This window comes from Trichomycterus rosablanca, chromosome 14, assembly GCF_030014385.1.
Source record: "Trichomycterus rosablanca isolate fTriRos1 chromosome 14, fTriRos1.hap1, whole genome shotgun sequence".
Lineage (NCBI taxonomy): Eukaryota > Metazoa > Chordata > Actinopteri > Siluriformes > Trichomycteridae > Trichomycterus > Trichomycterus rosablanca.
In genome coordinates this window covers 25,994,440-26,138,618 of record NC_086001.1, presented here as the reverse complement: position 1 = coordinate 26,138,618, position 144,179 = coordinate 25,994,440, and the positions used below count along the sequence as shown (strand labels likewise).

The 144,179-nt window shown below is 39.5% G+C and overlaps 4 protein-coding genes and 15 non-coding genes across 22 annotated transcripts in view; 16 read left to right on the top strand and 3 right to left on the bottom strand.

Moving 5' to 3' along the window:
- LOC134326789 (tripartite motif-containing protein 16-like) overlaps window positions 1-2,941 on the top strand; it is a 20,643-nt gene extending 17,702 nt beyond the window's left edge. Inside the window, exon 7 of the mRNA XM_063008948.1 lies at window positions 2,157-2,941. Within this exon, the coding sequence (XP_062865018.1) occupies window positions 2,157-2,680 (524 nt within the window). The 3' untranslated portion in view covers window positions 2,681-2,941. The remainder of the gene's footprint in view (window positions 1-2,156) is intronic.
- A 30,724-nt stretch (window positions 2,942-33,665) lies between these two features.
- Window positions 33,666-35,093, bottom strand: LOC134326814 (zinc finger protein 135-like; the record flags this gene model as incomplete). The annotated part of the gene is made up of 1 exon (XM_063008970.1): window positions 33,666-35,093. A coding segment is annotated over one exon (1,113 nt), but the record flags the coding sequence as incomplete, so codon positions are not given.
- A 12,202-nt stretch (window positions 35,094-47,295) lies between these two features.
- LOC134326777 (tripartite motif-containing protein 16-like) lies at window positions 47,296-55,025 on the top strand. Its single transcript, XM_063008931.1, has 7 exons — window positions 47,296-47,349; window positions 47,529-48,111; window positions 49,772-49,867; window positions 50,390-50,623; window positions 50,796-50,955; window positions 52,413-52,472; window positions 54,438-55,025. The coding sequence occupies exons 2-7, from the start codon at window positions 47,533-47,535 to the stop codon at window positions 54,977-54,979; spliced, it is 1,671 nt and encodes a 556-aa protein (XP_062865001.1). The 5' UTR covers window positions 47,296-47,349; window positions 47,529-47,532; the 3' UTR covers window positions 54,980-55,025.
- Window positions 55,026-55,086: 61 nt separating this feature from the next.
- LOC134326788 (uncharacterized) lies at window positions 55,087-73,552 on the top strand. Of its 4 annotated transcripts, XM_063008944.1 has the most exons (8): window positions 55,087-55,170; window positions 55,341-55,419; window positions 62,732-62,797; window positions 65,363-65,434; window positions 69,100-70,125; window positions 70,349-70,501; window positions 71,001-71,090; window positions 72,221-73,552. In XM_063008944.1, the coding sequence occupies exons 5-8, from the start codon at window positions 69,121-69,123 to the stop codon at window positions 72,527-72,529; spliced, it is 1,557 nt and encodes a 518-aa protein (XP_062865014.1). In that variant the 5' UTR covers window positions 55,087-55,170; window positions 55,341-55,419; window positions 62,732-62,797; window positions 65,363-65,434; window positions 69,100-69,120; the 3' UTR covers window positions 72,530-73,552. The 4 variants fall into 4 exon arrangements, with proteins under 4 accessions (XP_062865014.1, XP_062865016.1, XP_062865015.1 ...); XM_063008946.1 differs by lacking the exon at window positions 65,363-65,434; XM_063008945.1 differs by lacking the exon at window positions 55,087-55,170 and having other exon boundaries at window positions 55,274-55,419.
- Window positions 73,553-75,595: 2,043 nt separating this feature from the next.
- Window positions 75,596-75,667, top strand: trnaa-ugc (transfer RNA alanine (anticodon UGC)). Its single transcript has one exon. It is a non-coding gene; the product is annotated as a tRNA-Ala (tRNA).
- Window positions 75,668-75,762: 95 nt separating this feature from the next.
- Window positions 75,763-75,834, top strand: trnaa-ugc (transfer RNA alanine (anticodon UGC)). The gene has a single exon. It is a non-coding gene; the product is annotated as a tRNA-Ala (tRNA).
- A 174-nt stretch (window positions 75,835-76,008) lies between these two features.
- trnam-cau (transfer RNA methionine (anticodon CAU)) lies at window positions 76,009-76,080 on the top strand. Its single transcript has one exon. It is a non-coding gene; the product is annotated as a tRNA-Met (tRNA).
- Window positions 76,081-78,282: 2,202 nt separating this feature from the next.
- Window positions 78,283-78,354, top strand: trnaa-ugc (transfer RNA alanine (anticodon UGC)). Its single transcript has one exon. It is a non-coding gene; the product is annotated as a tRNA-Ala (tRNA).
- Window positions 78,355-78,449: 95 nt separating this feature from the next.
- Window positions 78,450-78,521, top strand: trnaa-ugc (transfer RNA alanine (anticodon UGC)). The gene has a single exon. It is a non-coding gene; the product is annotated as a tRNA-Ala (tRNA).
- Window positions 78,522-78,952: 431 nt separating this feature from the next.
- On the top strand, window positions 78,953-79,024 carry trnaa-ugc (transfer RNA alanine (anticodon UGC)). Its single transcript has one exon. It is a non-coding gene; the product is annotated as a tRNA-Ala (tRNA).
- A 926-nt stretch (window positions 79,025-79,950) lies between these two features.
- trnaa-ugc (transfer RNA alanine (anticodon UGC)) lies at window positions 79,951-80,020 on the top strand. Its single transcript has one exon. It is a non-coding gene; the product is annotated as a tRNA-Ala (tRNA).
- Window positions 80,021-84,137: 4,117 nt separating this feature from the next.
- On the top strand, window positions 84,138-84,210 carry trnak-cuu (transfer RNA lysine (anticodon CUU)). The gene has a single exon. It is a non-coding gene; the product is annotated as a tRNA-Lys (tRNA).
- A 216-nt stretch (window positions 84,211-84,426) lies between these two features.
- Window positions 84,427-84,500, bottom strand: trnan-guu (transfer RNA asparagine (anticodon GUU)). The gene has a single exon. It is a non-coding gene; the product is annotated as a tRNA-Asn (tRNA).
- Window positions 84,501-84,734: 234 nt separating this feature from the next.
- On the top strand, window positions 84,735-84,806 carry trnaq-uug (transfer RNA glutamine (anticodon UUG)). The gene has a single exon. It is a non-coding gene; the product is annotated as a tRNA-Gln (tRNA).
- A 5,453-nt stretch (window positions 84,807-90,259) lies between these two features.
- Window positions 90,260-90,331, top strand: trnaq-uug (transfer RNA glutamine (anticodon UUG)). The gene has a single exon. It is a non-coding gene; the product is annotated as a tRNA-Gln (tRNA).
- Window positions 90,332-98,185: 7,854 nt separating this feature from the next.
- Window positions 98,186-98,259, top strand: trnai-aau (transfer RNA isoleucine (anticodon AAU)). Its single transcript has one exon. It is a non-coding gene; the product is annotated as a tRNA-Ile (tRNA).
- A 2,595-nt stretch (window positions 98,260-100,854) lies between these two features.
- trnaa-ugc (transfer RNA alanine (anticodon UGC)) lies at window positions 100,855-100,926 on the top strand. The gene has a single exon. It is a non-coding gene; the product is annotated as a tRNA-Ala (tRNA).
- Window positions 100,927-102,061: 1,135 nt separating this feature from the next.
- On the top strand, window positions 102,062-102,133 carry trnat-cgu (transfer RNA threonine (anticodon CGU)). Its single transcript has one exon. It is a non-coding gene; the product is annotated as a tRNA-Thr (tRNA).
- Window positions 102,134-116,811: 14,678 nt separating this feature from the next.
- trnai-aau (transfer RNA isoleucine (anticodon AAU)) lies at window positions 116,812-116,885 on the bottom strand. Its single transcript has one exon. It is a non-coding gene; the product is annotated as a tRNA-Ile (tRNA).
- Window positions 116,886-144,179: the final 27,294 nt, after the last annotated feature.

The following is a 144,179-nucleotide window of genomic DNA, read 5'->3' as shown; positions in this document are numbered from 1 at the left end:
GGGTTTGTGTGATCGTGTAGTGTTTGATTGTGTAGGGTTTGTGTGATTGTGTAGGGTTTGTTTGATTGTGTAGGGTTTGTGTAGTGTTTGTGTAGGGTTTGTGTGATTGTGTATTTTTTTTTTTTTTTGTGTAGTGTTTGATTGTGTAGTGTGTGATTGTGTAGTGTTTGGGTGATTGTGTAGTGTTTGATTGTGTAGGGTTTGTGATTGTGTAGTTTTTGTGTGATTGTGTAGTATTTGATTGTGTAGGGTTTGTGTGATTGTGTAGGGTTTGTGTGATTGTGTAGATTTTGATCGTGTAGTGTAGTGTTTGATTGTGTAGGGTTTGATTGTGTAGGGTTTGTGTGATCGTGTAGTGTTTGATTGTGTAGGGTTTGTGTGATTGTGTAGGGTTTGTTTGATTGTGTAGGGTTTGTGTGATTGTGCAGTGTTTGTGTAGTGTTTGTGTAGGGTTTGTGTGATCGTGTAGTGTTTGATTGTGTAGTGTTTGATTGTGTAGGGTTTGTGTGATTGTGTAGGGTTTGTTTGATTGTGTAGGGTTTGTGTGATTGTGTAGTGTTTGATTGTGTAGGGTTTGTGTGATTGTGTAGGGTTTGTTTGATTGTTTAGGGTTTGTGTGATTGTGTAGGGTTTGTGTGATTGTGCAGTGTTTGTGTAGTGTTTGATTGTTTAGGGTTTGATTGTGTAGGGTTTGTGTGATTGTGTAGGGTTTGTTTGATTGTGTAGAGTTTGTGTGATTGTGTAGGGTTTGTGTGATTGTGTTGGGTTTGATTGTGTAGTGTTTGATTGTGTAGGGTTTGTGTGATTGTGTAGTGTTTGATTGTGTAGGGTTTGTGTGATTGTGTAGGGTTTGTGTGATTGTGTAGGGTTTGTGTGATTGTGTAGGGTTTGTGTGATTGTGCAGTGATTGTGTAGGGTTTGTGTGATTGTGTAGTGTTTGATTGTGTAGGGTTTGATTGTGTAGGGTTCGTGTGATTGTGTAGGGTTTGTTTGATTGTGTAGGGTTTGTGTGATTGTGTAGGGCTTGTGTGATTGTGTAGGGTTTGTGTGATTGTGTAGGGTTTGTGTGATTGTGTAGGGTTTGTGTGATTGTGTAGGGTTTGATTTTGTAGTGTTTGATTGTGTAGGGTTTGTGTGATTGTGTAGGGTTTGTGTGATGGTGTAGGGTTTGTTTGATTGTGTAGGGTTTGTGTGACTGTGTAGTGTTTGATTGTGTAGGGTGTGATTGTGTAGGGTTTGTTTGATTGTGTAGGGTTTGTGTGATTGTGTAGGGTTTGATTGTGTAGGGTTTGTTTGATTGTGTAGGGTTTGTGTGATTGTGTAGGGTTTGCGTGATTGTGTAGGGTTTGATTGTGTAGGGTTTGATTGTGTAGGGTTTGTGTGATTGTGTAGGGTTTGTTTGATTGTGTAGGGTTTGTGTGATTGTGTAGGGTTTGTGTGATGGTGTAGGTTTTTTTTTATTGTGTAGGGTTTGTGTGATTGTGTAGTGTTTGATTGTGTAGGGTTTGTTTGATTGTGTAGGGTTTGTGTGATTGTGTAGGGCTTGTGTGATTGTGTAGGGTTTGTTTGATTGTGTAGGGTTTGTGTGATTGTGTAGGGTTTGTGTGATGGTGTAGGGTTTGTTTGATTGTGTAGGGTTTGTGTGATTGTGTAGGGTTTGTGTGATGGTGTAGGGTTTGTGTGATTGTGTAGGGTTTGTGTGATTGTGTAGGGTTTGTGTGATTGTGTAGTGTTTGATTGTGTAGGGTTTGTGTGATTGTGTAGGGTTTGTGTGATTGTGTAGTGTTTGATTGTGTAGGGTTTGTGTGATTGTGTAGGGTTTGTGTGCATTTTTGTAGTGTTTTTTTAATGTGTATGTGTGTTTGTGTAGTATTTGTGTGTGTATATGTAATGTGTGTTTGTGTATTTTGTGTGTGTTTGTGTGTATGTTTAATGTGTGTTTGTGTATTTTGTGTGTGTTTGTGTGGTGTTTGTGTAATGTGTGTGTTTGTGTAGTGTTTGTGTAATGTGTGTGTGATTGTGTGTATGTGTAGGGTTTGTGTGTGTTTGGATTGTGTGTTGCTATGTATAATTACACACACACACACACACACACTGTACACACACACACTCTCTCTCTTCTATGTTAATTGGTTTATTTTGTGTTTCCTCTCCAGATGTTTGTGGGTTCACACTGGATCCAAACACAGTAAATAAAAACCTCCATCTGTCTGAGGAGAACAAAGTGGTGACCAACAGTAGAACATTACAGTCGTATCCTGATCATCCAGATAGATTTGATTTTTGGTCTCAGGTTGTGTGTAGAGAGAGTGTGAGTGGACGTTGTTACTGGGAGGTTGAGTGGAGTGGGGATGATGGGGTTTATATAGCAGTGTCATATAAAAGCATCAGCAGGAAGGGACGTGGTGTTGAGTGTGTGTTTGGATGTAATAATCAGTCCTGGAGATTGTTCTGTTATCCATCTGGATTTTCATTCCTGCACAATAACAAAGAGACTAAAATTCCCATAATGCCGAGTTCCTCTAGAATAGGAGTGTATGTGGATTATGAAGCAGGAACTCTGACCTTCTACAGCGTCTCTGATACAATGAAGCTCCTCCACAGAGTTCAGACCACGTTCACTCAGCTCCTCTACCCGGGGTTTTATCTTTATTCAGGATCAGTGAAACTGTCAGATTGAACAAATTAAATGTAAAATTTACATGAAAGTGTAACATTAAACTGTTTGAGTGATTTTAGAATCTGTGAGGCAGTGATACATTTATGAAGATTTTCTTTTTCAATTTATTAATCACCATTTATTCAGTGCTGTGAAAAAGTATTTACCCCCTTTCCTCATTTGGCAAGATGGCGGCGCGTGTACATCGCGTGTATTACTGCATTTCATTGGCTCTGTACTTGTTTACTCTGCACAATGACAATAAAGTTGAATCTAATCTAATCTGATTTCTTCTTTTCTTAAATATTTATCATCTAAATGGATTCAGATATTAAAACTAAATTAAATAAAAGACAAACTGAATATTTAAAAACATAAGAGAAGATTTCTGTACATTACAAAATGGTAAATGTGATCATTTTCACCTTAAACTTCTTTCTTCTCAAGTCTATTACACTCCCCAAATCAGAAAAAGTTGAGACAGTATGAAAAATGCTAATAAAATTATGCAAATACTATTAAAAAGAATAAAAAATACATTAATAATAATAATAATAAAGTCACAAATCTGTACCTATTGAACAAGATGTAATGTATCTCTAGCACCACTAGATGAGGATGATGATCTCCACATGATTATAAACTCCACTTTAAAAGTCAGTTAAACAGTAAAGATTGTAATTTGGCTTTTTTAAGTTTAGCTAATAATAAATTCAGAACAAGGAGACCTTTGATTTTCAAAGGCAGTTAAACAAAGTTACTTGCTGATATCGGTGGTAATATTTTGTAATATTTATTTGTTCTTTCCTATGTACCAGAAAAGTCGTCTTTGCTGCCTGCAACACCTTACAAATCACATTTTTTCTTGCTGATGTGATGTTGTATTGAAACCAAAATAAATTAATAACTAAATAAATTACAGCTTGTTGCTTGGGTACAGATTTGTGACATTCTTATTATTATTGCTATTATTATTATTATTATTATTTAATTTTTTTAATTATTAAATGTTCCTGTTGGGTTTGTTGTTATTTTTTTGAAAACTGTTCATGTTTTGAAGTGTAAAACAATAAACAGCACCGTCTATAAATAAATGAATCTTGTGCATCCACTTGAGATTTTTGTTTACGTGAACAATGTCTGAAATTTGACGAGCTTGATTAGTTTGTAATATGTGTTAAGATGATGAATGAACATAAATGTTAATTACTTATTTGGTTATTTTAGTTTCAATACAATGTAAACTTTCAAGATAAAGAAAGCAAAAATAAAAATGTCCCAAGTGTTTTTGTAACGTGTTGTAGACCTGATTTGTGACTGTTTTTGGTATACAGGAAAGAAAAGGCCGAATGCATGTGAAAATGTTTTAAGGTTGTTGTGTTGTGCAGTTTAACCATTGTGTTATTACAACAACCCAAATGTGAGGTTCTTTTTTTACCATGGATCAACTATGTAACTTTACTGCAGCTTGTATTGAAATGAAAGGTTTACATTGCTGTCTTCAGGATTTCCTCTATAGTGATATTTAATGTTAATAGCTGTTCTGATCTAAAAGATGCTGCTGCCTTTGACCTTTAAAACTGAGAAGTGATTTGTGAGATAATTAAAATAAGTGAAATGTTTATTTTGTACTTTGGTTTTATATTATTTGTACAAACATTTGTTTTATGCAACTTTAAATCTGTAATTAAAGATGAAGATTTTAAATGTGTCTTTATTTGCTTTAACTAAGCTAAAGTTTTTAACAGGGACACAAATGACAGTTTCTGTAGCAGAGCTGGACACGCCTCACTATTGAAGTGGAAGGTAAACCCACACTCCTGCAAGAATGGAAATAGTAAGTAAGTACAATGTTTTTATAAAGCTATAAAACTACTTCCACTGACCAAAGTACACAGAGCTCACACTTGTCAGAGACAACGTTTGAAGCCCAGGTCAATCGGACCTGCTAGTTAGAGAAAGCTCACTCGTTCGTTAGTTTAAGTCCAAAAGTGTACGTACGGAGATCAAACCCACGACCTTGGCGTTATTAGCACCACTCTCTAACCAACTGATGTCCAAATGCAGTGCATATACCCACATACCCGATTCTACACTGACAGCCCTTCAGTTCTGTCCAAATTGGAAGAATGTTCTTTTGGTTTGCATAGATGTTAAACAAAGCTACTCACCCAACGTGGGGCTCGAACCCATGACCCTGAGATTAAGCGTCTCATGCTCTACTGACTGAGCTAGCCGGGCTTAAGCAGCAGGTCAGAACAGACAGCTCATCGATCAGACCATCAGAGTGATGTAGGTTTAATTCACTAACATCACGACCAGATTAAGAACTAATTCACAGTTTACAAACAAACACAATTCAGAATAAGTAACAGAAACAGACACAGACTTACTGTCACTTTTAAACTACTACACAATTACTGAACCCTTTCCATTATGCTTTAAACCTCAGTGTATATTATCTAGAAACAGATGCTCTTCATACAGAAATATGCTTTACATTTGCTTGATGGTAATAACTCTTAGTGAAGTCTTAATGAACAGTTAAAACATCAATTCAGGTTGTTTTTAGTTCAACTGGAAAAAAAAAATTAACAGTAGCTCAACTTCCTAAAACCCAGAATCTACACGTACAAATCCTAGGACCTGAGTCGTATCTGCTCCAGTCAGTGGTTGGCGGCATTAAGCTCAGTCAAGAACTTTAAGAAATATATAGTTTAAACAGAACACACATATAAGAACCTACAAAACCTCTTAGATGTGTATTAAGAAAGTTTGAACATAAGAAATGACTAGACAGCGATGTCTGAAGTAGGACTGAGATCTCGGATCATTAAAATAACATGAAACTGCTGCATTTCTGGTGCAATAACAACCAAATTCAGTTTAGGAGCCGCTCATTTCTGCAGATCTTCACTGTAGTGATGGGTCGGTCGCGAACGATCCGGCTCTAAGAGTCGGCTCTTTAAAGTGAACGACGGGATCCGGCTCCTGACTGGGAGCCGATTAGTTTTTTCCCATTTTTTTTTCTGTCAAAACCGCACGTGATTGGTCAAGATACATGGTGGCGTTTGTGCTTACATGTGATGGCACATAGACTGTGTATCTGTCCCCTCAGAGAGAATCTTTTTTAACAGGGCAGATCATAACAGAAAGGAGAAACAGGATCAACCCATCAAAGATGAGCTCCTTGGTTTTTCTGAATGCTAATCTTCATTAAATACTTACAAATAATACTGTCACCTGGATTTTCTTTTTGTTTTGCACATTTTCATTTATATTTTGTTGAGTGTTAATCGATAAATCGAGTTCTGGGTGACAAATGATCAATTAGCCAAGTTCTCAAGTCTAACAAAGTTTATTTAGAAAAGGTTTGGTTCTCCTCAGGCCTCACCAGCTGGTATCTGCACTTCTGCTTTCAGAGAATAATCAATGCAAGTCAGAGAGAGACAGACCCCGTGCGCAGAGTTCAACGTGCTTTTATAACTTTGCCCACACCTTCTCTATAAATCGAGTTCTTTGTTCTCATGGTCTGTTCAAACCAGTCCTAATTAATTCTTTCAGATGTTACTTTATTGTCGTCATTGACCTTGTCCGAGGCACCGAATCCGGCCTTATCGGTACAGGACATTATTAGGGAGTTCTTCTATGTATCTGAGTGCTAGCAATTATCTGTTTTACTCCCTTCACATCGACCTTGCACCAACTCAATTGTAACTCACTGTTTTACTTTGCTAACAGGTGGGGTGTCCAATTTTAATTTTCCTAACAATCCCCCTTAGAATGCAAAACATTGCATTCTTCTCCAATAGCAGAAGTCAGATCTCAAACTTACACAATTAAAAGCATGCGTGGACCCTCAGATACCTGATAGAGCAGAGTTTAACGTCCTTTAGAGACGGGAAGCACCTATATGTGATAATCATATGTAATTAAACTAAAATACGCTAAATTCCCATTATGTCATTGTGATGCCATCAAATTGATTATACATAACCACACAAAAATAAAATGAAATACAAAAAGGTGTTCCATGTTTTTGATGATGATATCTTTTTATTAACAGGGTGTCTGGTTCAGTATGAGAAACGACAGCCTCATTTATCAGTGACCTCCCCCTTAGATCACTCCTTACGTTGTGCCTTTCCCAAGGGCACAGTCTCCCTGTTGGCAAGGTGAGACAAAGCAGGTGTTCTGGCAATCTTCCCAGAAACTGCTTCAAGCTATCACATTCCCCAGACCAACTTTTCTCCCTGAACCATCATCAAACATACAGAACCTACTGTATACTAAGATATATTTGTAACCTGTGCTAAAAGCAAATGTACCTATGTGTGTTGTATTTACCCATTACCTTATTCATTTGCTATCAAGTGTTCCTCTAAATATTTGTGTATTGTTGTAATGCAAGCTAAGTAAAAAAGACATAGTAAATTCAGAAGACAATCTTCTATTCTTGCTTCGTATCCTCTGGATGTTGTCCAACTCCAAGGTGTTCCTGTGAATAAATCACACACTTCCCAAAGCAAAGAAATCAACATACTCATCCTCATTTTGACCACCCAGATCCTCATGAGCGTCAGGGTTAAGCCCTGTCGACATGAACAGTACTGTCTCACCTGTTGTAACAGGAGAGGCCCCCTTTTGGATCACAGTGTTGATAAATTTTACTATCAGAGCTCTGATGCAAGGCACGCAGCAACACCCACACACGACCACCATAGCCAAACTTACACACACAGCCATGGCTAATTGCATGATCAGACCTTTCCAAGACCCAAACATTTTTTCCAGCCATTTAGTAAAGGGATTGTCTATACCTGAATTTTCCTTCCATTCTTTGGACAAGGCTTTCAAACCTTCAAGGGCTCTAGAGACAGTACCATCTGGGGCTGTATTGTTGGGGATGAAAGTACAACAGGTTGCGCCAACCATGTGACAGACACCTCCTTTATCTGCCAATAACATGTCTAGGGCCATTCTATTCTGGATAGTCATCAGTGAGGTTTTATCCAATTGGTCCCTAAGTCCCTCTACTGCCTGAACAGTAAAGTTCACGAATCGTTGCTGGTTGTAATAGAGATAGTTAATCCAAACCACATTTTTATTAATAGTTGACCACCAGAACAAGATGCTTTCAAAACCAGATGCGACTTGATCTCTGGCTTTGAACTCATCAGGAACTCCTCTGGGAACGCCGATCCCATCTATCCATACAGTTTTATCAAATGATCCTCCAGGTTTCACTTCTCTGGTCTGCCTGTGACTTCTCATAACACCAGCTGGATCCTTCACTCCGTCATGTCTGAAGATCCTGAAAGGCATTATTAAAGAAACAAGAGCACATTCTCCTGTCCACACACCGGACAGTCTCCTTCTTACTTTCAAATCACCACATAGCCACAGCAAATCAGCTCTGTTTGTCATTTGATTGTAAAAGGTAGTATTTTTGAGACTGATGTTTTCAGTCTTGCTGCACCACCCTTCGGGGAACTGCCCTCTATCAATTTGCCCAGATACAGTGGAGTGGAAACATGTATAATTACCCTTGTATGCTACAATGTTCGCAGGTAATGGTTGGTTAGAAATAGAAAACCCTTTTTCCAATTCTTGGCAGACTGTAGTGTTTTCTATAGTCATAGGTGTACTAAATAACGTTACCAAACATGTTAAGTTTTCTCCTGACATGGGATGTGTAGCTAATTTAGGATTAGCTGCAGCACAAACAAAACAATTGTTAACCCCCAAACCTTCTGATGTGTATCTTACCCATTCCAGCCACAAGTTTTTGTCGGTGAATCCTGTTTCGACAGCCAGCTGGTCTCTCCATGTCATGTTCTGGGTCTGAAGTATCGTCACTGCCTGTCCTCCATCAGAAACAATCGGGGCTGGTTCACCTAAATTGTCAGTTTTGCTTGTAGTCCTAGGTTTCAGACATAGTCTCCCTAATGGATCACTACCTGATATGTCAGCACCCACTGTGATACAAAATAGATCTGTGTTTTTCCACCCATAATCAGCTAATACCGGAACAGACAACAAGGCTTGATCCCCCCTTAGTGTCATGTTAAAGTATGGAAACACTCTACTCTTACCTTTTCTCCACATGCAGACGGCTTTCGACAGAAGATAACTAGGCTGATATTGATTTTTATAGCGCGGGTTAGTGTGAGTGAATACAGAGTTCCAAGAGTCACAATATATTTCTGACGTGCCCCACCTGAGCGCATACTTAGGAGTCCAACTATCACATCCATACACATCATGCCCTCTCCAGTTCAGATTTTTCCTGTCTTTTCCCATAACTGTACGTATGTCAAACAGGATCGTGGTTGACTCATTGTAATTTATCTCTACTGTTACACCAGGCTGAAAAGGTGCTGCAACTGCCCTTTTCTGTCTTTTTAGCCCTGTCTGTGTGTCGTTTACATTAGTAAAATTCTGAATCCTGTCTTTCCCTTCCTTGTCCTCTCCTTCAATAACCTCTAACCACCCATCATCAAACTGTTTCTTCCTTATTTCTTCCCCCTTTTCACAGAGAATCAATACAAAAACCACAAATGTTATGGATAGCATCATCATTACAGTCGTGGTAATACACCAAGTTCTACAGCCCAACCTTCTCATGGCTTGTCCAACCGGATCTGTAGGTGGGTTAAACGGCATTTTACTGAAAGTACTTGAACTAGCTTTAATGGAAAACTGTAACTTGGGTCTTTGTTTGGCTCAAATAAGATTTGAGAATTGGTTTCACTACTTTCCACTCCAACTGATCCAGTCCACACCCTAATTTTGGAATCCCCAGAGTGGGCACATTAAGTGCCAGCAGCAGCTCCGTCAAATTTTCTACTGCTGAGATAAAATCTCTAAGCTTAGGCTTGTCAGTAGACCACCTCTTGGTTACCAGATTAAACACAGTCACCCCCTTTCCTGTGTGTACTGCACACTTACCAACCTGAACAGGATTCAGACCTTCCACTCCTAGTTGGCTTCTTATCTGCTTTGCCACTCCAGCTCCAAGAGTCAGGTCTGCACCTACACAATGAGCAATATACTCACCTCCTTCTGTAACCACGTCTCCCCCTATTTCTTGCCACCAGTCAGAGGTTTGCTCTGGAAGGGGAGGCACTTCCCACCACACTGGCAAGTTCTTCAGTTGTGTTTGGACCTCCTCAGTAGTTCTGGATGGCGGTTCTGCTGGAACACAGTGGGTGATGTGGTGCCAGTGTTTGTGATTCTTACCCTGTACTTTCACTGCATGTGATGTCACTTCTTCCACTTTCCATGGACCTGTCCACCTTGGCTCATTCCACTTCCTCTTGTGGACCTTGGTTCTTACCCACTCTCCGACCACTGGTGCCGGAGTCCTGGTGTCCTCTTCTCCTTGTTCTTTAGTCACCTGTTGGTCAATCCTGGAAATAAGCTTTGTTAAAGCATTCATATACCCATCCAGTTCTTCCTCCATTAAATCTAACGCTTTGCCAATTGTCCTGTCCCTAAATGGACCAGGCATGGGTCTCCCGGTCAAAATTTGGTGAGGAGACAAATGGCTGTCCCCCTTTGGTGAGGATCTCATTGACATAAGCACCAATGGAAGTGCTTCCACCCAGGATAGTTTTGAGTTATGGCATGCTTTTGCCAATTTGACCTTTATAGTATGGTTGGCTCTTTCCACCAACCCTTGAGATTGCGGGTGGTAAACAGAGCCAAATTTGTGCGTGATTCCCAGGGCCAATTCAACTTCAGCCAATATTTTGTTATTAAAATGTGTCCCATTGTCAGACCTGATTACTTTGGGCACACCAAACCTGGGAATCAGTTCATTTTTTAGCCATTTAACCACTGTTTTGGCGTCTTCCTTTTTGGCAGGAATGGCTTCCACCCACCTGGAAAATCGATCCACCATCACCAAGATGTACCTGTACCCACTCACGCGTTGGTCAGGACCCATATCAGTGTAATCAATACAAACCTCTTTGAATGGTCCTTCAGGTGTTGGGAATTTCCCTATGTCAATCTTGTAACCTGGCTTTGGATTGAAAGACTGGCACACACTGCATTCACTCACATGTTGTTTGATCATGTCTCTAAGGTAAGGGTGCCACCATTTAGACCCAATTACGTCAGTCATTACTGGTATGCCTGTGTGTGTGGGTCCATGTGCTTCTCTCATTAGCAGTCCTAGAAGTCCCAAAGTGGCTACTGGTTTCCCTTCTGGATTTCTCCAAATCCCTTCACTCTCTTTTGCTCCTTTCTCTATCCATACTGATTTTTCATAGGGGCTAGCTTTCCCTTGAATCTCTTTCAAGCTTTCCTCTGTTAGTTCTGGCTCCTGTTCTGTCCCTAGCACAACACATTGAGTTAGTTTGTACCCTCCTACTGTCTTGGCTGCCTGATCTGCTGCATCATTTCCCTGAGCTATCAGATCACCTTCCTTAGAGTGGCCTTTACACTTTACGATGGCTACTTGTGCTGGGAGTTTTAAGCTTTCCATCAAGTTGTGAATTTGTGTGCTGTGTTTGATAGGGGTGCCTTGTGCTGTCACCAAACCTCTCCTCAGCCATTGTGGTCCATCAACATGGACAGCTGAGTGGGCATAGGCAGAATCAGTATAGATGTTAACTGTTTGTCCTACAGCAAAATCCAAAGCCTTGGTCAATGCTGTTATTTCTGCTAATTGAGCTGAAGCTGGTTGTGGGACTATTCCTGAGTCCACCACAACGAACTTATCTGGTGTGTGCAAGACTACTGCAAAAGAAGCAATCAGTCCTTTCTCTGCTTTGTAACAACACCCATCACAAAAAAGTGTTAAGTCAGGCTGTTCTAGGGGCTCGTCTCTGAGGTCTTCCCTACTTTTCAGAAGTTTCTGGGTAATTGCCTCACAGCAATGAGGTTCTGAGTGTTGGTCCTGTGTCAGTCCTTCAGTCATGTTCACAATTCCTCCTGAAGTGAAAGTGATGTGTGGCTGAGTCAAAATGCTGTCAATCCTGTCTTTTCTCGTTCTAGACAGGGTGAAGGCCGCTGACGTCAAAAAAGCAACTACTCCATGTGTCGTGTTGACCGTCAGGGGGTGGCACATCACCAAGTGAGCAGTTTTTGTAATGGCAGTTGCCAATGCTGCCAGGTACCTTGTACAACCTGGTTGTCCACAGACTACTGGGTCCAATTTTGAGCTGTGATACAAAAGTACCACTCTCTCACTCCCCCTTTTCTGAAATAGAACTGCATTCACAATGCATTCTCTTTCAGAAACATCCAAGTAAAATGATTTAGAGTAGTCTGGCGTTTGAAGCTCACTGGCCAGTGACAATTGTTGTTTTAGGGCAATGAACGCAGCATGTAGTTCAGGTGTCCAGGTAATTTTCGCAGACAAATTTTTCTGGCCTAGTCTGGTAACTTCAGCTCTCAATGGGTCAACAATACCAGAATAGTTAGGAATATAATTCCTTGAGTAGCCCGTCAGACCAAGAAAGGACAGAAGGTGACTCACTGTGGTCGGCTGAGGATGATGCAAGATGGTGTTTCTAGTGTCTGCTGTCATGGAATGTCCTTTGACAGAAACCACTCGTCCCAAGAAGGTAACAACAGGTCTGCAAACCTGAAGTTTGGTCTTGTTCACCTTATAACCTAAATTGGCTAAATGAGTCAAGGTAGAGACTGTGTCACGCAAGCAGACAGTGTCTGAAGTGCAGGCAATCAAAAGGTCATCCACGTACTGGATCAAGACTGTGTCCTTGTGTAAGATCTGTGAGTCAATCAGAACAGAAAGGTCAGTAAGCAAACACTGATTAAAGATACCAGGACTGTCTTTGTAACCCTGGGGAAGTCTGGTGTACGTGTACTTTTGATTCAAGTAAGTGAAAGCAAAAATTGGCTTGACGTCATCAGAAATAGGAATGCTGAAAAAAGCATTAGCCAAGTCAATAACTGTGAAGACACAATGGTCAGGTGTCAGGTTTTGTAATGATCTGTAAGGATCAGGAACAGGAATGTTTTCAGTGACTGTGACGTGATTAATCAGTCTGAGGTCATGCACCATTCGGTACTCCTGTCGTCCTGGTTTCTTAACAGGCAAAATGGGCGTGTTCCAATCAGAGGTTGTGGGCTCAAGGACTCCTACATTCAATAAGTCCTGAATGGTGCTGTGAATGCCAGCCTGTGCTTCAGGCTTCAGAGGATATTGTGGTTTGTCAACCACTTGCACATTAGATTTTAGTGTGATTGGGGCCAGATGGTGTGACACACATCCAACATCCACCTTACTGACTGTCCATAACTGAGCTGGAACCTCAGCTAAATGTGTTACTGTGTCACAGTGGTCTGACAGTTCTCTGCCATGAAATCTAGTTAGTTGTTGGTGTTCAAAAGTAGCCAGGTCAGAACAGTCACAAAGAATTTTCCAAAAGCGGCCACAGTGCGAGACTAACAAACCAGGAACTTCAGTGTCCTGGTAGTCCTGTGACATGGCTAAACGCATCATAGGCCCCAGTGCTCTGGCCTCCTTTCCAGCAGCCAGTAGCAGTAAGACATGTGGTGCGCAGGAGTCAGGATCAAAATGCCAAAGCAAAGACTGGTCGGAGGACAGCTGCACATGGGCAGCGACACCCTCAGGTCCCAAGATCAGATAGTCAGTGTGTACAGAGGTTTGTTGACCCTCCGCAAGACTGTACCAGTCATGTTCATACTGGTCATCAGGTTCTCTTGTGTAATGCATAGTGCAGTGTGGAGGATCTTTTGGAGGTACCATAGGCGTATGGGCAGTGAGCCAAGGTTTCCATAGCGCAAAGAAGTACAGAATGTTGCTGTGATCAGACGTTGCAACTGGTGCATCCAATTTTGCCCAGTAGATGTCACACATGTTGGGTATTGTGTCTGGAACAGAAGAAGTCACTAAAATTCTACAAAATGTGTCTGAGTCATCACTTGAATAGACAGTCAGTTTGCCATCCCTATCACAGAAAATGGTACATGAAACAAGACAAAGCAAATCCCTCCCTAACAAATTAACAGGACAATTTTGGGAATGTAAAAAAGAATGATACACAGTCTCAGTTCCTATCCTCACCGGCAAAGGGGTCGTAAATGGTTGCACCATGGGTACTCCCGAGAATCCAGTAGTGCTGGCAGTCCTGCCAGATAACTGACTTCCCCAACTTGGATTGGTTAACACAGAAGTTGTGGCTCCAGTGTCAACCAGGAAGTCAACTTGCTCTCCTGCAACCAATAAAGTCAACATTGGTTCATTGGTGCAACCAGGAGAGGAACTGGAAACTGGGCAGCATCATTGGTTACTGTAGTAATTCTGATTCATAGGCCGATACCCTGCTGGTAGTCTGGCCTGAACTGGGACTGCTGGTAAAGTGTTTGCGGCTGGGGGTGCATAGTATGATGTCTGTGGCGCAGGAACAGGTGCCAATTGAGTGTGCTGTGATTGGGCTGGGTGTGGGCAATTTCTCCACCAGTGTTCTAGGGCCCCACAATTAAAGCAACCCCTTTGGGTGTGTCTGTGGTCCCAAGATGTTCTGAAATTTCTTTCAGACCCTCTTGGACCTCGTCTACCAAAACCTCTGCCCCTGTTAGGGTAGTTTTGCACATTTTGGTAATATGTAGGCGGGGCAGGTACCCCCTGAATTGGTACCATTATTTGGGCAGATGGTATGGGCTGTGGTAACACAGTTGCATTTTGTACTGGCACCATACTGGGTGTGGCTACTGCCTGTAGGGACTGAGTGTCCACCACCTCCACCAATTGCTTTTTAACCTTATTGGCCTCCAATTTGTCCTTATGTATTTTAGCAAGTGTCATTTTATCCTGGTTTTCTGCTTCAGCTAACTTTTTATCATGTTTGACCATGTAGTGGATGACATGAGAAGACCACGGGCCCTCATCCAATTGATTAAGTCCCACTACATCATCTAATTTATTTTGCACTGATAACGGTAATGAAGCAAGTACAGCTTGTCTGAAAAGTGTTTCAGTGGCCACGTTAACATCTGGCCTACCACCTGTGTTCCTCTTCCACAGGTCCTTCATGCGTTGGATGAATTCAACTGGCTCCTCCCCTGAATTCCTGGTGACACCTGTAAGGGCTTGAAAGTTCACAACAGTAGGGTGTTGGGTCCGCAACCTTGTCCATACTACATTTCTAACAGGATTAAATCGGTCAGAATTTGCCATATTTTGCATTCCCACAGCCCTCTCTAAATCCTGCCAGTTTTCACTATTCCCAATCCTTCCCATTAATGCTCTCATGTCCCCCACAGCCAAAACTTCACCTGCAGTCAACGATTCTAAAGTGCTAATCCAATTACTGGCACCTTTAGCTAATGGCGGCAACGAATCCACCAGTGACTGTAAATCTCTATGAGACCATGGCTCATATTCCCGTGTCCCTAGTCTAGTTCTTAAGGGAAAAACTCTGTGTAACTCAGTGTCCTCTGTGTGTTCAGACAAATCACCTTCATGTGATTGTTCTCTAAGCTTATAGGTCTGTGATCTAGTGACTATTGTCCCTGTGTGTGTGCTGGGAGATGCTTGTGGTGTCGCTGACAGAGAGGCTAGTTCGCTCTCAATCTGTCTGATGTCGTGTTTACGCTTTGCTATTGACTCCTGTAACGCCTTCTTTTCCTTATTCATCTGAGCTTCCTCATCGTACCTTTGACAGTCTAAGTGTTATGACAATAGAGTCCCTTTCTGTCCCTTCATTACCTGCAGGGTGTCTGCTTTCCTCCAGAGGCCCTATCTCAACACAGGGGGTACCACAACAATCATTACCTCTACAAGCATGGGTTGGGCTCCTTTCTGGGCTTAAGCTCTGACACTCACCTCGTTTAACTTTGCTGGAACCACTAGTTCTAGGTTTATTTATCTGCTCACTGTCTTTTCCAGCTTCCCTATTTTCAAAGACATATTTCACCAACTCCTCCTCTGCCTGTCTCACCCTTTCTCGATTCTCAACACGCAGTCCCTCCATTTCCTCCTTTAACTGTCTTACTGCTGAAACAAGGTCTTTATTAACTTCCTCCTGTAAAGGGCAAACACCTTCAAGCCAACCTTGAGTTATTTTCAAAGCCACATTTGTCATTTGGGAAACACTTTCCTCATCTGCAGCAGTAAGCACTTGTGTATTGTCAACCATAGTCGGCATCTGTAATGTAGTCAAGTCAGGGCAAACCGGAGCAGACGGCGCTGCTCTGTGAGTCTGTGTCTGTGTGTTAGAGGAAGTGGTGACTTCCTGTGTCTGTGTGTGACGGGGAGAGTAAGGTGGGGGGAATGACGTAACCACGATCTGCTCAGCTGTGGGCTGAGTAGTCAGATGCTCAACCCCTCCCTTTTCGTCACATAATGACGTAGTCGGGGTGTGTTCTGTGGTGGGCTGTCCGGTGAGTGCAGCAGTGGGCAGCACCCCTTTCTCCACCCCTCCCTTCTCCTCACACACACCGGTCATGTATTGTAACACACGTTTTGTAAAAGCAAGTTTATCTACCAATTTATCAACTTCCTTTTTCGCCAAGAGTTTTTTGACGGCAGTAACTTGTCCAACTCGCTGTTGGGCGTCAGCCAGATTTTTCCTCGCTACGATGACAATTTTTTGACGCTCTAATTTGTCAGGTACTGGTTCAAAATCACTTGGGTACAGGCCCACCTTGGTGTGTTTCACAAACCACTCTGCCAAACATTGCTCCACATCCTTTCTGTCTTTTGAGGTAGTTGTGTCTAAAATCCTCAACATAACCAACTTCTTCAACTCACCGGCAGTAGCAGCAGTCATTTTACACACAAACACAACTACTCTATTGACACGTTTAGACAAGCAGAACAAATATACCCAGCAAGAGTTAGTAGACTCAGGACAAAACAACAAAACACGCACAGTTAGTAAGGGAAATAATGCGCCAGAATCTCACTGAAAATTAATTTGGAATTGACTCAAAACTACGTGGTAAGGAGTTCCACAATTGCACGGTAATGGCTCCCTTAGCACTTTTACACGTGGCCTCAAGCGTGGCACAAAATGAACAAGGTACCAGGATTTACACCACCTCAGAAACACCAAGATGCCAGGTATTACGTGAATCACACCACCCCAGAAACATCAAGGCGCCAGGAATTACTCAACCTCAGCAATACCTGTCCACAAGGTACCAGGATTTACACCACCTCAGAAACACCTGTCCACAGACAAGGTGCCAGGGATTACGCAACCTCAGAAATACCTGTCCACACTTGCTCCAATTCACAAACTAAACACATAAACCAATACAGTCTTATTTCAACTGTCCAGAATCCAATTCACATAGACATATAGATAGACAAAGAACTCTAAAAGCTCCCTTAGCTTTATCAGAGAGTCTCCTTTATCCTAATTACTTCACACAATTATACTCTCTGTCGTTGGCCAACTTATACTAAGTGAGATTCGCAGAAACAAAGAATGACAGAATGAGAACCAAAGAATAACCAAACCCTTTATTACCGTAATTACACTGAATTTACCCGCACTTACACTGAGCAAATTATTTCACCACACTCCCCCTAAATACAGGTTTCAGCTAAATAAAAGAGCTGAAATGCTCTTACCTTTTAGTGCGCGCACAGGGAGTGCAGGAAATTCGTCCGCTCAGCTGGCTCCAGTCAAAAATATTCCAAATGCTCTAAAATGTAAAATCAACTAAAACCACAAAAATTGATCATTTATCAATAACCCAAAACCGTCCTCTGCTACCAATTAATCGATAAATCGAGTTCTGGGTGACAAATGATCAATTAGCCAAGTTCTCAAGTCTAACAAAGTTTATTTAGAAAAGGTTTGGTTCTCCTCAGGCCTCACCAGCTGGTATCTGCACTTCTGCTTTCAGAGAATAATCAATGCAAGTCAGAGAGAGACAGACCCCGTGCGCAGAGTTCAACGTGCTTTTATAACTTTGCCCACACCTTCTCTATAAATCGAGTTCTTTGTTCTCATGGTCTGTTCAAACCAGTCCTAATTAATTCTTTCAGATGTTACTTTATTGTCGTCATTGACCTTGTCCGAGGCACCGAATCCGGCCTTATCGGTACAGGACATTATTAGGGAGTTCTTCTATGTATCTGAGTGCTAGCAATTATCTGTTTTACTCCCTTCACATCGACCTTGCACCAACTCAATTGTAACTCACTGTTTTACTTTGCTAACAGGTGGGGTGTCCAATTTTAATTTTCCTAACAGTGTGAGTGCTGCTTCGTTGATGTTATGCTGTTTCATTCTAGATGCTTGTTTATTTTGTTTTGTTTATTAGGATTTTAACGTCACGTTTTACACTTTGGTTACATTCATGACAGGAACATTCACCTCACTTGCATGTCTTTGGACTGTGGGAGGAAACCGGAGCACCCGGAGGAAACCCACATGGACATGGGAAAGACATGCAAACTCCACACAGAAAGGACCCGGACCACCCCACCTGGGGATCAAACCCAGGACCTTCCTGCTGTGAGGTGACAGTGCCGTCCCGCTCTAGATGCAAATGTACAATTAATATACACAATCAGATCTTTTTGTCTAATTGAGATGGGTCTTTGTTTTTGTATTTTATAATTTATTGTTGGAGCACTCTGTTCCATGTTGAGTATATAAATAAAGCAATTTAAATAATAAACATTTAATACAATGTTTTTTTTTTTACATTAGTAATTCATTTTACATGTAATTTGGTAATAAATTAATTTAAGCAACAAAAAAATCTAAGGAGCCACTTGGGAGCCGAAAGAGCCGGCTCTTTTTAGTGAGCCGAGCCAAAAGAACCGGCTCTCTAAAAGGAGCCGAAATTCCCATCACTACTTCACTGAAAGTGTGCAGACTCTCAAATGTTTTTTATGCTGCCATGCAGCTGGTTGAATGTAGTTAGTGTAGAATTATGTACAAAGATTTTTAAAAAAAACTTAATGGATTAGCTCAATTGGTTAGAGCAGGGGTGCACAACTTCTTCATACCAAGGGCCGATTTCACATAAACACCCAAACCAGAGGGCCACACATTTCATTTTTACAGATCTGTCCACATGAATTTGTAATACAGTTAGGGCTGGGTGATATTGAAAAAAAAATTTTTTCAAGTGTATTATCGAGTCTCGATTGCAATTTCTTTTTTGTTTTTGTATAATGCAATTGAAATTTTTTTATTTAAAAGACGGCAGAAATGCAAAAATAGTAACAGCACCACCTATAATTATCCTTTCAAGGAAATCAAACTTTATAACAATATAACAATAATTAACAATAATTTGAACAAAATAGACATCTTAATTAGCTATATCCTTTATATAAAAAACTCACAAACAACTCACTTTAAATAATGTGCAGCATAAGAAAAGTGCAAAACCACAAACAGTTCTTTACAGGTTTTTTTAAAAGGAACTCGAGCTTGTTTACTGTTTCCACCATATAAGTGAGTCTGTATCAGTATCTACACTGGGGGACATCAAGTAAACACTCAGCTCAGCTTTGATTTTGTCCTCTTGTGATTGGGGAGTGGATGGAGGGGGCACATTCCACGTCTAACCATATGGACTACAATTTCCATGAGCCCCTGGACTGTCACGTGACTATAACATGTCCCCGGTCAGCCAATCCTGATCGCGCTCACCATCTCCGGAGTTTTGATTCAGTTCAGCTGTGTTCGGTTCCATGAATCTTATTTAAACTCTTCTGTTTGAGTCTCGTTGTGAAGTTTTGCCGATCGTGTTTGTGTCCTTATTTCTAAATCTAACCATTACCGTGTATAATCCTTGCTGTCTTCCGTTTCCTGCCTGTCTGTTTATCCTCTGGTTTTGGATTTTGTACACTGTTTTTGCCCTTTTGATATTAAACTTTCCCTGATTTATATTCCGCGAGCGTCTGGTCAGTTTCTGCTTCATGACATGTTGGTATTTTAATTAAAATATAAAGTATGTAAACAATCGCGATTGTCACATTTCTAACATCATGTGTTAGGTTTTTCGGAACATAAAAACGTACATTTAATATGGGCATTTTCCAAGCTTTACGACATCCAGGCCACGTGGTCTTTTGTCCAACATGTCGCCGGCTAGGCTCTCTCCCTGACTCCTACAGAAAGGGGGGGAGGCAGAGCCCGGGGCTTGTTAGCACACTTCATTGGCTCCACCAGCAGTAAAGGAGGAGGAGCCTAGCTGAGTTTAAAAACTGGCGGGGAAGAGAGGCTAGGCCTCTTTCTTACGTGGTGTGTCTAGACTGCAGGAGTAAGGAGCGCCGGCCGGCTTAGCTCTGATATATATTCACAGATCATTTTTACACTTAATAAAGTGTTTTATAGAGTACTTTCTGGACTTCCCGACTGCTTTCTTCAGGACCTTTTGAACCAAAAGATTCATCCTAACAAATGGTAGCCAGAGGATGGTTCAAGAGGTCTGAGAATTGCATCAGAATTAATTCAGCTGACTGAGGTAAGACCAGGAATTCTGAAAAATCTTTTGTACTCAGTACAAAGGCGCGCGCCTTCTTAAGGTAAACAGACGTTCTCTGTAAATATATTAGCTGCATTTATTATTTAGTGTACTGAGTGTGAAAGTGAATCTCAGAATCCGTAAGTGTCTGATTAAATTACTAAAGTATCATTAGATAGTTTAAAACTGTGAATATATGTTGGAGCTAAAAATGTGTGTTTCCTGATATCTGAATTTGAACCAAACCGGTTAAAATAAATGTTAAGGGCGCCATTGTGTATGGGACACAATTGAAGAGAAAGGACGCTTGTCTGTTTTGGTAACGAAGCGAACCTAATTCGAGTGTAATAAATTCTAACGAATTCGTCTGTTTCGGTAACGGAATTCGGGTAATTTGATTATTAATCTCAAAGGAGTCTGGCTGTTACGGAAACGAGACTCGGCTAGTTCGTCTGTTTCGGTAACGGAATTAGCCTAATTCGGTCGTTCTAAATTCTAACTAGCCTGTCTGTTTCGGGAACGGGGCTGGAATAATTTGATTACTTTAAATTCTAAATCCGGTTCGAAAACAGTACATCAGGAGTTTTGTTTGTCAGTAAGTCTCTGTGTATGTTTGTCTGTGAAACCGTGTGCTGGATGTGCAACGTGGTTTCTTTTGTTGTCGGCGCCATTTTGTTTCTTGAGAACGCAGCGTGGCTTTCTGTCTGTACGCCATTTTGTCTTGGGAATGCAACGTGGTCTCCCGTCTATCCGCCATTTTGTTTCTTGAGAACGCAGCGTGGCTTTCTGTCTGTACGCCATTTTGTCTTGGGAATGCAACGTGGTCTCCCGTCTATCCGCCATTTTGTTTCTTGAGAACGCAGCGTGGCTTTCTGTCTGTACGCCATTTTGTCTTGGGAATGCAACGTGGTCTCCCGTCTATCCGCCATTTTGTTTCTTGAGAACGCAGCGTGGCTTTCTGTCTGTCCGCCATTTTGGCTCTGTCTGTCCGCCATTTTGGCTCTGGGTTGCGCAGCGTGGTTTCTTTTGTTCGGCGGCCATTTTGGACCAGAGAGCTGAGCGTGGTTTTCTGTCTGTCCACCATTTTGGCTCTGGGAGAGCTGAGCGTGGTTTTCTGTCTGTCCACCATTTTGGCTCTGGGAGAGCTGAGCGTGGTTTTCTGTGTATCCGCCTTTTTGGCTCTATGTGAGCAGCTTGCCGTATCTTGTCCATCGGCTATCTTTGTCTTTGTACGCCTGGATTGGGTAAGTGCTGCAGTTAATTTTATAATCAACTTTATTTTTATAATCTTAAGATAACTGAGTTAAGATGAAGTATTTATGGTACCTTATTAAGTGTGTTTTAAGGTAGATAGCGTTCTTGAACTTTAAGGTTCTTAAACCAGGAAAGGGGGAACTTAGAGTGGAATTCATCCATGTGTGGCATAGGACATTTTCACACATAATTAAAGAAAATCTCCTTAATCAGAGTTGTTATAGTGAATAAGATTAAAATTATGTAACACAGCGCTTGTTAGTCGTGATAGGAGATTTGCTGGGTGTATTGTTGCATGTATTATTGAGAGATTGCTATATTGTTTCTTTGTTTAATGTATGGGGTAGTGCTGGACAGTGATTTGATGTCGATGTATGTCGCGATGGAAAATGTTTCAATAACGGTGATATGATTTTTGGGCAAATTCGATCGGTGCGCATGCGTCGGTGAATGATGACGTACGCCGCATGCACGAAACCAGTGCTCAGTGTTAAGGCTTTGTTTACACTGGTTACTGTAACTAAGTAGTTTTTAAAGCACATTTCACGGACTGTAATTTTGCTTTTGCTTAAGTATGTCTTGTAATAGTTTGAATAGCATCTGTTACCGAGCAAAATAAATAAAAATAAAAAAAGTCGAAAGAAATCGCGGCTGTGAAACTGCTGCAGCGAATTTTGCGACAGTGAGTCGAGTCTTTTGTCTCGGTTCCTTTTGAAGAGCCGCGTATTTACATGGCGACTCCCGGAAGAGTCGGTTCCTTTGTTTCGGTTAGAAGAGCCGATTCATGGATTCGAATCATTTTGCGACACATCGCTAGGTGGTTATACAGTTTGAAAAAGTTTTATGTCATTTGAAATGACACATTACACATCCCTAACTGTTTTAATTGTTGTATCAACATGTTTCTTCTATTGCATTTGAGTTAAGGACAACGTTTCTACTGTTGCATTTGAATTAAATACTACGGTTGTGAGGTTTGTATCCACTGCTGTTTACATTACACAGAGGAGACCCCCTGCTGTTTACTCGGTGAGTACATTTTAAATGAGTTACTTTCTACTTTTTGCTTGAGTGGATTTTCAGAGTAGTAACTTTACTTGTAATTAAGTGAAGATTCATTAAAGTAATAGTACTTTTACTTGAATAAAATTTTTTGGTACTCTTTCCACCTCTGATTAGGACATATGGTAATATATTAGATTATATATTGTCAAAGCTTATGTTTATTTGAGAGTGAGGTCGTGTTTTTCTCTGTATACAAATGCTGAATACAAGTAAAAGGTGAAAGCTAATATGTTACTGTTTCTAAAATATTGTGTAGTTGTAAAGAGTGAGATTTCATAGCCCTATAAATCTTATGAGGTGTGATCATTTGTTTGCCTCTTGAATTAAATTGGAAATAATGCCTGAAGGTACCACTATTTCTGTACAAGACAGGGACTCTGATCCCTTCTGGATTTGTGCAGAATTTTCTTTCTGTCTTTGTCTGCTACAGAAATATCCGTAGTTATACTAAGTGATCTTGAGGGTTATACTTATCTAACTCGGTTAGTGCCAAATTATGTTCTATAACTGAAAGGAACACATCTCACGTATCAAGTTAATGATTGTATAAATACTACAGTGTACCTCTAAAATTGAACATTATTATCAAATGCTGTAATGTACTTAATCCTACCACTTTTTACTAATTGCAGGAGATGGTGAACATCATGACTGTATTACTCTATCTATTTTTTCTGGGCCTGATAGGAATCCTGAATTGGAAATGTTTGTGAAAGGATTTGCATCCAGAGATGCTGCAACAGACAGGAAACAAGTGGGCTTAGTTAAAATTTTAGCAAATGATACTTTGTCATTGTCCCTCCTATTCAATTTAAGTGGAACTATTTAAGTAAAGTTTTGTTCCAATTTTACAGGACAATGCCAGAGGTGACACTGCTGACAAAGCTGTTGCACACCTTCCACTGCTCAATAACGACATTATTTGTTTACAGGTCCAGCTAACACCAGACTTTGATTGAACTAACTTTAAAATTCTGTGCTTTCCAACAGGATAAACACATTTAGTAGGTTTATTTAATGTTTTATTTTCAAGATTTGATTGTAAAATTTGAAAAAGGGGGGAGTATTATGGCAGGAATAAGAATTTATGTTTAAAATGCCGCTTTGTGTATTAAATCCTGTGATACATTGTGCTGGGGCAGCTGGACTGGCAGACCTACGGATATGCATGCAGATTCAGGTACGTATATGCATGCAGATTCAGGGACGCCTGGTGAAGGTAATCTTCAGCCTTACTTCACATATGAGGACATTACATTTTGGTTTTGTTATGCCTTATTCCTTGACCTGCTAAACTTCGATCGATTGTCCCCATTAGTGGACACTTTTGTCTGCCAGCTAGTGGTAGCAAAAGTACTAGAACACTAATAAAGTTTGTTTGCTTCTTTATTAAGATTTTGACGTTATGTTTTGCACTTTGGTTGCATTTATGACAGGAGCGGTGGTTGCTCATTGCACGGGATTCAGGTTATATCGGGCACAGACATGGACAGTTCAGTGTCTCTGGTTCGCCTCGCTGGCATGTCTTTGGACTGTGGGAGGAAACCGGAGCACCCGGGGAAAGCCCACACGACAACATGCGGGCTCCGCGGAGGGGGGACCTTCTTGCTGTGACAGTGTGCGACGGTACTACCCACTGAGCCACCGTGTCACCCAACTAATAAGGTTAAAAACAAAAGGAATAGGGAAAATGCATTGAAAAAATCAAAGCTCGGGTCTCAGGAGATTAAATATAATTGCTTACACGGACTCCGGTAAGATTCAATTTAATTGGTAATATTTTTGGAAATTGTTAATTGACATTTGTTAATATTTGATGCTTGTGTTGTATCCGATGAATCTTTTCTAGCTAATTGATCAGGTCAACTCACTCAGTTTATACTATATAGTTTATTGAAGAAGTTAGATTGGTTCAATGTGGTGCAGTAAACCTTGTGGCAATACTATGCATGATCATAGATGAGTGCAGTTTAAAGATTGAGGAAACAGTGAAGAAAATAACTTGTTAGGAGAGAAGTACATGAAGGGGGGTGACTGGAGACCCAGGTCATAGGTTTCACAGACACACAGCAACCCAGCGGGGGGTTGAGGCCATAAACTGCAGGCCCTGCATGAGTAAAGAGAAGTCTGATATTTAATCCACTGTGTACTGGCTGAGGATGGTGGACACTTATGCAGTACCAAAGATGATGTAAAAATTGTGAATACCAGATCTTGCAGATGTGTGTCATGGCTGTTGTTGCATTCTGATGTTTGAGTAAAGCAGTGTTCAAGAGGCATATGGGGTGCTGAGGTACAGAATGCCAAAGTAATGACCTCATCAGACAAGAGGAAGGGAAAGCTGATGTGAGACTGGATGGAGACGTTATGCAGTGAAATCTCAAGACCGTGTGGGACAGTAGTGTGTTTTAATAGACATCCACCTGAAGATCTGAGTTCCATAATAAAAAGTGAGGGGTTCGGTAACATCTTATAGAGGTTTTGGATGTATTTTACAGTAAGGTTGGTAGTATTTTGCAGTGAGTTAACTAAATGGAACTGTTTAAGTAGAGTTTAATGTGATTCAAGATAGCCAAAGTGGATCAAAGTGCTGGTGATGATGAGCGTGAGGGATTGGCTGACTAGGAGCAGGAGATGGTCATGTGAGAGTCTGTTGGATTATGGGAAATGTAGTCTGTATTGTTAGAAGCAGGATGTGTGTTAGTACCAGTGACAAAGTTGGGGTAAAAATCTGAATGAATATATAATATAAGTCAGGGGTTTGTAGGACTGATGGAAGTTGATATAGCAGAGCTGTTGTTATTTTAAGTATGGCAGAGTAAATAATAAATAGTGGATTGGTGATTTGTATTGGGAAAAAGGTGATTTAGAAAATTTGAAGGCTCTCTAGCATGCGGCGATGATGAAGTAGAATAAGTGTAGAAAATGTTAGATGTAATGTGTATGCACCTTCTGCTCTGATCAGTTTGAACTGTTTGAAGGGGAATTTTATATAGCAGGAAGGGTTAATGCAGTATGAGAGACAAGTAATGAAGTATATGTTTGTTTCCATAGGGCCATTGTCGGTCGCTGTGAAGTAATTGTTTGTTTCCAGGGGATCACTGTCGATTGCCTTGAAGTATATGTTTGTTTCCATAGGGCCATTGTCGGTCGCGGTGAAGTGATTGTTTGTTTCCAGGGGATCTCTGTCGATTGCCCTGAAGTATATGTTTGTTTCCATAGGGCCATTGTCGGTCGCGGTGAAGTATATGTTTGTTTCCATAGGGCCATTGTCGGTCGCGGTGAAGTAATTGTTTGTTTCCAGGGGATCACTGTCGATTGCCTTGAAGTATATGTTTGTTTCCATAGGACCACTGTCGGTCGCGGTGAAGTAATTGTTTGTTTCCAGGGGATCACTGTCGATTGCCCTGAACTATGTGTTTGTTTCCATAGGGCCATTGTCGGTCGCGGTGAAGTAATTGTTTGTTTCCAGGGGATCACTGTCGATTGCCCTGAACTATATGTTTGTTTCCATAGGGCCATTGTCGGTCGCAATGAAGTAATTGTTTGTTTCCAGTAGACACTGTTGTTGTACTGAGGTTTACGTTCTTTTGTCTGAGTTGTGTTTGGACAACCGAGTGAGTTGTGCCAGTGAATGTTAAAAGAATACTCGTATTCTTCGACTAGGCAGGAATCTTCTGTTCTAGGGTGTATCAGTTTATCTTTGTCTTAATACGTGTTACAGATTTTGCTCGAAAGGTTGTTTAAAGCGGTCTAAAATGTCTAATTTAACACATAGGGAATTTATCCATGTCTCACCCACTAACTCAGGAACCAACTCCAACCAACATCAAAGCTTATAAAGACAATTACACCTGTTTCAGGAGCAACAAACCAGAACCGATAAACAGGGGACATTTTTCAGAAGGGATGTGTGTATGAATGGGTGTCTGTCCCTAAAACACTGAATGAACTGCCAAAGGCAGCTCACTTGCGGCCCTGACGCTAACCTTCCTTACTCGCCGGCGCCACATTGGTGTCAGAAGTGGGATCGTGGTGTTTGGGTGGCTCTGATGGTTTGGTGAGCCAATATGCCCGGTCTGTCCGAGTGCGCTAGCCCAGGTGGCTGCAGGGGCAGGGTGCCCGGTCCAGCAGTGGGTGGAAGAGCGACTCGGCAGTGTAATGGGGTGCGGTCCGGACATGGAGCCACCCAGTGGATGCTGGTGAGTGGGTCACCGGGACGGTTGACCATTAGGGAGGGGACAGTGTAGCGTCGCCACTGGGTCTGGCACGGGCTTTACCCAGAAAGCCTTGCGGCAGTGGTGTCTAAGCTCACCGTGGCAGTGTATCCCGTTGTTGGGAGTGGGGTGGCTGCGGTGAGGGCTGGGTAAGTAGCTTATATGTTTGTCTGTTGTATGATTGTATGTGTGTATGAATGGGTTAAGTGGCTAGAAGGGATGTTTGGGCCATGGAAGGAAGTTATTACGAGTTTAGTGATGTCAGTATGAGAGTGTGGGATTGGCAATTTTAGTGGTATGTTGAGAATTCTCTTGTAGATAATTAGAAATAATTACTGATAAATGTTAAGGTGTGGTTCCTCTTTCACTGACAAAGGTATGGTGGGCATGCCTTGACTCCTGGTGAGTCCAAAGGATCCGGTGTGGTTAGAGTCCATGCCAGTTTGGTTAGAGTCCAAACTCAAAGCCTGGTACCAGGTCAGTTGGTCCGAGTCCAACTGTGAAAGCCTGAACGGGTTCAGGTCGGTTGGTTAAAGTCCAACCGTTTGTGTGGTAAGTTATTTTCTGGTCCGTGTCGAGCAGTCGGCCCTGAAAACCAATATAGCAATTGCTTTGTGGAATAATCAGTGGAATTGATTAAGTTTCCTATTGCATGGTTAGCAATTGGTTAGTAAAGTCAGTGAGGCTAGAACTGGTCAGGGAAACTACTTACCGGGGTCTTGGTGAGGTCAGTATGTGTAGGATTGATAATTTTAGTGATATGTTGTTGTTGTGGTATCCCGTGCATCAGGGTATTAATAGAAAAATTTGTGATAGAAGTAGTGTGTAGAGGAAGCAGAGGGGGGCAGGATCCACCAGTTATCCAGATGGTGTTGGCTGATTTGTCGAGATATCAGGTAGATGATGATGAGGAGGATACCCTTGAAGGTGGGCCGGAAGACCCACTTCGAGCAGTATAAGTGCTACTAACTCTGCTTAATTAAAGGTAAAACCGACCAGACAAGATGAGGAGAGAGGACCAGCACTACTAATCACACACCGTGATGAAGGAAGGAGACTTGGAAGGACTGGCAGAGGCAGACACTGAGGGGACTGGAAGACCCACTCCAAGGGACAGAAGTGGCACTAACTGGACCTGCCTACAGGGAACTAAACACAGCAGAAAGCCCGACAAAACCGACTATGTGGAAGAAGAGTCCAGCGGAATCAACGGAGCGGAACAAGACGAGGGGGGAGAATTTAGTTAGACTAGGAGAAAAAAAAACATAAACATATAGTTCGCAGACACATAGACCATCTTTGAAAACACTAGTTAAGTGCAACACACATAGTTTAGCTACAAAACGCAAGGGGTTAGTTCAGGATTGTTTACAATGTATATATGTTTGGTACTCTGCTATTTTTAGGAAATGTTTGTGCTGCTGTGGAAACAGGTAAGACCGACAGGGGAGAATCCATAAGACATTAGGAGTCATGCAGAGACACAGGAGCTATGGGCCCCTTCTGAATATCTGCAGCTCTGTCTGGTGGAGGACAACCTGAACGGACTTCCTGTAGAAGCCACGCACCCATTGTTTTTATTTTATTTTTCTCGTGTTTGATTTCCTATTTTTTAAATTACTTTATTTTGATTTCCTGTTTTTATTATTTTTTGTTTGTTTGTTTGTTTCAGGGTTAGGAGCTGTTGCGATAGGTACGGTTCCTTTAGTTTAACTGGTAGCCTTTTTATTTTTAGAAACGTTTTATTGTATAAAATTCAGCCCAGTGGCCATGTAGTCAGAAGGGGTTAAATTGGGGGGTTGCTGACAGCTATCCTTATCTCCTGGGATCTAGAAACACCTAACCTATAGTTAAAAGTTATTGTGAAAGCATTAAGATGCTTTCAAGGGGGGATTTGTTAGGTTTTTCGGAACATAAAAACGTACATTTAATATGGGAAGTTTTACATCCAGGCCATGTGGTCTTTTGTCCAACATGTCGCCGGCTAGGCTCTCTCCCTGACTCTTACAGAGGGGGGGGGGAGGCAGAGCCCGGGGCTTGTTAGCACACTTCATTGGCTCCACCAGCAGTAAAAGAGGAGGAGCCTAGACTAGTTTAAAAAAGGACGGCGGGCTCAGAGGAACCCTCTTTCTTACGTGGTGTGTCTAGACTGCAGGAGTAAGGAGCGCCGGCCGGCTTAGCTCTGATATATATTCACAGATTATTTTTACACTTAATAAAGTGTTTTAAAGAGTACTTTCTGGACTTCCCGACTGCTTTCTTCAGGACCTTTTTGAACCAAAAGATTCATCCTAACAGTAGTCAATTTACTTTACAAAATGGCTCTTCGAAATTTTCTTTTGAATTGCAAAAGAGTATTTGCGGACTGCACAAGACTGGCCAGTTCCAGCCATGCTCCGGCAGATGTGGATCTGATAATAACAAGGTAAAGTGCTAATTATGATTTTTGTTGTCTGTTATGATGTCTGTTTTCTTTGTTGTTTATATGTACTTTTTTGCATTTATCCACAAAATGAAATGAAGTTGGATTCTACAGTATGTCAAAATAAAACCGGGCCTTTTGATTTTGTAGATAAAACTGTCCATGGCTTATTATTATTATTATTATTATTATTATTATTATTATCATTATCAATATTGAACTTTGACCCCAGACAAGGTCCGTGTTCATATAGAATTTTTATTTTATTAAAATTGTATATTCAATACCAGATTCTGTCTTTGCCCCCAAGCACAATGCAAGCAAAGGCTATTTTTTAAGATGATCTCTGAACCAATCACAAAATTTTACTTTACCCCATACATCAATTTAAGCCAGTATCAATAGCTTTACTGTCATCATTCATACACAAATCAAACCCTGAATATATTTCTGCCTTCAAAAACATGACTATCTACATGCCCACTTAATTTTACTGCCCCCCAAGCAAAGCAGTCCAGAACCGGGGCTGTTCAATATTGTCATTTTCAAATCTACATTAATGCAAATGTTATTGGTTCAAAAACAGCCACAATTAAGTAAAATTTTTCGACGGAGCTCCATGGTGACTTAGTGCTATTTTTATAACATGCCCTGCGGGCGACACACATGGTCCATGCGGGCGACCAGGTGCCCCCGGGCACCGTCTTGGCTACCCCTGGCCTATGGTGTGTATTAAACACTGCAGGTTTGTCTGAGAATGAATGAATGAATGTTGACCGTAAAGTGCAAAGATTTAAATATGTATTGTTTTTGGATTAAAATTTATGGATTTATTTAGATTTAATGCATTGAAATGCTCAAACACGTGACCAAATAAACCAACTAAAATCTATATTAATGCCAGAATCTGAAATCTTTTTTTTTTTTTTTTTTATAGTGTAATGAGTTTTACTGGAAAAAGAGTCCAGCTGCAACTGAAACAAGAAGAGCTCCAGCAGTGTGAGGACAACACCAGATGCCATAAGAAGTCTAAATTGGAAGTTTTGTTCAAACTTGGAACTAACTGAAGTGCAGTTCAAGAGACCTCAACACAACATTTCTGTTTTATGTACGTGGACAAAATTGTTGGTACCCTTATGTTAAAGAAAGAAAAATCCACAATGCTCACTGAATTAATTATATATTACCACCATCATTCTATTACTACTATGAATATATCAGTACACCTGATTATAACAGCAGACTTACAGGTGCATCTCAATAAATTAGAATATCATCAAAAAGTTAATTTATTTCAGTAATTTGAAAAAAAAAAAAAAAAAACTCATTATATAGATTTATTACAAACAGAGTGATCTATTTCAAGTTTTTATTTCTTTTAATGTTGATGATTATGGCTTACAGAATATGCACTCAATACTTGGTCGGGGCTTCTTTTGCATGAATTACTGCTTCAGTGCAGTGTGGCATGGAAGCAATCAGCCTGTGGCACTGCTGACGTTGCCCAGGTTGCTTTGAGAGCGGCCCTCAGCTCGTCTGCATTGTTTGATCTGGTGTCTCATCTTCCTCTTGACAATACTCTATAGATTCTCTATGGGGTTTAGGTCAGGTGAGTTTGCTGGCCAATTAAGCATAGTGATACTGTGGTTATTAAACCAGGTATTGGTACTTTTGGCAGTGTGGTCAGGTGCCAAGTCCTGTTTGAAAATGTAATCTGCATCTCCATAAAGCTTGTCAGCAGAGGGAAGCATGAAGTGCTCTAAAATGTCCTGGTAGATGGCTGCGCTGACTTTGGACTTGATATAACACAGTGGACCAACACCAGCAGATGACCTGGCTCCCCAAACCATCACTGATGTGGAAACTTCACACTAGACCTCAAGCAGCTTGGACTGTGTACCTCTCCACTCTTCCTCCAGACTCTGGGACCTTGATTTCCAAATGAAATGCAAAATTCCTTCTGAAAACTTTCATCTGAAAACAAGACAGTTGTAGCCCATGTCCTGGATACGTCTGTGTGTGGTAGCTCTTTAAGCACTGACTCCAGCAGAGGTCCACTCCTTGTGAATCTCCTCCATATTTTTTAATGGCCTTTTCTTGACAATCCTTTCAAGGCTGTGGTTATCCCTGTTGCTTGTGTACCTTTTTTCTACCACACTTTTTCCTTCCACTCATTTTTCCATTAAAATGCTTGGATACAGCAGGAGGTTGTCAGTGACTGCCTTCTGGACATCTGTCAAGTCAGCGGTCTTCCCCATGATTGTGTAGCCTACTGAACTAGACTAAGGGACAATTTTAAAGGCTTAGGAAACTTTTGCAGGTATTTTGTGTTGATTATTCTACTTTTCTGAGATAATGAAGGGTTTACATTGACTGTAAGCCATAATCATCAACATTAAAAGAAATAAACGCTTGAAATAGATCACTCTGTTTGTAATGCATCTAAAAAATATGAGTCAACTTTTTGAATTGAATTACTGAAATAAATTAACTTTTTGATAATATTCTAATTGATTGAGATGCACCTGTATGTGATGATACAGGGACCTTTTGTCAATTATTTGTAGGTAGTTTGACCAGAGTAGGTCCCCCCTCATAAGCCTCGGTTCCTCCCAAGGTTTCTTCTTCAGCTCTGAGGGAGATTTTCTTTGCCACTGTTGCCCCTGGCCTCGCTCACCTGGGGGTTTTACATTTCATATTCAAACTTTTGTCTTTACTGGATTTCTGTGAAGCTACTTTTTTTTTTTTATATTTTCCTCAATAAATAAACTCCCATTTTGTGAGATTTTGACCATGGCAATGTCAGAACCAGATATTTTGCATGCTTCTTTTGACTATGCTACAGGAAGAAACTTCATATCTAAATTATCATTGCTGCTTGTTATTGACTGAAATAACAATTAAAGATCTGGACCATTTTCAAAGTGTTTACAGATTTATTAACATTACTTTTAATATATGTGTGTATATTGATTTTATTTTTGTTTTATATTTTAAACTGTATCTTTTAAAAACAAATTAATTGCTTGTTCAAAGTAATAACCTAATGGTGTTTAATACTATAAATGTATATTTACATAATACTACATTTATCATCATAATAAAACTAAAGAAAATAATCCTACAGAATATCAAGAAATAAAGCAGCAGGTTAATAAACAAAGAATCACCTTCACTGTGCAACTTAATTCAATTTGTAAGTAAATATCTCCATCTACTGGCAAAATGCCAAGACGTTGTACAATTACGTCTGTACGGGTAAAAAAAAAACCTCTGGAAACATAAAAATATGCCGTCTGTACACGTAAAAAAAGTACCTCTGCAGACGCAAAAATAAGCCGTCTGTACACGTAAAAGAAATACGTCTCAATACATCACACGTACATATTTTACGTCTGGACACGTAATAATATTTTTTACGTGTACAGGCGTTAGAACTAAGACGATTTTGGCCCCAAATGCATGCCATATATAAGAAGCAGCTTGTTTAAAGCGTCTCTCGCTTACGGCCACACCACCCTGAGAACGGATGGGAGACCGTCTGGGAATACCAGGTGCTGGAAGCTTTTATCCACACACACCCACCTTCACTCCAAACCTCCTGTTACACACTGACCCAGCGGCTTTTTCTTCATCAAAGCTACACAATGAGACAAAGATCAGCTCATACTTTCATTCTTACTACAGTAAAACACGTTCAACTGACTTTTAAAGTGAAGTTCAAAATGTTGTACAGACATCGTCGCCATCTAGTTGTGCTAGAAATATATTACAGCTTGTTGCGTGGGTACAGATTTGTGACTTTATTATTATTTCATTTGTATAATATATTGTGGCGTTTCCTACGGTGTGGATTAGGAAGGTTGCAAGTGACGTCACTCCCATGAGCACTTGCAGATGTAAATAGCGTATAAAAAGGGTTGTAACTGTTTAGTTAGGTTTTGTATTGTAATAATGTTGTGTTAGTTCTGTTATACATGTTTTAAGCTGTCATTATGTGTGTCTGGATCTGATAAATGTGCTTGTGTGTTAATTACCGTCTATGTGTAGTCGTAATGTTTTGGGGTTGTCAGCTGTTCGGAATGTCTCCAGAGATACAGCTTTTTAGCTGAATGTCTGTTTAAGTTGATCTCATAAGAGCAATAAAGAGGGATTTGATTTAAATGGATCCGTTTCAGTGGTCTGCATCTTCTACCATGCCACAATATAAACATTAGAAAGTGTTTATGGCTCTTCTGTCCCAAGAGTTTTTGTAAACCTGCAATGGCGACTGTTTTTGGTAGGCAGGAAAGAAAAGGCAGAATGCAATGAATTGTGCAGTTTGACCATTGTGCTGAGCTGTTACAAAAACCCAACTGTGAGGTTCTTTTTTACCATGGGTCTAAGCTAAAGTTTTTAACAGGGACAAAAATGACAGTTTGTGTAGCAGGGCTGGACACGCCTCCCTATTGAAGTGGAAGGTAAACCCACACTCCTGCAAGTATGGAAAACATTCATATAAATGAACAAAACACAGATCTCAAATAACATGAACCTGAAGGTATGAACTTACATTGTAGAAAAGAAAAACAAGCCAGTAGCAGCAGTGTGCACATTAAACCATTTACAGAAGGGTCATTAAGTTTGGCTAATTGAAATAATGGCATGTTTGGAGTTGAACAGCAGCAGCTGGAGTTGAACAGCAGACTGTTGTCCTTTAGACGTTCTTCCAAGCAGTTCCTCTAATGTCATGTTTAGTTCTCCAACATGCTTCTCTAACTCTGTTCTTTCTTTCTTAGACCTTTTACAATCTGATCATCTGAGTTTGATTCCTGTGCATTACAGTGTTTACAGAGTCCAGATACAATTTCTCTCCAGTGTGAATGCGCTGGTGTAATTTGAGATGACAATGTTGATTAAAACTCTGAGATCCAGACTGAGATCACTGATACAGTTTCTCTCCAGTGTGAATGTGCTGGTTGGTGTAGAGATTACTCTGTATATTAAAACTCTTTCCACACTGTGAGCGCTGATATGGTTTCTCTCCAGTGTGAATGCGCTGGTGTTTTTTTAGATTACTCTGTGTAATAAAACTCTTCCCACACTGTGAGCACTGATACGGTTTCTCTCCAGTGTGAATGCGCTGGTGTACTTTGAGATTACTGTGTTGATTAAAACTCTTTCCACACTGTGAGCACCGATATGGTTTCTCTCCACTGTGAATGCGCTGGTGATTTTTGAGATTAATCTGTGTAATAAAACTCTTCCCACAATGTGAGCACTGATAGGGTTTCTCTCCAGTGTGAATGCGCTGGTGTTTTTTGAGAGAGTCCTGTCTGTTAAAACTCTTCTCACACTTTGAGCACTGATACGGTTTCTCTCCAGTGTGAATGCGCTGGTGTTTTTTGAGATGACTCTGTTGATAAAAACTTTTTCCACACTGTGAGCACTGATATGGTTTCTCTCCTCTGTGAATGCGCTGGTGTGTTTTGAGATTACTCTGTGTATTAAAACTCGTCCCACACTGTGAGCACTGATACGGTTTCTCTCCAGTGTGAATGCGCTGGTGTTTTTTGAGATGACTCTGTCGATTAAAACTTTTTCCACACTGTGAACACTGATACGGTTTCTCTCCTCTGTGAATGTGCTGGTGTGTTTTGAGATAACTCTGTGTATTAAAACTCTTTCCACACTGTGAGCACTGATACGGTTTCTCTCCCGTGTGAATGCGCTGGTGTATTTTAAGAGCACCCAGACACCTAAAGCTCTTCCCACACTGTGAGCACTGATATGGTTTCACTCCAGTGTGAATGTGCTGGTGTGTTTTGAGAGCACTCTGTTGATTAAAACTCTTCCCACACTGTAAGCAGGAATAAGGTTTCTCTCCTGTGTGAATGCGTTGGTGTATTTTGAAAGCACTCTGAAACTTGAAGCTCTTCCCACACTGTGAGCACTGATACAATTTCTCTCCAGTGTGAATGCGCTGGTGTATTTTGAGAGCACCCCGGGTACTGAAGCTTTTCCCACATTGTGAGCATTGATACGGTTTTTCTCCAGTGTGAATGCGCTGGTGTATTTTGAGAAAACTCGGGAACCTGAAGCTCTTCCCACACTGTGAGCAGACGTTTCCTTCTTCCTGTGTGGGACTGAGAGAGGTGTTAATGCTGACAGTACCAGAGGACGTTTTCTGATTACTGGAGCTTCTGGTGGGCGTCAGATCCTCATCAGTCTTAATCTTCACCAGAGTCTCATATTTATCATGGTTGCAGCTCTTGATGTGATTGTGGAGCTGATTTTGGGTTGTAGAGGAACGTGGACACGAGGAGCAGCAGAAATCCTTGTTCAGTTCTGAAGCACAAAATAATTAAATACATTTATAACATTATAAATAATCAAATACATTTATAACATTATAAATAATCAAATACATTTATAACATTATAAATAATCAAATACATTTATAACATTATAAATAATCAGATACATTTATAACATTATAAATAATCAAATACATTTATAACATTATAAATAATCAAATACATTTATAACATTATAAATAATTAAATACATTTATAACATTATAAATAATCAAATACATTTATAACATTATAAATAATCAAATACATTTATAACATTATAAATAATTAAATACATTTATAACATTATAAATAATTAAATACATTTATAACATTATAAATAATCAAATACATTTATAATATTATAAATAATCAAATACATTTATAACACTATAAATAATCAAATACATTTATAACATTATAAATAATTAAATACATTTATAACATTATAAATAATTAAATACATTTATAACATTATAAATAATTAAATACATTTATAACACTATAAATAATCAAATACATTTATAACATTATAAATAATCAAATACAATTATAACATTATAAATAATAAAATACATTTATAACATTATAAATAATCAAATACATTTATAACATTATAAATAATTAAATACATTTATAACACTATAAATAATCAAATACATTTATAACATTATAAATAATCAAATACAATTATAACATTATAAATAATAAAATACATTTATAACATTATAAATAATAAATACATTTATAACATTATAAATAATCAAATACATTTATAACATTATAAATAATTAAATACATTTATAACACTATAAATAATCAAATACATTTATAACATTATAAATAATCAAATACATTTATAACATTATAAATAATCAAATACATTTATAACATTATAAATAATCAAATACATTTATAACATTATAAATAATCAAATACATTTATAACATTATAAATAATCAAATACATTTATAACATTATAAATAATCAAATACATTTATAACATTATAAATAATCAGATACATTTATAACATTATAAATAATCAAATACATTTATAACATTATAAATAATCAAATACATTTATAACATTATAAATAATTAAATACATTTATAACATTATAAATAATCAAATACATTTATAACATTATAAATAATCAAATACATTTATAACATTATAAATAATTAAATACATTTATAACATTATAAATAATTAAATACATTTATAACATTATAAATAATCAAATACATTTATAATATTATAAATAATCAAATACATTTATAACACTATAAATAATCAAATACATTTATAACATTATAAATAATTAAATACATTTATAACATTATAAATAATTAAATACATTTATAACATTATAAATAATTAAATACATTTATAACACTATAAATAATCAAATACATTTATAACATTATAAATAATCAAATACAATTATAACATTATAAATAATAAAATACATTTATAACATTATAAATAATCAAATACATTTATAACATTATAAATAATTAAATACATTTATAACACTATAAATAATCAAATACATTTATAACATTATAAATAATCAAATACAATTATAACATTATAAATAATAAAATACATTTATAACATTATAAATAATAAATACATTTATAACATTATAAATAATCAAATACATTTATAACATTATAAATAATTAAATACATTTATAACACTATAAATAATCAAATACATTTATAACATTATAAATAATCAAATACATTTATAACATTATAAATAATCAAATACATTTATAACATTATAAATAATCAAATACATTTATAACATTATAAATAATCAAATACATTTATAACATTATAAATAATCAAATACATTTATAACATTATAAATAATCAAATACATTTATAACATTATAAATAATTAAATACATTTATAACATTATAAATAATTAAATACATTTATAACATTATAAATAATCAAATACATTTATAACATTATAAATAATCAAATACATTTATAACATTATAAATAATTAAATACATTTATAACACTATAAATAATCAAATACATTTATAACATTATAAATAATCAAATACATTTATAACATTATAAATAATCAAATACATTTATAACATTATAAATAATCAAATACATTTATAACACTATAAATAATCAAATACATTTATAACATTATAAATAATCAAATACATTTATAACATTATAAATAATCAAATACATTTATAACATTATAAATAATCAAATACATTTATAACATTATAAATAATTAAATACATTTATAACATTATAAATAATCAAATACATTTATAACATTATGAATAATAAATACATGTATAACATTATAAATAATTAAATACATTTATAACATTATAAATAATAAAATACATTTATAACAATATAAATAATAAATACTGTTAGTAATTGTTAAACTGAGATCTGATGCTAAAGTCCTGTAACGTGATTCATCCTGCATTCATCATTTCCTGCTCACACTGATCTGCATGAGCACAATACAAGCTTTCACTGTATGATGCTTCATCCCAGGTTCCTCTGATTCTATTCAATCCAAATCTTATTTTACTCAAGATAAAAAATATCTTACTGAGTTCATCTTTATCTTCAGGTTCTTCCTTCTTCACAGGCTTCATCTGGAAACCTCCACACTGTTGGTCCTCTGGGGTGAGGTGTTCCTCAGAGGTGACGTGTTCCACAGGGATTAAAGATCCTTCACCTGAAATTCATCAATATGTGAAGAAGAAACTCAACAACTGGAGGAAACTGAAGGTTGTGGGTTTAGTTACCACAAATAAATACTATTTAGATTTAATCCAGACTGGAAGTATCAGCACTTATACATAGGACAGTACGGTACAGTACAGGTTCTAATCCCACTATCCACATTCTCTTATTATTTCTACTATACTAACCACACTGTACTGTACTAACATGGCAAATTGCTCCACATTTACTTACAGAAGTAACTTCCATCTTCTTCCTCCTCCTTTTTTATTAGTTTCTCTTGGAATCCTTCATTTTGTAGATCTATGGGGGTGACGTCTCCCTCTTCTGCTGACTGCATTATTAAAAGATCTGACAGACAGACGGACAGATAGACAAATGTACTTTATTCCCTATTAAAGAGAAATCCAGGAAAATTCTTTCAGACTGTTTTAACAGTTTATTTTTAATGCTGTGAGGCTGTAAACAGAGTGAAAATGTTGAAACTATTGTGGGACTGAGCAGCATCAGACAGAAAAGACTTCTAATAGAACTTTTTGGGTTGGTTTCACAGACAGGGATTAAGCCTAGTCCTAGACTACACAGCATTTTGAATGGAGATTCTCTATTTAAAGCTAAATGTAGTCCTGGACTATAAGCCTTAATCCCTGTCTGGGAAACAACCCTTTGAGTTTGGTGGAAGTGGTTTTGTGGCCCAAAGTGAAATGATGAAGTCTGATGTTCTTTACATCTAGTTTCTCATCCACTCCCAATAACAGTGCTGTACTAATACTTTTAACTTTTACTATAAACCTGTAAAACAACCTGTAAACAAAGCTACAAGAACTCGCTGTTTCTATCAAACATTAAACACTGTAAACAAAGCTGAAAATGTGACGCGTTTATATCAAAATGTTACATTTAATAATGAATAAACTCTGAATCGTTACAATCGACTGATTCATCGGTTCAAATGAATCGGTTCATCAGTACTGAATCATGTGTGATGCTAACAGTTAGCGGAGCAGCTAATAGTTTGTGTGTTTAAATAAAACTGGAGTTAAAGCTCCTCAAATCCTCACAGTGATGTTTTATTATGAACTCTAGTTTTATTATTAATTAGAATGTGGTTATAATTAAATATAAGGGTTATAATTAAATACATATTTTACTTACAGATGAGGCTCTACAGTACAAACACAGCAGCTTCTTCTTCTTCTTCTTATGATGTTTAATGGCGGTTGGCAGAACAACTTAATACGCACCAGCGCCACCAACTGGACTGGAGTTGAACAGCAGCTTAGCAGTAAAACATCTCCATTAGCCCTGTATCTCTCAGCTACAGTGTTGGGGGGAACGCGGTACAGTCACGTGATTACTTTTTATCTGTAACGAAGTCATGTAACGCGTTACAGTGAAACATTTGTAATGACGTTACAGTTACTGTGATGAGTGATGAGTCGTTTCCGAACAAACCGATTTTATTGAACGACTCTTTGAAATGAACTAAAGGAACCGAGTCGCTCCTCTAGTATAAGGACAAATAATTAAGGAATAAACTCGTTTAATGATGTTAAATCTGATCGGTTCATGGCGTGTATGTTTTAAAGCAGAAACAAACACAGGCACATCTCTGTACAAGAGAGGATTTTTCTGAAACTAAATAAATAAAGTAAATAAATGGAATTTGTTTGTAGATGTGATTCCAGTATACAGTATTTGTTTGGGTTTAGAATGTAACATGAAAGTAAAGTAATGAGGAACGAGATTACATTTTCAGGATGTAATGAGTAAAGTAATCCCATTACCATTTTAGTTAAGTAATGAGTAATGAGTGATGGATTACTTTTTTGAGTAACTGCCCAGCTAGCAAGATAGATCTGGGCCGATTCCGGCTCCGGTTCGGCAGTGTCGGCTGTCTGTCGGCTCGGCACCCCGCATCTGGCCCGATTACGGCTGCATGTCGGCATAGTCGGCTGACTGAGACTCGGCTACATTGCGGCACCCCAAATCTGGCCCGATAACGGCTGCATGTCGGCACTGTCGGCTGACTGAGCCTCGGCTACATTACGGCACCCCGCATCTGGCCCGATAACGGCTGCATGTCGGCACTGTCGGCTGACTGAGCCTCGGCTACATTGCGGCACCCCGCATCTGGCCCGATAACGGCTGCATGTCGGCACTGTCGGCTGACTGATACTCGGCTACATTACGGCACCCCGCATCTGGCCCGATAACGGCTGCATGTCGGCACTGTCGGCTGACTGATACTCGGCTACATTACGGCACCCCGCATCTGGCCCGATTACGGCTGCATGTCGGCACTGTCGGCTGACTGAGGCGATGCTATTGCCAAGTTTTAGCACCATGCACTGATCAGAGATTGTTTTTAAATTGAAGAATAAGTTATTTAGCAAGGTTGCAACTTCCCTTTAACACTGGAATAAATGTAAAAGAACCTTTTACTCGCTGTCTTTTGCAATCATCATGGCTCACACTGACAAAGTTTCTAGGTGCTTAACAAACCATATATGTTTATATAACTAAATACAATTTTAATAAATAAATGGCTTACGGGAACCTCTTGCATTGGTCTTGGCTATTCGATGCACATAGTCATTTAGGAAATGAGGTATGAAAATGGCATTGATAGCTTTTTTTTGTTTTGATAAACTAAAAAAGCTTTTACATGCACTTTATGAGTTTCAGTTTTTCCAGAACTTTTTTCATGAATTTGAAGTTTTTCCTTCAATCCATGTTCCTTTCTTATGATCCATATTAAAACCATGTAAACATAAAATGATTAAACACACAGCAGTTGTGCACATTTTGGCAAGCTGAACTATGCAAAAGACCACAAAACATTTAAGAAATATGGATAAATTATTTTATTATAGGACATGCATTATATATTTTGACACCAGAAGTTTAATGTGTGCAAAAACAAAATGTTTATGTATCATGAATAAATAAACCCAACTCAATTAAATTTAATTAACATGCTTACTTATCTTGCTTCTGAGGACGCACTGCTGGGCATTTTCACATATTTGTTGCCCCAACACACACTACATACATACACACTGTCGACATCGGAATTTACTGTTTATATACAGTTTTTGACATGGTGGAAGGAGAGAGAATATTATATAGGTATATAGGTTCAGAATACTAGTCTATCAAAAAAAAAGGTTCAGCCAACAGTGGCTCTCTTGTTGGAAAATAATATCTGGTAATTGATAATGATGGACAGTTTAATTTGTAAGCCATAGTCTTTAAAAGTGTACAGCTACAAAGTACACACATGTATTTATATATTGATGTGGGCACAATATAATTGTTTGCTATAAACTCTTAGTTCAATGAACACAACTATATCATACTTAGTTTGAAACTTTAAGAGTAATCCCCAGGGCAGTAGCAGGAAAGCTGATGATAATAGGATGCAGCTAATCACCATGTAAAATTCAAAATTCACTGAAAAAAAAAAAAGAAACATAAAACATTAGACAAAAAAGCAATGTTAAACAGTACCACAAATCAACTTGTCACATCTGAGGCAAAAGACACAGATCTTGAAATTACAGCAGGTTAAGAACTAAGCACACACACTACAAAAGGAACATGATCAGTACTGTTCAGAGGCCCAACAGTTCAGTTTTTGATTTTCAAACTTGAGTGTTATTTTAAACGCATCTATATGTTTGTATGTACAACTGTTCTGTTTTTTTTTTCTTTACCCCAGCCAAATCAGGTGGAATCAGCTGCCCACTGAGAGTCCTGGTTGGAGTAACTGGGGAGGCAACCATTTAAAAGCAGGAAATCAAGATGGCTGATAGATGGAGAGAGAGAGGGGGGGGGGGGGATTGGTGTCAACCCATGCACTGTGTTTTTAGTTGTAGCTGTTTTAATCTCTTCTGCTAGGAAATACTTCAGTTTGGGTATTTTACCTGCATCTACAGGGAAGCTTAGGGTTTGTTTGTTTCTTTCATTTATTTTGTAGCTGTCTTGTTACTCAGAGTAGAACAGTGTTATGTTCTGTTGATTTATTTGGTGCCGTCCAGTTTGGTACTAGAGAACAACAATTTTAGCATTTGTGACTGTTTTTAATGGCTCTTTTGTAAATAAAAAACTTTTATTATTTTCTCTGACTTTTGGTTTTAGCAAATTGCCACGTTATTGGTCCCACATACCCCTAGATACAAGGTGGGATCATAACAAACGTGAGTGTGAAATACAACTTATTATGTTTATTACATTTTATGAATGGCAACGAGCAACATAGTTTACAAACTGTAGCTCAGAATTGTGTGCATGTATACATGTGTCTGCCCTTTAGCATGGAGTAGGGTCAACATGCTAGGGAAAAGACCCCTTGATGTGGATATCTGCACAGACGCAGTAAAAGAACAAGCCAAAATAACATGTTTTGAGCATTATATAAACTATCCCTGAGATTATTGTAAAATTTTATCACTGATGTTTGTGATTGAAAAATAATTGTCTGAGTTTGCTTTCTGACAGGAAAAGTTCCACCACACTGCTTTTTCCATCAAGCGCCAAGGAACAGTTTTAACCCAGCTGGGAACGGGTGATGTCCCAGAGCCTCCTTAACACTTACATAGAACTCATTCACTGCTTTTAATCTTTACTCATGGATCATCCACATACCTGACCCTTTAAGTGCATTAAAAGCCATGTCATGTACTAATCATGTAAACTCGCTGTGTGTGAATTTTTGAAGTTACTTTTCATCACTTCAAATGTTGTTTATTTCTCATGATAAGGGCCTTTCACACCTCAGAAAAAATTTACTTCAGTTAAAAGTTGGCTTTTTCTTATTTTATCGATGCTTAATTAAACTGTTCCACAAAAAAAATCACCAAAAAAACCTCTTTATAAATTACCTGGAGACGTGCGCAGCTCATCCGTAGTGAACTCATTCTTGAAAACCTGGACCATGCAACCTCAGCGCAGATGTGAACTGTAATAAATTCATATTCACTGTTACAAAATACATAAACATGTAAACTATTAGACAAACAAAAGTCAGTATTCTCAATTTTTAAATACAATTTAATAGTTGTTAATGTATGTGTAAAAGTATTTTACAGTCGATTGATAAGCTTGTTTGACTTGAACCAGGTGTACGTACTGGCAAGTGATTTTTAACTTTTTCTCTAACGTTAATACATGGTGGTGTCACACAAAATCACTTCACTTCTTCAATATAAAAGGTACCTGAAGGCAAGTGTGAGGAGCTCCTCGCGCATGTAGTAGAGTTTAAATAAAAAACCGTTATCTTTTTCAGTTATTTACTGAAGATTTCAAGGTAACGTTAACAGCTGCTCTTTAGGACAAAAAACGTACGAAAACATTATATTAATAATACTGATATATTGTAGTAACAGAACAATAGATATAATCAAATTATTTTGTGTTTTTTATCATTAACAATTTAATTATAGCTATATTTTAACGTTAGCCAAAAAGGCTAACTTGGTAGGTACGTTAAGCTAACTGTATAGCTAGCTATACTTAGCAAAAGGCTATCAGAAATAACTTAAAACATACATCTAAAGGTAACATTATTATTATGAATATGATATAAACCATGTAACAACATGGCTAAGTTAAATTACAAACATACGATTTCACAACGATTACATTAGTTACCTGTGCCGGTGTTACGGAGAATTCAGTTCCCCCTGTTTCCCCTTTAACACGCATGTGCAAAAATCATGACGTTTTTTTCTGTCGCTTCGTTTAGCGTCGGTTTATTTGGAATATGTGTTTATAGCGGTATGTTCTTTTTAAATTTCATGTTGTATGTTAGGTAGTTTGTGATCAAATACATACTTTAAAGTATTGAATGAACTAATGTCAGAGGTTTTATTGCTCCACCGCAAGTCAGAGGTTTTCACACTGCTGTCTTCAGCCTTGCTGTCAATCAACTAGAATGAACGTGTCAGATTTATTTGTAAATAAATCCTAATACAGGACATGCTCTTATTCAGACACTAGTTTGTTTCTTCTCGTTTTGTCACACAAGATAAAGTTTTGACAATAAGCAGTCTGTTATTATTTAAGGTTACTTATCTCAGCTGCACTACCATTTACTTTCAAAAATAGTTTAATTCATGGTGATCTCTCTTGTTCATTTAAACTTCACAAACTGCATCCATGTGATTTAAAAATTAACAAACAGTATGTAGAACAAGTTTAACCTATAGCTCAGTCCATTACACTAACAACACAGGGGGGAACACATTTACCTGGAGACCTGGGGAATATGGTTCCCCACATGTATATCACTGTGTGTGTAATTATAAAACACTACGGTGATGCTGGTGATGTATTTAACTGTTGTCATTATGTAGAACAAGTTTAACCTATAGAGCAGTCCATTACACTAACAACACAGGGGGGAACACATTTACCTGGGGGCCTGAGGAATATGGTTCCCCACATGTATATCACAGTGTGTATAATTATAAATCACTACAGTGATGCTGGTGATGTATTTAACAGGGGGGAACACATTTACCTGGGGAATATTGTTCCCCACATGTATATTACTGTGTGATTATTCTTTTTTTAAATTGCAAGCTACAGGCACAAACACATTTTAAGAACAAAATATCTGTATTAGAAATGAGTGTTAAACTAAATTATGCATATATTACAATTATGCAAACATATAATAAAGAAATCCACCTCAATGCAAAGTAAAACTTAAATACTTGAAAAACGAACATATTTAGAGCTTAATAAAAAATATATTTTTTAAAAAACTAAATAAAATAAAATCTGACATATGCAAATTTATTTGGGGTTGGTGCCCTGAGATTGTGACTAGCATCACATCCATAGTGCTCTCCTGCCGTACGTCCAGTTTCCCCAGGAACAGTTCTGGATCCTCCATGGCCATGACCAGGATAAAGCAGTTACTAAACAAAATGAATGATTAATTTACTATCTACTTTTTAAATAAACTAAAAGAGCAACATAAAATAAAATACAGCAACAAGCAAACGTTTTAGATATAACATCCCAGTTAACCTTGGTCTAATCTTCAGTTTCCCTCTGGTAAATACGACATTGAGTTGCCGTACATGTGCCCTCATCTCATTAATACGATATTTCCGAAATGACTTGAAGGTAGCAATAGAACGAGGCTGGAGTGATGAGATGGTTAAACAGTTTTTCTCTCTGAGTTTATTCGCTTTATTGAACTACAAATTCACAGTGTTTTCCCAAGTGTGAGGAAAGTGTGAAGAAACTTTGTAGTTTTTTCTGTAAGCCATGCATCGGAGAAGTTAATAAGTGAGGCTATAGACTGAGAACAGTGAGTGTGTGTGTGTGTGCAGCCTCGTGTTTGGTCAGTGCCATACGGTCTAAGTGAAATCTTTTCAGTTTGTGGAGAAGTAACGAGAGAGAGAGGGTTTTTCCCATTTTGAAAGAAGAGACTTTAAGATACACGAGTTTAGTGTGAGTGCAACAGGATCGCGCCAAACGGCACTCATGATCTGCCATTGAACTGTGTATGGTGGCTGTATTGAAAGGTCGGCACGCAGTACTGAGAAGTTTTCTGGAGGTTTCCTTTTTTCTGGGACTTGCTTGGTCTTTTCAGCTTAAACAAGCTCAAGTCACGTCCACGGACTGTGCCGTAAGTCAAGTTTCATTTCAAGTGTTGGGGGACAGTATGCTTCGAAATTTATCGCGGGTTGCTGTGAGAGACTGATTGGGGAGAGTCACAACACGCACCATTTTCAGTGTGTACGTGGGCGTGTGTGAGACCACGTGGACCCACTTCATTCTGCTTCTCTCTTACCAGCGCCATTAAAAAGAGGTACCCTGCCATACAGACATCCTATAGAGTGTATCCCACCATTACAGACTGGTATTTGATGTCTATTGATTAATAAGTTATGAGTTACAGAGACTTTAACTGATCAGTGTTATTGAATGTTATATGTTATTCGTGCAGTATTTGAAGGGCAAAGCCATTTTCAGTTTATTGTGTATGGGAACTCATGAATGTGAACTGTGACAATACAGCTTAAGTGTTTAAAGGGAAAGTACGGACTGTAATTATACAATACCCAAATAATTGAGAGATTTGAACATTTTGTTTTTTAGTTTGTTTTCCTGTTTTGTATTAATAATAATAATACATTTTATTTATATAGCGCTTTTCAAGATACTCAAAGACGCTTTACATAAGACAAATAATCAAAACAAATACGTACATACACCATACAAATCATAGTACAAAATCAAAATAGTACATCAACATCAAGAATAATTAAGATAAAAACAAAGAGAGCAGCATAAGACAGTTCATTAAAAATTAGCTAAATTATGAGAGAGAACAACAAATATAGAACAATTTCTTAAAATTAGACTATAGAGTATTAACTATACAACATTAATATTTAACTAAATGTGTTGACATTTGAACTGAAATTGAACGGAACAACAGTGCGAACATTAATCGTAATATTATTTGAATTGTAATAATAAATAATTACATTTGTTAGATGCTAGATCTGGAGAGGGTGGGAATAAGTGTTACATTTATATATGTTCAGCCTACACTTCACACTTCAGGGTGCTACCGTGATCCTCCTAGTTCCTGAAGCCCACCTCACCACATCTCAGGCATTTACTCAAAGAGTTTCACTGCAGCAGGATAGGTACAAACATACTCGCCAAGGTGAGTACTGAGACTAAAAGTATCGGGGTGGGGACACAGATCCTGTTATTTCCTCGGTCTTCCTAGGTCACGTATTGTTAAGTCATCCCCTACTGGGCGGGAATAAAAACCCTGCTTACATTACTACAGTAAAATACTCATTTTGTTCAACAGAAAACATGATTGGTGATGTAATGACAAAACCTGCAACAAAGGTAAAGTTACAAAAGTTTAAAGAGTTTATTTTTGGAATGTACCATATTGAAATATGTGATGCATGTAACATGAGTGCAAGTTGGGGTGTTAACGTAAGTGCTAGTTTAAATTTAGTTCACTACAAACTCGGAGTTCGTATTTCGCCAACTCTGCCGACACACACACACACACACACACACACACATATATGCTCTCTCTCTCTCTCTCCTTTAGTTCAGCAGAAGTGAAACTGATCTGATCCTGTTCTGTTCGAGTGTGGATCTGTTCCGTGTCTGTGTTTGTAGTTTTGTAGATAATTGAAGTTGATGAACGCAGGTGAGTTTATACATTTCCACACTTCTGTACATTACAGTGTATTGTTACTTTATGTAGTTCAGATTGTTGATTTGATTTAAACACACTTGTTTTGAACAGAACACTCACAAACTAAACCAGAAAGTCTGAGCTGCTGTAAATAACTTGCTGTGTTTACTGGTGTTTCTGTTTACGTGTAGAAAAATGGCTGAGTCCAAAATTTCAGTAGCTCAGGATGAGTTCAGCTGTTCAGTCTGTCTGGAAACACTGAAGGATCCAGTAACTACATCATGTGGACACAGTTTCTGTATGGTGTGTATTAATAACTGCTGGGATCAGGAGGATGATAAGGGAACATACAGCTGTCCACAGTGTAGACAAACCTTCACTCCAAGACCTGAAGTGGGTAAAAACATTATTCTGGCAAAGGTTGTAGAGAACCAGAAGAAGAGAGAAGCCCAAGGTTCACTTACTTCTGGACCTGAAGATGTGGAGTGTGATTACTGTACAGAGAGAAAATCCAAAGCTGTTACATCCTGTCTGGTGTGTTTGGCCTCTTTCTGTGAAACTCACCTTCAGCCTCATTATCGAATTCCTGCTTATAAGAATCACAAGTTGGTTGAAACCTCCAGACGACTCCAGGATCAGATCTGCTCTCAGCATAATAAACTGCTGGAGGTTTACTGTCGTACTGATAAGCAGTGTATCTGCATGTTGTGTACCATGGATGATCATAAAGGACATGATACAATATCAGCTGCAGCAGAAAGAACTGAGAAAGAGGTAAAAATATTATACAGCTCTCTTTAACAAGTAACAACTCATTATCATTTACAACCCCAATTCCAATAAAGTTGGGACGTTGTGTAAAAACAGAATACGATGATTTGCAAATCCTTTTCAACCTATATTCAATTGAATACACTACAAAGACAAGATATTTAATGTTCAAACTGATACACTTTATTGTGTTTTTGCAACACGTTCCAAAGAAGTTGGGACAGTGGCAACAAAAGACTGGGAAAGTTGTGGAATGCTCAAAAAACACCTGTTGGAACATTCCACAGGTGAACAGGTTAATTGGAAACAGGTGAGTGTCATCTCCGAAAGGCTCAGTCGTTCACAAGCAAGGATGGGGCGAGGTTCACCACTTTGTGAACAACTGCCTGAGCAAATAGTCCAACAGTTTCAGAACAACGTTTCTCAACGTGCAATTGCAAGGAATTTGGGGATTTCATCATCTACAGTCCATAATATAATCAAAAGATTCAGAGAATCTGGAGAAATCTCTGCAAGTAAGCAGCAAGGCCGGAAAACAACATTGAATGCCCATGACCTTCGATCCCTCAGGTGGCACTGCATTAAAAACCCACATCATTCTGTAACAGACAATACCACATGGGCTCAGGAACACTTCAGAAAACCATTGTGAGTGAACACAGTTTGTCGCTCCATCTACAAGTGCAAGTTAAAACTCTACCATGCAAAGCGAAAGCCATATATCAACAACACCCAGAAACACCGCCGGCTTCTCTGGGCCCGAGCTCGTCTGAGATGGACTGACGCAAAGTGGAAAAGTGTCCTGTGGTCTGACGAGTCCACATTTCAAAATTTTTTTGGAAATCATGGACGTCGTGTCCTCCAGGCAAAGAGGAAAAGGACTGTCCGGATTGTTATCAGCGCAAAGTTCAATAGCCAGCATCTCTGATGGTATGGGGGTGTGTTAGTGCCCATGGCATGGGTAATTTGCACATCTGTGAAGGCACCATTAATGCTGAAAGGTACATACAGGTTTTGGAGCAACATATGCTGCCATCCAAGCAACGTCTTTTTCAGGGACGTCCCTGCTTATTTCGGCAAGACAATGCCAAGCCACCTTCTGCACGTGTTACAACAGCGTGGCTTCGTAGTAAAAGAGTGCGGGTACTAGACTGGCCTGCCTGCAGTCCAGACCTGTCTCCCACTGAAAATGTGTGGCACATTATGAAGCGCAAAATACGACAACGTAGACCCCGGACTGTTGAGCAACTGAAGTTGTACATCAAGCAAGAATGGGAAAGAATTCCACCTACAAAGCTTCAACAATTAGTGTCCTCAGTTCCCAAATGCTTATTGAGTGTTGTTAAAAGGAAATGTGATGTAACACAGTGGTAAACATGCCCCTGTCCCTACTTCTTTGGAACGTGTTGCAGGCATCAAATTCAAAATGAGTGAATATTTGCAAAAACACAATAAAGTTTGTCCATTTGAACATTAAATATCTTGTCTTTGTAGTGTATTCAATTGAATATAGGTTGAAAAGGATTTGCAAATCATCGTATTCTGTTTTTATTTATGTTTTACACAACGTCCCAACTTCATTGGAATTGGCGTTGTACACTGATGTTGTTTATGTGGTGCTCATACACAATACAAGTAAATTCTGAATTGTTATTCTGTGTAGAAGCAGCTGCTGGAGATCCAGAGAAAATTCCAAGAGAAAATCCAGAACAGAGAGAAGGAACTTTGTGAGCTGATAAATGCTGTGGAGTCTCACAAGGTAAGTTTTATAAACAAAAAGCTCTCAGGATCAGTCTGATTCTCCTCCATTAAACCAATCTCCATTAAAAATTAGATATTGTATATCTCAGGTAACTATGCAAGTGATAGAGCACATTTTACAGTACAGTATATATGGTATTTTAGGTGTTATTAGATTTAATCCACACATACCATTTTGAATTAAGGACATACAGGAGCAGGTGTGTTGTATCAAAAATCTGTGAGGAAATATAACATGCTGATAAATGCAGTAAAAACTAAAGTGATGATGAACACTGAAGAAGTGCTGGAGTTTAAGGTGGAAGGTAGAAGACTGGAACTCTTTCTTATATTTGGGTAGTAGAGTATCAAATACTACACCATGTGGACATGATGATGGTGGTAACATTTTCAAGGGTATGAAAAATCAAGCCATTTAGCACCATCACCAAGCTATAAGTGATGAAAGTCTTAGTATGAATGTAAAGGATGGACAAATATCTGAGTGAGAAACGTTTCCTCTTTCTGAATCTTCTAACAGTCTTCTGCACAGACAGCAGTGGAGAACGTTGAGTGGATCTGTACTGAACTAATCAACTCAATTAACAGAAGATGCGCTGAGCTAAAAGATCTAATCAGAGATCGAGAGACAGCAGAAGTAAGTCGAGCTAAAAAAGTCCTGAAGCAGGTGGAGCAGGAGATTGTAGAGCTGAAGAGGAAAGATGCTGAACTGGAACAGCTTTCAAACACAGAGGATTCCGTCCATTTCCTCCAGGTAACAGCACTAAAAATAATTATATTATTGCTGCACCAGTTCAAGTAATAAAGGTTGCAAGCCAAAGGGTAAAGGGACAGCTGGTATTTGAGAATGTATTGGAATGGTATAAATCCAGTGGTTGAATAAATTAACATCTTTTTTTTTTCTCTGTATTTTTGTCTGGTTGTAGAATTTTCAGTCTCTCTCGGCTCCTGCTGGATGTTTAGAATCAGCCACCATCACAATCAGTCCTTTCCTCTCATTTGATGATGTTACAAAGTCTGTATCTCAGCTGAGAGAGAAAGTAGAAGAATTCTGGACAGATCAGTGTGAGGAGATACGAGATGAAGGTGAGTTCAAGCCCTCAGTGTTCCATTGTCTCCAAAATGCTTCAGTACTCAAACATCAAACAAAACAATCAAATCCACCAACATGAAGATTTTACATCTAACAACACCATTCATTTACTCATTAACCCAGTACTGGTCATGCACTGTAAGCCCGGACTTTATATTTAATCAAACATTTTTAGTACAACATACATAAATTATTTAAGTTTTTTTGCTTTACTATAAAATGCAGAGTACATTGTACTAATTTGAGTACACATTTAAATGTGCTAAAAGATTTAAGTTTACTAAACAAAAAAAATTACTTTTCTATCAGATTAACTTAAAAAAGTCAAGGTAATAAAACAGAAAAACGCCCACCATTTACATGTAAGTCCGCCTTTTTTCAGCTCGCTGTTGGTGAATCAGGCAGCCATTTGTTTTAACTTTTGAAACCTGTTGTTGCAAATTACTTTTTACTTTTCATTGAAGGCTTTTTGCAAAAGTAAACTTGTCTTTCTTAAATGTCTTTTGTGAAGTGGAACCTTTGTTAAACTAAGTGGACAAACATTTTCTTCCTCATTATGCTATTTTTGAGTAGCATGTACACCAGTCTGATGGGGCTTTTTCATCTTCCGTCTAATTTTGGTAAGTGTTGTACTTTACTTAACAATTTTGTTTAAAATAAATGATCTTAATGTTGACACTAAATAAATAATCAAACAGCACTGCTTTATTTGCCGTATTTAGGCTACATGCTAGCATGTTAGCATGCTAGCCTTCATACAAAGCAAAGAGTGTGCTGGCTTGCTTTATTTTAATCCTTAAATTAATGCTATTAATGTTGATTTTAATACTTCTGTTTCTTGTTTCTTTTTGTTGTTTTACAGGTTCATGGTTACTGTGAGGAGCTGTTTGTGTTTCATCAGAACTTTATATACAGTTTGTACAGTTTTAAAGATGTTTTCTTGACGTTGTATTTTAAGTAAATACTTCTGAAGTGAAATAAAGAAAAATAATTTTATAATTGTGTCTGTTTCTCTATAAACATTTGTAATTCATATTTGAAATGTAATTAACATGAAAACTAAGAAGAAATCAATAGTTTTTTCCATTGAGCTCAAGATAATAAGTAGAATTATTGGGAAAAGCAGTTGGTATAACAAAAAAAGGAAAGTTTAATCAACTTGCCTTTTAGGTGTAATAACTTAATGTTTTAAGTTATGCTAACTCAAGTTTTCATTATACATTACTTAACTTTTTTAAGGCAACCGGTTTCCTAAAATTTTTTAAGTAGATTGAACTTATCCGGGCTTACAGTGTGGTCACATGGTGTCAGTAACTCAGACTTCTCTTTGTTCTCTTTAGACAAACACTGGGAGAACATGCCAAACTCCTTACTGGCTGTACCTGCGACAGTTTCTGGTGTAAATATGTATTTACTATGATTAGTGATTGTACTGTTACTCTTTCTGCAGTGAAGAAAGTCTGGATTACTCCACCTCCTCAACCTGAAATCAGAGAAGATTTTCTACAATGTTAGTTCACTAACATTCACAAGCACACAAACATAGACAGTAAAGTGAAAAAGTATTTGCACCCCCCAGTTATCTGTATTTTTACAGACTGTATTTTGTCACACTTCAGAGGTCATGAAGTTAAAAACAAAAAAGTAAAACAATCATTTAAACTGCTGACAGACACACACTCTTACACACATTCACACTTACACATACACATTAGCACACATGCACACACACACTTAAACACACACACACACACACACACACACAATTCAAAGAGCTTTATTTGCATGACTGTGTGTTTGTTGTTGGATTGTGTGTTGCTGGTGTGTGTCTGTGTACTGTTTGTGAATGTGTCGTGTTTCTGGGGTGTTTTTCTATGTCTGTGTAGCGTTTGTGTGTTGTATTGTTTATGTATGTTTGTGTGTATGTGTAGCATTTGAGTGTAGTCTTTTCCTTCTTAAACCAGGCCTTGGTTTTCTTGGCCGTGTGCTTGGGGTCATTGTCCATTTGGAAGATGAAATGACGACCCATCTTAAGATCCTTGATGGTGGAGTGGAGGTTTTTGGCCAAAATCTCCAGGTAGGACATGCTCTCGGACCAGATGGCCAGGCCCCTTGGCTAAGAAGCAACCCCACAGCATGATGCTGCTGTAGGGATGGTATTCTTGGGGTCGTATGCAGTGCCATCCTCTCGCCAAATGGCCCGGGTGTGGTTGGCACCAAAGAGCTCGATCTTGGTCTCATCAGACCAGAGAACCATAAACCAGTCTGCCTCAGAGTCCTCCAAGTGATCATGAACAAACTTTAGACAAGCCTTGACATGACGCTTTGAAAGTAAAGGTACCTTACGGGCTCGCCTGGAATGGAGACCATTGCGGTGGAGTACGTAACTTATTGAAACCAATGTCCCCATGAGATCTTCCCGGAGCTCCCTCCTTGTTGTCCTTGGGTCAGCCTTGACCTTTCGGACAAGCCTGGCCTCAGCACAGGAGGAAACTTTGAAAGGCTGTCCAGGCCATGGAAGGTTAACAGTAGTTCCATGAGCCTTCCACTTCCGGATGATGCTCCCAACGGTGGAGACAGGTAGGCCCAACTCCTTCTCGTTTTGTACCCCTTGCCAGCCTTGTGACCCCCCACGATTTTGTCTCTGATGGCCTTGGAATGCTCCTTAGTCTTTCCCATGTTGACCATGTATGAGTGCTGTTCACTTGTTTGGGGAGGGGCTTTGATAGTCAGAAGAGGCGGGAAAAAACAGATAATTAATCCAAGCATGTGAAGCTCATTCTTCTTAATACCTCAATTACTTCTTAATACTTCAGGGAACCAAACAGAATGCTGTTGGTTTGAGGGGTTGGATAATAATAGACCCTCTGGTAAACTTTGATAAATAAAGTTCTTTTTTGCTACAGTGCATTTCACATGTCCCGGCCCATCTACAGTCCAAATTTTAAAATGCTAAGTTAACTCTAAATGTGGAAACCTGCAAAATCTGCAGGGGGTTGAATACTACTTGGAGGCACTGTCTGTGTTTGTGTGATTGTGTAGTGTCTCTGTGTAGGGTTTGTATGTGTTTGTGATTTGTGTGTGTTTGTGTAGTATTCATGTGTGGTTGAGTAGTATATGTGTGTGTAGTGTTTGTGTAGTATTCATGTGTGCTTGAGTAGTATTTGTGTAGTGTTTGTGTAGTATTCATGTGTGCTTGGGTAGTATTTGTGTGTATGTGTAGTGTCTGTGTGTATTTGTGCAATGTTTGTGTAATGTATGTGTGTGTGTTTGTGTAGTGTTCATGGGTGTTTGTGTAGCATTCATGTGTGGTTGAGTAGTATTCATGTGTATGTGTAGTGTCTGTGTGTATTTGTGCAGTGCAGTGCGCACGCTTAGACATAGGTATAATTATACACACACACACACACTGTACACACACACACTCTCTCTCTCTCTTATATGTTAATTGGTTTATTTTGTGTTTCCTCTCCAGATGTTTGTTGGCTCACACTGGATCCAAACACAGCACATAAAAACCTCCGTCTGTCTGAGGAGAACAAAGTGGTGACCCGGAGTGGAACATTACAGTCATATCCTGATCATCCAGATAGATTTGATAGTAACACCCAGGTTCTGTGTAGAAAGAGTGTGAGTGGACGCTGTTACTGGGAGGCTGAGCTGAGTGGGGATTATTGGGTTTCTATAGCAGTGTCATATAAAAGCATCAGCAGGAAGGGAGGTGGTTATGAGTGTTTGTTTGGACGTAATGATCAGTCCTGGAGTTTGTTCTGTTCTCCATCCAGATTTTCATTTTGGCACAATAACAAAGAGACTAAAATTCCCATAAGGCCGAGTTCCTCTAGAATAGGAGTGTATGTGGATTATGAAGCAGGAACTCTGTCCTTCTACAGCATCTCTGATACAATGAAGTTCCTCCACAGAGTTCAGACCACGTTCACTCAGCTCCTCTACCCGGGGTTTAGAGTTGGTTTAGTATCAGAAGTGAAACTGTCAGATTTAACAGATGAAGTGTAAAAATTACATGAAAGTGTAACATTAAACTGTTTGAGTGATTTTAGAATCTGTGAGGCAGTGATACATTTATGAAGATTTTCTTTTTCAATTTATTAACCACCATTTATTCAGTGCCTTTCCTGATTTCTTCTTTTCTTAAATATTTATCATCTACACTGAAAAAAAGGAGACTAGCCATGTCTTGGATTTATGTAAGCATTTTGAGTGTATTTAACACAACTGCCTCATGTTTAAACAGACATGTAATTTTATTGTGTAAAAACTAAATAACACGCAGAGAGAGTACATGAATTTGTTCATATCATGTTCGACTGAAGTGAATCAATAACGTATCAATGTTAAATCTCACGATACTGCACAGGATTTTGTTTCGCGCCCTCAACGTAACAAGGAGAAGAAATGGTTGGAGTTGGTCGGAGTGCTCATTCCTACTTTGTTCAGTAAGTCTTGATTTTCTGGATGAATATTATCAAAATCGCAGTCAAATGTAGTTAATTGTTTTGAGAATCACTATGTAACGTTAAATACTTGTCGTGAGCCTGTTTGCCAGCGCTGTTTTTTATCTGCTTCATACTAGCGCTGCTTCATTTGAAGTTGTTTTTGAGGGCGCGGGCCGTAGCATGGCACACAACTTAATTCTGTGATGCTCCTAAAATACTTCGTGTTCTGTGTGAATATTGTCGCGTTTCTTGTTTGTTTGTTATCGCCCGCACTGCATCACTTGCATTAGCTATCTTGCTATCGGAGAGGGTCGGCTCGTGTAGCCACTGTGCTAACTGCTCGTCAGGCGGAGATGCTGCGCGCGATGGTGGAGGTGTGGAAATTAGACACACGACAAGGTATAGTTCAGTTAACTCTTTAGTCAGGATCAAGAGCTTTACAACAGTAGGACTACCTAGCTCCAGCACCCGAACAATCTTCAGCGTTCGATGCTGGGGCAACACGGCAAGTCTCATAAACTGTAACTGAGTCAGAAAGTCCGAACACACACATATAAACTGGATGCTGAACTCTGATTGGCGGAGCCAAACATCACTCACATATCGCCGCTAAACTACCCCCCCTCTAGACATGCTGAGTCCCTTCAGCATCTAAACAGTTTTAGAAAAAGATAGATCAACAATGCAAACATGGAACAATGTACTTAAACTAGCTGCTCTTACTAAAATAAGAAGTCTCTTGTGGCTCCTGAACTGTTACCACTACCATGTTTTAACCTGACTAAGAACAACCTATTCTAATAACAGTCTTTAGCCCGGACTGTCCCGGTAGCGCTGGGGTTTGCGCACAACACGGCCTCGGCTTGTAATTTGCACGTTTGCTGCGTTCTCTTCCATGTCTGGGGCAGTGTTTGGCGGGGGTTTGGGTTCAGCCATCAGGCATTGGGGTTTCATGGCTTGTTGTGTCTCTACAGGCAAAGGGCCTATTCCATTGTCATCGCTGGACTCATGGCAAGAGGACATGTTGGGACCGAAGATCTGGGTCGCTTTTTCAGGGGACATAGGAGGGTCTCCATGATGTTCAGCACCTCTGCTGCTCTCCTCTCTTAATGGGTGTCTGAGTCGTTTGATCCATCCTGGCACCATGTCAGATGTATAGGGCTGTAGCCGATCATGATGGAGGATTTTGGTGCCCCTTTGATCTCGGACTTCGAAGAGCACCGGGCCCAGGCACTTGGTTATGAGTAAGGGACCTTTCCAAGGGGGCTGAAGCTTTGGACTCAGGCCTTTCTTCTCCGTGCTGTCCTTTATGTATATCAGGTCTCCCACCTCGTAGGGCTGCTCCTTGGCACGGAGGTCATGCTGTCTCTTCTGCCTGATCTGGGCAGCTCGCAGGTGTTCCCTCGCCAACTCATGTGTTTGTTCCAACTTCTCCTCCAGGCTTTCCACAAACGCAGGAGGTGGGGCTCTATTACTGTCAAGATGAGTAACTCGCAACAGGAGGTCTTGCGGCTGATGTACCTCTCTGCCCAGCATCATTCGGTTTGGGGTGAACCCTGTGCAAGCATGTGGTGAACTTCGGTAGGCCGCTGTTAATAGTGGGAGGTACTCATCCCAGTCTCGTTGGTTTTTGTCCACATAACATCTTACCATTTGGAGCAGGGTTCTGTTGAACCTTTCTACCTGGCCGTTTGAGGATGGATGGTAAGGTGTGGTTCGGGTCTTTGTTACCTTAAGTAGATGGCACACTTGGGCAAAGAGATCACTCTCAAAGTTTCTACCTTGATCTGTGTGAATTTCCAAGGGTGAGCCAAATCGTGCCACAAACTCGAACACAAGCTTCTGAACAGTAGTCTCTGCAGTCTGGTCCGGTATGGCGAATGCCTCCACCCAACGTGTGAACTGGTCTATTATTACCAGTATGTACTTATTGCCTGAAGTGGAGACGGGAAAGGGGCCCACAACATCCAGATGCAGCCTGTCCATGGGTGCACCAGCCTGGTACATTTGCAAAGGAGCTCTCCCTGTTGAGCCTACGGCCTTGCTTGCTTGACACTGGGGGCATTTTTGGATGAAGAGCCTAACATCTCCCACCATCCCATGCCAGAGAAAGTGTTGTCGGGCTCTGTGTAGTGTTTTACCAACACCAAGGTGACCGGACAGAGGTGAGCTGTGACAAAAGTCCATCAACTCCTTTACGAGGGACCTAGGCACCAGCAGACGAAGCTGAGGAAGGGCCCCAGTGTCACTCTCCCATCTGTAATAGAGGACTCCTCCATGACGCTCTACCTGAGGCCAACACAGCCAATACTTCCTGATGGCTGGGCTTCTAAGGGCAACTTGCTCTCGTTCAGGGATCTCTCCCATGTCCATCCACTGGTGGAGAAGACCCAAGCATGGATCCTGTCTTTGCTCGTTCTCTAGCTCTTGCTTACTGGGCTCTAAAAACCAAAGACCAAGTCCGAAATCTTGGCGTTCTAATAGACTCAGATCTTACATTCACCAGCCATATAAAAACCATCACCAAAACAGCCTTCTACCATCTTAGAAATATAGCCAAAATCAAGGGTCTAGTGTGCCAACAAGACCTAGAGAAGCTGATCCATGCTTTTATCTCCAGTAGGGTGGACTATTGTAATGGTCTCTTAACTGGACTTCCCAAAAAGACCATTAAACAGTTACAGCTCATTCAGAACGCTGCTGCAAGAGTTTTAACCAAGACAAAGAGAACTGAGCACATCACTCCAGTTCTAAAATCTCTACACTGGCTTCCGGTTAGTTACAGAATAGAATTTAAGGTGCTGCTACTGGTCTATAAATCACTGAATGGGTTCGGCCCAGAATACATCTCAGAAATGTTCAGAGAATATAAACCCAGTAGATCTCTTAGATCCATGGACTCAGGTCAGCTAGTAGAGCCCAGAGTCCAAACTAAACATGGTGAAGCAGCATTTAGTTGTTGGGCTGCATATAACTGGAACAGACTGCCAGGAGATATTAGATGTTCCTCAAACATAGAAATCTTTAAATCCAGGTTAAAAACTTTTCTTTTTTCTTGTGCCTATGATTGAGCTCGATATTTTTACTATCATCCTCATTTTACCATATTTCTTTTAGTCTTGTTTTAATTCCATAATCTCTAAACTGTAAGGTATATTTTACTATATTTTCTTTTAGTTTTTATGTTTTATTTGCTTATTTCTCTTGTTTTAATTTCGTATTTACCAAATTGTAGGGTATATTTTACAATATTTTCTTTTAATTTTTCAAGTTCTTAATCTTTATCTCTCTTGTTTGCATTTCATGTTTTTAATTGTAACTAAATGTTTGCAAGAAGTCTTTCTGAGGTTCTAGATCTCAGGAATGTTTTAATGCTTTTAATTTTTAATTTTTCCTTATGTAAAGCACTTTGAATTGCCACTGTGTATGAAAGGTGCTATACAAATAAACTTGCCTTGCCTTGCCTTGCCTTACTGTATTGAGACATCCAGTTAACTTCCGTGAACTCCTCGTCATCGGGGTTCTGGGAGCCTGAGGATGAGCGTGAGGCATTTTCTGGTGAGGCTGAGCCGACAACTGCCTGGATCTCTTGGCCCTTTGTCACATGTCTTATGGCAAGTGGTACCACATCATCCACATCAGCTTCGAATCTGGCCCATTGATCTTGTAGCCTCTGGCAGTGTGCACATCCACCACAGGGCAGTGCAGATAAGTCTCTTCCGGCTTGGTAGCAGTCACACTGTGATTGAGCCACCTTTCTGGACAACGCATCTGCATTACTATGTCGTGCCCCGGGACGATGCTTAATCTGGAAGTCGTACTGGCCTAACTCCTCCATCCACCTTGCCAGCTGCCCTTCTGGAACAGCCAGTATCCACTCTGTAGATCCAGGGTGGAAAACACAGTAGCACCTTGCAAGGTGTCAAGGCATTCTTCGATGTTAGGAAGTGGGTAAGCATCTTTCAGAGTGAGTTCATTGAGCTTTCGATAATCGATACACCATCTAACCCCACCGTCTTTCTTTCTAACCAGGACCACAGGCGATGCCCACTCTGAGATGGAAGGTACAACAACACCTGAGCTCAACATTCCCTTGAGGTGTTCCTCCTCCTCCGCCTGGAACCCCAGCGGTGTGCGGCGGGTTGCTTGCCTGATGGGCCGAGCACTGCCGGTGTCAATCCGATGGGTCACCATGTTGAAGTGACCTAGGTCACTGTCACCAGTAGCAAACACAGACTGGTACTTTAAGAGAAGTAGTAGGAGCTTACCCTCTTGCTCTTCACTGAGGCCGCTGCCAGCTGCTGTGAATAGTTCTTGTAGGTGGGCTGGTAGACCTAGAACATCATTATACTTGTTGCACCGGCGTACCTGTCGTGAAATTCTTTCTTCACCAGGACGATTGCTTTGGCCAGGACTCTTTGTAGCCTTCAGGCTATCTCGATCTTGGTTCTGAAACTTGCGGAAGTCTTTAGGGCACATCTCTTGTAAGGGAAGTGTTTCAATGAGAATTCCCAGACAAGTGCCCTTGGCGAGGTGTGTGCTAACAGCAGATATATTGCATAGCCGAACAGGCACTTTTGGCTCCATGTTTACAAGGACACTTCCCGAGGAAACACCATCTGCAAGGCCAACCGGCTCCAGGACCGCTGTTATTTCAGGGTGTGGGTGTTCAACGAAGCCCCAGGTATCACACTCACTCTGCGGAGGAAGGGTCAGTGGTCTTGTTAATAACACCCGGGATATTGCATAACCTCCCTCAGGTCCACCCCTAACATAGCTGGGCACGAGCTCACCCTCAATGAAGACTTTGGGCCCTCTTTGTATGGTCACATTAGCTTTTATCATAAAATCCAATCCCAGGAGGAGGGAGTCCTGAATGGGGGCTATGTACACGATCCAGTCCCACTCTTTACTGCCAACCTTCAGTGTCACTTTATAGCCATCAAATACCCCCATTGTCTTTCCGGACTCTGCGTTTCGCAAACAGGCTCTCTTACTCTCTGGCTGGCTTTCTAAGTTGAGCTGCTTGTACACTTCACTGGACATCACAGTGGCTTCAGCTCCTGTATCTACAACACACATGATGGATAAATGATTTACCTGGATGGGAATTTGTAGACTGGGCCCTTCACTGGTGGCTCTGCCGACTGTGACTACAGATGGTTTAAGGGGTCTATTTTTGTTCTGGATAATACTAGCATTATGGCCACTCTGAGTACCGGCCAGGCCCTGGCCTCTGGACCTGGCCGATTCTAGTTTCCCTGCAGCTTGGGGCTAGGAGACCGGGAACACTGCCTTTTAAAGTGACCAAATTCTCCACACTGGAAACATGCACCTTTATTGCTTGTGGATGGGCTTGGTGATCGTGAAGTGTTCAGGTGGTTGGGATCTCCTAGCTTACGCACAAAAGTTCTCCCACGCTGTTGTTCCATCCTTGCTTCTGGACGTGGGGGGGGGGTTCCTCTCCAACTGACACTTTATGGGCTAACGCGTCAACAGTAGCTTGGAGTTTCTCCACCTTCTATACCAGCAGCTTCAGTTGGTCCACTGTAGCATATGTGGTCCGTTGTGGTACCTGTGCATTGAGTGAGGTAGACATTTCTGTTTTAGTGTGTTCATCTGCCCAGGAAATACGTCTGACTTTTCCCCTTAGCTCTCCATCTCGGCCTAATGTTGCTTTAAAATTGTGTTCGTGTGCTTCTACCAGTTTTTGAGCCTCTGTCAGTGTGGGCGGGTCTTTGTTCATTACCTCATATGCGATTCGCTGGTTGCAAAGGCCCCGAAGGAATGCGTCAGCTGCCAGTTGGTCCTGCAGTTGAAGATCCACTCCTGGATATGCTAAGGTGACCAGCCGACGAATCTCCTCCGCAAACTCAGCTGTAGGTTCCTTCTGTTGCCGTAGCTCATTTAAACGACGGCGTGCTGTGTTTGGTGGGTCTGTGTGGCCATACCTCTGTGCCAGCTGTTCTGTTAGGAGAGCATAATCTTCTCTGACATGCTCAGGCAGCGAGCACACGAAACGAATAGCCGACCCTCTCAGCCTCTCATGTAGTCTATCCACTCTTTCAGTGCTTGTCCAATTTTGTCTCTGAGCCATTCTTTCAAAGGGAATAAAGAAGGAAGCCCAGTCATCCTTTCCTTCGAATGCTGCAAGGGCCTTTGAGCTGGCACAGCATGTGGAGTAACGTGGTGCTGCATGGTTGCCATGATGGCTATTATTGTTGTGCATGCCCATATCCCTGTCGTGGCCTGGGAACTGAGGGTTGGCACTGTTTGGAGATGTTGTTGCAATGGGTGACAGACCACCACCTCTCCTGTTAGTAGAACGTCTACGCACTGCTGGCTCTATAGACTCGTCCACATTCCATTGTCTTACAGGGGCTGATGTGCGAGAGCACTGCCGGATCACCTCTAGTTCTGGGGAAAAATCAGGGGGGCCGGATGGAATGGTGGGAAGCACCTCTTTGTAATGTTCGATTGGTGATGAACTTGACACAGTATTTGACTGATCATTCCCATCAGGCTGCTTCAGCCAGGGTGTTTGAATATCTTTGACAGCTGTCTGAGTCAGTACTGGGGACAACATTTGCTGCAGCTGTTTGGTTTGGTGCTCTAACAAGATCTGTAGCCAGGCTGGTGGTTGTTCTAGGTTTTTAGCAGCACAAGCTTCTGCCCCCAGGAACTTTATTTTTTGGAATGTTCTTTATTCAGCGTTTAATGAGTTTAAACACTTGCCACACTCTGCAATGGCGATGTCAAAATCCCGCTTCTGACGCCAGTTGTCGCGTTTCTTGTTTGTTTGTTATCGCCCGCACTGCATCACTTGCATTAGCTATCTTGCTATCGGAGAGGGTCGGCTCGTGTAGCCACTGTGCTAACTGCTCGTCAGGCGGAGATGCTGCGCGCGATGGTGGAGGTGTGGAAATTAGACACACGACAAGGTATAGTTCAGTTAACTCTTTAGTCAGGATCAAGAGCTTTACAACAGTAGGACTACCTAGCTCCAGCACCCGAACAATCTTCAGCGTTCGATGCTGGGGCAACACGGCAAGTCTCATAAACTGTAACTGAGTCAGAAAGTCCGAACACACACATATAAACTGGATGCTGAACTCTGATTGGCGGAGCCAAACATCACTCACATATCGCCGCTACAATATGTTTGCCAACTGACTGTTCAGTTGTGTATTAACTGCATGGTGTCAGTGAGATTTGGCCATCAAAGAGCCTCGGCTAAGGACATCGGCAGCCTTAAGCTAGCATTAAATTAGCTTACCACCCCAACCCATTTTTTCCCCCTGTTTTGCTGCAGATTGAGAGGCAAACACAACTGCGTATTCACCTGGAGTCAGCTCGACCGTTTGCTCAAGTTTTTGTGGTAAGAACAGTACTTGCTGTTTAAGTTACCATATTTTAACTACTATGTACAACACAGATTGTTTAAACAAGTGCAGCGTGTGCGCGCTCACTAGTGATGGGCATTTCGGCTCTTTTCGGAGAGTCGGTTCTTTTGGATCGGCTCTCTTAAAAGAGTCGGCTCTTTCGGCTCCCAACTGGCTCCTTTCACTTTTTTTGTATCTTAAATCAGTTTATTATGGAGCTCAAACGCTGCCATAAGTATTTGAATCTGAATTTTATACATTTGAAATATTTCAATCTGAATTTTATACATTTGAAATATTTCAATCTGAATTTTATAAATTTGAAATATTTAATGGCGTAATTTATAAATTTGAATTTTAACAATGCTTTTTTTGTGTTTTGAACTTGTGAGGTGGTGAAATTTGCTGTTGAAAAATTTTCATTTCAAAATTACAACTTGCAATTTTCTGATTTTAAAAATTCAGATAAAAAAAATTCAGATCTCTCAGATTCAAATCTCAGAAATACGAATTCAAGTTTGAGGTGAAACATCCGGGTTTCCCAGGAAAAGTAAACTTTCCAGAGCGATCGAACGCAGCATTTAACCAATCACAGCGCTGCCTCACCTGCGTTCATGTCTGTGGAGGAGAAATGAATCCCAATGAGGTAAGTGCATCCAAAGTGTCAACCTCAACTGACCAGATGAGTCGAACCAGGTGTGTTAGGTAAATGAGGTAAAGACTGAACTCTGAAGTGCTATACGGCACACCAGGAAAGAAGTTTCACAACATTTCTGAACTCCCCGTTTTAATATGTGCAAGCAACGGAATATCCATGCCTTCCTAAACTCAGACCAGCTCATGCCAAGCAAAACTCTTAGCTAACCACTACCAACAAGCTAGCTAACGCTAACTAACCTTACCCCGCGCGTTATCACGCCACCAGCGTTACATAACGCAAAATATAAAACTTGCCGTAAAGCACGTTGAGTATTTACCAGAACTATAAATAATTAGCTGACTGTGTGGATCTGAAGAACTTTGGATGCACTTTCCTCATTGGGATTCATTTCTCCTCCACAGACATGAACGCAGGTGAGGCAGCGCTGTGATTGGTTAAATGCTGCGTTCGAATCGCTCTGGAAAGTTTACTTTTCCTGGGAAACCCGGATGTTTCACCTCAAGCTTGAATTCGTATTTCTGAGATTTGAATCTGAGAGATCTGAATTTTTTTTATCTGAATTTTTAAAATCTGAAAATTGCAAGTTGTAATTTTGAAATGAAAATTTTTCAACAGCAAATTTCACCACCTCACAAGTTCAAATCACAAAAAAGCATTGTTAAAATTCAAATTTATAAATTACGCCATTAAATATTTCAAATTTATAAAATTCAGATTGAAATATTTCAAATTTATAAAATTCAGATTGAAATATTTCAAATTTATAAAATTCAGATTGAAATATTTCAAATTTATAAAATTCAGATTCAGATACTTATGGCAGCGTTTGAGCTCCATAGTTTATTACCAAATGATGTGTACAATTAATTACTATTGTAAAAACACAGTATAAATGTTTATTATTATTATTAATATGGCTTTATTTATATACTCAACATGGAACAGATTGCAGGTTGTTTTCGATATGAAATTTTAATTTTGCACAGTCTAAACTCTGCCTTTGATCTGTCTATCTAAACTTTACTACGCTTTCTGTCACTTATTTTCTTCACCTAGCTTTAATTTATCTATTTATTGCGCAAACTTCTCTCGCTCTCAGTGTGTGTCTCTGTGTGTGTGTGTGTGTGTGCGCGCGCGCGCGCCTCCCCTCCCCTTCAGTTCAGATACAGACGCACACATCGGCTTCACTTCAAAGAGCCGACTCTTAGAGCCGGATCATTCGCGACCGACTCATCACTAACGCTCACACTGCCTAATTAATCCACTTTTGAAATTTAAAATCTGCCATATCTTTTTATATTGTCAGAAAGGTGATTAATGCAACTAGTTTATCTGACGTGGTGTAGTCTACTTCAGTAAAACATTTTCTGTTTCTGATATTTTGCTCCAAGAGTGTACAGTTACAAAATATTTAAAAAATGACCAATACAGAGCACTTAAGCACTATTAAATATTTCTAAGTATAACTATTATTTATTTAACCCTTTGGAGTCAGTAAAGTCCTAGTCAGATAATGTTTTAGACAACTTGTGAACATTTTTTAAAGATTATTTTTACTGTTAGCTTTACAATCTGTTCATGTTTAAAATGAGCTTTAAGTGGATTTTTTAAAACTCTATCTTCAGTGTTGGATTAAATTTTCATAAGATGGCACAAGTTGTCTGAAAGTTTATCATGTAAGAGGACCTTAAGTGGTTTAAGCCTGTCCCACATTTGGTTAGCCATTTTACAGTTTGTGACTTGCTGGTCATAAGTAATTCTAGGAAATCCTTTTTAGACTTTGTTTCTTTCTCTTGTTCTTCCGCTTGTTTTCTATGATGATTCAAAAATGCATTCTTGACATATCAAACTCTATTGTCCTCACTAGATATTGATCCTTTTTTTGTTTCCACTTTTTCAGTGAATGGTGCTAGAAGTGTTCCAGTGACAGAGTTAATGTGGCAATGCAAGGCCTGCCCATTAGTTTTACCAAGTAGGTCACAAATTCTGAGGCATTATCGAGTGAGACATAGGCATCACGGAAATAACAGTCGTATTCCATGTGTACATGCAAGCTGCCCATGTAGTTTTAAAACATGGAATGCCCTGTTAATTCATTTGAATAGATGTCATGTTATTAAAACTACCCCATGTCAGTCAAGGGGATGTACATTTAGCTGCCATTTGTGTCCGTGTAAGGATCTTGTGTCTGAGAGGGATTATTGGACCCACATTAATGCACATTTGAAAAAAAATGAGGTTGTAACTTGTATGTTGGTGGATTGCAACTTTAAAACCAACATCTTAGGCTCATTTAAATCCCACAAAAGCAGGAAACATAGGTCTTATTCACTAGACGATTTTAAACCAGGAATAGTAGTATCAGCCACAGCTGCTCACCCTGAATCTCCTTCCAATTCTTTTGATGATGACATTGGTGAGGATGCTCAGCCAGGTACCAGTGCTGAGGTTCCAAATGATCTCCCAGATGTAATTGAGCACAGTTTGGCAGCAGCTTTGTTAAAATTAGAACATTTTTCTAATGTATCAGGCAAAGCAATCAGTGATTTTTTGGTAGAACTAAACCACTTAACTGACAATCTCTCAAAATCTTATGTAGAAGGTGTTCTAGTGAACATTTTTCAGAAGCACAAGCTCCAAGTTGACAGAGCTGTAATAGAAGAAATAATTTCTTCTCTTTGCTCAGCAAGTCCTCTAAATAAGGCCATCGAAAAGGGTGGGCCATTGAGTTCTGCCTATCAACGTAAACAATATTACAAGGCAAAATTTAACATTGTAGAACCAGTTCAATATATTCTGGATGCAAAAGAGAACAAGACTTTTCAGTATATTTCCATCCTTGAGTCCCTGCATGTGCTGCTGAGTAGGAAAGATATTGTTGACAAGATAGTTAATAATCACGAAATAGAAAGGAAAACGGAGAGTGGAAACGAAACTTTGTACAGGTCTTATAAGGATGGTCAGCATTGTAAGGAAAATGGCTTGTTTTCAGAGAAAGACCTAAGTCTGTCCATAACTTTGTATGCTGATGACTTTGAGGTCTGTAACCCTTTGGGCACCTCTCGCAAAACTCACAAACTTTGTGCTGTGTATTGGGTACTCAATAACCTACCCCCTGGGTCTCAATCAAGTTTGTCCTCAATTTTCCTGGCCATTTTGTGCAAAACAAACAATGTAAAGTCATTTGGCTATGAAAAGGTTTTAGAGCCCCTACTACGTGACCTGAGATCTTTAGAAGTTGATGGAATTTTTGTCACACAACTGAACAAATCATTGAAGGGTGCAGTGCAGACTATTGTTGCTGATAATTTAGGAGCACATGGAATAGCAGGCTTTGTGGAAAACTTTACAGGCCCCTTCATTTGTCGTTTTTGTACAGCACAAAGTGCAGACATTCAATCACATGAGGTTAGGTCAGGGATTTTCAGTCTCAGAAAAAAAGAAACACATGAAACCCATGTCAAAACAGCCCTAGATAGCGGCAGTAGCGTTTTTGGAGTTAAAAGAGCTTGTCCTTTTACTAAAGCGCTTTCTTATTTTCATGTACTCAGTGGTTACCCTCCTGACATTGCTCATGATCTTTTTGAAGGCATTGTGCCGGTTGAAATATCACATTGCCTCACATTACTCATATCCAAGAAGTACATCACTTTGGATGATCTAAACAGTTCTATTTTGCATTTCCCATACAAGGGGACAGACAAAACAAATAAGCCTCATCCTTTGCCACAAAACCTTTCAGGCAGGAAATCCATAGGGGGCAATGCACATGAAAATTGGTGCTTATTAAGATTGCTCCCATTTTTGATTGGCCCCAAGATTCCTGAACATGAGCCAGCATGGCAGATCCTACTGGATCTAAAACACATTGCTGAGCTAGTGGTTGCCCCAGTTCACAGTGATGAGTCTATTGCTTTCCTTGAGAGCAAAGTTTCAGATCACAGACAAAGATATCAAGAGGTGTTTCCAAACAACAAATTGCTGCCCAAACATCACTACATAGAACATTACTCGCAGCTAATTAAGCTTTTTGGACCTCTTGTGGGACTTTGGACCATGAGGTTTGAGGCAAAGCACAGTTTTTTTTTTTTTAATTGTGAAACACAGCAGTTGCTTTAAAAATGTGCCTTTTTCTCTGGCTGTGAAGCACCAGTTTATGATTGGTTACCACCTGTCATCTCCAAATATTGATAAACCAGTGCTAGAAGTGTCAGATGCATCCACTGTTCCATTGGAGCTTTTGAAGGAAGAGTTAGCACAAGCTTTTAAACAGAGAAATCCTTATGCATCTGAAATAAACCTAGCAAAAAATGTTTGGAGCAAGGGAATACAATACAGAACAGGTATGATCGTGGCACATGGTTCTTTTGGTGGCTTGCCTGAATTTGGAGAAATCCATCAAATATGCATTTTGCAGCAGAGACTATTTTTTGTGTTAAAACTGCTGTGTGGATGGTATTGTGAGCATTATGGAGCTTTTCAGCTGACTCCATGTCCGGTGCGAGAACTTGCTGTTGTTGAAGTCTCTGAACTAGTTGATGAGTATCCACTGGCTGCCTATGTAGTTGGAGGCGTGCGAATGGTGACCTTAAAGAGATCGATCTGTGTCTTTAGGTAAGCTAATGTAAGTGTCCTCAGGTGCATACAGTGTTTAAAAGGACGTCCGGGGTTCTTTCAGATAAACAATTTCAGCTATAGCTATTAACTAGTTTAAAAAAATCTGGAATTTAATTTGATTTGAATTTACCATTGTTTTTTGTTTAGGCATAGCTGTTGGCTCTTTGTGCTCCTCTTTTGCTTCTTCTCTCCTACTTTTTTGCTCCTCCCCTCTCAGCTCATTCACTTTTCATCATCTTCCTCTTTTTTTGCTTATCCCATTTTTCTGTCCCTCTATCTCTTTCCTCATCAACCTCCTGTTTTTTCTGGTTTGTTCCATCTGTTCTTGCCTCTCTTCCCATTTAAATCTCCTCAGTTTTCATCCTTTTTTTTTTTTGGCTTGTCTCTGCTTAACTCTTCTTCGCACCCTTTCCTCTCATCTATTTCCTCCTCTACAGATAAGATATGAACATTACTTTTCTATATGATCACTTAAGATTTGTTTCAAAGTATTACTCAAATAAATAGAAAATTTATGGAAATGTTATTGAAATTTTTGAAAAATTATCACATGGAAACCCTGGACAGTACTCCTTTTCAATTCTGTTTTGAGCCTGGAGAGCACTTCCTCTGGTATTGTCCTGTGCTCCCCTAAACCTCTGAATAACCCACAGGGATACGTTTGGTTTTTTTTTTGTTTTGTTTTTGTTTTGTTTTTTTATGAAATGGGCAACATCTAGCACCCATGGGGTGATGAAAAAGTGTTAACAGTGATCTAAAAAAACTATAACAAGAAAAATTGCTGTCTCTGCTGTCATACACTAATGTGCATGGAAACCCTGGACACACTACGTGGTGTTTTGGTTCATGTTACTAACTAACCTAACTTCCTTTACACTTACTGTCTTTTTCTCTTTCTTTAGTATTATGTTGTAAAATTATTTAATGTATTAGTGTTGTAACAGTACAAGGAAAGATTTGGTGATTAAGAAAGCCACTTGTTTTGAAACAGATTCTAATTACATTTTCTTATTCTTTCAGAGCATAAAGTGAAGTGGGACCATGACAGCTCAGGCCATTTTCAGAGTTATCCTTGGACCAGACAGTAGTCAGAGGGTCATGATTTCTGCTGGTTTGCCTTCAACTGTTGCTGAACTGGAGACTGAAATAAAGACTCAATGTAAAATAGTGGAACCCTTCCGGCTGCAATTTATGGACACGCTTTTTGGCAATGAGTTTGTGAACTTAACTTCAATGGAAGAATTACAAGACAAAGCAACAATCAAAGTTATATACACATTCTACCAACCTCATGATCCAGGTGAAGACAGTTTATCTATTGCTTCAGGCAGCGCTCCTGATGACACCTCATACAGTTCTGGTGATAGCACCATCATTCTTTCATCTTCAGAGTCAACATCATCATCACGGTCTTGTTGGCCAGATTTGTTCTGCGTTCCCCGTTTCACGTACGATGCTGAAATTAAGCTAGAGAAGGCCCATGTAGCTTTCAAAGAAAATGGGATGCTGTTGATTCCTGATCCAAAGTTAAAGTCTGACATATTAGAGGGCTTGATCCAGGAGATAGTTAAGCACACAGTTTATCTTACAGACAGTAAGTTTGACCAAGTTGCAGAGGCACTCATCCTGAGACACCCATGTTTAAAAGAAAAAGGCTCACCCAGTGGCTATGCAGGATGGAAAATGAGCCTCAAATACAAGTTGTCAAACTATCGCACACATCTTCGAAAAGTAGGGTGTCCCGAAGTATGTGTGAATTCTTTAAAACATAAACCAGCTGAGAAATGCTCCCCTGCTTTTGATGTTAAAAGACCAAAGAGGGGTGAAGTGGATTACTGCCCCTCTTTTCCTCTTGGAGAAAGTGAACAGTCCCTTGAGGAGATGAGGGTTGAACTCCTGTCAGATGTGAAGAAGCGCAACAACAGAGAGACAATTAAAAAGAAAATGGATGCAACATTTGCATTGAGGAGACAAGAAATTGTCTATGATGATCCCATGATCAGTGATGTACAAGAGAGATGGTCAGCTCTTTTTTATGCAGCAGAGGTAATAAAAAAAAATATGCCTTGACTAGCTGTCATAAATGCATTAATGTTTAAAGGTAATGGTTGACTTTATTAGTTTGTGTTTCAAAATATTCCCATTTCAAAGCCCAGATGACCAACCATTCATGATGCATGCCATAATATGGCAGATGTTGTTTTTAATGTTTGAAATGTCTCTTGAAATCTTTTGACTGTCATTTAATAATAATTTCATGTTGTTTCAGATAAATGCGGAATTCAAGCGCATCACAACAATGCCTCTACAATCAAGATTTCTGTCGCAGCTTGACTTTCTTTCTGAAAGTCTGCTGAGAGTGTTTGCAAAGCGATCGGGTGAGCCGGGCAAAAAGCTGAAAAACATAGCTGCCACAATGACGGTAAGAACTTTCAACTTCTTCCATCCCATAAAGTACATATGCATTGCATTTGTTTAGTGAAAGATTGGTATACTGTATCCATTGCATTGCTTACTTGGTGTGTGATTACTGGTAATCTAATCCACCTGCAGTTATAAATAAAGTAGATTGAGTGAGTGATGGAAGGGAGGGACTGAGTTATGAAGGGAGGGTAGGAGGGGGTGAATGGTGGAGGGAGGGAGTGAGGGATGGATTTTTGATTTCACTGAAATAACCCTTTCATTTTTATTTTGCATTCACTGTTCCACTGTGAGACATTTATCTTTTTTATATCATCAGGACATTATAAAAAGTCCAGTCCATAATGGTCAGGTCAAATGTACAGTTTTTATATTTTGTAGATGTTAGTGTCATATGATGACTGGTTAGAAAAGTCAAAGTTTTTGTCTTTTGATCACCTTATTTTGTGCTACTGAAAATTTGAGTTCACATCTCTATTTTCTTTGTTGTAATTCTTAAGGATGACACTGATGTTCGAAGGGAGTCCCTCATCAAAGGACTCTGCATCTATCTGAATGAGAGTCCTGATGTCTTGGTGCAGGAGTACATGGTGAGTGTTTTGAGTAGATTTTGGCTATACAACATTGTAAAACCATGCATTCAGTTATTTCTGTGATTATATTGGGCTGTTAAGGCCCTCTTTATTAATTTGGGAAAGTAATTCTAGTAATTCCAAAGTAATTCCAGTGCTGAGATTAAAACAATAAGTGAAACTTGTCACATTAGATTTTCAAACCTACCAATTTTTCTCCATATCCCCCTATTGATAAATGGAGGATTTTTCACTTTCATTGCATTGAATTCATCAGTCCAAAAATAAGGCTTTAATTAGCCTTAAAATGTCTTAAATCAGTCTTTCAGAGGTCTTAATGTTAACACTTTATAAGTAGGATGATTGTAATTTGTCTCAAATATTAAAATAATTGGTAAATTTTATTTTTTAAATAGTTTACAGAATTCCTCTCACAGCCAGTTTTATGTTTAAATAAACATTTGGCTAAAATTGTCGTTTTTCATATTTGTGCTTATTGTGAATTTGGTCTTAAATTTAATTTAAAGGGGCATTAGAGAGGTCTTAAAGTCTTAATTTTAACTTGTATTAAGCAATAGGAACCCTGTATGAAAGTGAATAACCACCCATTTTGATCCCTTTGAAGAAAATTACGCCATCTTCCCATACTGGGCTGACTTGTCTGACAAGGGTATAACTGGGACTGAGATATGGCCCTGGAGTATATCAAGTCCAGGTTAATGATCAAAATCATCCAGGAACATAAAAACAACTTCCAAAAAAGTGTGAAGTTAATGTTAACATTAGTTTTTGCTTGAATGTTCATTGCCCAAACAGTACCAGACTTGTACCATCCAAATTGAGAGTCTAAAAGAAAATCTTAAATCATTTTATTGGCTTAGTCTGGCTTCTGGTGGGCTAATATCTTTCAAACAAAAACGAATATAAATCTTCAAGGTTCCTCTTCATTTGAGATTAAATAAATGTCAGGGTTTTTTTTCTTTCGTAGAAATGGACCATGAATATCATGGTCCATTGGAAGGGCTGTCTTTGGCTACAGCCATCGACTGTTCTGCTAACATGGGTTTAAGTAAATGGTAAGGAATTGCTGCATTCTAAAGAGATCAGTGTAAAAAGGAATCTTAAAAAAATGTTTTATCTTTAAACAGGACATGGCTGAGGCTGCTACACTGAGTGCAATTGAAAAAACTACAGTGGGCATCTACGTCACCAGAGAGACGCCAGGCAGTGACTCTTCTGATGTTGGCATCATCATTGAAGGTGTTGTGGTTCTTCAGGACCTTGATAACGTGGCCCTTGCAGTAGCCATGTTGTTTGGACTTTTTTACTCCTTGAACATGAGATACCCATCACAACTACGCTTCACTTTTGAGGTGATTCAAAAGTTGGTAATGGAGTTGAATGCAACTCAGCTCTCAAGAAAAGCTCAAAACTTGAAAACAAAACTGCTCCTGTAAGAAAAACTCACTGTTGTGTACATGATGTGGTAAGCTCCAGGTGAGAGGACATTTAAATCTCACACTTGCTCTCCGTTTTGGAGGTTGAATTTTCCGATGAACAATCAGCAAATCCGAGTTCACTGATTAATGTGCCATAAAAGTACATTTTTTTTAGTTGTTTACATTTGAAAAACACTACCTCCTTGCTGTAAAATGCCTCAAACGTTTTATATTTGTTGGAACAAAACTGCTCCTGTTAGGAAAATTTGCTCTTTTGTACGTGATGTGGTCAGCTCTAGGTGAGAGTACTTCTAAGTCTCAAACTTGCTCTCCTATGTTTTGGAGGTTGAATTTTTATTTGTTTTTCCAAGGTGAATAACCAACTAAGCACAGCAAATCAGAGTTCATTGTTAGGAACTTATATTAAAGTATGAAAGACATTAAAATCTCACATTTACAGTACTCTCCTACTTTTTGGAGGTAAAATTTTCAGGGTTAACAATCAGCAACCCAAAACAAAAAACTGTTCAATGAGTTCACTGTTCAGATTTTATAAATATATATATATATATTTGTTTATCTTGTGTTTAGATTTAATGATAAAGAACACTTGTTATAAAACAGAGTTTTATTACATTGTCTTATTCTGTTTCACATGTGATTTGATCAGCTCCAGGTGAGAGTTGTAAGTCTTAAACTTGCTCTCCTATGTTTTGGAGGTTCAATCAGAGTTCATTGTTAGGAACTTGTATTAAAGTTTATAACTCTGTAACTGCCATGTTGATGGGGCCATTCCTCCCCCTGCCTCCTTTTTACCCTTTTTGTACAAGTTTTCTGATAGGCAGCACTTTTATATTTCAGTTTATATTTTTCTTTAAAAATGAGCTCTAAGAGCTGTAGAGTTTGGCAGTCTAGTCCCATCAGGACCATGTGAAATGACATGTTTGGTTAAATTCAATTGGAGTAAAGAGTTTTTAACTTATGTCACAATATTGTTGCCATTTTTGACCCTGTATTTCTGTTTATAAATAAAGGTGTTGACATGCAACTGCTAATTTTTATTATTAACAGAGATAAAATGGGTAATAATTGTTTAAGAAAGTTATCAGGGTGTTCCTAGTAGTGTTTATTGTGTAGTAATAGTTTATTTGAATGTTAATGGCTACTAATGTCTGCATTTTAAATCAGTCCAGTAATTGCACTAATTTGTTTACAGTTGTAATATTTTTATTTAATCTAGACAATAGGGGCCTTAAGCAGAGGGATTGTGTTGTTTTTCCAAGATGGTTGCCTAAAAGAAAATGTCTAACTTCTGTGCTGTGACTGAGTCAAAACACTGTAAAACAGAAATTACTTCTTAACTGTTGATTTATATCTCAGTGGAGCAGTAATGTTAGTTCAATTCTTTACCTATGGTCACTGCAGTGAAAATAGACATTTTGTTTTGAAAGATTACTAAGAGTTACTGGCAACCATCTTTGAAGAGAACAATACAATCTGTTGTAAGACCTCTATTTGTAAAATTTAGTATTTGACACTTGAATATAATATCAGCATTTAAAATGAAGATAACATGTAGTATTTACGTGACCGGTAGTATTTAAGTAAAAGTTATCGAATAGGGTTGGAATAAAGTGAGAAAATTGCACCGGATTAAAGTGTTCTAGGAGCTCAAATCACTTCATCATAACATGTTTCAATCACACGTTATCAACACAAAATATACATGTTTATTAAATGTGAAAAACTTGTGATAATTTAACTTAATTGTTTAAGTTGCTGCTGAAGCAAAACAAATGTGTGCAACCAATGTCCACTATTGAATTAAGTAAATCCAACAAGTTCTTTTTTTCAGTGTAGGGCGAATGGTTGAAAGCACTGAAAAGAATTAGCAGGAGCACAGAAGTTGTTCTTTTTTCCCGTCACCTTTATTTTTGGCCACAACAATCAAAATATTTACAAGCGCGCTATGAAAAAAAAATAGAAAACTCAACCTCTACCACCAGAGGAAACAGACTTGTGACTGCAAAGTCACTTAAGTCACATTCATTGATGTTTACAAGTCACATTCATTGATGTTTACAAGTCACAGGCCTAGCATAGCTTTTAGCCCTTCTCCAGAAAAAAGAACCCCTTACCCCTTTTCCAGAGCTGTATTTAAACAGGTAGCTCCTCCCCTGGATCATACCATACCTCATACAGGTAAAGACAAAATATATAACAAAATAAATATCTAGTTCACAGAGCATCAAATATGGCAAAATGTTATGAGTTACAAACAATACTCAAACCCATTCAGTAACAACATTTCCAATATTTACAGCATATGCTTATCTAACATTTCTTCTCTTTTACAGGTTCTTCACCCCTCCCCTTCTACAGAGGATGGACTCACCCAGGTAAGTAAAGCTAAGGAGTTTTCCAATAGTACTCTTTTAGGACCCCACTGGTGAGTGTGAGCAGTGCCAGAATACAACAGGTGAGTGTTTACACTACAGTTCATGTTGGTAATGTGTCAGGGTACCTTACATCATTACACACTGACAGAGGAAACATTCATGGTGCTGAGGAACATGCACGTCTTTAACCCTTTAATGATCTCAACAAGAACTCAACTTTCAACATTTTATGGATGATCTTTCAGCTGCTGCTTCAGGTTGACACATAAGTTAGAAATGGTGTTTTCTTAAAGTAAGAATACCAATGTTTTTTACGTTTAACACACGCCAATCAGGGAGTAGATACAGCCCAAAAAAGATTATTTAAATACAGCTTATTTTACCCAGCTATTTAGATTATACTAATGGTTGAGCAGATCATTAAAGGGTTAAAAGTGCTACACGTTTAGTTAAACTTGCTTGAGTTTTGCTTTTAAATTAATTCTGCCAAAATTCAATTGTTTTAGGTTATTATGTATTATGTATATAGTATCTACAGTATAACTTGAATGTACTACCCATATTTTAAAAGGTGACTTTTAATTCTATCTAAGTAAATTTCTGGTAAGATACTTGTTCTTTTACTCAAGTATGGCCTTCAGGTACTTTATACACCACGGGAGGTTTACCCTTGGAAGCACAAGTCGTGGATGTAGCTCAGTGGTAGAGCGCATGCTTTGCATGTATGAGGTCCTGGGTTCAATCCCCAGCATCTCCATTCAGAAGCTTTTAATTAGGGACCATGTCTTGCCTGGAGATCTTATTCTCTACAATAGAGCTATAGAGCCACAGCAATTTTGCCTTGTTACAAAAGGGGATGTAGCTCAGTGGTAGAGTGCATGCTTTGCATGTATGAGGTCCAGGGTTCAATCCCCTGCATCTCCAGTAGCTTGTTGTTTCACTCAGCTTTGTGTGCTTCTAAAGGCTATGGCTTTAAGAACGGTCACTATCAAGCTGGCGTTCTGCTTGTTACTCTTGAACTTTAAGAATGTGCTCAGCTTCCAGTTGTTATTTTTGCACAAGAACTTTTTTTTTAACTTTTTGCCAGCTACCTGGAGAGGTGCGATGGCCAAGTGGTAAGGCGTCGGTCTCATAAACCGAAGATCACGGGTTCAGTTCCCGTTCGTGCTTTTAACGTGCATGTTCTCATTTTAAAACATGACCAATATGCTCTAGTTCACATTCCCCCTAAGCTAATTTGAGAAACACAACTCTTTTCCTATTTTCCCTTGCAGGTCTTATTTACCACATTAATGCTGTGCTTCCACACCAGCACATTTCCTCTACATAGGGATGGCAGCTTAGAGGTACTGCATGTCGTGCCTGTATGAGCTCCAGAGTGTCACAATCCCTTGAAATATCCAGGTACTTAGTCAGACTCAATCACAAGCTTGTTTTAAATTTCACCCAGCTGACTGAGCAAAGGTACAGGAGTTAGATGAGTTTTGGATTGGACTTTCTATTGGCTTGCATGACATGATGGAGCTTGTTAACCGAGTGTTTAATGTCTTTTGGAGCCAACCGGTTCAGAGAGCCAGTTCTTAACCGCTACCACAGAAGACTATGCAAGTGTGCTGTTAAATCTGCAATCCCTCACTTGACAGAGGCTAGAGATTCCTGCTCCTGGTTTTGCTTCTCTTTTTGCAAAGACTCTCGTACCTGTTGGAGGTTTACAGTGGTGTATAGTAACGAAGTAATAATACTTCGTTGCAGTACTTAAGTAGTTTTTGGAGTATCTGTACTTTACTGGAGTATAAAAAAATTCGGCAACTTTCACTTTTACTCCACTACCTTTCCTAAAGAAATTGTGTACTTTTAGTCCGATACATTTGCTGTATGCGAATTCGTTACTCGTTACTACAAAATAAAACTACAAGAATTTTTTTAACTAAACAATGTGAGATGTGTGACAGACTGCAGCAGGTTTGGCGAATCTGCGCTTGTAAATTACATCAGCGGTTAAACACATTAATGCGCAGATGCAAACGTTTTGTAAAAGCGCATCGTTCACTCAAAGATACGAAATAATCGCCATTTCAGAATCTCCCTGTCTAACACACTGATGTAAGTTAGGAATGATTAACAAAGTAAAGCCACAGCACCATTGTTTTTATTATTATTATTATTATTATTAGCATTAACATTGTTCAGATATCTAGCTACCGATTACATTCGAACCACAAATAAAACGTTTCACTACATTAGTTTGTAATTAATTCAGTGCAGACATGATGTCCCATCATTTTTAAAAACTCACCTACAGACAAATATTTCCTCAGATAACTTCTGTATTACACTGACAGAGGAAACATTCATGGTGCTGAGGAACATGCAGCACGTCTTTAACCCTTTAATGGTCTCAACAAGAACTCAACTTTCAAAATTTTATGGATGATTTTTCAGCTGCTGCTTCAGGTTGACACATAAGTTAGAAATGGTGTTTTCTTAAAGTAAGAATACCAATGTTTTTTACGTTTAACACACGCCAATCAGGGAGTAGATACAGCCCAAAAAAGATTATTGAAATACAGCTTATTTTACCCAGCTATTTAGATTATACTAATGGTTGAGCAGATCATTAAAGGGTTAAAAGTGCCACACGTTTAGTTAAACTTGCTTGAGTTTTGCTTTTAAATTAATTCTGCCAAAATTCAGTTGTTTTTGGTTATTGGGATATATACAGTATCTATAACTTGAATGTACTACCCAAATTAAAAAAATGGAACAGTATAGAAAATGCAAATTAAATAGATGCAGTGTTTTTTACATTTACATCGACTCTTATTCCATCTTTTATGAACCCAAAATATTTCATGTTTTGTCTGGTCAACTTCATTCTTAACATACACATACATGCATTTTAAGCTACAACACATTCTAAAAAAAGTTGGAACGGGCAAATTAGTCCTCGTAATGAGGTTAAAAAACAACTAGATAATGACGGGATTTCAAATAGGTGATGTGAACAGCTGATTATAATCACAAATTGGCACAGATCATGTTTAGATGGAAGGAAGAAAAAAGCTTGTTAAGGTGGTTTACAGGCTTAAAAGAACAATCTTATATTTTTCTAAATGACCGCTTCAGTTTATACTAACAGCATTTACTTTTACTTCTACTTTTAATACTTAAGTACATTTAATATCAAATTACTTTTAATACTTAAGTACATTAAACATCAGATACTTTTAGACTTTTACTCAAGTAATATTTTAAAAGGTGACTTTTACTTCTATCTAAGTAAATTTCTGGTAAGATACTTGTTCTTTTACTCAAGTATGGCCTTCAGGTACTTTATACACCACTGAAGGTTTACCCTGAAAATCACAAATCGGGGATGTAGCTCAGTGGTAGAGCGCATGCTTTGCATGTATGAGGTCCTGGGTTCAATCCCCAGCATCTCCATTCAGAAGCTTTTAATTAGGGACCATGTCTTGCCTGTCGGTCTTATTCTCTACAATAGAGCTATAGAGCCACAGCAATCCTGTCATATCAGAAAAGGGGATGTAGCTCAGTGGTAGAGAGCATGCTTTGCATGTATGAGGTCCAGGGTTCAATTTCCTGCATCTCCTGTAGCTTGTTGTTTCACACACTTGAAACAAACTTCAAGTTTGCTTTCACACCCGATAGCTTTAAGAATTAGCACTTTCAAGCACACGTTCCAGTGCTTACTCGTGCACAGGGACATTTTTCAGTTGTTCCAGACCCATTCACAAATCAGTTTTAATCTTTACCTAACTACTTGGGCAAAAGGGCCAGGGGTTTGGGTATTTTTGGCCAGCCTTTCTATTTGCTTTATTGACACGGTGCAGCTTGTTAACTGAGTGTTTAATGTGTTTTGGAGCCAACTGGCTTGCAGAGCCAATTCTTAACAGCTACAGATTACTCTGCAAGTGTGCCTTTAAATTTTCAATCCCCTGCCTGCTAGAGGCTAAAGATACCTGGTCATGGGTCTCTTTTTGTTTTTGCAAAGAGTCCTGTACCTGCATTGGCACAAGTTCCGGGGGATGTAGCTCAGTGGTAGAGCGCATGCTCTGCATGTATAAGGCCAAGGGTTCAATCCCCTGCATCTCCTGTAGCTTGTTGTTTCACTCTGCTAGAAAAAAGCTTCAAGTGTGCTTCTAAAGCCGATGGATTTAAGAACGGTCACTATCAAGCTGGTGTTCTGCTTGTTACTCTTGAACTTTAAGAAGGTGCTCAGCTTCCAGTGGTTACTTCTGCACAAGAACATTTTTTCAACTTTCTGCCAGCTACCTGGAGAGGAGTGATGGCCAAGTGGTGAGGCGTCGGTCTCGTAAACCGAAGATCACGGATTCATGCTGTTCGTGCCTTTAACATGCATGCTCTCGTTTTAAAACATGACCAATATGCTCTAGTTCACATTCCCCCTAGGCTAATTTAAGAAATACAACTCATTTCCTATTTTCCCTTGCAGGTCTTATTTACCACATTAATGCTGTGCTTCCCACCAGCACATGCCATGCCTGTATGAGCTCCAGAGTGTTACAATCCCTTGAAATATCCAGGTACTTAGTCAGACTCAATCACAAGCCTGTTTTAAACTTCACCCAGCTGACTGAGCAAAGGTACAGGAGTTAGACGAATTTTGAATTGGACTTTCTATTGGCTTGCATGACATGGAGCTTGTTAACCGAGTGTTTAATGTCTTTTGTAGCCAAACGGTTGAGAGAGCCAGTTCTTAACCGCTACCACAGAAGACTTTGCAAGTGTGCTGTTAAATCTGCAATCCCTCACTTGATAGAGGTTAGAGATTCTTGCTCCTCTTTCTGCTTCTCTTTTTGCAAAGACTCTCGTACCTGTTGGAGGTTTACCCTAGAAGCACAAGTAGGGGATGTAGCTCAGTGGTAGAGCGTGTGCTTCGCATGTATAAGGTCCTTGGTTCAAGCTCCTAGCTTTTTAATTACGGCCCATGTCTTGCCTGTCGGTCTTATTCTCTACAATAGCGCTATCGAGCCACAGCAATCCTGCAGCGTTACTAAAGGGTATGTAGCTCAGTGGTAGAGCGCATGCTTTGCATGTATGGGGTCCAGGGTTCAATCCCCTGCATCCAGTTGTTACTTTTGCACAGGGACATTTTTCAGTGTGTGACCTTTCTTTGCTGTGCTGCCATGGCCATGGGCTAAGGCGTCGCTCTCGTAAACCAAATCTCACAGCTCATTCACAGAGTGTGTCTTATTCGTGCTTTGTTTTTAATGTCACAGACAAAATGCTTCTTGAAACATACACTTGGCCATTAAAGACCCAATCACAAGTTTTTTCTTTTGTAAACTTCACCTGACTGAAAGATCAACGGCTATAGGACAGCACAAGAGAACTTAATACATCAAAGCTGTAATTCCACAGCAGCATCTTACTGCTACACAGGGATTGTAGCTTAGATTAAGCCATTTAAATATCCGGGTAGTTGTTTCAGACCCTGTTAGAACATCAAGTTCTTTTGAAGAAAATCTTGCTGCTCAGATCTTCTACTCCAGTGTCGTTTACTGAATATGAGAAAACACTTATAATAAGTCTTCCAATTTATTAGGTATATAAGCAGGCTTATATAGTCTGTATCTGCGTGAGAAATGTGAGCCTATGCCTAAACTTAGTTGAATTTTAATGGTGAGATAGCTCGAAACTAAGTTAATGGTTAGGGAGCTGGGATTAGAGAACACACAAAAAACCTATATAAATACAGTGGGGCCAAAAAGTATTTAGTCAGCCACTGATTGTGCAGGTTCTCCTGCTTAGAAAGATGAGAGAGGTCTGTAATTTTCATCATAGCTACACTTCAACTATGAGAGACAAAATGAGAAAAAAAACATCCAGGAAAACACATTGTAGGATTTTTAAAGAATTTATTTGTAAATTATGGTGGAAAATAAGTATTTGGTCAATAACAAAAGTTCAACTCAATACTTTGTAACATAACCTTTGTTGGCAATGACAGAGGTCAAACGTTTCCTGTAAGTCTTCACCAGGTTTGCACACACTGTAGCTGGTATTTTGGCCCATTCCTCCATGCAGATCTCCTCTAGAGCAGTGATGTTTTGGGGCTGTCGCTGGGCAACACGGACTCCACAAATTTTCTATGGGGTTGAGGTCTGGAGACTGGCTAGGCCACTCCAGGACCTTGAAATGCTTTTTACGGAGCCACTCCTTTGTTGCCCGAGCGGTGTGTTTGGGATCATTGTCATGCTGGAAGACCCAGCCACGTTCCATCTTCAATGCTCTCACTGATGGAAATAGGTTTTGGCTTAAAATCTCATGATACATGGCCCCGTTCATTCTTCCCTTAACACGGATCAGTCGTCCTGTCCCCTTTGCAGAAAAACAGCCCCAAAGCATGATGTTTCCACCCCCATGCTTCACAGTAGGTATGGTGTTCTTGGGTTCTTCTTCTTCCTCCAAATACGACGAGTTGAATTTTTACCAAAAAGTTCCATTTTGGTTTCATCTGACCACATGATATTCTCCCAATCCTCTTCTGGATCATCCATAAGCTCTCTGGCAAACTTCAGACGGGCCTGGACATGTACTGGCTTGAGCAGGGGGACAAGCCTGGCACTGCAGGATTGGAGTCCCTCTCGGTGTAGTGTGTTACTGATGGTAGCCTTTGTTACTTTGGTCCCAGCTCTCTGCAGGTCATTCATCAGGTCCCTCCGTGTAGTTCTGGGATTTTTGCTCACCGTTCTCATGATCATTTTGACCCCACGGGATGAGATCTTGACCCCAAGGGAGATTATCAATGGTCTTGTATGTCTTCCATTTTCTTACAATTGCTCCCACAGTTGATTTATTCACACCAACCTGCTTGCCTATTGTAGATTCACTCTTCCCAGCCTGGTGCAGGTCTACAATTTTCTTCCTGGTGTCCTTCGACAGCTCTTTGGTCTTGGCCATGGTTGAGTTTGGAGTCTGACTGTTTGAGGCTGTGGACAGGTGTATTTTATACAGATAACGAGGTCAAACAGGTGCCATTAATACAGGTAACGAGTGGAGGACAGAAGAGCTTCTTAAAGAAGAAGTTACAGGTCTGTGAGAGCCAGAAATCTTGCTTGTTTGTGGGTGACCAAATACTTATTTTCCACCATAATTTACAAATAAATTCTTTAAAAATCCTACAATGTGATCTCCTGGATTTTTTTTTTTCTCATTTTGTCTCTCATAGTTGAAGTGTACCTATGATGAAAATTACAGACCTCTCTCATCTTTCTAAGTAGGAGAACTTGCACAATCAGTGGCTGACTAAATACTTTTTGACCCCACTGTAGCTTTTTCTGTACATGCAGTAGTGGAGTATCATTTTATTTTCTCCTCTGAATGCGCTGGTGTTTTTCAAGACGACTTCAGTCACAGTAATTTCTGTGTGACCGTACTGGTGTCTATTAAAAATGCTGCTTCCAGTAAAATTTCATCCGCACTATAAGCAGCAATATGGGTCATCCTCTTATGTGAATGCGCTGGTGTGGTGTACTTAAAGAATATTCCTTTCACTAAAGTTCTCCTCAGACAAGGAACGGTGATATGACTTCTCTCCTGTGTGAATGCGCTGGTGTTGTTGGAGAACATAATATGCAATAAAATACTTCCCACACTCTTAACAGTGATGTAGTTTTTCTATGTGAATACGCTGATGCCGTTTGAGATTCTTTTCATGAGCAAAAATCTTTCCACTCTCTGAGCAGTGATACGGCTTCTCTCCTGTGTGAACACGCTGGTGTACTTTAAGGGCACTACTTTGAGTAAAACTCTTTCCACACTCCGTGCAGTTATATGGTTTCTTTCCTGTGTGAATACGCTGGTGGTTTAGCACTAGCTTGACTGAAAATCTGAGATTCTGAGGGCTATCTGTCCTCTTGTCATGCAAATGATTGCAGATAACACACTGTTCAACCCACCCCCAACGTTTATCCCAGCAAACCTGTGAGTTACCTTTTCCTAAGTAATTCCACTACAGGCTGGAAAGTCTCAATATGGCTAGATTACATGTGCCACAAAGGTGGTGGGAAACTAAGCCTTGTTATGGTCTGACCAAACTCTGAACTTTGAATTTGTGAACTTGAACTTGTGATGTACAGGAGAAAAATGTACACAGGACAAAACGTAAAGGGTTCTGAACATGTTTATTTAGCACAGGATGCGTTAGAGTTGATTTTCTGAAAACCCTGTTAATTTTTCCCATTGGAAATCGCGCTTAGACCCAGGTCTCCAAATATGGGCATAACGAGGACTACAGAATGACGCACGACTTCAGTGGTCTATTGATCTAAGAAAGCAATAAACTAAAAAAGCAAATAACTTATGAGTTTAATGCAAATAACTAATAAAGTATAACATTTCCTGTCACACTTGTTAGAGATCTCGGACTAACTACAGAATGTCTTTATTAATTTCTATATGAAATTGAGAAACCAAGGACACTAATTAGTGCATTTTTTCTAAGTAGAATTTTTCTCTGTTCTTGCTTGATACCAAATTTTAGCAGCTTAACAGTCACACACAGCACACACCCTATATTTCTGCACTCTATTGTCTCTAAAGTCCCAATATGCGCCCCTGCATCAATGGTAAACCAGACCAATTGGCATTATCACCTTTTTGCACTCATGCATTTTATTCACAGATTTAAATATTACAAATCTTTAATGAGTTTAGTCCAAAAATGTTGGCCTGCTGCATATGTATTACACAGAAGTGCCATACCTGTTTACACATGTTTGTATGCCACCTAATATGAGCTCAAAACAGCTCTGATTTGCGAATACATCAGCATTACAAGACATCTGATATATCAGTCTGTTATCTGTTAGCAGGACATTACCAGCAGGAATTTCTACCTCTGTATGTTGTGAAATCAATTGCCGTATGGTGCATTCCAGTACCATGTATTAAACAGAAAAGCAATGCACACATTGTTTGAGCCATAAAGGTGTGTGTATAAATAAATATCTACACTGCACATGATGTCCCTGGTATCCCCTTGGCCATATACAGTGGGGTCAAAAAGTATTTAGTCAGCCACTGATTGTGCAAGTTCTCCTACTTAGAAAGATGAGAGAGGTGAATTTTGTTTGTTTGTAAACTGTGAATTAGTTCTTAATCTGGTCGTGATGTTAGTGAATTAAACCTACATCTCTCTGATGGTCTGACCGATGAGCTGTCTGTTCTGTCCTGCTGCTTAAGCCCGGCTAGCTCAGTCGGTAGAGCATGAGACTCTTAATCTCAGGGTCGTGGGTTCGAGCCCCACGTTGGGCGAGTATCTTCATTTAACATCTACTGAAACCAAAAGTACGATCTTCCACTTTGGACAGCTGGTCTCCGGTGACTTATCAGGTGGATATTTGTGCTTGTAGGACTGTTGTTTACTGGATGTTTATCAGTTACTTATTTCCACTATTCTGTGGAGCTACACATTATTGTTGTGTCTCATAGCCGTTTGATCAACAGGCAGGTTGTGCAATAAAAGACACTCGTCCCTGGGTGGGCTCGAACCACCAACCTTCCGGTTAACAGCCGAACGCGCTAACCGATTGCGCCACAGAGACGCAGGCACAGCTGTTTCAGTGGACGGTACACACGGGTCACATGAATTGCTAACTTTTACAGCAGGGCAATTAAGTTTGGTAAATTAAAATGATCACATGTGTCTGACCTGAATGAGAGGGGCATTAAAACGACCTCATTGTTTGCAAATCATTGTTTACAGCGCCATCTAACAGCCAACTTGCTCTTAAATGACTAATTATTCACTTTTGGGTTTAAGTAAGACCTCACTGTGTGGTTCCATGGTGTAATGGTTAGCAGTCTGGACTTTGAATCCAGTGATCCGAGTTCAAATCTCGGTGGAACCTGGTTTTATTTAGGTAAAAACACTTATCAATGCTGAGTAGAGAATAGTGTTCCACATGTGACTGTTCTATGCCCAATTGTAACACCAAAAGCAGTGGCGGCTGGTGCTAAAAAATTTGAGGGGGTGCAAACAAAACAACAAATTAAAAACAAAACAATAAAAAAACTAGCCTTTAAAAATAGCACTATTTGAACATGAATTTTGCCCTCCTTTCCTTCTGTCTTGCAAATTTCTCAATGACATTATGGTTAAAGTCAGTAATCTCAGTCACTAGTCTCTTCTCTATTGACAACATGGCCGATGCATTCAGCCTGTCCTGGGTCATAGAGTTTCTCAGAAAAGTTTTAATTCTTTTCAAGGTTGACAAGCACCTTTCAGCTTCTGCTGTGGTCATGGGTGTGGTGATGAGGATCTTCAGGAGAGTGACAGTCTCTGAAAATACTTCTTCAAGATTATTTTCCATAAACATCTGGAATAGGCCCACAGCACCACAACAGGCTTTGAACTCTTCCTTGCTGTATATAAGACTAAGCTCTGTCTTCAGCTTACCTTGATTGAGCACTGGATAGGCTTTTAAGGTGTTGCTCAGTGCATCTTTAGGAAATGCTGTCTTGTATTGTTCAAACCTGTCCCCCTGCAAGAGTGTGGCACTAACAAGGTGGTTTGTGAAGGAAAAGCGCTCACTGGTGTGTCCCAGTATGATATCACAGACCTAGAGAAGGATAAACATGAAAATTATGAAGTGATCATAATTTATTTATTTCACATCTAAATAGTTATTTTTCTATCACTGTTGAAATTTAGTCATAGATCAAGTCATAGAAATGAGTTTGCTGCCATTTTCAAGACAAAATGTGTTAAAGCATTTTTGGAACAGAATTTTTGTGGGACAGGTTTATAGAAAATTCAGGAACCAAATGTTATGAGAATTTGTTTTATTCCATATTACCCATATATTGCAGTACAGCAAGAATAATAACATATATTGCTGACAAGCATTACACCAACATACACTGATCATTCATGCATAGCATAGAAACAGCTCTAAACAAATCTAATCTAATTGGACTGTGACTTCCACATCTCACCTCTGCAGCAATCCTTTCATGGTCTTCTACACTGAGTGTCCGACGCTTCTTTACTGGCTGACCGCTACCTTCACTGCTTTGTCCAACCATGGAATGGAGAGAATTTCTGCAAAGGAAAAAAATTACAATAACAATAATAATAACAATAATACTAATAAACAAAAGAGGAAAATGCACAACTATTACCTGATCTTTTGAATGTCCTGCTGGAACTGCTGAATCACTGAATCTATGACCTTCTTCTGGAGTTTGGAATAGAGGAGGTTCACATGAGGCATGATATGGTGGAAAAGCTGCAGAAAGAACTTAAAATCCGGATCCTCGAGTAGCATGGCAAACGCACCTGCCTCTCTGACAGTAATGGGGTCAAAGTCACCAGAGTCTCGTATGCTTTCAAAACAGCGAATGAGGTCCTCTCTGTGTTCAAACACAGTATTGATGGTACTTCTGTGAAAGTTCCATCTGATGTTGCTGGATGCTGGTAGTCTGTGCGCCACAACGTTATCAAGAATACTTGTGCGCTTGGGTGATCTGGAAAAAAAGCTGGCAAATCCACCAAGGTTAGAAAAAAAAATTCTCACTTTGGTTATGTGAGAAGTAGCCTGCTGCATTATCAGACTGAGCTGATGTGCGTAGCAGTGGATGTAGTGTGCATTTGGGTACATGTCTTGTATCTTCTTCTGAACACCTGCAGTGGCACCCCTCATCACGCTGGCTCCATCATATGCCTGGCAGATGAGCTTACCCTTTTGATCCTCAGGAAGGATAGTTGCAAGACGTTCTTTTAGGGCTGTAGCAATGGAATCAGCAGTGGCCGACTGCAAAGGGATGAACTCAAAAAATCTTTCCTGCACATTGTTTTTAGCATCAATATAGCGTAGTACAAGAACAAGCTGGCACTGCGTGGCAATATCCATTGTCTCATCTGCCTGGATTGAAAGAAAATCGCTGCCCTGGGCTTCTTTGATTATATGTTCCTTCAGAACAGACAACATACAGTCCAGTAGCTCATTCTGCACAGTTTTTGAAGTTCCCTTAAACACAGTGGCATTCTCAATGTGCTCTTTTAGCACTCCATCAAGAGAAGCAACAAAATCCACCAACCCTCGAAAAATTCCGGGATTATCTGAGCTCTTACTTTCATCATGGCCACGCAAGGCCAGCTCAAAGGCTCCACAAAATTTCACACAGTCTATTATTCTAGACAGTATGTGCCGATTTTTTGTCACCTCTTCATTGGGCCTTCTAACAGCAATCCTGTAACCTCCTGTAATCCTGTAACCTTTATCTTACAACTAACTTCATCTGCAACTAACTGTTTAACGTGAACCAAGCTGATGAACCGCAGCTGATTGATCAGTTAATGAGTCGACTCGGGGATTGTCCAATCACACTGCGTTTAAAAAAAATTAGCCAATAGTAACACACTTCCAATAAGAGTGTGTGTATAAAAACAACCAATTAAAGAGCAGCCTCAGACCACGTGCTTGCCAAAAGTTTATGCACGTACATAGACACTCGTTAGACCGGCGCCCCGCGCATGGGACGTGTGCACAATGTAAACAATTAAAAACAAATATTTATTTATTTAAAAAATGCTATCATGACCATTAGATAAACAGTTAATTAGACAATTAGACAAACAGACTAATTAATTTCATAATTATTTTGCAGTATGTAATTGACTTATTTTAACATCTTAATAATTTTAAGGGGGGCGGTGCCCCTGCACCCCGTATTGGCCAGCCGCCACTGCATTTAGGGATGTGTAATGTGTCATTTTAGGACAGCCCATCTTATAAAACTTTTTTAAACTGTATAACCACTGAAGTTGGCATTAATTGTAAATTCTATACACCAGCCTTCTATTCATCACTAACAAACACCAAACAACATCATACTGCAAATCTCATAACTCAACACAAGTCAAGGTAGTAGTTTAAAAGTGACAGTAAGTCTGTGTCTGTTTCTGTTGTTTATTCTGAATTGTGTTTGTTTGTAAACTGTGAATTAGTTCTTAATCTGGTCGTGATGTTAGTGAATTAAACCTACATCTCTCTGATGGTCTGACCGATGAGCTGTCTGTTCTGACCTGCTGCTTAAGCCCGGCTAGCTCAGTCGGTGGTGCATGAGACTCTTAATTTCAGGGTCGTGGGTTCGAGCCCCATGATGGGCGAGTGTCTTCATTTAACATCTACGGAAACCAAAAGGACGTTCTTCCACTTTGGACAGCCGGTCTCCGGTGACTTATCAGGTGGATATTTGTGCTTGTAGGACTGTTGTTTACTGGATGTTTTTCAGTTACTTATTTCCACTATTCTGTGGGACTACACATTGTTGTTGTGTCTCATATCCGTTTCATCAACAGGCAGGTTGTTTTTACAGTTTTAATTTTTACAGAAGGGCAATTAAGTTTGGTAAATTAAAATAATGGCATGTTTCTGACCTGAATGAGAGGGGCAGTAAAAAGATGTCACACTTGTCAGAGACAACGTTTGAAGCCCAGGTTAATAGGACCTGGTAGTTAGAGAAGGCTCACTTGTTTGTTAGTTTAAGTCCAAAAGTGGGTGTGACCCATACAGGGATCAAACCCACGACCTTGGTGTTATTAGCACCACGCTCGAACCAACTGAGCTAACCAGCCAGTTTATCTACACGCTTTATCTACACTCTTTAGATCTTTGTACATAATTCTACACTAACTCCATTCAAGCAGCTGCATGGCAGCACAAAAACCATTTGAGATTCTGCACACTTTCAGTGAAGATCTGCAGAAATGAGCGGCTCCTAAACTGAATTTGGTTGTTATTGCACCAGAAATGCAGCAGTTTCGTGTTATTTTAATGATCCGAGATCTCCGTCCTATTTGAGACCATGCATTAATGCAGTAGGTCAGTATGCTCTCCACAGAGCAGTGGTAGAATGCCACCAAAAGCTCCATGTTCAGGTTGGTTTTCCTGAGTGTTTTCAGGTGGTGTTTGTGGTCCAGGTGAGATCCTCTATGATGTGGCTTCCCAGAAACTTGAAGCTGGAGACTCTTTCCACTTCTTCTCCTTTGATGTTTAAGGGAGTGAGGTTCTCATGGACATGCTGAAGATTTTACTGGTGGGCACAGTCTCTGAGTTCTCTTCCTGAGATCCCATCAGGCCCTGCAGCCTTTCTGACATTCACAGATCTAAGGGTTCGTCTGTACAGTAAGAGAGTGCTCACTGGTAGCTGGTGTGGTTACAGCAGCTGGATCCATCCCTTGTGCCTCAAAGCGGGCAAAGAAATTATTTAGATCCTCTGCCAGCGAGACGCTGTTAGCTGTTTGAAGATCTTTGCTCTGCTCTGTATCCTCTAGTGATGTCGGAATAGACACAGCACCAGGTATTATATAGAAGCACACGCCCTCTCTGTGACTCTTACCGGAATCTTTGTTTCTGTCTCTCTGGTGGATTAAGCAGCCTACTAATTCAATAGCTGCATCTGGCACATCTGGATTAAGCTAAGATTCTGTGATTATCATCATACACGTTTTCTGTATAGATGTTGGCGATGTTAAACTTAGTCTCAGTTCATCCATCGTTTGAAAGCGACCTGAGGTTCGTGACAAACAGACTTGTTAACGGTGGTTTGTAAGGGGCTCTTTAGCCTTGCTAAGATACCGGACCGGCATCTTCATTTTTGTCGTCTCTTCCTCCGCCGTCTTCGTCACCTTCCGTTGGGTGTGGTCTCAAGTTCGTCTCGGCTGTAGGAGAGGAGACTTAATGAGTTTAAATATTAATTTAAAAAAACGTACCCATGATGATTTACCAGGTCGTTTGTTACAGTTTCCTTTCCAGTCATACCTCCACAAAAACCAAAACACTCAATCTGTAAAAGAAAGACACGTGACATGAATGTGATGAGGTTCTAAGATCTCTGAATATAATCCTGATCATCCCTAATGAACCCAAATGTAATTCATACTGCACATTCACTGCACTATACTGCACACCCAACATACTGACACTCACTGTCACCCTTATACTGCACCTCTATCTGTTACTGCACCACAGTCAGTATACATACTGTAACCAAACGTATTCAGGTACTGTACACCACACACACACACATTTTCTAATGTTGTGCTCACTAATAAAAGTCAAAAAGTTTTAAGGGTTTTTTTCTGCTCTTAAACATAGTAGAGGGCCACTTAAGAACACACCAGGGTTGGGTAAATTGTCAAAGTGCATCTTTTACAGGGACTATAACAAAGTACATACATAACACATAAAAAACAGTTTAACGTAGAAAGCACTTACTACTCTAGAGGTTCAACTTGCCAACTTGCTCTTAAATGACTAATTATTCACTTTTGGGTTTAAGTAAGACCTCACTGTGTGGTTCCATGGTGTAATGGTTAGCAGTCTGGACTTTGAATCCAGTGATCCGAGTTCAAATCTCGGTGGAACCTGGTTTTATTTAGGTAAAAACACTGTTATCAATGCTGAGTAGAGAATAGTGTTCCACATGTGACTGTTCTATGCCCAATTGTAACACCAAAAGCAGTGGCGGCTGGTGCTAAAAAATTTGAGGGGGTGCAAACAAAACAACAAATTAAAAACAAAACAATAAAAAAACTAGCCTTTAAAAATAGCACTATTTGAACATGAATTTTGCCCTCCTTTCCTTCTGTCTTGCAAATTTCTCAATGACATTATGGTTAAAGTCAGTAATCTCAGTCACTAGTCTCTTCTCTATTGACAACATGGCCGATGCATTCAGCCTGTCCTGGGTCATAGAGTTTCTCAGAAAAGTTTTAATTCTTTTCAAGGTTGACAAGCACCTTTCAGCTTCTGCTGTGGTCATGGGTGTGGTGATGAGGATCTTCAGGAGAGTGACAGTCTCTGAAAATACTTCTTCAAGATTATTTTCCATAAACATCTGGAATAGGCCCACAGCACCACAACAGGCTTTGAACTCTTCCTTGCTGTATATAAGACTAAGCTCTGTCTTCAGCTTACCTTGATTGAGCACTGGATAGGCTTTTAAGGTGTTGCTCAGTGCATCTTTAGGAAATGCTGTCTTGTATTGTTCAAACCTGTCCCCCTGCAAGAGTGTGGCACTAACAAGGTGGTTTGTGAAGGAAAAGCGCTCACTGGTGTGTCCCAGTATGATATCACAGACCTAGAGAAGGATAAACATGAAAATTATGAAGTGATCATAATTTATTTATTTCACATCTAAATAGTTATTTTTCTATCACTGTTGAAATTTAGTCATAGATCAAGTCATAGAAATGAGTTTGCTGCCATTTTCAAGACAAAATGTGTTAAAGCATTTTTGGAACAGAATTTTTGTGGGACAGGTTTATAGAAAATTCAGGAACCAAATGTTATGAGAATTTGTTTTATTCCATATTACCCATATATTGCAGTACAGCAAGAATAATAACATATATTGCTGACAAGCATTACACCAACATACACTGATCATTCATGCATAGCATAGAAACAGCTCTAAACAAATCTAATCTAATTGGACTGTGACTTCCACATCTCACCTCTGCAGCAATCCTTTCATGGTCTTCTACACTGAGTGTCCGACGCTTCTTTACTGGCTGACCGCTACCTTCACTGCTTTGTCCAACCATGGAATGGAGAGAATTTCTGCAAGGGAAAAAAATTACAATAACAATAATACTAATAAACAAAAGAGGAAAATGCACAACTATTACCTGATCTTTTGAATGTCCTGCTGGAACTGCTGAATCACTGAATCTATGACCTTCTTCTGGAGTTTGGAATAGAGGAGGTTCACATGAGGCATGATATGGTGGAAAAGCTGCAGAAAGAACTTAAAATCCGGATCCTCGAGTAGCATGGCAAACGCACCTGCCTCTCTGACAGTAATGGGGTCAAAGTCACCAGAGTCTCGTATGCTTTCAAAACAGCGAATGAGGTCCTCTCTGTGTTCAAACACAGTATTGATGGTACTTCTGTGAAAGTTCCATCTGATGTTGCTGGATGCTGGTAGTCTGTGCGCCACAACGTTATCAAGAATACTTGTGCGCTTGGGTGATCTGGAAAAAAAGCTGGCAAATCCACCAAGGTTAGAAAAAAAAATTCTCACTTTGGTTATGTGAGAAGTAGCCTGCTGCATTATCAGACTGAGCTGATGTGCGTAGCAGTGGATGTAGTGTGCATTTGGGTACATGTCTTGTATCTTCTTCTGAACACCTGCAGTGGCACCCCTCATCACGCTGGCTCCATCATATGCCTGGCAGATGAGCTTACCCTTTTGATCCTCAGGAAGGATAGTTGCAAGACGTTCTTTTAGGGCTGTAGCAATGGAATCAGCAGTGGCCGACTGCAAAGGGATGAACTCAAAAAATCTTTCCTGCACATTGTTTTTAGCATCAATATAGCGTAGTACAAGAACAAGCTGGCACTGCGTGGCAATATCCATTGTCTCATCTGCCTGGATTGAAAGAAAATCGCTGCCCTGGGCTTCTTTGATTATATGTTCCTTCAGAACAGACAACATACAGTCCAGTAGCTCATTCTGCACAGTTTTTGAAGTTCCCTTAAACACAGTGGCATTCTCAATGTGCTCTTTTAGCACTCCATCAAGAGAAGCAACAAAATCCACCAACCCTCGAAAAATTCCGGGATTATCTGAGCTCTTACTTTCATCATGGCCACGCAAGGCCAGCTCAAAGGCTCCACAAAATTTCACACAGTCTATTATTCTAGACAGTATGTGCCGATTTTTTGTCACCTCTTCATTGGGCCTTCTAACAGCAATCCTGTAACCTCCTGTAATCCTGTAACCTTTATCTTACAACTAACTTCATCTGCAACTAACTGTTTAACGTGAACCAAGCTGATGAACCGCAGCTGATTGATCAGTTAATGAGTCGACTCGGGGATTGTCCAATCACACTGCGTTTAAAAAAAATTAGCCAATAGTAACACACTTCCAATAAGAGTGTGTGTATAAAAACAACCAATTAAAGAGCAGCCTCAGACCACGTGCTTGCCAAAAGTTTATGCACGTACATAGACACTCGTTAGACCGGCGCCCCGCGCATGGGACGTGTGCACAATGTAAACAATTAAAAACAAATATTTATTTATTTAAAAAATGCTATCATGACCATTAGATAAACAGTTAATTAGACAATTAGACAAACAGACTAATTAATTTCATAATTATTTTGCAGTATGTAATTGACTTATTTTAACATCTTAATAATTTTAAGGGGGGCGGTGCCCCTGCACCCCGTATTGGCCAGCCGCCACTGCATTTAGGGATGTGTAATGTGTCATTTTAGGACAGCCCATCTTATAAAACTTTTTTAAACTGTATAACCACTGAAGTTGGCATTAATTGTAAATTCTATACACCAGCCTTCTATTCATCACTAACAAACACCAAACAACATCATACTGCAAATCTCATAACTCAACACAAGTCAAGGTAGTAGTTTAAAAGTGACAGTAAGTCTGTGTCTGTTTCTGTTGTTTATTCTGAATTGTGTTTGTTTGTAAACTGTGAATTAGTTCTTAATCTGGTCGTGATGTTAGTGAATTAAACCTACATCTCTCTGATGGTCTGACCGATGAGCTGTCTGTTCTGACCTGCTGCTTAAGCCCGGCTAGCTCAGTCGGTGGTGCATGAGACTCTTAATTTCAGGGTCATGGGTTCGAGCCCCATGATGGGCGAGTGTCTTCATTTAACATCTACGGAAACCAAAAGGACGTTCTTCCACTTTGGACAGCCGGTCTCCGGTGACTTATCAGGTGGATATTTGTGCTTGTAGGACTGTTGTTTACTGGATGTTTTTCAGTTACTTATTTCCACTATTCTGTGGGACTACACATTGTTGTTGTGTCTCATATCCGTTTCATCAACAGGCAGGTTGTTTTTACAGTTTTAATTTTTACAGAAGGGCAATTAAGTTTGGTAAATTAAAATAATGGCATGTTTCTGACCTGAATGAGAGGGGCAGTAAAAAGATGTCACACTTGTCAGAGACAACGTTTGAAGCCCAGGTTAATAGGACCTGGTAGTTAGAGAAGGCTCACTTGTTTGTTAGTTTAAGTCCAAAAGTGGGTGTGACCCATACAGGGATCAAACCCACGACCTTGGTGTTATTAGCACCACGCTCGAACCAACTGAGCTAACCAGCCAGTTTATCTACACGCTTTATCTACACTCTTTAGATCTTTGTACATAATTCTACACTAACTCCATTCAAGCAGCTGCATGGCAGCACAAAAACCATTTGAGATTCTGCACACTTTCAGTGAAGATCTGCAGAAATAAGCGGCTCCTAAACTGAATTTGGTTGTTATTGCACCAGAAATGCAGCAGTTTCGTGTTATTTTAATGATCCGAGATCTCCGTCCTATTTGAGACCATGCATTAATGCAGTAGGTCAGTATGCTCTCCACAGAGCAGTGGTAGAATGCCACCAAAAGCTCCATGTTCAGGTTGGTTTTCCTGAGTGTTTTCAGGTGGTGTTTGTGGTCCAGGTGAGATCCTCTATGATGTGGCTTCCCAGAAACTTGAAGCTGGAGACTCTTTCCACTTCTTCTCCTTTGATGTTTAAGGGAGTGAGGTTCTCATGGACATGCTGAAGATTTTACTGGTGGGCACAGTCTCTGAGTTCTCTTCCTGAGATCCCATCAGGCCCTGCAGCCTTTCTGACATTCACAGATCTAAGGGTTCGTCTGTACAGTAAGAGAGTGCTCACTGGTAGCTGGTGTGGTTACAGCAGCTGGATCCATCCCTTGTGCCTCAAAGCGGGCAAAGAAATTATTTAGATCCTCTGCCAGCGAGACGCTGTTAGCTGTTTGAAGATCTTTGCTCTGCTCTGTATCCTCTAGTGATGTCGGAATAGACACAGCACCAGGTATTATATAGAAGCACACGCCCTCTCTGTGACTCTTACCGGAATCTTTGTTTCTGTCTCTCTGGTGGATTAAGCAGCCTACTAATTCAATAGCTGCATCTGGCACATCTGGATTAAGCTAAGATTCTGTGATTATCATCATACACGTTTTCTGTATAGATGTTGGCGATGTTAAACTTAGTCTCAGTTCATCCATCGTTTGAAAGCGACCTGAGGTTCGTGACAAACAGACTTGTTAACGGTGGTTTGTAAGGGGCTCTTTAGCCTTGCTAAGATACCGGACCGGCATCTTCATTTTTGTCGTCTCTTCCTCCGCCGTCTTCGTCACCTTCCGTTGGGTGTGGTCTCAAGTTCGTCTCGGCTGTAGGAGAGGAGACTTAATGAGTTTAAATATTAATTTAAAAAAACGTACCCATGATGATTTACCAGGTCGTTTGTTACAGTTTCCTTTCCAGTCATACCTCCACAAAAACCAAAACACTCAATCTGTAAAAGAAAGACACGTGACATGAATGTGATGAGGTTCTAAGATCTCTGAATATAATCCTGATCATCCCTAATGAACCCAAATGTAATTCATACTGCACATTCACTGCACTATACTGCACACCCAACATACTGACACTCACTGTCACCCTTATACTGCACCTCTATCTGTTACTGCACCACAGTCAGTATACATACTGTAACCAAACGTATTCAGGTACTGTACACCACACACACACACATTTTCTAATGTTGTGCTCACTAATAAAAGTCAAAAAGTTTTAAGGGTTTTTTTCTGCTCTTAAACATAGTAGAGGGCCACTTAAGAACACACCAGGGTTGGGTAAATTGTCAAAGTGCATCTTTTACAGGGACTATAACAAAGTACATACATAACACATAAAAAACAGTTTAACGTAGAAAGCACTTACTACTCTAGAGGTTCATGTCAAAGTGTCTGAATTGAGATTTGGCAAGTGGAGCAGTGAAATCCTCAATTTGTTTTGGATCATTTTTTCCAAGAGCATTTGTGATGGACCTGAGTAGGTCGAGCTTTTCATTATGTTGTTGTAGCAGCAGCTCTAATACAGTCAACATTTCTCTCTCCATTACTGTTAGTAAAATATCATTTACAGTATTCAGTTTCTAAATACACACACACACAAACACACACACATCTTGTACACACGTAATACACACACATCATACACACACCTTATACACACATGTAATACACACACACATCAGTACACAATCACACGTCATACACATGTATGAGGTGTCAGTACCAGGGTGTGTCATGGTATTGGGGTGCGTCAGTACCAGGGTGTGTCATGGTATGGGGTGTGATTCACTGGGTGGAATTAACAAACCACTCTGGACAGGTTGCCAGACAAACGTAAACAAACACACTTATACCTAGGGTACTCCGTTACCCCCAGGACATGGGGAGAACATGCAAACTCCACCCGACGTTTGGCATTGGCACGAGTGACCAAAGGTTTGGCTATAGCAGCCCGGCCGTGTATATTGACCCTGTGGAGCTCCCGACGGACAGTTCTGGTGGAAACAGGAGAGTTGAGGTGCACATTTAATTCTGCCGTGATTTGGGCAGCCGTGGTTTTATGTTTTTTGGATACAATCCGGGTTAGCACCCGAACATCCCTTTCAGACAGCTTCCTCTTGCGTCCACAGTTAATCCTGTTGGATGTGGTTTGTCCTTCTTGGTGGTATGCTGACATTACCCTGGATACCGTGGCTCTTGATACATCACAAAGACTTGCTGTCTTGGTCACAGATGCGCCAGCAAGACGTGCACCAACAATTTGTCCTCTTTTGAACTCTGGTATTTCACCCATAATGTTGTGTGCATTGCAATATTTTGAGCAAAACTGTGCTCTTACCCTGCTAATTGAACCTTCACACTCTGCTCTTACTGGTGCAATGTGCAATTAATGAAGATTGGCCACCAGACTGGTCCAATTTAGCCATGAAACCTCCCACACTAAAATGACAGGTGTTTCAGTTATTTTGTCCAACCCCTGTATATAACACACTCAATATTATATTTATACACTCAATATTATATATATATAAACGATGCGTTTGATCTCTGCAGGCGGTGGTTCATCATACACAACAATCAGCTTCTCTACAAGAAGAGGTTTAAGGTAGGTCACATGACTTTACATGATCTAAATCAGCTCTCTCCTGGACCCATAATGCACCCTCATCTTTTGGGCGCATCACAGCAGAGGTCGACTTCTGTGCCGGGCTGTGTCCCACACCGCCCCGTCATGTTTAAGTCTGGGACGATTTCACCGGCGTTTATATCATTGACTGTATAAATAAGAAGGTTTTATGTTCTATTCCCCCAGTGTGACTTCACGGTACTGGCGGAAGACCTGCAGCGCTGTTCGGTCCAGAGCTGAGAGGAGACCGGGCGACGCTTCTGCTTCCGTGTGGTCACGCCCACAAGGTAAGTCCAGATCTATAATCATCAGAGATAGACAGACAGACAGATGATCAATAGACAGACAGACAGACAGGTAGATAGACAGACTATTTATCTATCTGTCTATCCATCTGTCTGTCTGAATGTCTGTCTATCTATCTGTTTATCTATCTACTCAAACTGTCTATCTGTCTGCATCCTATATAATCTGTATCTATCACCGTGTGTGTACAGGAGCTGTACGTTCCAGGCCGACTGTGAGGCAGGTAGACGGGCGTGGATCAGCGCCATTCAGAACCTGACTGAGAGAGAAGGAACAGTCGAGAGCGAGGTGAATTATCATTACCACTATACTCCGGGAGGGGAGGGGTTCGGTTCTCGACTCTGTAACATCAGTTTAATGCGTCTAAATCAGCAGGAATCAGACGGGTACGAGAATGATTCAGAATCAGGGTCACACCCACTTTAATGATTAAAGCTAGCATGGCTGAGAGTCAGGTGAGCATGTTCTGTGTATCAGGACTTTCTAACCTGAGTAATTTAATCACTGAAAGTAAGAATATCACCCTGTTCTTCTGCCATCTTTAATTCTGGCTTCATTTCACCTAATGAACGTGGCATGATCTTTATAAATGGTTACAATCAATTTTATCAATAAAATTTTGTCAATTTTGTCAATAAAAAAGGGAACTGCTGTGTAATTTAGTGAATTCTTGCACTGCACATGGCAGAGGACTAAAAGAAATTTAGAGCGTGTAGAATAAAAGTATTAGGAAAGTATGAGGTTACAGCATCAGCTTTTATTTATTCTTAAAAGAAAAATACATGAACCTCGGTCATCTCACACGAAGATCTGTTCTGCTCAACAACAGTAAAGCTCTCCATCGTTTCTGTGTGGCAGCTCCATAACTGAAGGGCTGTCAGTGTAGAATCGGGTATGTGGGTATATGACCTGCCCTTTGTACACAGGCCGGTTAGCTCAGTTGGTTAGAGCGTGGTGCTAATAACGCCAAGGTCGCGGGTTCGATCCCCGTATGGGCCACACCCACTTTTGGACTTAAACTAACAAACAAGTGAGGTCAATAGTACCTGCTAGTTAGAGAAGGCCAGAGAAGGCTGGCCAAAAGTGACCAAACCCCTGGCCCTTTTGCCCAATTAGTTAGGTAAAGATTAAAACAGACAAGGGTGAAAGCAGGTTAAAAACTATGGTCAAGTGTGTTTCTAAAGCCGATGGCTTTAAGAACGGTCACCATCAAGCTGGCGTTCTGCTTGTTACTCTTGAACTTTAAGAATGTGCTCAGCTTCCAGTTGTTACTTTTGCACAATAACGTTTTTTCAACTTTCTGCCAACTACCTAGAGAAGCGCGATGGCCAAGTGGTAAGGCGTCGGTCTCGTAAACCGAAAATCACGGGTTCTGTCCCTGTAACATGCATGCTCTCGTTTTAAAACATGACCAATATGCTCTAGTTCACATTCCCTCTAGGCTAATTTAAGAATCACATTTCATTTCCTAATTTCCCTTGCAGGTCTTATTTACCACATTAATGCTGTGCTTCCACACCAGCACATTTCCTCTACATAGGGATTGGCAGCTTAGAGGTACTGCATGTCGTGCCTGTATGAGCTCCAGAGTGTCACAATCCCTTGAAATATCCAGGTACTTAGTCAGACTCAATCACAAGCCCGTTTTAAACTTCACCCAGCTGACTGAGCAAAGGTACAGGAGTTAGATGAATTTTGGATTGGACTTTCTATTGGCTTGCATGACATGATGGAGCTTGTTAACCGAGTGTTTAATGTCTTTTGGAGCCAACCGGTTCAGAGAGCCAGTTCTTAACAGCTACCACAGAAGACTATGGAAGTGTGCTGTTAAATCTGCAATCCCTCACTTGACAGAGGCTAGAGATTCCTGCTCCTGGTTCTGCTTCTCTTTTTGCAAAGACTCTCGTACCCGTTGGAGGTTTACAGTGGTGTATAGTAACGAAGTAATAATACTTTGTTACAGTACTTAAGTAGTTTTTTGGAGTATCTGTACTTTACTGGAGTATAAAAAAATTCGGCAACTTTCACTTTTACTCCACTACATTTCCGAACCACAAATAAAACGTTTCACTACATTAGCTTGTAATTAATGCAGTGCAGACATGATGTGTCCCATCATTTTTAAAAACTCACCTACAGACAAATATTTCCTCAGATTTCTTCTGTATTACACTGTGTGATAAAGGCGTGTTCCCAGACTACCACAAAACAAGTAGAAAAGGGCACTCTTTGGTAATGTAGGGCGAATGCTTGAAAGCACTGAAAAGAATTAGCAGGAGCACAGAAGTTGTTCTTTTTCCCCGTCACCTTCATTTTTGGCCACAACAATCAAAATATTTACAAGCGCGCTATGAGAAAAAAAATAGAAAACTCAACCTCTACCACCAGAGGAAACAGACTTGTGACTGCAAAGTCACTTAAGTCACATTCATTGATGTTTACAAGTCACAGGCCTAGCATAGCTTTTAGCCCTTCTCCAGAAAAAAGAACCCCCTACACCTTTTCCAGAGCTGTATTTAAACAGGTAGCTCCTCCCCTGGATCATACCATACCTCATACAGGTAAAGACAAAATATATATAAAAAATAAATATCTAGTTCACAGAGCATCAAATATGGCAAAATGTTATGAGTTACAAACAATACTCAAACCCATTCAGTAACAACATTTCCAATATTTACAGCATATGCTTATCTAACATTTCTTCTCTTTTACAGGTTCTTCACCCCTCACCTTCTACAGAGTATGGACTCACTGTAGATACAGCCCAAAAAAGATTATTTAAATACAGCTTATTTTACCCAGCTATTTAGATTATACTAATGGTTGAGCAGATCATTAAAGGGTTAAAAGTGCCACACGTTTAGTTAAACTTGCTTGAGTTTTGCTTTTAAATTAATTCTGCCAAAATTCAGTTGTTTTAGGTTATTGGGATATATACAGTATCTATAACTTGAATGTACTACCCAAATCAAAAAAATTAAACAGTATAGAAAATGCAAATAAAATAGATGCAGTGTTTTTTACATTTACATCGACTCTTATTCCATCTTTTATGAACCCAAAATATTTCATGTTTTGTCTGGTCAACTTCATTCTTAACATACACATACATGCATTTTAAGCTACAACACATTCTAAAAAAAGTTGGAGCAGGGCAATTTAGTCCTCGTAATAAGGTTAAAAAACAACTAAATAATGACGTGATTTCAAATAGGTGATGTGAACAGCTGATTATAATCACAAATTGGCACAGATCATGTTCAGATGGAAGGAAGAAAAAAGCTTGTTAAGTTGGTTTACAGGCTTAAAAGAACAATCTTATATTTTTCTAAATGACCGCTTCAGTTTATACCAACAGCATTTACTTTTACTTCTACTTTTAATAATTAAGTACATTTAATATCAAATTACTTTTAATACTTAAGTACATTAAACATCAGATACTTTTAGACTTTTACTCAAGTAATATTTTAAAAGGTGACTTTTACTTCTATCTAAGTAAATTTCTGGTAAGATACTTGTACTTTTACTCAAGTATGGCCTTCAGGTACTTTATACACCACTGGAGGTTTACCCTGGGAAGCACAAGTCGGGGATGTAGCTCAGTGGTAGAGCGCATGCTTTGCATGTATGAGGTCCTGGGTTCAAACCCCAGCATCTCCATTCAGAAGCTTTTATCTAGGGACCATGTCTTGCCTGGCGAGCTATAAAGCCACAGCAATCCTGCCGTGTCATATGCTTTGGATTGTATGAGGTCCAGGGTTCAATCCCCTGCATCTCCAGCTTGTTGTTTCACTCACTTGAAACAAACTTCAAGTTTGCTTCCACACCCGATAGCTGTAAGAATGAGCACTTTCAGGCACACATTCCAGTGCTTACTCGTGCACAGGGACATTTTTCAGTGTGTGACCTTTCTTTGCTGTGCTGCCATGGCCTTGGGCTAAGGCGTCGCTCTAGGAAACCAAAGCTCACGGCTCATTCCCAGAGTGTGTCTTATTCGTGCTTTGTTTTTGAAGTTACAGACAAAACGCTCCTTAAAACATACACTTGGCCGTTAAAGACCCAATCACAAGTGTTTTCTTTTGTAAACTTCACCTGGCTAAAAAGATCAACGGCTATAGGACAGCACAAGAGAACTTACCTAACACATCAAAGCTGTAATTCCACAGCAGCATCTTACTGCTACACAGGGATTGTAGCTTAGATTAAACTGTTCAAATATACGGGTAGTTGTTCCAGACCCATTCACAAATCAGTTTTAATCTTTACCTAACTAATTGGGCAAAAGGGCCAGGGATTTGATCATTTTTGGCCAGCTTTTCCATTTGCTTTACTGACACGGTGCAGTTTGTTAACTGAGTGTTTAATGGTGTTTGGAGCCAACTGGCTTGCAGAGCCAATTCTTAACAGCTACAGATTACTCTGCAAGTGTGCCTTTAAATTTTCAATCCCCTGCCTGCTAGAGGCTAAAGATACCTGGTCATGGGTCTCTTTTTGGTTTTGCAAAGAGTCCTGTACCTGTTGCAGTGGTACCTGTTCTGGGGGATGTAGCTCAGTGGTAGAGCGCTGGCTTTTCATGTATGAGACTCAGGGTTCAATCCCCAGCATCTCCAGTAGCTTGATATTTCACTCTGCTAGAAAAAAGCTTCGAGTGTGCTTCTAAAGCCGATGGCTTTAAAAACAGTCACTATCAAGCTGGCGTTCTGCTTGTTACTCTTGAACTTTAAGAATGTGCTCAGCTTCCAGTTGTTACTTTTACACATAACGTTTTTTCAACTTTCCACCAGCTACCTGGAGCGGCGCGATGGCCAAGTGGTAAGGCGTCAGTCTCGTAAACCGAAGATCACGGGTTCAATCCCCGTTCGTGCCTTTAACATGCATGCTCTCATTTTAACACTAGCTTGACTGAGAATCTGAGATTCTGAGGACATCCCCCCTCCTTCTACACAACCATTAGAGCTCTGTCAGTCCTCTTTTGTCATGCAAATACTTGCAGATAACACACCTCAACCAACCCCCAACTAACTATGATTCTCTTGCCAGCCTTTACGGTCAACCAAAGATTTGTGCTACAGTTTTTAAATAGTTTCATATATAGTATATATATATATATATATATATATATATATATATATATATATATATATATATACAGGGGTTGGACAAAATAACTGAAACACCTGTCATTTTAGTGTGGGAGGTTTCATGGCTAAATTGGACCAGTCTGGTGGCCAATCTTCATTAATTGCACATTGCACCAGTAAGAGCAGAGTGTGAAGGTTCAATTAGCAGGGTAAGAGCACAGTTTTGCTCAAAATATTGCAATGCACACAACATTATGGGTGACATACCAGAGTTCAAAAGAGGACAAATTGTTGGTGCACGTCTTGCTGGCGCATCTGTGACCAAGACAGCAAGTCTTTGTGATGTATCAAGAGCCACGGTATCCAGGGTAATGTCAACATACCACCAAGAAGGACAAACCACATCCAACAGGATTAACTGTGGACGCAAGAGGAAGCTGTCTGAAAGGGATGTTCGGGTGCTAACCCGGATTGTATCCAAAAAACATAAAACCACGGCTGCCCAAATCACGGCAGAATTAAATGTGCACCTCAACTCTCCTGTTTCCACCAGAACTGTCCGTCGGGAGCTCCACAGGGTCAATATACACGGCCGGGCTGCTATAGCCAAACCTTTGGTCACTCGTGCCGATGCCAAACGTCGGTTTCAATGGTGCAAGGAGCGCAAATCTTGGGCTGTGGACAATGTGAAACATGTATTGTTCTCTGATGAGTCCACCTTTACTGTTTTCCCCACATCCGGGAGAGTTACGGTGTGGAGAAGCCCCAAAGAAGCGTACCACCCAGACTGTTGCATGCCCAGAGTGAAGCATGGGGGTGGATCAGTGATGGTTTGGGCTGCCATATCATGGCATTCCCTTGGCCCAATACCTGTGCTAGATGGGCGCGTCACTGCCAAGGACTACCGAACCATTCTGGAGGACCATGTGCATCCAATGGCGGTGCCGTGTATCAGGATGACAATGCACCAATACACACAGTAAGACTGGTGAAAGATTGGTTTGATGAACATGAAAGTGAAGTTGAACATCTCCCATGGCCTGCACAGTCACCAGATCTAAATATTATTGAGCCACTTTGGGGTGTTTTGGAGAAGCGAGTCAGGAAACGTTTTCCTCCACCAGCATCACGTAGTGACAGTATATACATTTATACACACACATATATAAATGTACATATATATATATATATATATATATATATATACTGTATGTACATATGTATATGTATATGTGTATATATATGTATATATATATATACAGGGGTTGGACAATGAAACTGAAACACCTGGTTTTAGACCACAATAATTTATTAGTATGGTGTAGGGCCTCCTTTTGCGGCCAATACAGCGTCAATTCGTCTTGGAAATGACATATACAAGTCCTGCACAGTGGTCAGAGGGATTTTAAGCCATTCTTCTTGCAGGATAGTGGCCAGGTCACTACGTGATGCTGGTGGAGGAAAACGTTTCCTGACTCGCTTCTCCAAAACACCCCAAAGTGGCTCAATAATATTTAGATCTGGTGACTGTGCAGGCCATGGGAGATTTTCAACTTCACTTTCATGTTCATCAAACCAATCTTTCACCAGTCTTGCTGTGTGTATTGGTGCATTGTCATCCTGATACACGGCACCGCCATTGGATGCACATGGTCCTCCAGAATGGTTCGGTAGTCCTTGGCAGTGACGCGCCCATCTACCACAAGTATTGGGCCAAGGGAATGCCATGATATGGCAGCCCAAACCATCACTGATCCACCCCCATGCTTCACTCTGGGCATGCAACAGTCTGGGTGGTACGCTTCTTTGGGGCTTCTCCACACCGTAACTCTCCCGGATGTGGGGAAAACAGTAAAGGTGGACTCATCAGAGAACAATACATGTTTCACATTGTCCACAGCCCAAGATTTGCGCTCCTTGCACCATTGAAACCGACGTTTGGCATTGGCACGAGTGACCGAAGGTTTGGCTATAGCAGCCCGGCCGTGTATATTTACCTTGTGGCGCTCCCGACGGACAGTTCTGGTGGAAACAGGAGAGTTGAGGTGCACATTTAATTCTGCCGTGATTTGGGCAGCCGTGGTTTTATGTTTTTTGGATACAATCCGGGTTAGCGTATTTTACAACATGCTTGACCTAGCAGCGATGAACGCATATGTGTTGTACAAAGCATGCACCAGGTCCACCGAAAGCAGAAGAGATTTTATACATGGGCTTGCACTGGAACTTCGGCAGCGTTTTATGCTGGGAAAGGTTATGACACAAAAGCAACATCCGTCGCCTGTTCCTGGAAAGACGACGCAGTGTCAGGTGCAGACGCTCTGCACTAGAAACCGCAGCACAAAACAGTGTGGAGTTTGCAACAAGTACACCTGTCGCAAATGTAGAACTGAGAAGAACTGGGTGTGTAATAAGTGTGAATAACATGTATAGCTACAATTACACACACACACACACACACACACACACACACACATATGTGTATATATACTGTATATATAGTACCTATAGTTTTGTAAAAAACATTAAATAAAAAAAAACTAAATTGCATTGTGTCTATTGCTTTTGTATCTACAAAGTGCTCATATATGGTAAGTGGAGCTGATAAAATGGACTGGGAATGTAGAAACAAGGAGGTGGTTTTAATGTTATGGCTGATCAGTGTATATGCAGCATAAAACTCAGGCTGGATCAGGCTGCATACAGAGCAGGGGAGAGCTGGTGTGTTCATTACCATGGCTGTGGGTCATTACCATGATAATGGGTGTTAAGTGGCTCACAACAGGGGAGCGGGGGATCTAGAGGCAAAATTTCCTTGCGCAAAAAAGCGTAACCATAGTCAATCTAGTGTTAAGCTCTATGCTTTTCACACTTTTTACACAGGACTGTTCCCCCATTCACAATTCCAACAGAATAATTAAATTTGCAGATGACACAACAATAGTCGGACTGATCTCCAACAATCAGGAGATGGCCTACAGGCAGGAAGTAGCTCACTTGTCTGATTGGTGTAGATTAAACAACCTGGCTCTTAACACCTCAAAGACAAAGGAGATCGTCATTGACTTTCGAAGGACAAAGGAGATAGACCACCTCCCCCTGCACATCAATGGAGACAAGGTGGAGATTGTGGAAAGCCTGAAATTCCTCGGAGTCTACATGTCTGACCAGCTGACATGGACCGTTAACACCTCACACCTGATTAAGAAAGCTCAACAAAGACTCTTCTTTCTCAGAAAGCTGAAAAAGGCCAAGCTACCACAGAAACTACTAGTAAACTTCTATAAGAGCACAATAGAAAGTATTCTGACCAGCAATTTCACAGTGTGGTATTCAAGCTGCACTGCCGCCGAGCGTAAGGATCTGCATCGCATAGTGAAAACAGCTCAGTGGATTATTGGCACAGAGCTTTCACACCTGGACGTGTTGTATGCTGGCCGACTCAGGAAGAAGGCTAGCAGCATCATCAAAGACACCACACACCCCGGACACACACTGTTCCAGCTACTACCATCAGGCAAACGATTCAGGACAATAAAAGCACGCACAAATAGACTAAGGAACAGCTTTTTTCCTAGAGCTGTGGCCTCCATCACACACCACAGAACTGGAAAAGACTGAGCACACACAAACACAGGACTACGGGTCACACACGAACTATGCAGCATCTGCACACACACAGTTAATATTTAATATTTAAAGCAAAAATGTAAATTCACTTCACAAGAGAGCAAAGATTTTATTTTTTATCTTTTAGAGTGTAAATAATTTTTCTGTGTAAATAATTTTAATTACTTGTATTAATACTACTACTGTCTTTCTTTCTTCTACTGCTGCTACTCTATTGGAGAGATGCCACTCGAAATTTCATTGCACTTGTGTATAGTGACAATAAAGATTATATTCTATTCTATGAAGATTTTCTTTTTCAATTTATTAACCACCATTTATTCAGTGCTGTGAAAAAGTATTTACCCCCTTTCCTGATTTCATCTTTTCTTAAATATTTATCATCTAAATGGATTCAGATATTAAAACTAAATTAAATAAAAGACAAACTGAATATTTAAAAACAATATAGAGAAAATTTGTGTACATTACAAAATGGTAAATGTGATCATTTTCACCTTAAACTTCTTTCTTCTCAAGTCTGTTACAACCCCAAATCAGAAAAAGGTGAAACAGTATGGAAAATGCAAATAGAAGATTGCAAATATTATTAAAAAGAATAAAAAATACATTAATAACTAGAGATGTGCATTTCCTGCAGAAAATGCGAGTGTGATTGCCGTGTGCCGGTCAAGCGGGCGCGCGTCTCCCAATGCTTTATCCAACTCAGGGAGTCATCAGTGGACTTTACGATTTGAAGTTGGAACGGCGTAGATACCTTGAACTTTCAAAAAATGAATGGAAGTGAATGGAGCCGAAAAACGGGCGTGGCAGTTGGGCGTGGATTCGAATGTCCATGCTGTACCAAAGTCAGGGTGTCATCAGTGAGCTTTAAGATTTAGAGTTGGAATGGCGTTGATATCTCAAACTTTCAAAAAATGAATGGAAGTGAATGGGAATGAAAACCGGGCGTGGCAGGTGAGCGTTGGTTCGAATCCCCATGCTGTATCTGAGTCGGGGTTACATCAGTGGGCTTTACGATTTAGAGTTGGAACGGCGTTGATATCTCGAACTTTCAAAAAATGAATGGAAGTGAATGGGGACAAAAACCGGGCGTGGCAGGTGGGTGTGGGTTCGAATCCCCATGCTGTATCTGAGTCGGGGTTACATCAGTAAGCTTTACGATATAGAATTGGAACGGCGTCGATATCTCGAACTTTCAAAAAATGAATGGAAGTGAATGGGGACAAAAACCGGGCGTGGCAGGTGGGTGTGGGTTCGAATCCCCATGCTGTATCTGAGTCGGGGTTACATCAGTGAGCTTTACGATATAGAGTTGGAACGGCGTCGATATCTCGAAATTTCAAAAAATGAATAGAAAAGAATGGAGATGAAAACCGGGCGTGGCAGGTGGGCGTGGGTTTGAATCCCCATGCTGTACCCATGTCGAGGTAACATCAATGGACTTTACGATTTAGAGTTGGAACGGTGTTGATATCTCGAACTTTCAAAAAATGAATGGAAGTGAATGGGACTAAAAACCGGGCGTGGCAGATGGGCTTGGGTTCAAATCCCCATGCTGTACCCATGTCGGGGTTACATCAATGGACTTTACGATTTAGAGTTGGAACGGTGTTGATATCTCGAACTTTCAAAAAATGAATGGAAGTGAATGGAGATGAAAACCGGGCGTGGCAGGTGGGTGTGGGTTCGAATACCCATGCTGTATCTGAGTCGGTGTTACATCAGTGGGCCTTATGATTTAGAGTTGGAACAGCATTGATATCTCAAACTTTTAAAAAATGAATGAAAGTGAATGGGACTGAAAAAACGGGCGTGGCAGATGGGCGTGGGTTCGAATCCCCATGCTGTATCGGAGTCGGGATTACATCAGTGGACTTTACGATTTAGAGTTGGAACGGCGTTGTTATCTCGAACTTTCAAAAAATGAATGGAAAAGAATGGGGCCGAAAAACAGGCGTGGCAGGTGGGCTTGGGTTCGAATCCCCATGCTGTACCCATGTCGGGGTGTCATCAGTGGACTTTACGATTTAGAGTTGCAACGGTGTTGATATCTCGAAATTTCAAAAAATGAATGGAAGTGACTGAAGATGAAAATCGGGCGTGGCAGGTGGATGTGGGTTCGAATCCCCATGCTGTATCTGAGTTGGGGTTACATCAGTGGGCTTTACGATTTAGAGTTGGAACGGTGTTGATATCTCAAACTTTCAAAAAATGAATGGAAGTGAATGGGACTACAAACCGGGCGTGGCAGATGGGCTTGGGTTCAAATCCCCATGCTGTATCTGAGTTGGGGTTACATCAGTGGGCTTTACAATTTAGAGTTGGAACGGTGTTGATATCTCAAACTTTCAAAAAATGAATGGATATGAATAGAACTAAAAACCAGGCGTGGCAGATGGGCTTGGGTTCGAATCCCCATGCTGTATCTGAGTCGGGGTTACATCAGTGGGCTTTACGATTTAGAGTTGGAACGGTGTTGATATCTCGAACTTTCAAAAAATGAATGGAATTGAATGGAGATGAAAACCGAGCGTGGCAGGTGGGTGTGGGTTCGAATCCCCATGCTGTATCTGAGTCGGGGTTACATCAGTGGGCCTTACGATTTAGAGTTGGAACGGCGTCGATATCTCGAACTTTCAAAAAATGAATGGAATTGAATGGAGATGAAAACCGGGCGTGGCAGGTGGGTGTGGGTTCGAATCCCCATGCTGTATCTGAGCCGGGGTTACATCAGTGGGCCTTACGATATAGAGTTGGAACAGCATTGACATCTCAAACTTTTAAAAAATGAATGAAAGTGAATGGGACTGAAAAACCGGGCGTGGCAGGTGGGCTTGGGTTTGAATCCCCATGCTGTATCGGAGTCGGGGTTACATCAGTGGACTTTACGATTTAGAGTTGGAACGGCGTTGTTATCTCGAACTTTCAAAAAATGAATGGAAGTGAATGGGGCCGAAAAACGGGCGTGGCAGGTGGGCTTGGGTTCGAATCCCCATGCTGTATCTGAGTCGGGGTTACATCAGTGGCCTTTACGATTTAGAGTTGCAACGGTGTTGATATCTCAAAATTTCAAAAAATGAATGGAAGTGAATGGAGATGAAAATCGGGCGTGGCAGGTGGGTGTGGGTTCGAATCCCCATGCTGTATCTGAGTCGGGGTTACATCAGTGGGCTTTACGATATAGAGTTGGAACGGCGTTGATATCTCGAACTTTCAAAAAATGAATGGAAGTGAATAGGGCTGAAAACCGGGCGTGGCAGGTGGGCGTGGGTTCGAATCCCCATGCTGTATCTGAGTCGGGGTTACATCAGTGGCCTTTACGATATAGAGTTGGAACGGCGTTGATATCTCGAACTTTCAAAAAATGAATGGAAGTGAATGGGGCCGAAAACCGGGCGTGGCAGGTGGGCGTGGGTTCGAATCCCCATGCTGTATCTGAGTCGGGGTTACATCAGTGGGCTTTACGATATAGAGTTGGAACGGCGTTGATATCTCGAACTTTTAAAAAATGAATGGAAGTGAATAGGGCCGAAAACCGGGCGTGGCAGGTGGGCGTGGGTTCGAATCCCCATGCTGTATCTGAGTCGGGGTTACATCAGTGGCCTTTACGATATAGAGTTGGAACGGTGTTGATATCTCGAACTTTCAACAAATGAATGGAAGTGAATAGGGCTGAAAACCGGGCGTGGCAGGTGGGCGTGGGTTCGAATCCCCATGCTGTATCTGAGTCGTGGTTAAATCAGTGGGCTTTACGATATAGAGTTGGAACGGCGTTGATATCTCAAACTTTCAAAAAATGAATGGAAGTGAATAGGGCCGAAAACCGGGCGTGGCAGGTGGGTGTGGGTTCGAATCCCCATGCTGTATCTGAGTCGGGGTTACATCAGTGGCCTTTACGATATAGAGTTGGAACGGTGTTGATATCTCGAACTTTCAAAAAATGAATGGAAGTGAATAGGGCTGAAAACCGGGCGTGGCAGGTGGGCGTGGGTTCGAATCCCCATGCTGTATCTGAGTCGTGGTTAAATCAGTGGGCTTTACGATATAGAGTTGGAACGGCGTTGATATCTCGAACTTTCAAAAAATGAATGGAAGTGAATGGGGCCGAAAACCGGGCGTGGCAGGTGGGCGTGGGTTCGAATCCCCATGCTGTATCTGAGTCGGGGTTACATCAGTGGGCTTTACGATTTAGAGTTGGAACGGTGTTGATATCTCGAACTTTCAACAAATGAATGGAAGTGAATAGGGCTGAAAACCGGGCGTGGCAGGTGGGCGTGGGTTCGAATCCCCATGCTGTATCTGAGTCGGGGTTACATCAGTGGGCTTTACGATTTAGAGTTGGAACGGTGTTGATATCTCAAACTTTCAAAAAATGAATGGAAGTGAATGGGGTTCTTGTAGGTTAAATAAAGGTTGTAGAAAAAACCATTCAACAACCATTGAGACAAAATGAATGGAAGTCAACGGGACCAAAAAACGGTAAAAAAGCGGGCGTGGCGGGTGAACGGAAAGGCGGATGGAAACGCAAAAAACAAGAAGTTATTTCAATAATGAAATGAATAATTCGAAAATGAATTGAAGTCTATGGGACAAAATTTTCGGAAAAACGGGCGTGGCGGGCGAACGGATCGAAAAGCTGTATACAAACAGTCCATTCCCGTATGGGCCGGACGATTTGGCGCTGGAACGGGGTCGATATCTCGAAAATTGCGGACGAAGAAAGCCGGACAAAAAACGGGCAGAATAATAATAATATGACTAACGGATAACAATAGTGTGCTTGCCTTTAGGCAATCACACTAATAACTAGAGAGTGCATTTCCGGAGAAAATGCGAGTGTGATTGCCGTGTGCCGGTCGGCGGGCGTGCGCAGGTTGGGGGTGCGCATGTGTTTAGAAGTGGTGCGGTGCGTGGGGTGTGAATACTTTCTCTCAGACAGGCCACTGTATCTGTGCACAAGCTGTGGTGTGAGCACAAGTTCACTCTGGGTGTGTTTGAAAAGCCAAACCTGTAAATAAATGCATTTCTGCACGTTTGTACTGCTTACAAATCAGTACTCATTCATTTACATGTGATTATCACTGCAGGGGCCATGGTATTGCGCAATCTATGATCGGCTGTGTCTCATTTACAGCTTTCAGGCATAGTGCACTCAGACTTCGGTCCCTCTTTTAGCATTTAGCAATTCCCATTGATTTCAATGCATCCGTTAGCCTTAAAGCTAACGGATAGAAATATCTTTTTTTCTGTTGCAACGCGATCGATTTGACGCTCACTGCCAAGTCTAACTGAAGTATAATTTCATTCTGTGCAGCATTTTTACTTTAAAAATCACTAATACTTTAGTTACAGACCAAAATAAGTTCGTTTTCAAATCGGCAGCCATGTTGCTTTTTCGGAACAGTCCGAGGTGGTTGGCTACGTCATCATGTTGACGTGTTATGGAAGGCCAAAGGTGTCAAAATTTTCCTCTCAAAATTCGGGCAAAAACGGGCATAAATGCCACACAAATGGGCGTATCCAGATGATTTTTTGGATTTGGGCGCTAATTAATGACCCGGTCCATCAAGAGTTGGAACGGCATTTATAGCTCGAAATTTTTTTCAAAATGAATGGGAGTCAATAGGGCAAAACGGGCACCTTAAAACGGGCACTGTGCCCACAGTGTTGGTTCGATCCAAAAGCTGTATACAAGCAGTCCATTCCCGTATGGGCCGGACGATTTGGCACTGGAACGGGGTCGATATCTCGAAAATTGCGGACGAAGAAAGCCGGACAAAAAACGGGTGGAATAGTGATATTTTATTGAAAACGAAAATAAGAACTAGAGAGTGCATTTCCGGAGAAAATGCGAGTGTGATTGCCGTGTGCTGGTCGGCGTGCGTGCGCGCTTATCCGAACGCCGTATATAAGCTGAGAACAGCGTCGACGTCCGGACGTCTCAGAAACGGGCGTGGCAGACGGGCGGGGCTGCGTATGACCATGCTGTATCCAAGTCGGGGTGTCATCAGTGGGCTAAACAAATTAGAGTTGGAACGGCGTTGATATCTCGAAATATTAAAAAAGTGGGTGTGGCAGGTGGGCGGGGCTGCGTATGACCATGCTGTATCCAAGTTGGGGTGTCATTAACTGGCCAGATGATTTACAGTTGGAACGGCGTTGATATCTCGAAATGTAAAAAAAGTGGGCGTGGCAGGCGGGCGGGGCTGCGTATGACCATGCTGTATCCAAGTTGGGGTGTCATTAACTGGCCAGATGATTTACAGTTGGAACGGCGTTGATATCTCGAAATGTAAAAAAAGTGGGCGTGGCAGGCGGGCGGGGCTGCGTATGACCATGCTGTATCCAGGTTGGGGTGTCATTAACTGCCCTGATGATTTACAGTTGGAACGGCGTTGATATCTCGAAATTTCCAAAATATTAATGGAAGTGAATGGGGCTGAAAACCGGGCGTGGCAGGTGGGCGTGGGTTCGAGTCCCCATGCTGTATCTGAGTCGGGGTTACATCAGTGGGCTTTACGATTTAGAGTTGGAACGGTGTCGATATCTCAAACTTTCAAAAAATAAATGGAAGTAAATGGGACTCTTATAGGTTAAATAAAGGTTATAGAAATAACCATTAAATAACCATTCAAAAAAAATGAATGTAAGTCAATGGTATTGCGCAATCTATGATCGGCTGTGTCTCATTTACAGCTTTCAGGCATAGTGCACTCAGACTTCGGTCCCTCTTTTAGCATTTAGCAATTCCCATTAATTTCAATGCATCCGTTAGCCTTGAAGCTAACGGATATAAATATCTTCTTTTCTGTTGCAACGCGAATGATTTGACGCTCACTGCTAAGTGTTACTGGCTTATAATTTCATTCTGTGCAGCGTTTTCATCTTAAAAATCACTAATACTTTAGTTACAGACCAAAATAAGTCAGATTTTTTGGCGGCGGCCATTTTCTATTCTCAGAACGGCCTGAAGATGCCGCCTACGTCATCACGTTGACGTTCTGTGGAAAGCCAAAGGTGTCAAGATTTTTGTCCAAAAATTCGGGCAAAAACGGGCATAAATGCCACACGGATGGGCGTATGCGGATGATTTTTTGGATTTGGGCGCTAATTAATGACCCGGTCGATCAAGGGTTGGAACGGCGTTGATAGCTCGAAATTCATTTCAAAATGAATGGGAGTCAATGGGGAAAAATGGGCACCTTAAAACGGGCACTGTGCCCACAGTGTTGGTTCGATCCAAAAGTTGTATACAAGCAGTCCATTCCCGTATGGGCCGGACGATTTGGCGCTGGAACGGGGTCGATATCTCGAAAACTGCGGGAGAAGAAGCACGGACAAAAAACGGGCAGAATAATAATAATATATTGAAAACGAAAATAACAATAACAATAGTGTGCTTGCATTCTGCAATCACACTAATAACTATAGTGTGCTTGCCTTTTGGCAATCACACTAATGATAAAGTCACAAATCTGTATCTATTCAACAAGATGTAATGTATCTCTAGCACCACTAGATGGGGATGATGAACTCCACATGATTATAAACTCCACTTTAAAAGTCAGTTAAACTGTAAAGATTTTAATTTGGCTTTTTTCAGTTTAGCTAATAATAAATACAGTACAAGGAGACCTTTACTTTAGCTTTGAGTTATTTCATGATTTTTGTTGTAATATTATGTAATATTTATTTGCTCTTTCCTATATGCCAGAAAAGTCGTCATTGCTGCCTGCAACACCTTACAAATCAAATCTTGTCGATGTGATGTTGTAATATATCCAAAATAAATAAATAAATGCCTTAGATGTAATAGACTGCTCCCCCTTTTCCAGATCCTAACAACAAATTCCTGATGGTTTGGCACTGTGTGAATATTGGACAGAACCAGGGCTATTCCAGCTAGTGTTCCTGCATTCTGCACATTAGCAAAAATGTCAGTGCTGTTCCACTGAGCTCCCCCCTGTGCCTTTAGAGTTACAGTTGTGCACACTGGGAATAGCGGTCAAAATAATTACATAGTATTGTGTATTTGTACTGAACTGCAGTCTGGGTACATACACAATGTTGTTAAATAGCTGTATTTATCTAAATATGATTGTTGTAGCACAAAAAAGTTAAGTGAAATTAACTGGATCTCTATAGCACTGCCATCTCACAATTCACTCTTGAGAAGTCAGAAGTATTCAGTATTTATATAGAGACATTTTAATGTGGGGACATACTGTATCTCTAACACGATAGTGAACATATTATATATATATACTTTCCCAACCAAGACTAGAATATCAAACATGACACATTAAATAATTTAACCTCAACTCTTTCAAATAAAATGTTTTACAATTGAATGTTTTGCTGTTTTTTATTATTACAGCAATTTGATAGTTTTTGATAACTTACAGTATGTCAGGCTTTTGCTTTATTTACTATTATATAAAGTGTGAACATTGCATATTTACCATGCATAATGTAATGTTTTAAATGTAGGTTTCTGAATCATTTGCAGTGCTCGAGAAAACGCCACATACAATGACAGCTTTCCCCTGGTGCATCTATTGTAGCTGAGATTCCCCCACCAGAATCCAGCAAGGAAGCAAGTAGTGTTAGAACAACAATCAGTGAGGTAAAAACATATCTGCAATATCAACAATATCATAGTACCAACCAGTCTGCATTTAATAGGTGCACTTATTGTGTATTGATATTGTTAACACTAATGTTTTTATTTAGGCCTTATGTCCAGTGTGTCAAATATATTTTCCATTGGATTGTATAGAAATTCATGCCAGCTAGTGTGGAAAAAGATAACAATGTATTTGATATTATCTTCATTTTTATTACTCCTATAATTAAATTATAAGGACAATTCTATCATATTAGGACACCGTTATAATTATTGAGTTAATGCATTAAATATGGACCTTAATTCCAATTCTGCTTTGTTCACCTGCTATAATAACACCAGCTTGTGTGTTTAAGCTGTTGTAAAAATATGATTGACTACACTTCTATAAATACATTTGCAGAGTGGTATGTAAATGTACATACCAAGAAACATTGTAATCTAAACAAAAGTCAATGCTTATTTTGCTTTTTGGTGTTTCTTTCTGAACAGGCTAATGCAGACTTTACCAGCTATGGTTAAGACAGCTGGTTCGCCCTCTCTTTGTCCAAGAACATTCTTTCAATGGCTCAGTATTTGTCTGTGGATATTTGTACTCATTCAATAAATAAGTAAAACAAACTGTGTACTGTTAATTATTTATATGTAATACTGTATATATGAGAATAGAGTCAGTACAAGTATCTATGAGAATAGAGTCAGTACAAGTCAGAGTCAGTACAAAAGTTACATTTGCCACATTTGTTCCGGGGTCATGAAAGGGGATGGTGGTTCCAGCCTTTAACAAAGATCTGAAGGTCGGGGAAGAAACACAAGGTGTACCAGAAAGAGGTGCAGGGTATTTGCAATGTCCAGCATCTCAACTTGTTCAAGATTGTGCAGGATATCATAAAATGTGAAGGTCACAGCTGTCCACACATCAACCAACAGCCTTTCAATTCTGTAAGACAAAAAAATAATTTAAAATGTAATACTTTGTTGACTGAATAACATCTGTGAAAAAGTGGTATAGCTTTATAGAATTCAAGGACAACAATAGCCTTAAAATGTAGAAACAATAAACAGTGTAGGGAAATATATGTTGAAGAAATGTATAACTTAGACAATCAAGGACATTTGTGCCAGTATGCCCAAATTTGGGCAGTGGGAATCCTAGCATGGATTTAAGTTGTCACTTGTGGAACTGTCTGTACCCTGATGGATGGCATTCTGGTTTCCACATGTTCACTCACCAACATGTGAATTTGCCTGAGGGCATTTAATATATCTTCAGGAATATGATTTTTTCCGCTAATTAATCAATAATAATCATTTCATGTGTGCAAATGAAATGTAAATAATTCAGATCAATACATAAGGCAGACTGCTTACTACATACTGCTATTTATGCAGCTACCCCTCCAAAGTTTTATGTCTTAGTAAGGCCTAGACGACAAAAGAAACTTAAGGTAATTAGACATACATGTTAAAAGATGAGTATAGTCAGAATATGCCTGATTGTTAAAGCTTTAACAAATTCTACCCTTTTAAAATTATGATTTTATGTACTCTAAAATAAGTCTAAAATTAAAATAATTAATAATCTTACCTGAGGTCGTTGATTGTCCGTTACTCTCTTTACAACGGGAAGTCGGGGCTCATTGGTCGAAGCCGAAAACACATTTGATTGGTCGACGACTTTTGTTTTAACGTGCAAACTCCGAGCGCGAGGGCAAGTGCAGTTATGAGAGCGAGCAAGAAATATTTGAGCGCGAGCGCAGTTTGCTTTGAGTGCGCGCATACGATTTGAGCGCGAGAGCAGCGTTTCGAGCGCGCGCATGCAATTTCGTGCGTGAGCACAACTCATTCGTGAGCGAGCGGGGTGAATTCGTGCGAGAGCTGAGAAAATCCTGCTCGCCCACAAATAAAATGTGCTCTCGACTTTTGGCACCAATCTGACGCCATAGAGAGATCTCAAAGAACATGAACCTGAAGGTATGAACTTACATTGTAGAAAAGAAAAACAAGCCAGTAGCAGCAGTGTGCACATTAAACCATTTACAGAAGGGTCATTAAGTTTGGCTAATTGAAATAATGGCATGTTTCTGACTTGAATGAGAGGGGCATTAAAAAGATCTCACACTTGTCAGAGACAACGTTTGAAGCCCAGGTTAATAGGATCTGGTAGTTGGAGAAGGCTCATTGGTTTAAGTCCAAAAGTGGGTGTGGCCCGTACGGGGATCGAACCCGCGACCTTGGCGTCATTAGCACCATGCTCTAACCAACTGAGCTAACCGGCCAATTCATGTAGTCACTTTAAATCTTTGTATAACATAATTCTACACTAACTCCATTCAAGCAGCTGAAACTGACTTTAATGATACACATCTAAGAGGTTTTGTGGGTTCTTATATGTGTGAACTATCTAAACTATATATTTCTTAAAGTTCTTGACTGAGCTTAATGCCGCCAACCAGTGACTGGAGCAGATACGACTCAGGTCCTGCACACAGTAAGTAGTGCTGATACACAGTACCAGTCTACACACCAGAGAGGCTCCAAACATCAAGTTTTCACTCATTAAATCATGTTTGTGAACTTTGTGGAATGAATGTAGGATTTGTACGTGTAGATTCTGGGTTTTAGGAAGTTTAGCTACTGTTAATATTTTTTCCCAGTTGAACTAAAAACAACCTGAATTGATGTTTTAACTGTTCATTAAGACTTCACTAAGAGTTATTACCATCAAGCAAATGTAAAGCATATTTCTATATGAAGAGCATCTGTTTCCAGATAATCTACACTGAGGTTTAATCGTTTGATCAACAGGCAGGTTGTGCAATAAAAGACACTCGTCCCTGGGTGGGCCCGAACCACGAACCTTTCGGTTAACAGCCGAACGCGCTAACCGATTGTGACACAGACATGCGCACAGCTAACAGCACAGCTGTTTCATTGGACGGTATACAAAAAATCAAATCTCTCTCTATACAGGCTCACTGTGGAGGCAAATTGGTGGTTAAGTGGGCGGGTCTAAACTGATGAAGACTGAATGAATGTACCACAATACAGTATAGTTTAGATAGTTCACACATAACCCACAAAACCTCTTAGATGTGTATTAAGAAAGTCTGAACATAAGAAATGACTAGACAGTGATGTCTGAAGTAGGACTGAGATCTCGGGTCATTAAAATAACATGAAACTGCTGCATTTCTGGTGCAATAACAAACAAACTCAGTTTAGGAGCTGCTCATTTCTGCAGATCTTCACTGTAAGTGTGCAGAATCTCAAATGGTTTTTGTGCTGCTGGTTGAATGGGGTTAGTGTAGAATTATGTACAAAAATCTGAACAGAGAACAGATGAACTGGCCGGTTAGCTCAGTTGGTTAGAGTGTGGTGCTAATAACGCCAAGGTCACGGATTCGATCCCCGTATGGGCCACACCCTCTTTAATGATTAAAGGTAGCATGGCTGAGAGAGAGTCAGGTGAGCATGTGCTGTGTATCAGGACTTTCTAACCTGAGTAATTTAATAACTGAAAGTAAGAATATCACCCTGTTCTTCTACCATCTTTAATTCTGGCTTCATCTCACACGAAGATCTGTTCTGCTCAACAACAGTAAAGCTCTCCATCGTTTCTGTGTGGCAGGTCCTTAACTGAAGGGCTGTCAGTGTAGAATCAGGTATGTGGGTATATGACCTGCCCTTGTACATCGGCCGGTTAGCTCAGTTGGTTAGAGTGTGGTGCTAATAATGCCAAGGTCGTGGGTTCGATCCCCATATGGGCCACACCCTGTCTCTTGGACTTAAACTAACAAACAAGTGAGACTTCTCTAACTAGCAGGTCCTATTGACCTGGGCTTCAAACGTTGTCATTCTGGTAGGACAATAAAAGCGATATACTACTTTTTATTCAATGTATTTAACTACATAGTGTTGTACAACATGACATGTGTACTTAATACTTTTGTATTTTAATACTTGCAAATTTGAATACTTGCATACTTTAATACTTGCTTACTATAATACTTTGCATTAATATATATTGAGCTGCTGTAATAAATGATCTATCTATAGATTCATTTAATTTTATCTGTAATGCTAGTGATGGGCTATCCTAAACTATCTTTAGGAAGGTAGATATATCTAGCTTTGGGGTTGTTGAGGCTAAATATTCATGATTGTTGTAATGTTGCTACACAGTCACATTAGAAATCCCTTTTAAAACTAATGTTTGATATTGCAGGGTCTGATGAAGACACTAAAAATCTTATCCGGTGGAGAGTGGCCAACCAGGCCCTCTTCACTGGAAAACAGAATGCAGCGGTTCGAGGGTTTGAGTAAGTGACTGTTTGTTTGACATAACAAAATTTGTGTTGCATCTTATGCATAATATTAATTACAAAGGGTGGTATAAACACAAGTTTTAGTATTTAAGTTTTGCAAACTTTTTCAAAGCATTAAAAACTTTTAATGACTAAACTTTTTTTGAAGCAGTGTATGCTATAAACATTAATAACTGTTATGTGCATTATATTGTAGAGGTGGGAGAACCTCAAACAAAAATACAAAGTAAGCTTCGTTTGTTGGCAAGATCTTCAGTAAAAATATCAGAAAAGATTTGTAATCCAAGTTAAGATCCTTGTACTGTGTTTATGAATCTTGTAGGAACTTAAGTGTCCACCTACTGGGGTAAGTACAGAGGGTGGTGAAGCAACAGCAGCATCCTGGAAATGGTATGCGGATATGGATGAGGCAATAGGTGAGAGACCATCAATTGGCCCACCGACCCTTATTTCCTCATCCGGCCAGGATGCTGCTGAAGCTTCACCATCCTCGAGAAGCATGGAAACCCCAGCCAAAAAGAGACGAGGGAAGAAAGATTTAGTTGAGTATCTGAGAGAGATGGAAGAAAGTGAAAATGAGAGGGAGATAGAAGCAGCAGAGAACGAGGAGAGAAGATGAAGAGAGGCTGAGTAGAGGTAGGAAAGAAGAGAAAGGGAAAGAAGAGAAAGAGAGGAGAAGAGAGAGCAAGAGGCGCACCAGAGAGAGGAAAAGCGAGAGCAAGAGACGCGAGAGAGAGAGGAGAGACCAGGAAGCAAGAATGAGGGAGGAAAGGAGAGATAGGGAGGCAAGAGTGAGAGAGGAAAGGTTTATTAAAATCCTACAGATTCTAATGAAAAAATAAATAGTTGAAAATCAAAAAGTGTTGTAGTATTATTGCATGTTGTGAGAAAGAAAATGTGTTGGCAAATAATGGAAATAAATAATTTTCTTTTTCATTTAATCTTAATTAAAAATAGAAAAACTGGAAAAATTGGAAAATTGGAAATTGTAATTAAAAAAATATTCAAGTTTTACTTTTAAATATTGCATAAACTGTTAATGTCAAGAGACAATCAAGAACTGTAGAACAAAACGTAAAAACAAACAACATGAACCTATTAACAAAATTTTTTTGTAAATATAATCATGCTCATAAAGAGCTGGTATGCTGTGCTGTGGTGCTGAGACAGCTGCAGCCAGATGCTTTCTTGCATCTTCACCTGATGTAATGTCATTAATTACAGGCTCTGGTTGGTCAACATGTACCTCTGTTAATTCTGGCTCAATAATGTCTCCATGAGTGATACAGAGGTTGTGGAGCACCGCACCGCATGCAACAACCTCCGGGGCGAAGACAGGGCTCACCTCAAGGGCTTTAAAGAAAATGGAATGCCATCTTGTCTTCATCATTCCAAAAGCCCTTTCCACCACATTCCTGGCCTTGGACAGTTTGCTGTTAAAACGAGCCTGTACAGGGTTCTGCACAGGCTCTCGATAGGGGGTCAGGAGCCGGATGGGTGTATTAACGCAGGGATAACCCCCATCCCCAAGAATGTATCGTCCTGCAGGTGGGTATTATCCCTCTTTATACACAGGGCTGTTCTTTAGTACCCTTGCATCATGAATCGACCCAGGGTAATCAACAAAAATATCTCAGAACTTCCCCAGGTGGTCACAGATGGCTTGAAGCTGTATTGAGTGGAACAGCTTCCTGTTTAGGTAGCACTGTGTGTTGGCAGATGGGGGTTTTATTCGAATGTGGCACCCATCAGTAGCACCAACTGCCACTCTAAAACATTCGGATCCGGCCAAGTGGGCAAACCCAGCTCCTACACACTCTAGTTCATCACCAGTTGGTAGGGTGATGATCCTCCTGACGAGCCCTCTGACAGCCCTACTCATTTTGTACACAATGTCGTGCACAGACGATTTTCGAAAAAAAAATTATTCTACTGTAATTATTAATATGTGTCAGATCTATCATTTTGTCATTTATTTCATTGTATTAGTCTAATCATGGTAATGTAGTATACTGTGGCTAAAGAGGTTAGCAGTACTTACATTATTTCTGAGGTAAAAAATCAATAACTTTCTTAGTTCTCTTCTGTGATTTACAACTCTCTGCCGTCTCAGTGTGGAGTCGGGATACATGACTATAGATTAATCAGTAAGTGGTGCAAATAAAGACGATAAATACCCAAAATTTTGGTCAGTGGAGCTCGAAATGAGCATGCAGTCTGTAACTATGGTCACTTGAAGCTGGTAAGATGGCAGACGTAGTAGGTACGGGTGTTGTGTGCATACTGCACACTTCTGTACTGAAAGTACATACTTCCTTCAATCTAGTACGTACTCAGTGAGTGTGTGATTTCGGACGCAGCCTAAGTCTGTGTCTGTTACTTATTCTGAATTGTGTTTGTTTGTAAACTGTGAATTAGTTCTTAATCTGGTCTGATGTTAGTGAATTAAACCTACATCTCTCTGATGGTCTTATCCAAGCCCGGAGTGGCTACTTGGGAGATTCGAGAGGATTCCCGATGGGCCGGCTCATGTCAATCTCGAGTTTGGGCCGGTTGGGAAAAATAATTTTGACATTTATCTTTCACTTATCTAATCTTCTTCTTGCATTCATTCTCCATTCATCTGACAATGCAGCCCATACATCGCAGTAGATTAGATGGGTTCTACCATCTGAGGGAATACCCCCCTCCCAAATGTTTAAGTTGGTTTGGCCCATGAGGCGTCTTTTCTGGAGCGCCGGTAAAAGTAAATATTTAGCAATAGCAACAGAATAGCGCAAACCATCAGTCGGTGGTGGGCAGGAAGAGGCCAGGTGGAGCCGAAAAGACCAGGTTAAAAAAAAGAAAAGCAATGGAAGAAGATGCTGCCAAATGTGCCAAATTAACAGACATGATTTCCAGAGGACAGACCCCATGCAGCTGGTATTGCGCAACATAGCCAAGTCAACTTAGCGCAGTTTATTTTGTAGAACTCAGTACACACCATTAATCACAAATATCCAGTTTTAAGCTGAAAATAATAAACATAATTTGAAGTGTACTATATTACATAGCCTAACTCATTAACGGAATGTTTTTGTTCCGACGCTACTGTACTGCTGATCCCGAGGAGGCCATGACTACTGAAGGGACAGGTAGAGGATAGTCTAACAGATTTATTTAAACTAAGATAGTTATCTGTAATGTAAAATATAACATAGAGAATATACATGATATATGTTAAATTGTTCAGACATTCAGAAAGATGTCAGCACGATAGCCTAATTTATTTCAACAAATGAAGACAAATAGCGTAAATCACTATCAATTTTACACCATCATATTATAGGCCAAAGTGTTAAAAACAAAAAAAAAAAGAAAGAAAAAAAAACTTCAAGCATTTTATGTTATTCAGCAAAACAGGCTAACCCTTAATGAAATGTTTTTTAGCCTCAGAGCAGCAGATAAGCCATGTCTCATGTCTATAGACAATGACACCGTTATTAATAAAGTGCACTGCTTAGGAGGCTTTTGATGCTGTAGGTAGCCACTAAATAGTGAAGCTACTTAAGAGTTTAGTGTAAACCTAACAATAGAGCACCTCTCTGTTGAAAAGACAAAGGCAATTTTAATTTTTATTTCAACTTATTGCTCCTGTACAAATGTAAATACTTTTTTCATCTTTATCAAATTTTTACCTTTTAAATCTTTATCTGATTTAAATTTGAATTAAACTTATTTATGTGAAGTGTTTTCTGTTAACTTACCATTATACACCTGAACTTATACCAAATAAAAAGTCATTGTAAGAGCTAGCTGCTGTTTCATTTATTCAAATTTTTCCTCCGTGGAAAAAGTGGGTCGGGTTTGGTCATGAAACTCCCGGGCTGAAAAAGGGGCCCAAATAAAAAGTCCCCTGGTGAAAACTTGACGTTTGGAGCCCTTCTGGTGTGAAGGCTGGTACTGTGTATCAGCACTACTTACTGTGTGCAGGACCTGAGTCGTATCTGCTCCAGTCACTGGTTGGTGGCATTAAGCTCAGTCAAGAACTTTAAGAAATATATAGTTTAGATAGTTCACACATAGAAGAACCCACAAAACCTCTTAGATGTGTATTATTAAAGTCCGTTTCAGCTGCTTGAATGGGGTTAGTGTAGAATTATGTACAAAGATCTAAAGAAAGTACAGATGAACTGGCCGTTTAGCTCAGTTGGTTAGAGCGTGGTGCTAATAATGCCAAGGTCGTGGGTTTGATCCGGCCACACCTGCTTTTGGACACCCAGATAGCATACAGATGTGGGCCACTTCTGGCAACGTTACGGCACTGCCGGCTCACTGCCGGCATCGGCAAACAGCATATGAGCCAAAAGTGGCCCACATATAGGAAATGCTTATATGGCCCACATGTCCCAAAACACATCTGGCAAAGACATGGCACCACTGGCAAACTAAGTGAGCCAGTAATACTGGCTCTTATATTAAAAATGGTAATGTCCCACTTTCTATACTCTAAAAAATGATTCAGCACATTAGTAAATGAAACATAATATAATAAGTCAGTTCAACAAAAAAAAATAAGTTTGTTACATTTGTTCAAATATTTTAGTTTGGGCAACCTAAAAAGACATTATTTTAGACAGACTTAAAATTGTAAACTTTTTCAACGCATTATTTTTGCTTTAGTACATCATACCAATTTTGAGTTGAGCCAACTAAAATATCTGAGTTGTCTGAACAAAGCAAAGAAGAGAAGAGCATCAGAAGCTCTACGTTCTGTGACTGCGCATGCGCACTTCTCCGAGTTGAGTTGTAACGGACGAGGACGACGCTGAAGTTTTGGATTTTGCCCTGACCTGCCCTGAGGTAGGTATTCAGCTATTCAACATAATACAAGTTATGTTTGAAACTTAACAAATACATAAACAATAAACTGACTGAATAATGAGTGGAATTACTAGCATTTTAGTTTCACGTATTTTCTCAACCAAAGATTTCAAATATTTTATGGCAGACGAGTGCAAGTTCTTTTCAAATTGTTAATTTATATAAAGGTGTACAATTGTAATCTATTTGCAAATTTGGGCTTGTCGGTGACAATTTAACCATTTTTGGCACACAGAGAGCGATGTTAGCTGACATGCTAGCGGGTTATGATGCCCATTTGTTTGAATGGCCTGGGGCTAACTGTGTTAGCTTAATAAGCTAAACTTGTCTGTGGTACAGCACATTACAAAACAGTCTGTTACACTTAATTATGATGCGGTATGATTGTAAGTAAGCGGCTCATTTGATGTGATTTTCACGACTGTGAATTAGGTAGGGATTTAGCTGATTTACTGTGCTTGTCTTAATTGATTATTAAACGAGAGCTAAATCATCATATTGTTTAAATGTAAATATATTAATTTATTGCAAATTAATATGCAATGCAATCCCAGTCCAGAAGTACTACTAAAAGATTACAGATTGTGTCATTACCAAGGGCGCTCCTGGCCATTGCTGTGTTTGTATCCTGACTCTGCTTACCTGGAAAACTAGTTTGTTTATTGATGCTAATTATACTTTTGCTGGAGTGGCACAGGTTTATGGCTTAAAATAAATGTCTGTTGTGAAAGTCAAATAAACATTTCAATAAAATTTTCTTAAATTGTCTTAAATTTCTTTCATGACTACTTGTTAAGAGCGTAACATATTCATTTACATTTTTGTCATTTTGCAGATGCTTTTACTCAAATAGACTTACAATTGTGGCTGAATACAATACAAGCAATTGATGTTTAAGGGCCCTGCTCAGGGCCCCAACAGTGGCAACTTAGTGGTGGTGGCGCTTGAACCAGCATCTATTTTTTAAAGTATCCTCCAGACCACCCAAGAAGGATGGGCCCTGTTGAGTCTGGTTCCTCTCAAGGTTTCTTCCTGTAATTTTCAGGGAGTTTTTCCTTGCCACAGTCGCCCTCGGCTTGCTCAACAGGGGTTTTTGTATCTGTTGGTCCTGGATTTTGTAAAGTTGCTTTGAGACAATGTATATTGTAAAAAGCGCTATATAAATAAAGTTGACTTGACTTGACTAGACCAGTACCTTAACCACTGAGCTACCAACTGCCAGTTCAGATATGTAAAAAACTTTTGCCTGTAAAAAACATTTAGTAACTGCTTTTTTGTAAAAAAAAAATAATATTTAAGTTGACTCAACGTAGTGATTTTAGTTATACTGTGATAATTTATTTAAGTATATTTTAAGTGGCTTAGATAGGTTCCATTTACTTAATAAAACAGAAAGTTAATTCAACTCAAAAAGATCCATGCAAACTATTGCCTTAATTTTTTAAAGTAATTTCAACACCACATTTTTTACAGTGTATGGCATGGTAACAGCCCAGTTGTTTTACATGTGGTTGAGTTGTGGGTCATTTCTGGCCCTGCTGGTTTAAAGGTGGCTGAGATGTGGCCCTTTTATGGCTGTAAAACGGCCGAGTTCCGGCAACCGCATCTGGCCCTCATCTGTGCCATCATTCCATGTGGTATGTGGGCCGCAAGTAAGTGCCGGACGTGGCCCAGATTCGGGCCATATCAAATTTGCTATCTGGGTCTGACTCCAGCCAATCAAGCTCTAGTGAGGTCGGCTGGATCGCAAAAAACTACAACCAAGAGGAAATTAAGCTCTTCCTCAAAACAACAAAAAATATGCGACTGGTAAAAATAGAAAACTACTTCCCCGATTCAAAAAGACTGTCAGAAAACATTAAACATCTAATGAGCGAAGGGTGCTTTGATCATAGAGAGACCCATAGACTAAGAAAAATTGTGACAAAGCTCAATTCCATAATAAATAATGATGTTAGTAAAATGTCTTAGTTTTTTCACCCTTTTTCTAAGCTTACTGCTATATCAATACTGTTTGTCTGCTTTCTTCTCTTTTACCATGCAGAACATGCATATAGCTTCTTTAAACATAAATGGAGCAAGAGATAACGAAAAAAGAGCAGGACTGTTTGAAATAGCAAGAATAAAACACATTGACGTCTTTTTTATACAAGAAACACATAGTGACACAAGTAACACTGTCAAATGGATGCAGGAATGGCCTGGCACCTGCGTTTTAAGCCATGGCACCTCTAATAGTAGAGATGTCGCTATTTTATTCTCAAAACACCTAACTCCAGTCTCCCATGACGTAGAGGAGATCATAGAAGGCAGGTTATTGAAAGTTAAAGCTGTTTTTGAAAACCACACATGTGTTTTTATCTGTATCTATGCCCCGGTTTTACCTTTAGAGAGAATGACTTTTCTAGTCAAACTATGTGCCGTTTTAGAGACATGCAGCAGTGAGGAGCTTTTTCTTCAAGGTGGTGATTTTAACTGTACCGTAGAGAACATGGACAGGAATCACATAGAACCTCACATGGCTTCACGTAAGCGTCTCACACAGATTATTGAAAAACATGATCTTAGTGATATCTGGAGATCCTTTCATGGTTCTCAGAAACAGTATACTGTACATGGACTCATGCATACAACAATCTTTTATCACTGGCAAGGCTAGACAGGTTTTATACTTTTAAACATCATTTAAATGTCGTTAAAAACTGTAGCATCAACCCTGTAGGCCTCTCAGACCACAGTTTGGTCTCAAGTACAATGTTTCTGAACTCCCCTAAACTGAAAAGCGCCTATTGGCATTTTAACACATCTCTATTAAATGATCTTTCTTTCATGGATTCCTTTATCTTCTTTGGGAACATTTTCAGAGAGCAAAAAAACTGTTTTAATTCCATACAACAATGGTGGGATTATGGAAAAATACAAATTAGACAATTATGTGAACAATATACTGCCAATGTCACACAGGAACTCACACAATCCATGAGAGAGCTAGAAATAGAAATTACAAGACTACAGTTTTTAACAAAAACAAGTAATAAACAGAACCATATCCAGACCTTGGCAGAGAAAAAAACTAAACTTTCAGACCTCTTAGGCCTCAAAGTACAGGGATCTTTGATGAGATCACGTTTCCAGAACATAGATCAGATGGACTCCCCGTCCAAGTTCTTCTTCAGCCTAGAAAAGAAGAATGGTCAAAGACGCCTCATTCATAGCTTAAAGTCCGAAAATGGAGAAGATTTTACTGAGCCAGCCGACATACGCAAAAGAGCAGTGAGTTTTTATGAGCAATTGTTCACTAGTGAACAAGAAAGTGGAGATCAGGTAAATGAACAGTTTTTCTTAGAAGGTCTATCTAAGGTCTCCGGAGAACCGAATACAGCACTTGGTGAGGCTCTGATGCTGGACGAGCTTCAGGAAGCCCTGCAGAGCATGGAAAGCGTAAGAGCCCCAGGAATCGATGGAATACCAGTGGAATTCTACAAAACTTTCTGGACCACCATAGCAGGAGACCTGCTGGAGGTCCTCAACACCAGTCTGTCACAGGGAATCCTACCACGGAGCTGCAGGAGAGCGGTCCTCACACTGCTGCCCAAAAAAGGTGACCTTTCTAATATAAAAAACTGGAGGCCTGTATCTCTACTGTGCAGTGATTACAAACTACTCTCAAAAACGCTGGCAAACAGACTGGGTAACGTTCTGGAGGAGGTAATACATCCTGACCAGACATATTGTGTACCTGGGAGGTCTATATTTGACAACATCTCTCTAGTAAGAGACAACATGTTTAGAGGTCTCTAAACTTTTTGGGTTGGATACTGGTTTTATATCATTAGACCAAGAGAAAGCTTTTGACAGAGTCGAGCATGGTTATTTATGGAAAACCTTAGAAGCTTTTGGTTTTAACACTGCTTTTATTGACAAAGTCAGAGTTTTATACTGTGATATTGAGAGTATGCTAAAGTTTAATGGTGACCTATGCACTCCTTTTAAAGTGTGTAGGGGAGTGAGGCAGGGTCAGGAATGCTCTATGCCCTGGCAATAGAACCACTTTTAAACAAAATAAGAACCGAACTTGAAGGTATTTTGATTCCAGACTGCCAAAACATTTTCTGCCTGTCAGCTTACGCAGATGATGTCATAGTAATGATAAATAAACAAAAAGACATTGACAAACTACTTAGCATCACTAAGGATTATGGAAAAATCTCAGCTTCCAAAATAAACTGGAATAAAAGTGAGGCACTTTTAGTAGGACAATGGTCTAGTAATACTCTAAAGCTTCCAGTAGGACTCCATCAGAAAAGAGATGGTTTTAAATACCTAGGTGTTTATTAACTGGGAAGGGGTTTTAGAGAGAATAATAGGACGTTTAGATAAATGGAGGTGGCTACTACCTAAAATGTCTTACAGAGGGCGCACACTTATTATAAACAATCTGGTAGCAGCCTCCCTCTGGCACAAAGTCACATGCATTGACCCTCCTGTTACCCTTCGGTTCAAAATACAGTCAGCCCTATTAAGTTTCTTCTGGGACAAACTACACTGGGTACCCCAAGGCACTCTATACCTACCCAAAGAAGAAGGTGGTCAGGGTACACCTACAAAGCAGAACCGCTGCCTTCCGTCTACAGTTTGTACAAAAACTTTTAGCAAATACCATGTGTTGTAGCTGGAAATCTGCAGCCTGGGCTATTTTAAAAAGTTTTAAAAACCTGAAATGTGACAAAACCTTGTTTTTAATGGACTCAAAAAGACTGAATACCTCTAGTCTTCCAGTTTTCTATCACAATCTTTTTAAGGTCTGGAAACTGTTCAAGAGTGAGAGAGCAACAACTACAGACTCCCTATACTGGCTCCTAAATGAACCTCTACTCTACGGTACTCGTCTAGACATTGCAGGCAATGCGCTCAGTTAAGTGCTCCAAAGAACCAACACCATCACCCTGAGACACCTGGTGGATGCTGCAGGACCAGACCTCCAGAACGTCACCCAAACAACTGCACAACTAAAGAAAAGATCAGCACGGACTGTGGGACAACTTTTACAGAAATGGAACTCTACTTTCACACACGAAGAAAAGGAAATGCTAAGAGAGTACTGCAGCGGATCAGAGAAACCAGACGAGGGGGATTCTTTTCCTGAACTGGCTCTCTCACCAGACCTGGGGGAAAGTGCAAGTTTTTTTTAAAGGGTAAAGAAAACATCAAAATGAACTTGTATGAGGTTAATGGAAAACGTCTTTACAAATCCTGTGTATATGTTTTTAATAAGAAATGTTTATGTGACAGAGTAGACACTCCCTGGCGAACTGTTCTGGGGTTGAGCGAAGAACAGCGACCCCAATGGAGAATCCTCTATAAGCCACCATTAGCCAAAAGAACTGGAGACTTGCAGTGGCGAGTTCTACACGGGATTGTTGCAGTAAATGCTTTTATCTCTATTTTATCTCCAGAAACAGATCAGAGCTGTCCCTTCTGTCCAGAGAAAGAAACCATTTTCCACGCTTTCATGCAATGTGCCAGACTAAAGCCACTTTTTACTTTTTTAAATGCTGTGTTTTCTGGTTTCAGTGAAAAGTTCTCAGTACAGACTTTTATACTGGGGGTAAAATACTCACAGAAAAGAAGAACGAAATGCCAGCTGCTAAACTTCATTACTGGACAAGCAAAAATGGCAGTGTACATCAGCCGAAAAAACAAGACCCAACAGAAAGGAAGCCATGATGTTGTGACAATCGCCACTGGAATGATCAAGTCCAGGATTTTAATTGATTTCTTTTTCTATAAACAAACTCAAAACCTCACTGCTTTTACAAATATCTGGTGCTATAACACTGTATTGTGTTCTCTCGTTGACAAAGAACTTATATTTACACAAATTCTCATGCCCTAAAATTATGTAGTCTTTTTATCAGTTTATTTATTTATTTATTTATTTATTTATTTTTTTGATTGTTTAATGTAATCAAATTTTGTTAAAATAAATGCCTTCTAAAAGTCAAGTCTCTCTCTCTCTCTCTCTCTCTCTCTCTCTCTCTCTCTCTCTCCTTTAGTTCAGCAGAAGTGAAACTGATCTGATCCTGTTCTGTTCGAGTGCGGATCTGTTCTGTGTCTGTGTTTGTATTTTTGTTGATAATTGAAGTTGATGAACGCAGGTGAGTTTATACATTTTCACACTTCTGTGCATTACTGTGTATTGTTACTTATTTATGTAGTTCAAATTGTTGATTTGATTTAAACACACTTGTTTTGAACAGAACACTCATGAACTAAACCAGGAAGTCTTGGACATTCGGCTGACATTCGAGTTTCTTTCGGCTCGTTCTCGGCTAATAAACATCCAAAATTGAGTGAAACTGCATTAACTGATTCTGCAGTAAACAAGGAACAAACTACAATCAAATATGTTTAAAATGTTTATTTCTGTACATTTCTGTTATTTTGTAAATGTGAGCTTCATCTGCGCTGAAATGTTAAGGAAGTGCTAAGGGAGCGTCTAAAATGTGCATGAAGCCGAGGTGTAGTTTTTACCCAGTGGCATGTACCATTCAATACAACTGTATGAAGTCCTACAGTATGGGTACAGTAAAAATATATAGTGTCAACAATTCTACAAACAATCATTTTAATATAATAAAGGATGCAATAGTTACCTAGTGACATGTACCACCCACTACACTTAAATTACAGAAACAAACCCTACAGTATGTGTACAGTAATAAAGAATTAAAAGTAACTACTGTCTTATACTGCTTACTACAACAACATTGCAAATTAAAAGTCTCACAGCATGAGAACAGTAGGTAATTAAACATTTTTAAAAATTAGCAAAACTCGAGAAACGTGAACATGAACATAACGCTCACGAACTAAACCAGGAAGTCTGAGCTGCTGTAAATAACTTGCTGCGTTTACTGGTATTGCTGTTTACGTGTAGAAAAATGGCTGAATCTGTCTGGAAACACTGAAGGATCCAGTTGCTATTTCATGTGGACACAGTTTCTGTATGGTGTGTTATGGGATCAGCAGGATAATAAGGAAACATACAGCTGTTCACAGTGTAGAAAAACCTTCACTCCAAGACCTGTAGTGAGTAAAAACATTATTCTGGCAAACGTTGTAGAGAACCTGAAGAAGAGAGAAGCCCAAGTTCCACTTCCTTCTGGACCTGAAGATGTGGAGTGTGATTACTGTACAGAGAGAAAATCCAAAGCTGTAAAATCCTGTCTGGTGTGTTTGGCCTCTTTCTGTGAAACTCACCTTCAGCCTCACTATAAATCTAATGCTTTTAAGAATCACAAGCTGGTTGAAGCCTCCAGATGACTCCAGGATCAGATCTGCTCTCAGCATGATAAACTGCTGGAGGTTTACTGTCGTACTGATCAGCAGTGTATTTGCATGTTGTGTATGCTAGACAATCATAACGGGCATATTACAATATCAGCTGCAGCAGAAAGAACTGAGAAACAGGTAAAAATATTATACAGCTCTCTTTAACAAGTAGCAACTCATTAGCATATAACACTGACGTTGTTTATGTGGTGCTCATACACAATACAAGTAAATAGAAACAGCTGGTAGAGATCCAGAGAAAATTCCAGAAGAAAATCCATAATAAACGCTGTGGAGTCTCACAAGGTAAGTTTTATAAACAAAAAGCTCTCAGGATCAGTCCGACTCTCCTCCACTAAAACAATCTCCATTAAAAATGAGATATTTTATATCTCAGGTAACTTTGCAAGTTAGTAGTAAATCTTTAAATTCTGCCAGGTTAGTTGGTGATTGATGCTGTACAACAATTCTGAGGTTGTGCTAATAATTATAAGGGTGATAAGATCAGATTAGGACTTTGACTGGGCCACCCAAAAAGATTATTGATTGTTGCTTTGGATCAAAATGCTTAAACATAAATTACTGTATACGATTTCTGATAAAGACTTGAGAAGATCACTACATTGAATTACCCAGTCCTGGCCAGGCTGCTGTTTCCTGATACTCAAAAGAATTTCTGCAACAGTATGCTACCACCAGCACATTTTACAGTATATATGGTGTTTTTTGGGAAGTAAAGTATCAAATACTGCATCATGTGAACATGATGATGATGGTAACACATTCAAGGGTATGGAAAATCAAGCCATTTAGCACCATCACCAAGCTATGAGTGATTAAAGTCTTAGTCTGGCCAGTAGTAGTATGAATGTGCAGGATGGACAAATATCTGAGTGAGTAACATTTCCTCTTTCTGAATCTTCTAACATTGTTCTGCACAGACAGCAGTGAAGAACATTGAGAGGATCTGTACTGATCTAATCAACTCAATTAACAGAAGATGCTCTGAGCTAAAAGATCTGATCAGAGATCGAGAGACAGCAGAAGTAAGTCAAGCTGAAAAATTCCTGAAACATGTGGAGCAGAAGATTGTAGAGCTGAAGAGGAAAGATGCTGAACTGGAACAGCTTTCACACACAGAAAATACCGTCCATTTCCTCCAGGTAACAGAACTAAAAATAAATATATTATTTCTGCACCAGTCCAAGTAATAAAACATGTTCAGAATGTGAAAAAACTTGATGACAGTAGTGTCAAAAAAGATAAGAAATAGTAAGAACTCACCTGATATCAAATAATGAGAGATTAGATTGAACATTGATGGCGGTCTCTGGTGAACAGGTAGGGAAATAACAGGGCTGAGTTTTTTGGTGGACAGCCACACTATTTAATCTCTAACTGAAGGGTAATCTGATTACCAGCCAAAGGGAAAATGGGCAGCTGGTATCTGAGAATGTATTGGAATGGTATCAATCCAGTGATTAAATAAATGAACCTGTTCAGCCCTGAGAAGGAAGTGAATGCAGTTTTATTAAAACTGTGTACAGTTTGTTGGATTATCTTTAAAGTCTCTAAACCTTTGTATTAATAAAGACTTAGGTAGAGCTTACCTTCTCCAAAAATAAGGTGTTGGTTATCGTGTCTTCTGTAGAGTCAGTAGCGACCTTATGGCGGATACAAGTTGTTCTATCAAAGTGGACCCAAAGAGTTCTCTCCAAGAAGGTGAGGTCAGAGGGGACCCTCACGAACTTCCTAGTCTAACTATCAGTGGGATACTATTTTACACTAATACTTCTTCTAATGAAACAAAGTTCAAAGAGAAGAATCCTACAGTATGTTTTCAATGATAAAATGTTTTCCAATTTTTATTAAAGATAAAATGTATAAAATAATACAGCATGCAAAAACCTTCGGCTAAGCCTTCTTATATATTGCTAGTTACAGAGATTCTTTCACAATACGTATGTTATACAACACATTCATATGTTAAGATTACAACTCTGTTAAAGCTTCTTCACACAGGATATAAGAACCATATTTGGTTAAGTGACAGAAAATCCATTTCCTGTTTCTACAGCTGATGCCATACAAGGGCTCCATGGCAAGCTAAGCTTGCAATATAGTCGTTCAGTTTCATTTCAATATCCCTGATGATATCTTCACACATCATTATTGTTGAAGAATGTTGAACACGTTGTTTATATCTGTTCTATTTGGATAATTCCTTTTCATGAAAGTCAGTGTTCCTTTCCAGTTGATCAATTATAATTCCTTGGTGAGTTCCTTTATTTTGGTAATGTCCTCGGTTTCTGACGTCTACGATTCTTTCTCCCAGAAGCTCTTTGACGTTTTCCAGGAGTTAAGTCTTTCTTTTCTCCTTTAGTTTGTGATTGTCCATTCGTTAATGTGTCATTCAGAGTAATTGATATATTACATATATTATGCATAGAAATATCACATATTACAACAAGCTGAGTCCTAATAATCTGTCAATCTTCTGGTGAAGTGTTTTGGCTTGGCTATCGATGAGGGATTAAATTGTAGGTGCTGCTGTGCATTTGTTCTAATGATTCCAAAACTAAATGAAGTAAATAACAATTTAAGGCCAAAAACACAGAGATGTTCAAGCCTCCCTGACTTTTCTCAATCAAAAATAAATCGAAATAGCAGCAACTCTTTCAAAGTCTTATTTAAAGGAACAAGTTTGACCTTGTTTAACACAATACATACATAGTCCACTATATTTTTGTCTGAAAATTCAGACTTACAGGAACCTGAACAGAAAACATGTGATGCAGACAATAAAAGATTAGGTTCAATATTTAGGTAATGGTGCCTCTGGTGGATAGGTAGTGAAATAACAGGGCTGGTGTTGCTTGATGAAGAATGTTGTGTTTACACTGTAGGATTATTTAATAATGCATTTTAGAGTCGTTGCTCATAAAAACTGGTCTGTACCTGAATGTTTCTTTTATACCCAAACAGCTGGATTATCTGTTTAAGATGTTTTTGGAACATCTTCACAGTAGTCTAAAATTGTCCTTGTGCCAACTATTTTCAACAGTTTTACAGGCACAAGTTTATTAGTTTATTAGTTGAATCATTTGTGATTCATCATCATCTTGTTGTTTCTCTGTGAACATTATCTGTCTGGATGTAAAAGTCTCTCGACTCCTGCTGGATCTGCATAATCAGCCGCTATCACAATCAGTCCTTTCCTCTCATTTGATGATGTTACAAAGTCTGTATCTCTGCTGAGAGAGAAAGTAGAAGAATTCTGGAAAGAGCAGTGTGAGAAGATACCAGATGGAGGTGAGTTCAAGCCCTCAGTGTTCCATTGTCTCCAAAATCCATTTCATCCAATTCATTTACTCATTAACCCAGTACTGGTCATGGTCACAGTGAGTCCAGTGTTGAATAAGATACACTCACACTTGGTCAGTTACTCAGACTTAAGGTCACTTTAGACAAACACTGGGAGAACATGTCAAACTTCTCACTGGCTGTACCTGTGACAGTTTCTGGTGTAAATATGTATTTACTGTGATTAGTGATTGTACTGTTACTCTTTCTGCACTGAAGAGAGTACTGATTACTCCACCTCCTGAACCTGAAATCAGAGAAGATTTTCTACAATGTAAGTTTCTCACAAGCACACAAACATACACAGTGCAGTGAAAAAGTATTTGCACCCCAGTGCATTCATGTGTTTGTGTAGGTTCGTATGTGTACTGTTTGTGTACTTATGTAGCATTTGTGTGTTTAAATAGTATTTGTGAGTATGTGTAATGTCTGTTTGTGTTTGTGTAGTGTCTGCAGTAATTGTCCACATGTGTAGTGTCTTGTGTGTTATAGTGACGTCTCTGTAAGTTTGTGTATTGTCTTTGTATGTCTGCAGTGTTTGTGTTTTTGTGTGTTTGGTGTTGAACAGTGTTGCACTGTATCTTTGCTTGTGTGGTGTTTCTGTGTATTTGTGTGTGTGCAGTGTTTGTGTTTTTGTGTTGAATAGTGTTGCACTGTATCTGGTTGTGCGGTGTTTTTGTGTATCTGAGTATTTGTGTGTGCAGTGTTTGTGTTTTTGTGTGTTTGTCTAGTGTCACACTTACACACTTAAGACACATGTATAATTAAACACTCTCTCTCTCTCTCTCTTCTATATTAATTGGTTTATTTTGTGTTTCCCCAGATTTTTGTCGGTTCACACTGGATCCAAACACAGTAAATAAAAACCTCCATCTGTCTGAGGAGAACAAAGTGGTGACCTGCACTATAACAGAAGAGTTGTATCCTGATCATCCAGATAGATTTGATTATTACTGGCAGGTTCTGTGTAGAGAGAGTGTGAGTGGACGCTGTTACTGGGAGGTTGAGTGGAGTGGGGATTATGGGGTTTATATTGCAGTGTCATATAAAAGCATCAGAAGGAAGGGTAGCTTTTTTAAGTGTTGGTTTGGATGGAATGATCAGTCCTGGAGTTTGTCCTGTTCTCCATACAGATTTTCATTCTGGTACAATAACAAAATGACAAAAATTCCCATAATGCTGAGTTTCTCTAGAATAGGAGTGTATGTGGATTATGAAGCAGGAACTCTGTCCTTCTACAGCGTCTCTGATACAATGACACTCCTCCACAGAGTTCAGACCACGTTCACTCAGCTCCTCTACCCGGGGTTTAGAGTTCGTTTAGGATCAAAAGTGAAACTGTCAGTTTGAACAACCTAAATGTAAAATTTAGATGAAAGTGTAACATTAAACTGTTTGGGTGATTTTAGAATCTGTGAGGCAGTGATATGAAGATTTGTGAAATCATCTTAAATCTAGTCCATATATGTCATATCATTTTATGATTGTTTTAACTAGTTTTAAGTAATTTTACCTAATGAAAGTGTCTGGTTCCTATGAAAGATACTCGTGCTTGATTCAAGCATAATTTCTTGCATAATGCAATTTTGTTCAAAGTAATAAAACTTTCTCTAGATAAAATGACCTTATACAAGTACAACACGTCTAATAAGAAGTTAATCTAATACAATTAATGTAAAGATTGCAAAATAACAGGATTAATTTGAGACAAACTGTAGAACTTTGTCTTAATTTAACTCAAAATAAACAAATGCTGGATGGATCAGGGACACAAAACAGGGTGGGTAGTAAAGGCAAAGTGCTTTCTGTATCCAAAAACAGCACCTCGAGTCCTTTTCTTCCCTTCCTTTATAAAGCCTTTGACTTGGTCCTGATATGACATTTGTTGATAATGACTTTCTTCAGTTTTGCTTTCTCAACTGGTTCCCATTCATGCAGTTTACCACAGATCATGGTATAAGTTGCAGTGGAAAATAAAATGAACATATGTACAGTTATTGGCTTTATAAATGAGTACCAAGAGTCTACAACACATCTATCCACAGCACTGCTATACTGGTTATACTGACCACAATGTAATGACCGCTACCCACACTGTGTACATCTAAGGTTGCTTCAGTATGAAATGAGAAAGCTAAAAGATACTTACTTAGTATTCCATTCACTTTGGATTTATCCAGCCTCTTCTTCCACTCTGGAACTTTGCCATGCTTTCCAAATGCAACAGAGTTGATGCACTCCTCATGTCCTCAAGTCCTTTTTTGCTTCCTGTTGAATTGCTGCCAGTCTGGTCCACTGTTTGGGAATAACTCATGTTGGTCAGGTCTAGCCTTTGGGATTCCTTTGGAAGTCCACTCTCGAGTCCTTTGTGTTCCTCAACTCGGTCTAAGACGTCCCAGACTGCCTGCAACTGCTCAATATCTAGAAAAAAGCAAACATAGATAGATAATTGTGATTATATTTTATTTTCAATCTGTCTTCTAGCAAACAACTAAATAGGAAATACGTGAAACACATACAGTACTGTGCAAAAGCTATATAAATAAAACTATTTAAAAGTCAGAGTTTATTTGCTCAGAAAAAAACTAGGGTTAGAATAATAACAACCAACATTAATACAGTAAGTTGTGCTTTTCTGTATGTGAATGTATAGTTTAATATTATTTTTGGTTATCATTCAGTATCTAGTTTGGTTAATTAACACTTTATTATTTTAAATTAAGTGTGCTGGTGATTTAACAAATTCATGCAATCAAGGAGAACATGTGGAAACAAATGTTCTTCACACTAGCTCACATACAGCTACTTTTTACTGTATTGATGATTATTTATACTTATTCGAATTTTATAACTTCATATATAATCTTAGGAGTCTAAGACTGTTGTGTAGTCTGTATTTCCTGTTCAAAACTGTTAACATATCAGTAAAAAAACTTGTGGTCATGATGTGATACTCTGTGTTTGCCTTCAATATTCAGCTAACAATAAAATATATGGAAGCCAAGTTCCTCAAAAACAAATCATGGTAAGATTTTACAGTTACTGATACTAGACAGCATCTTACATTCTCCTCCTTTCCTCCATCATTGCCTGCACTTCCTGCTTGCAATCATCACATGGTTCCCGGTCTGTCTTCATCTGATTCAGGTGTGGCTGTAAGCTGTAGGTGCTTGAATAAAAAGGACAGACGGAAACTTTATTATGCTAACAGCTAGAAAGTGTCTTTTAAAAGACACATTTCTAATCTTGGCTTCTGGACTGATACGTTTGTTAAAAACACTGACAGTAAAATACAATAAATATATAATAAAGCAAAACAAACTTTCTTTCCTTACATTAAAACAGTGTTCTGTTAGAAATGATATTAGTAGGTTCATTTAGAGATTCACACAAATTTATTCTGTATAATTTTAACTCATTAAAATTGACTTCTGTTTTAGCAAAAGTGAGGTTTTTTTTTTTTAATATCGTTGACTCCTAAGTCTGGGAACAATCTGCTCCAGTGTGTGTTAGCTTTAGGTTGTACCTTCACTTTTCCTAGTAAACGTTTATACAACCCCTGGCAAAAATTATGGAATCACCACTCTTGGAAGATGTTCTTTCAATTGTTTAATTTTGTAGAAAAAAAATTAATCACAGACATGCCACAAAACTATCATTTCTCAAACTGTCAACCCTCTGGCATTAAGAAACAATAAAAAAAAGAAACAAATATAATAGTTGTGGTCAGTCACAATTGCTTTTTTTTAGATCAAGTAGAGGAAAAAAATATGGAATCACTCAAATCTGAGGAAAAAATTATGGAATCATTAGAAAACACTGCACCATTATTACTTTGTTGCACCACCTCTGGCTTTTATAATGGTTTAAACTCTCTGAGGCATGGAGTTAACTAATGACAAACAGTATTCTTCATCAATCTGCCTTCAACTGTCTCTTGCTGTTGCCAGATCAGCTTTGCAGGTTGGAACCTTGTCATTGACCATTTTCTTCAATTTCCACCAGAGATTTTCAAATGGATTGAGATCCGGACTATTTGCAGGCCATGCCATTGACATTATATGTTTTCTTGAAGGAAAGTTTTCACGTCCTTTGCCCTATGGCAAGATGCATTATCATCTTGAAAAATGAAGTCATCATCACCAAACATCCTTTCAACTGATGGAATAAGAAAAGCGTCCAAAATTTCAATGTGGACATTTATTGAAGACCATCTCCCCTGTGCCTTTACCCGACATGCAGGCCCATATCATCAACAACTGTGGAAATTAACATGTTTTCTTTAGGCAGTTATCTTCATAAATTTCATTGGACAGACACCAAACTAAAGTTCCAGCATCATCACCTTGCCCAATGCAGATTCGCGATTCATCACTGAAGATCACTTTTATCCAGTCACCCACAGTCCACGATTGCTTTTCTTTAGCCTACTTTAACCTTGTTCTTTTCTTTTTAGGTGTTAATGATGGCTTTTGTTTGGCTTTTCTGTATGTAAATCCCATTTCTTTTAGGTGATTTCTTACAGTTCAGTCACAGACATTGACTCCACTTTCCGGCCACTTGTTTCTCATTTGTTTTGTTGTGCATTTTCTGTTTTCAAGACATATTGCTTTAAGTTTTCTATCTTGATGCTTTGATGTCTTACTTGGTCTACCAGTATGCTTCCCTTTTACAACCTTCCCATTTTGTTTGTACTTGGTCCAGATTTTAAACACAGCTTACTGGGAACAACCAACATCTTTTGCGACATTCCACAATGATTTATCTTCTTGAAGGAGTTTTATAATCCTCTCATTTGTTTCAACTGACATATCTTGTGTTGGAACCATGATTCATGACAATCTGCTTTGTGCAACAGCTCTCCGAGGTGTAAGCACTCTTTTTAAACTTAAGAATAATTAGCAAATCTAATCTGCTGCAGATGTTTTGTTTTTAAACTGCAAATTACAGAGTGATTCCATAATTTTTTCCTCAGATTTGAGTGATTCCATATTTTTTTCCTCTACTTGATCTAAAAAAAAAGCAATTGTGACTGACCACAACTATTATATTTGTTTGTTTTTTTTATTGTTTCTTAATGCCAGAGGGTTGACATTTTGAAAAATGATAGTTTTGTGGCATGTCTGTGATTTATTTTTTTTCTACAAAATTAAACAATTGACAGAACATCTTCCAAGAGTGGTGATTCCATAATTTTTGCCAGGGGTTGTAGAAAGGTTTATTTTGCATTGTTTAAATTCTATTGTTTTAATTTTTATTTATACATTTATTTCAGGTTCATAATTTTCTTCCTATGTTTTATTTTCCTCCATTTCTTTTAACCATTCAAAGGGTATTGCTTGTTTTATTGTTTGATATTGTTTTTATGTTTACTTCTTTTTCTTTAATTAAGTCAGTGCCTGTGTGAACAATGGTCACAAATTCTCCACATCATACATTTTTAACAATTATCCAATAGTGCTACAAGAGGCGCCAAACAATAATACAAGTCAAGTCACATTTATATATATAGAGCTTGTTACACTGAACATTGTCTCAAAGCAACTTTACAGAATCCAGGACCAACAGACCAAAAACCCCTGTTGAGCAAACCGAGGGTGACAGTGAGAAGAAAAAACCTTAAAATTGCAGGAAGAAACCTTGAGAGAAACCAGACTCAGCAGGGACCTCCATCCTCCTTGTGTGGCCTAGAGGATAATTTAAATGAATAAAATGTACACAAATCATACATACACAAACCTAACCTAAACAATGTTAAGCTTTTAATTACTTATTTATTTATTTTAGTTTCAATACAACACAAAGCTGGCAAGAAAAATAAAAAATAAAAATAAAATAAAAGTAAGAGAGAGTTAAAGGTTCTTCTGTATAAAGTGTTTTGTGAGGTTTTGTAGGCAGCAGTGAGCGACTTTTCTGGTACATGGTTAAGAAAAGGTTGAATACAGATGATTTGTTGTGGTGTTATTGTACTAATGCAGGTGAAAGAGGATCAGCAGCAGCAGCTGAACGGTGTGTGTGGTTCTCTGTGTGTTTTGTCACTGTTTCAGGATCTTTTATTTGAAAAGCTGCGTGTAGAACAGAGAAAGTAAAAGACGACACCAAGGCAGTTAAACAAGATTACTATTATTTATTTATTGTAATATTTACATTATTATTTCCTGTTGTATGAGCAGGACGGGTAAGTGTAGCATCTCTCCTATATAAATATTTCTTTAAATAAAAAGACATGTGAAACAGTTGCAGGATGAGACATAAAAAGTAGATGTGTGTGTATTATTTAAAACTAAACTGAATGATAATTGGTTACCTTCAAATAATTGTGCAGCATGTGTTCCTGATTTACATTCAGTGTTAACAAGTAAAGAAGGACCCACCGTGACCCTGACCATGTGCTAAAAAAAAAAAAAATGTATGCTGTCTCTCTCTCTCTCTCTCTCTATCTCTCTCTCTCTCTCTCTCTCTCTCTGTTGCATGCTGGGAGTTTTTCGGTGTGGCGCAGGGTAGAGTGCTTGTTTGAGCGTGGTGTGAGAGCGATTGTCAAAAATTTTCTAAAATCTATTTTTAATTTTTTTCAGATCCTTTGAACTTTTTCTTTTAAGCACATAATAAATAAAACAATTCTTTAATAAACAAACGCAATTCCTCCCGTTTGATTTCAAACTTTACCTGATTGTTTGGAGTAAGAGCTGCTGATCTCCGGGCTGGGTGAGGATGGCGGCGCACCTGAATAGTGGTGCCCAGCCACTCTCACTCCGTCACGGCATAAAATGCAAAACAAGCCCTGAGGTGTCGGTGGAGGATGTACTGCTGGCGGTAGGAGAACAAATAGGATGTGAAAACATCGTATCTGCATCCAGAATGAACAAGGCAGTAGTGGTATTTGTAAAGGAGAGGGAAATGATTACACATTTGATTGAAAGCGGAATTACGGTAAGTGATCAGTTTTTCCCGGTTTTACCTCTGGTGTCAGTAACAAATAGAGTAATAATATCAAATGTTCCGCCGTTCATACCTAATGAGAAAGGGAAAACAGTGAGCAGAATAAATATGATACCTTTAAATTGTAAAAACCCTGCCCTGAAACATGTGATGTCGTTCAGGAGGAGAGTTTTAATGTTTCTCAATGAGCCTACACTTGAGATCTCTTTCAGGATCTCATATAAAGGTAAATCATATATGATTTACGCAAGCACCACAAACATGAGGTGTTTTGAATGTGGGGACATCTGACACAAAAAATTTTTATGTCCACACAAAGTACAGCTGCCGGACGCAGCAGAACCAGGTCGCTCTCCTGAAAATGAAAGTGACGACCAGGTTGTTGGTAGTTGTTAGCAAAATTACAGCCAGAAGGAGTTGCTCCAAGTCAGCCTGTGTCAGAGCAAAATAAGAAAACAAACTTAGAGAGAAATGTTCTGAAAGGTGATGTTGTATCCCAGTCACAACCTTCACCTAATGAGAATAACAAGAAATCAGACAATGAAGATGTTCATGAAAATGTTAAAAATATGAACAAAATTGATGAAATAGATAGTGTTGTGGTAAGTCATGAGAGGGAACAAACGGTGGTACTGTCTGGTGAAGTAAGTAACATGAACAGAATGTAGAAAATGAAGAATTAACTGTGGAAAAACACAAAATGTGTGGAGTCAGTGAGGATGCTGGGATGGCAGGGAAATCGCTGGCTGTTCTAATTGCACAGGATAGTGTTTTTAACAATGACAAAGATGATGATACGTTTTCTGATATCTCTGAGATATCTCAAACTGGTGGAGATCAGCAGCTGTATACCCTTAACGAAATTAACTATTTCCTAGATGAGACTTTTGGTAAGTCTGTGGAAGTGGCTAGTGTGGAAGTGGCTAGTGTGGAAGTGGCAAAAAAGTGGCTAGTGTGGAAGTGGCAAAAAGTTTTTAGCAACAGTAGCAAAAATAAGAAAAACTGCAACTTTTGATGAGTTAAGTCAACAAAAAAGGTTAGAAAATTGATTACGAAATTGCGGAGGGGAAAAACTCCTTCAAAAAAACAAATTCGGTAAATAAATCTTGAATAAAAAAAAGGCACATATGGGCTCCCTGCAGTACTGTCTTCTTTCTCTTTTTCTATACGTTTTCTTTTTCCATTTTTCCTTCTCCCCTTCTTTTTCTATGGAATTGTTAAAGACAGGATCACTAAATATTAATGGAGGCAGGGATAGACTCAGAGCACAAATAATGGAAATGATCAAACAAAAGCACATGGATGTAATTTTTTTTACAAGAAACCCATAGTGATAAATTAAATGAAAGTGAAATAAGAATGTGGTGTGAGGGGAGTTCTTTCTTAAGCCATGGGTCAAATCTGAGTGCAGGAGTGGCAATACTTTTCTCAAAAAAGTTAATAGTATCCCAAACACTTGTTGTTGAAATAGAACCTGGTAGAGTCTTAATGGTTAAAGTCAAAATAAGAAACACAGAGTTCACTTTTATAAATGTCTATGCCCCCAATGTGGGGGGAGAAAGAATATGTTTGTTTTATACATTGAGGGACTTCCTAAAAGATATTATTAATGAAAGTTTTGTGATTGTGGGAGGAGACTGGAACTGCACTACAGATTTTATTTTGGACAGAAATGCGGAAGAGCCTCATTCTCAGTCCTCCATAGTACTGAATCAAATAACCAAGCAACTGGAGCTGACAGATGTATGGAGAGATAAAAATCCATACACAAAACAGTGCACTTGGATAAAAATTTCTGGGGACAAAATAAGTGCAGCTAGACTTCACATATTTTATATTAAAAAAGCAAATAGAAACCAGGTTTTTAAGATTTCAATCCACCCTAGTGGTTTCTCTGATCATCATTTAGTTATAATAAATGTATGTCTGTTTGAAAAAAGACCCCCTAGAGTTTACTGGCCATTTGATGTCAGACTTTTGCATGATGAGATGTTCTGTTTTAATTTCAATTTTGGAAAAATGGAGAAGAAAAAAGCAAGAATTTCATAGTTTAACCTCATGGTGGGAAGAAGGAAAAACACAAATTAAAGTATATTGCGAAGAGTTCACTGCCCACTCAAAAGCAATAGAAAACACTTTTATCAAAAACCTAGAAGGAGAGCTGCTAAAACTGGAGGACGAAATATTAAACAAAAATTGCACAAGTATCAAGACAAAACTTCAAAATAAAAAATGTTTTAAGTTCTTACCTGCAAAAGCAAGCAAAAAGTGCTTTGATTAAGTCAAAGATTACTAGCATTAAAGATATGGATGCTCCAAGTACATTCTTTTTTAACTTACAAAGAAAAATAAGACCTCAAAACTTCATGCTATATCTACAGCATCCAGACAGAAGTATAGTAACCGAGCCAGGTAAAATAAGAAAAATTGCTAAAGAATTTTACACAGAACTTTTTAGTGCAGAAACATGTGATCCATCCTGTGCAGAAGAACTACACAAAGACCTGCCAAAAATAAGTGCAGCTCAGCGAGAAGCCCTGGATGAAGAGCTGGACCCGAGTGAACTCACTGCAGCTGTAAAACAACTGGCATCAGGACGGGCACCAGGCATCGATGGGCTTCCAGCTGATTTTTATAAACATTTCTGGAATATTTTAGCGGAGGACTTGTTTGAGGTTCTTAAATGTTCCCTGGCAAACGGAATTTTACCAATGAGCTGCACAAGAGCAGTTTTATCTTTGCTTC

Bases quoted from the DNA above. Each gene is read 5' to 3' on its own strand.
- LOC134326777 (XM_063008931.1), top strand. From the start codon at position 47,533: ATGGCTGAGTCCAAAATTTCAGTAGCTCAGGATGAGTTCAGCTGTTCA. The intron at 48,112-49,771 runs GTAAAAATATTA...TATTCTGTGTAG, and splicing joins CAGAAAGAACTGAGAAAGAG to AAGCAGCTGCTGGAGATCCA. The intron at 50,956-52,412 runs GTGAGTTCAAGC...CTCTTTCTGCAG, and splicing joins TGAGGAGATACGAGATGAAG to TGAAGAAAGTCTGGATTACT.
- LOC134326788 (XM_063008946.1), top strand. From the start codon at position 69,121: ATGACAGCTCAGGCCATTTTCAGAGTTATCCTTGGACCAGACAGTAGT. The intron at 70,126-70,348 runs GTAATAAAAAAA...ATGTTGTTTCAG, and splicing joins CTCTTTTTTATGCAGCAGAG to ATAAATGCGGAATTCAAGCG. The intron at 70,502-71,000 runs GTAAGAACTTTC...GTAATTCTTAAG, and splicing joins ACATAGCTGCCACAATGACG to GATGACACTGATGTTCGAAG.